This window comes from Falco peregrinus, chromosome Z (assembly GCF_023634155.1).
Source record: "Falco peregrinus isolate bFalPer1 chromosome Z, bFalPer1.pri, whole genome shotgun sequence".
In the NCBI taxonomy this organism is placed as follows: Eukaryota; Metazoa; Chordata; class Aves; order Falconiformes; family Falconidae; genus Falco; species Falco peregrinus.
In genome coordinates this window covers 20,316,349-20,460,527 of record NC_073739.1, presented here as the reverse complement: position 1 = coordinate 20,460,527, position 144,179 = coordinate 20,316,349, and the positions used below count along the sequence as shown (strand labels likewise).

The following is a 144,179-nucleotide window of genomic DNA, read 5'->3' as shown; positions in this document are numbered from 1 at the left end:
TCTGGAGATGCTCCTTCCAGGTCCTTAGGGCTCACCTTGGGAGCTGGCAGCCAGGGGCACGAGCTAGGTATAGGTGGTTCACATGCGTACCCAGGAACTTTCTGATGCATCGCTTCTGGGTACCTTTGTACACGTTTATCTCAATGAGAAAGAAGAAACAGAATACCGCTGAAGGGTTCCTCTTCCCATGAAATTAAAGAAGTATGAGCAAGGCACTTGACATGCAGCCCAGTCACTATTTTCAGTACAAAGAAGGACACACGGTGGTTTACGAGACCTCAGACACGTCACTTAGCTTTCTAGGCGTGAATTACAGAGGGTTGAACTGGGTGTTGAAAACAACCTGGCAAATGTAGCCTTTTTGTGAGATGTTTAAGAATAGATCATAACTTTACAGAATAATGAATAATCTAAATTTCATGATGACTAATTGATTTAGTTGATTTGAAAAAATGTGTCTGCCTTCTTACAGCTTTTGCTGTAAATGACATAGCACTTGACATGTTGTGTCACACTTCCACTGAATTGCTTCAGCATCATGCTTGTAATGAGCGTCTGAAAAGCCATATGGAGCTGGGAGATGATCATACAAGGGGAGGCAAGACACCAGACTTCAGCACTTCTGTAAGTTCCAGGCACCACAGAAATACATACACCCTTGGCTGCTTTAATGGGAAACAATTGTTGTCCCAGAAGTACCTAGCTATGTGGATAGCGATGTTTGTAGTCCTGGAAGTAACAATTCCAGATGGCAACAATGTCACTGGGAGCTCCAGCTTAGATTTATGCCACTTTGAAGGGGTCCCCTGAAGACCCAATGTAACACCAAACATACAGCTACAGCTGTTCTCAGCAGTCCCCTAATACCCCCAGCGAGGGTCATCAAATGATATGGAATGTGTGACCCATAATGGAGAGACAAGGATGAAGCAATAAATGTGAGGAAAGAAGGATGGCAGAGTAGTGGTCCTGGAAATCATCAAGGAAGGGTAGAGAAAACCCTTTCTCATTGATCTGAGATTCACAGGATGGGACTTGTCAACATCTCCAGTCTAACAATGCTGCCCTGCAGGAGCTGCCGTTATAAGAAGGGATATATTCAACCTCTGGAGTTATTAAAATGCAGACAGTTTTTTCTGAGAGTGACAGGAAAAGTCTAAATAACAATGGTCATACTTTTACTATTGGAATGTTTGACTCTTATAACCAGGATGTAATTATAATGCCATGTAAAACAGGCTACCGAAGACCTACCCTAGAATAAGGCTATCACTGGTGAGAGAAGGTGCACCACGAAATGCCCATATGAAAGAAAATCTGTGTTTCTGTTACTGATCCCTTGATCCCAAGCAGCCCACTGTTCCTGTTTTCAGTGAATTCTTGCTGGGGCTCTGCCAGGATTTACAACTTTAGCGCAGGATAATCAATTCAAATACTGAAGCACAGCTCTGAAACTACTCAAACAACAGGTAGTCACAAAGACATAAAGTGTCTGAAACCTGTAGACTGAAGTTACCAAACCTAGATAGAGTCATGGCATTACGTCACCAGACAGACTTAAAATGCATAGGCAGAAGACAAAGTATTAATGCACAGCAGAAGCAGATTAAAACTAAAAGATGACAGTCTAACCATCACTGTTTTACACACTGAAGGCTGGGCAGATGGCTAAAGATGTTGATCCTTTTATGCTACTTCACATGCGCATATGGTGAGCCTGGTGTCTAGGTGGGGAAAGAAAACACCCCTACATTGCTGAAACCATAATATAGCAATAAGTTTTCCTTGTTGCCCATGTTTGTTGGGTTTGGTTATATTGTCAGCACATATCACACTCAATCTATTGCATTTTACTGAAAACCTGCACAGGTTAACCTAAAGGCCCAATAAATTATACACAGTGTATTCCGAGGAGGTTTAATGAAGAAAAGTATGCTTTAAAGCTTAATTCACAGCAGTTTTTTAAAGCAAGACTTATGGTCCCAAATGCCTTTAAGTGGATCTTTCAAGCCCCAGAATGGAAAATGCAGTGTAATATAATTGCATAATCTGACTTCAGTGATAATATTAGAAGACCTGCTGGTATTAAATATGAAACATTTTGTGAATCTGAAATCTAATTTTTGGGGATTCATTATATTTGCACTGCTGTGAGGCATAGGCTGCATTTCTTAGTTTTCTGCTCCTAAAAGGTTTACCCCTCTGGAAGGTTAGCTCTCAGGATAATCTAATTTGTAATTATGAAGATCTTATAATCTCCTAAGTAACACATTTTAAAGGGAAAAGAGTGAAAACTGTCTTGTAACAGACTTGTTTCATAGATATGCAAAACAGAACAATTGAAATAAACTAATAGCTCCTGCAGCTTTGTACAACAATTTAACTGTAGAGGAAGATGCACATACTGAGAGAAGATTCACAACTGTTCTAGGAAGATGATTGGCAACATTTAATCAATCAGAACAAGATCTGTTTAAGTATGAAATTTTAAACACACAAAATTAACACCTAGAGATTGCTACAGGAATACATAAAACATAGAGTTTAAAAATAAATGCTATCTTATTCAGTGACAGAAGCCCTCAGTTGTTGCGGGCTGCGAAATGGTATAAGCAGTATAGACAAAGCATGATGGGGCAATAGATCACAGTAATAACATTTGCAATAAACAATAACAGAACAAAGCAGACATCCATAAAAATCCCATGAGGAATTTGCCTTATCCATAATTTTTCTTTACATTTGAGAAACTGTGTCAGGAAAAGCCATTACAGCCAATGGCACCAATTAATTTCTGCAACTTTTAATGACATCTTTCTGGGTAAAAACCTCAGATAATACCCCAGGCTCATGACTGATAGAAGCTTGTGTTTGATTTGTACCAGACTGTTGATTTTTTTAGTATTTTTAAAGAGTCCCAATGCAGCCAATCAAGCAATCAACATGAAATACTCAGATCTTCTCTTGTAAAGTACAAGAAAACAGAAAGACAACGGGACCTTCTTCATAGTGTTGACAGAGTATTGGTGATTTTATTTCAGTAGCTCTCCAGATGACGGATTACACAAATTTTTATTCCAGAAGAAAATGATAGCCAAAAAGAAAGCTTTGATTCTCATGCTATTCTGGATATTATTTTACCCTTAAAAGGACTGTTGAAATGTAAAGGGGATAAAAATAATTGATTCTGATGGGTGAAACATAAGAATAAACTGATTTCATGTTTGTTTTTCTGGTCTTCAGCTAACCAACAGGTTTCAGGCATATGATAAAATCCAGCCTGGGGTTCTCTCATAGATAAGTATTTGGAGAATTTAGAAAATGCAAACACAATTCCCTGCTTTTTCCAGAAGAGTTTAGCAATATCATTCTCTTATACTTCAAGATCAATTGTAGAATTAAACAGAGCTTGAAAACAGGTAGGCAGCTCTTCTTTGCTGTCTAGTGGGCTTCTTACACCCATCAGAATAAATCCAGATATTCCCACCTCTGTAGCAGTTAAAACATACCAAACCACTGTGATATTAAAACAAGTAAAATCTCTCAATGAAACTAGGGAAAATCACGTTTGTGGATTTGTTCTGCAGTGCAGCTGAACATGTGAGAACAGTGTTCATGCATGTGTCTCTGTGTATGAGTGCTGGGAGTCGATGCCTGGATATGACAGCTTTTAGCAAGAACAAACATACAGTGGGGAAAGTGGCAGGGGCTGGTTTGTTTAGCTACCTGCTTAGCATGCGAGCACCATAATCACTTTGCACTGTTCTCACGGATAGGCAGCCAGGCCTGCAAGCAGCAAAAAGATACAGCAGACAGTCCTGTGAACTCTAGTTTATTGCATGGGCATAACCATGTTGGCCTGGTAAAGGGACATGGGGAGAAGCAGTCACTCAGCTATGGACCTTGTATGCTTGTAAGAGCGTCTGTCGTAATTAGACTCCTGATGTCCAAGACTTCTGATGGTCTTGGATGGATGTCCTGCACAACTGCTCAGGCACTTCCCCCAGTCTCTGCGTTGACCCGTCTGTATCTGTTGGTGTCTGCCTCCACACGCCTTTTTAATTGCTGTAGATGGGATGTGTGTCCTCATGGCCACTACACCACAGGCTGGTTTCACTGAACTTAGCTCTCAGGACAGAATAACAATAACTTTTCTAGGTATGAATTCAGATTAATTTCTGAGATCTGTGGTTTTGACATTTGATGATTGTTAACTGTATGTAAATAAGTGAAGGGAGAATGGGTCTTATACACAAAACTACCCTGAAAGGTTGTGATTACATATATTTAATTGATTTATTTGGAATATTTTCTGAATGCTAGAAAGTTTTGGAATACTATAAACAAGAAGACATATATCATCTAAATTTGATCTTTGATCTTCTAATGAGCACCAAATAACAGAACACAGTAATGATCCTTGGTGCATTGTATTTCTTGAGATTAATACTGTTGACTTGTAAGGTAATAGTTGTTTTGTTCCCCCCTTACTGCTGATAAAGAATCTGAACGGCCAATGCAAATGGCAATAAGCTGTTTAGCTAAGTCCTCTCACCTGGACTAGCAGCAAGGATCATACTAGCTCACCGAAACTGGCTAATCCTAGCTGGTTTAGTACATTAGTGGGGAGTTCAGAACTGTAAATCCTATGACACTAATATATCTCATCTATATTTCCCCCAAGCTTTGTATACACAGTATTAGAATTACTCCTTTCTAAACGACCTCTCTGTTACATTAAGCTGCTTTTAATCAGTACTCCAAAGCTCTTGCAAATGAAAATACCTCTCCCCCAAAACTAGTTTTCTTTTACTGTGCTACCTCATGAAAAAAAAATCTCATCTATCAGTCCCTCCCTGCCTTAAAAAAAAATGTTACAGTCATCCCTCCACAAACAAACAAATATTTCTGTATTTTCCTTGGACAAAATAATTTTCCATGACATTTTTATAGTTAATACTTCTTTCATTACAGGAAATCCTTGTTATATTATCTGTTACAGAGGTCATATCTGCTATTATTGCTTACCATATAGCTATCAATATAACTATGATTGCACTAGAGGTTAAAATTTGACTCTCATAATACGTGTTCTGTGAGAATCTTCAAGGTCTTCTTATCCCAAGCCTTACTCCTCTCAATTCCTTAGTGCCATCTCTTTGAAGAATAATTATCTACCACAGAAAAATGGTATCTGCTTTTGTGTATATCTGATATGACAAATTCAAAGACTAGGAGTATTAACAAATACTTACATTTACTCTTATTGGCAGAACTACTTAGAAGAATAGCTCGGTAACTGCAGTGCAAATATTAATTACTGTGTAATTTCAGAAAAAATGTCACCGGATTTTGGATACAAGCATCCTATTTTTCTTTCCTGCTGCTTTTGTGAACTACTGGGAATACTCGAACTAAAAAGTGAAATATGTCACAGATGACTCAAGTAAGCACGTGTTTGTTTTGTGAAAAGACGGGTGTTTCATCCCAGGGCCTAATTCAGTAGATTTATCTGCTACAATTACAGTGCTTTGATCACTCCAGAATAGGTGGTGTAGTGCGGGTGTAGCTGTCCTTTTCCAATTCACTTTCCTTATCAGGATACATGTCTGTTGATTTGTGGGAAGCTGGCTGTTTTTCGTTCCTGACAAACTCCAGTGATTAAAATGTAGTGGCTTGCTCTTGTTCCCCTGATAAAGGTGACAGCTGCAGAGTTTCCAGTGTTAGTGGATATGGTCCATGCAGATTGCTTTTTAATGAAAGCAATATATTATCTTACCTAGAGACCCTGCAGCCTTACCTTGTTAATGTATTCTGGCTTGGCACCACATTCATCTATAAATTAGTTATATTAAACATGCTTCTTACTATTTATTCAGTCTGTAAGGAGTTAGTGGTTTATGTTGGGGTGGTTTTTTTAGTTTATTGTGTTTGTAACTTTGCTTCATACCTCCTCCAGCAGCACCATAATACAAACAATGAACAGTGGTGTGGAATTTTCAGAAAAATATCTAGCATTAAATAATATAGTCACAGACACCTCCATACTTGATGACTTGATAATCCTACTCATTTAGCCATTAAAATATGTACTACAGGATGTGGAATCAGCAGCATTTGGTTATACAAGTCATATCTGCAAAGGTTTTCCCCTTCAAAGTAATTTTAAAATCAAAATTATAGAAATAACTTACAAAATAATAATAAAACCCCATCAATATTAAGCTAAACAAAGTTGTGCTTCAATTTTCTAGCCATGTCTCTTTCAAATTGTCTGAAATAAGGCAGATTGAAAATTCCAGTTGCATTGCATCCTTTAACAAAATCTTGCAGGTCTCTGGAACACTCAAATGCCAAATTCATTATCACCACGAATGGTCTGTTCTTCAGATCTAAGTGCATTCACTGTCAATAATTTATATTATTTCCTCCAACCTTCATCTTGAGCTAAATTTCAGAAAAGGACCAGAATATCACTTAGGGACCAACTTCTGTTCTTCTACTAGAAGTATTTTTCTAGCAAAAGATACATTTTTAAACTCAATTTCTCTCATAAGATATACATTAAAAAATACAAGTTTAATTACACACCTGTTATTTATTCCTAAATTATTATGATAATTTAGTACGTTGGTATAATTCAAAGGTGATCACTGCATTATCCTTAAAAATCTTCTATATCTATCGTAACAAAATATAAAAATGTTTTAATAATCCAGAAATAACTACTGTGAAAATGCTTTTTAAATCTTAAAAATTAAATATGCATGATCAATACAAAGACTTCTTCAGTGGTGAGTATTCTGCATTTTGTACTCGAAATATTGCCATTTAACTCCTTTAGAGTGCCTGCATGTCTCTGCTCCCTTTGTATCTTTGTTAACAATGCATGTACAGTAGGAGAGATAAGTCAGGGATTAGTCAAGGATTAAAGGAAAGCCTTTGGTTTATATACGCTCTGAACACTGCCTCTGCAGTTAATTTTTTGAATTTTTACGTTTTGTCAGAAAGATAACAGAATACCGTACCTGTTTATTTCCTCTATCTGAATGAGCACCCTGCTTGTCTTCTCATTTCCTTAGAAAATGCTCTTTGTCTAATTATTTTATAAAAATAGGGATACTGTTGAATTTCTCTTAGCAGCAGCTTTGATTCTAAAGAATTTAATTAATTTCTTTTCTGTCTTACTTTTGTTCGTGTTGTAAATTTTAAAGCTACCTGGACCTGTGAAGCCTTCTTGTTTCAGGGAAATAAATTATCATCTTTTAGTTAAATACCTAGCATCCGTTGAGCTTGTGAATGCAGAGATAAAGACTGAGAAAGAAAGCATGTAAACCTGTTATTCTGAGTAGGGCCATCAAGCCTTCTGGTCACTTAACCTGGAAATACCAGTTTGCAGCTTGGGTGGGAACTGCACTTTCTCATGCTCCCTTTTCTCTGGCAAAGTTTGTTTCTAAAAACAGATTCACTTTTTCTCCCTGACAAATATCTGAGATGTATTAAAGGTATAAGCACACCTCTTGCAATATCGTCCCAAGTATTTTACATTCCCTCCAAAGCTCTTTGAAATCAACAAAAAGACTCCAGCTTCCTAAGTTATTTCAGACACAAGTATTTGCTCCTTGTTAATAGAGGTAATTTAATTTTTGTTTTCCTTCTTTTCCTTATAATCATCTGGAGTCCTGATTATACTATGCTGATGTCTGAATTATATATGTAGTAAATAACTGAGTCATAATCAGAGATTCAAGGCTTTAGCTAAATAAATTGATATCATGGGTGAATCTGAGTCCCTACAAAGCTGATTTGATTTTTTCCATTGCCAAAAACAGCACCATGAATTCATACACATACAAAACTGAACAGCACCAATTTAACACTGTGCTTATGACCTCTGTGATCTAAGAAGGCTGCTTGCATGTACTATACATCATTATTCAACTGCTTATGACTCAAATTGATTATCTGAGTGGGTGCCTGTCTTGGCAGAACTGGTTCTAATAAAATGGAAAATATTTTAGATTACATTTTCTTTTAAGCATTTGGTGCACTTATAAGATTGTTCTTTCTACTCTGTATAATGGTATTGGCATCACTGTCACTGCATTGCCGTATTCTGTGGACAGTTCATAGTAAACCATGTGTTTTGTGGGTATTTTATTTCATTTGAGTAAATTCTTGCTTTTTAGTGGTTTTCATAAATAAAAAACTCCGTGAGTGACCAGTGAAAGAGCTTGTAAAACTATGTTTTGTTTATGTTCTGAAATGCAAATGAAAATTTGATACTTGTGCAGAAAGAGATAAAATTAAGTACTTGCGTTCTCATCCCACGAGAAAATATTACTGACCGTAATTAACTTATTTTTCTACATCTTGCCTTTGGCGTATGTACATAGCCCCTTGAATACACAGCCTTGAATCCTTAGGATGTATTCCATCCCTTTTTCATTCATCAGCTGCAACTCAGGGGCACAAAGCTGCAAAATTAGACAAAAACCTCTGAGCCCCCCCGGCCTGCAGCAGCAGCCTGTGTCGCAGGGAAAGGCAACAGCCAGGCCCTGCCGGCGCTTCTCTGCTTGGTCCCAGATTAAGGCAAGAAAGGTAAGGAGGAAATGGGATGCAGCAAAGACAGAGGATAGGACTCCACCATCAGGAGAGAAAAGGGAAAAGTACAAAGTCTCAAAAGGAAAAAAAGAATTTTCATTTTATCATCATTAATCATTTAGACAACTGTACAGATCTGGAAAACATATGCAAGCAAACCCACAGAGTGCTGATTGCAGCATTTGTTCTCTGAGAATAACCAACCGTTGCTTTGCAAATTGGTTCCTCCAACATATTTCCCCATAAATAATCTGTTTAAAGAAAACATTAGGTGCAATCTATGGGTTGTTCTCCACTATCTTTTTTGTGTATCACTGTTGCACAAAGAGATTTTGATTGACAAAATAACATGCTGGTATAAACCAAGCAGAAATACCATCTCATATATCACAACAGAAAAAAAAGAGATTATCAAACAACTAAATAATGCAACCCACAGCAAAACATACCAGTAAATCATACAAAGCAGGGTAAATTAGATAACACTGTCCATATACAATTACACCGGTTGGCTCCCACGACAGCCTTTAAATGTGACATGTTATTTGACATGTATGCAATTAGGCCTTAAAATCAATTTTTTCCTATTCCATTTAAAATAAAAAATGTAGTTTCCAAATCAAATGCTACCTTTTTAGTCAAGATGGACAAGCAGTAGTATCAGGTTAGCAGCAGCATCTCAGCAGCATAATGCAAGCCAGTAAACGATGGTTTTCCTGGATACTGTGAAAGACCAGATCCCAGGTCATTACTGCACGCTATTTACACTCATGTATTACTCCAACATCTATTTTTTTTTTCCCCAGGACCTATTGTAAACCCAGGATCCATTGAAAAACAAAAACTCTAACGCACAATTATACTGATGACAAGGTGAGTATTGAAGAGGATTTAGCTCTTTTCAGGTAGTTATGCACTGTAACAGAACTGCAGCATCTCTAGCCTGTGATCCCATGAGAAAGTGACCGAAGGGACACTGGTACAGCTCTGAGCACGTTGCTGGGAGGAGGGACATTGCTGTTGAGATGTTTCAAGATTATGAGTCACATACCCACTCTGTCACTATTCTTTCGTCAGGAAACACAAAGCAGCAGTGCTTCGTTACCCAGCTCAGAGAAGCATTAGAAGTGTTGACTGGCTTCAGAGAAAGTTTGAGCACTAAGGTCACTAGAAATCTGTTCAGTATTACAGCATCACCGGGTGATAACTGCCAGCCCAAGTTCCAGCCTCCTTGTGTTTTTTTGGCTACCCACTGACACATGAATACATCAAATGGCTCCAAAGCTCTAGGCTGACAGATGGGGTGACATGAAGTGGCCAAAAGGTCACAGAGGCACACAGGTGCAAGCACACGATCTAGATTTCTGGTTTTTTCCTACTTGCACCTGCTCTCTCTCTTCGGTCCTTCTTTGCCCCAGGGGCATGCTGCATGACACTCCCAAATACACTCCTTTCCCACCCCATGAGCTGCTCCTCCTCCTCCTCCTCCTCCTCCTCCTCCTCCTTGTGACTCCATTTCTGCCACAGTTGTCCAGACATTCTCTGCCTAGGGAGAGGAAGGGAGACAAACACTTAGCAGAAGAGAGCTGACAGTACCTTGGGCAGATGAGAAACGTGCAAAATCCAGGGACTTGCAAAGTTTCCTGAGCTGCAAGGGGCTACAAAACCAGATTAACCTCTTAATCTCTGTGGAGTTTATGTTCCTTGTTGAAGGGGTGCATGAGGGCTATGCACAGGGTGTATCCATGTTGTGCTGTGAGGTGCAGCAGGCTGATGTTCCAGCTGGTCCTAAGCAAGATCAGCTTGATGTTATCTTGTGATGCCTTCCCAGAGATGGACTTGCTGCACAACCCTGGAGAAGATTGGTAGCTTTCATCTCAAATTCTTGATTTGTCTTCTGTTTCACACACTTTTTCCTCAGTTTTAATCCCTAGCAGTCATTAAAAATGAGTATCTTCCTGCCAGCTTCTCACTGCTTACCCAAAGCAGGTTGTCCTGACAGACGGACAGTGTTCACAGTTTGAGGACTCTACCTGAATCATTATTGCATGCTCAACATCTTTCTCCTCCATGTGTTTGGCAAAGAAACAAAACCTTTCTGATCCCCAAAAGATCAAGATGACAAAATTAATCACACCAATTTTCTTTAAAAAAATGTACAGGCATTTCCCTTATACTTAAAAAGTTGTACTTCATAAAGATCAGTTGTGCAGTAGAAGAAAAAATTGCTCAGAAATGGATGTTAACCATAGCTTTTAAATGATCAGATGACTACTTAAAAACTATGAAAAATAAGATTATGATCTCCTTTATGCATAAATCCCTAAACTTATATTAAAATAGAATTATGTAAGCTGGTGATTTTATCCTTTCTTTCTCCTCAGTCCATCTGTGACAATAAAAAAAAAAAATAACAAGGAAGTGCTTTACAATTACAAGAATAAATTATTTTCCAGGTCATCATGAAAATGTTGGCCCATTTGAAGAATCAAACATAATGTATTACATTGCACCTGGAGACAGAATGCCCCAAGAAGTGAGACAGCTGTATAAGGTAAAATCCCAGGGAAAAGATAAACATCACAAGTAAATAGAAATAGTTTTTGTTGCCATTCACTTTCCCTTCTGTTTCTGTCTTGTCTCTTGAGTTGTAGGTTGATGCAACAAAGATTAATTGCCTTTTATGCTAAGGTATATAGAGTTCTTGTGTAATAAACACAAATGGAGTAAGTCTGAATTAAACATGACAGCTCTTCACTCTTTTATTCCTACAGAGAACATGAAACCTCAGGAAATGGTAATTAGTAAAACAAACTCTTCTGCAGTGATAGCTGTAATAATGATTATACTTTATGACAGGATCTTACAACGTGGTTCCTCCTTGAATATTTCTGTGCACTATCCCATCGGCATTAACCCTGTGCTGTTGAATCAGGCCCAGAGATAAGATGAATTCTGATGACAATTGCTAAATCAGTTCTTCACTACCTATCCTTTAATTCTATGTGTGATCAAAAAAATGCTGCCTTGTCAGTGAAAACTTGTTCTGTGGTTTTTATCAGTTTCATCCAATACACTTGATATCCAAAGTGCAAATATTCTGGAACGTTGTCACTTTGTGTTCTTGACTTGTGATAGATGCAAACATGTGCCGTTGTAAATTACTGTCCTGGAAAACCAGACAGGATTGAGAGCATAACACCCTTTTGTGTCTGGTTTGCCTGAATACAGAGAAAGCAATTAAATCTCACTGGATTTCTCATCTTTTCTTGCTGAGATCTGCCCATTCCCAAAACATGCGAGACCAAGCTGTACCTTGGTAGAGGGAGCAAAAACATCACATGTGCCTGTACCAGCCACCGGTGCATGATGGGGAAGAGCATTTTCTCAGGCTGCCTGTTTCGAGGAAGGAGGACGCAGGGCACGGGAAAATCCCACAGTAACGCTTCCCCTGGGTTGCTGCCCGCCGTTTTGGTTTCGCACAGGGCAGCACCGGCAGGAGTCGGGCGGGCAGCATCCCCCGCGCCACGGAAACGCGTCAGGGCATCCCCTAACCCAGGGCAGCGCGGGGCACGTTTTGTTTCCGTCGCTCGGCTCCCTCCCCGCCCGCAGACAAGCCGGGGGGCGGGGAGGGGATGCCCCCTCCGTGCGGACCGATTACCGCCGGGCGCTGCCCGCAGCCGCAGAACCCCCGCGGCGGCCGGTACCCGGGGGGGCGGGGGCAGCGGAGCTGCCTCGCTGCGGGGCAAGGCCCCCCTCTACCGCCTTCCTCCAGGAAAGGCGTTTCCAGGGAAAATACTCTCTTTCGGTCGGCGCCGGCGCCCCAGGGCACGGCGGTGTTGTTCTACCACGGGTGTCAAAGCCTGGCATCTCCCCCGCCGTAGGGATGCCGGGGGGAAGGTTTGGCATCGCTTCTTCCCAGCAGGGATGCGTGGGGGGCGATAGGTGATTAAATCCCGTCGCAGGCGCTTTTCTCCACCTGTGCCCGTTGCTACCTGGCCATGCCGCAGTCTCATGTTCTGTCACACGAGACAGCTGCTCGTTTTCCCCCTGCGCTGTCGCTGCTGGCAGTGCCTGGATGGGAAAACTCAGCGGGGCGCACATCCCATGCAGGCAGCGAAAAAGCGGGCAGATTTTCCACCTTTATTTATGATGGTATCAGTAAGCCAATATACCATACAATCGATACACAATCAATTTTCATATCTGGAGGCAGACAGAAGGGCAAAACTCAGCAGTCATCTCTTCAGCCCTACAGTGACAAATGACTGTGTGGCAGTTCTGCTTATAAAACACTCTTGGTGGAAGAAGTAAAAGATCAGGTTATCTACTTCATGCATGAGAAAGAGCACTGATCTTACTACAGTAACGCAATTCAGGCCCAGTCTGCCTCCCTTGCTGTGACTGTGGCTGCATTTACTTACCAAGTAACGCAGCTTCTTACTGAACCTCCTTGATTTCCTACTGTCCTTTGACAAACTTAGCTATTTCCAGTCTCTGCCTGGGCATCTTGTTGCTCATTGCTACAGTCAAGAAGCCCAAAGAAAATAACGAAATAGCTCAGATAAGCTCTAACCAGGTACTGGAAATGCATCCACTTCTTATTTTTACTCTTTGATTTTACCAGCCCAAAGGGCAGCTGCAGATAGCCTCTGCTGTTGGAACAGTTGGGTTCAGAGACTGACAGGAAACAGAAGTCCATAATACCAAATAGCAAAAAAGCAGAAGCAGATAGAATCCTAACACAGATAAAGTAAAAATAATCACCTTACAGATTAGCTTAACCTTGCTGCCTCCTAGGGTCTACTCGAGCTGCTCTCCAGCTTTTCCCATGTGTTTCATTTAAGCTTGATGCATTTGCGAAACTACAGTAAATGTTACTGAAGGGATAACCCCATCTGAATAAAGGTAAGCCAAACAAACTTGTGAAGGCTTGCGGTCAGTGCGCAAGCAGCAGCATAGCTGCGAAGCTGTTGTGAAAGAAGTTGTTAGCATTCCTGTCTTTTTCAGGTAGCAATTAAGGCAAAAAGATGTTTCAGTTCTGATCAGGTGTAGTAAGTGCTTGGATTATCATGTGCTGGTGTAAAAACCAGCCTTAAGAATACCATGTTCCTCTAAGATGACTCCTCTATAACAAGTGGACGTGCACTGATTATTCTGTCTAGCAGAAGAAATCAAACCAGGACACCACCTTTTCCTCTGCCTGGCTAAAAAAGCTGCAGTGCTGCCTGAGAGAGGAATGGCCTTTTTCAAGGAACTGGTTTTCTCTGTTACAGACAATAAAACCAGTCTGCTCCTACTGAGATCCCTTGTGGCTGTCATTTTGTAACAGGTTTTGTTCTGTTTTAAAGTGCTCTGGTAAAAGTGATAAATTTGGGTGGCACTTGTCCCTGAAAAAGACTGAAAGCAGAAAAGTGCATCTCCAGAAGATGCCAGTGGATGTTTCAAAATAAAGCAACTTCTCAAAATATGTGCCAAAATCTGTTACAGAGACCTGTATAGACAGACATGTTTCTAGAAGCACTCTGAGCACTCACTTGCACCAGGCACAGGTATACTCATGTGGTACCACCCCTCTGTGCCTTGTCGTTCATCATTTCATGGTCTTCTCTACCGATTTGTTTATTTTCCTGCAGTTCTGCTTCACAATTTCTTTCTTACACTGAGTTTTGTATTTGTCAGTGCATAAATAGAACTGGGATTGTAAAAATATTCTGCTTGGCAGCCGGGCTTGGCAGTTCCAATCAATTAGGACCATTAGTCATGTTGGGATGGAGAAGGCAGCCCAGGCCCAGGGCATATAAATGTTCTCAGGGCCCAAAAATTCTCTTGGCAGCCCAAGCCTCAAGCAATTCCATCTGCTTAAATTGCTGTGTTCTAGTGTGCCTGTGCTAGTCTAGTGTGGTTTGCTTCATACTTCTGGGTTGAATGGAACCTCAGAAATTATTCCTGCGATGTTGGCAGGGCATCTACTTACCTTGAACCCAGAGGATGAGCAGCAGGGATAGAGGAGGTGATTGAGAGGTCTCTGTGAACAGTCCCTGTGAATGCGGACAGGCAGCCTGAGGTTTGTGATGGGATAGGAGCTGCAGAAGTGGTCAGCTACCTGCACACAGGCTGTGGTTACGGTCAGTCTTCACAAAAGTAATGAAGGTGGCACTTCCAGCTCAACTGTAATCCTGCTGAATTTCTGCAATGAAGTATGGTCCAGGCCAGCCAAGCCATAGAGAAAAGCCCTATAGGGCATACAATAAAATAAAGAAACTCTAATGGCTGTCCAGCCAACAGCTCACCCCTTCCCTCTGACTAATCACTGCACATTTCCTAGCACTGATTTTAGGGACATGTAGTGTGCCAGTGCAATGCTTGGTAAATTAATATTAGCTGTTCCTCAGACTTGTGCTGACATCTACCACACAACTGAATTACAGTCAAGATAACTTACCCACATGCCTTTTACAGTTTCATTTACAAGGAAAAAAGGTGTTTCCAACAGCTATGCCTGCCACAGCTGGAGCAGCATGTACATGCTTTGCAACACCATGTTATGTTAGTGCATCTCAGCTGTTGAGCAGGGTGCCGGGAGAGAGCCGGGCCAAAATTAGCTACATTGCTACCATAGCTACGGAATTTTTGGTTTCACTGGGCAGTAGCTGCACTTTATGAAACATAAGTTCAATTTCTCCCTTTTGGGCTGCCTGACTTGATACCAGCTCTAGCACCCAGCTTTCAGAAATAGTTCTGGGTACGGCAGACTGTGGTCGTGATTAAGGCAAGGACAGCAGAGCTCAAATTCATCAGCTGGCTCAACACAGAATATAGTTTTGAATTAACATCGACTATGCTCAATGATAAAAAGAAAGCATCCTTTGTCCCAGCTCTGCATAAACTGCAGTTGGTGGGTACCCGTGTGCAACACAGACTGCATACTGTACACACAGAGCTGTGAGTGTTATATATGTGTAGAAATAGCTGATCCTTTCCATCAGATCTTAAAATGTTACCTTTGGAAAACCATTCTGCTGGAAATGGTGCTCTGGTTTCAGCAGCATTCTTATTTTTCTGAGCTGATGGTTCAGATGCCGCACTTGTTAGTCTCAAGCTATGAGGACAGGCAGACATGCCTGTATCCTAATCTTTGCTCCAGTTCTCAATCTGGTCATTTCTGGCAGACCTTCTCCAGTTCTCAATACTGTTCCTAATTCCCATGTCCTAACAAGCCCAAGACCAAAATGATAGTCACAGGATCTGGATCCAGGCAGATTCAGATCATCTCTCAGATTAACCTAAAAGGGGACCCATCCTCTTGATTGCTAACTGACGGCTACCTTATAAGCATCTTCTGTTAAAATTCATAACAGACTTATTCACTGGAGTGAGGTATTTTCCCAGTTTTGCTTCTTGCCCAAAAAATATCATGCTTTAAATGAACATTTTTTTTCCTTTGGCACTGTAAGACCTATTTGACCTACTCTTACTTCTTTCCTACTGTCAAGGAATTCTACTTTGTGTCCCTGTATTATAAGTATTCACATTCTTTGTTAGGTCCCTGCTTAAGCTTTGCTTAACCCTGGATTGCTTACTTGCCCAACAAATACATGGGTCTCATTTACCTTTTACAGTAACCAAAACTGAAATTATTGATTACCTGTTTTCTTCAGGACACGTTGTTAAACTGCTTCACTTCCAAACCAGAGAAACTGCACACAGCAGAAAATCCCCCTGAAAATGTAAAAAGGTCAATGGTGCATTTGATGACATGAGTGCTTATGAAGCCACATAATTCATCATTTGTTACTACAGAATTTGTTCCTAGGGGGATTAACGTTTGCCAATAAATATACCATATGCTGGATTCTGTATGGAGGTTTTTTAAGCTACCTTACTAAGTCATTAAGGATCTCCCATGACAACTATGACTAAAATGGGCCAAACCCACCAGGGTTCCCTAGACCAGTGAAGCATGTGGGTTAAAGGATGAAGTCATGTCTCATTCGTGTACCAATTCTTCAGTGAGACGTTTACAATTAAATAGTTTGCTTGTGACTTGTCTTTTGGGAAGAACTACTACTCCTCTGTGAGGACATGGAGTTAACCCTTTCTTCCCTCCAGAAGGAAATGAAAGCAGAAAGAACACAGGCAAAGATAAAGGAGAATTTGAGTGGCAATTAGTGGCTGATGCAGTTTAGATTCCAACAAGAACCATGGAAACTGAAGAAGGGTTATTAGTAGTTTCCTGTTACTATCAAATTGTAACTTATTTTTTCAAACAAAAAGACCAAATGAAAGGAATAAAACTAATTTTTGGAAGTTGGCCTCTCACAGGAAGGGTTTGTGTGTTCCACTTTCATGCTGTCATAGCCTTTCCTTAGCAAAGTTGCCTGAAACTTTGCAGAGAGAGAGAAAATGGTCTTTCCAGCCACTGCAGCAGAAAGCTCTGTCAGGCAGACACAGGCGTGAGCTCACTCATGGTCCATAGCGGTCTATACCAACCAGCTGAGAAAATCTTTTTGCAGATGGTGAGACAGCATCAAATTGCTTCTTTGGATCTCAGCTATCTTCCTGACTCCCAGGCCAAAATAATTAATATCTCTGTTGCCTCCTGTCAGCCTCTCCTGTGTTATGCTCTGCCAGGAAATAAAACAATGGCTCTTTAAAACACACAACCTGTCTTTGTGCATGTACAGACTCAAGTGCTCACACAGAACTGTGTTTGCTTTTGATATAGAAACATTATAAATACACACCCAACACTGTGTGTGCTGAATTAAAACCTAAATCCCATCACTGGGGACAAATTTTTTTAAGAACGAAGGATGACTGGGGCAGGTCCACAGCATGTGAGAAACTCTAAGGATCTCTGGAGATGAAAGCTATTACTTAATTGTAAATACTGGGAAAAATTCCCAGTATAATGGAAAATTAATGACAAAATTCCCAAGGAACTCCATTAGAAGGAATATTTGGCTCATATGACACAGTACAGACGGCTAAATTTTGTCATGATGGATACAGTGTAAACGACTAAATAAAAATAGAAAAGAAATTATGAAATAAAACCAATAGCAGTGTATAGTTTCTAAAGTGATCTTAGAATGGATGCTCAAAATAGATATAATGGTAGGCTTTTGGCTCCTTGAAAAACTTTTTGTCCTGTTCAACTTTCTGTTTGCCCTAACAGTGAGATTTCCTGAAGCATACCATGCTACATTAGCACGGAAATTTCCAGTTCAGGTAATATTCCAATGAATGCGTGCACTACCTGTAAAAATAGTTATGGCTTCTTTTCTTTACCCACTATGTAGAATTCATATGAGAACTAGCAGAAACTTGGCAAATCTGAAAGGAAATTGAATAAGAGAAGAACAGTATGTGTCTGCTTACCTGTTTAAGCTTATTCTTAAATTTGAAAAACTTTCAACAAAGCCAAATCCAAGCAATTAACAACCAGGTAATCCTGTTGGCCTGACCAATAAGAAAATGGCATTATTTCAGTGCTACAAAAGAAAAGTTCATAGAACTGGCATATGGGACACTTTTTCCAAACCACATTTGAAACAATTGTGATAGCCAAAATGAAACAGGGACAAAGCCATACATGAAGGCACTATTCTGAACAGAACAAAATGAACTATTTGTTTAACAGACTTTTTTTTGCCTTTCCATGCTGTAGAAGCTGCTGAGCCTTTCTTTTTTGTCTCTTATACTTTAAATAACCCTTCACATCACTGTGTTTGAATAGACGAAAGTTTTAGTGTACCTGGTAATTTTGAATGAGTGCTGTGTAAGCACTCCATTCCTCCTGCAATCATGGGTGGTACACAGAAGAAATGATAGATTTTCTGCGTGTGTTCTGGAATACAGAGTACTTGAGAGTCCATATTATCTTGACCATTACAGGGTGCTGCTGCTCTGAGACGCGTCAGGAAAATGACACTGAATGGTCTTTCAGTGAAAAACTGTGTCTGACAGCCTGACTACTTGCATATAATTAAGTTGCCAATTTTTTCTTTCCTATCAATAAGGTAAGATAGAAAGCAGAACGAAGATGTTTACCCAGATAGGCAGTTAGCAAATCCAACTTCTTGAGAGCAGCGGATGTCGATTAGCTGTGATAGCTGTAAGAAGCCATCTCATCCGGGTAATTATGATCCCTCTGAGATCTGCAGGACTATTGCCTGGAGTGTTACGATGATTTTTGGTTGCCAGATTTCTTTTTCCAGCAGTCATTGTTGCAGCCACTATAGACTTATATATCATTATTTTGGCTAATGAAACTGAGGCGGCTTGAGTTCATCACCCACAGGCTGATCTCACTGCCCTGCAAGTGTTAGGCCCTGGCACCCAGGCAGAGACTCTCTGCTGGCTTTTCAGCCACATTGTAACACAGGTTAATTACAAGCAATATGGTTATAAAAGAGATGCGCTTTTCTCCCCACTATTCTGGCCACAGAAATTTACATTATTCTTAATAAATTTTGAAACAACTAAATATCAGTGTCGACATTCCCTTTTTAATAACACCAGATTTCTCCTAGTTTGAAAAGGAGCTCTCAAACAGCCCTTTTTGCTCTCTCTCAACAAAGCTGCACCCCAGCAAAGCACATACGCACGTGCTTTTGTGTTGATTTGGTCAAACCATTCATGCTTGCATAAGTATTGCATTTAACTTAGAGTAAACCAAAATGATTGCTAGTCAGGCTACCGTTATTCAGGAATATTTTGTGCTCAGCTGATAAAAAGTTACTCTCCTCTCTCGTCATTCATGTGCAAACCCTAAGGAAAACAGACCAAACCAGAGAAGTCTCATTATGTGTATCTACCACTGTTTTCAAAACTCATATAATCTTGTGCTACCTTTACCCTGAGCATCGCTTGCCATTTCCAGAGCTATTCTGAAATGTTACACGCTCTGTCTCCCTCTGGTGATCATCGAGGCCACAAGGCGGTGAGCGTCTCTGTGCTGCCAGGGTTTGTCACTGCAGCTTCTCTGTCACTCATGTTCTACGTGCAGCATACTGTTCACTTTCCACTTAAACCCCAAATGATTGTATGCAAACAATGTCTGTGTTCTTCTTTGCGAACCTTATTTTTTAACAGCTTGGTCCCTAAAATAATGGTTTTGTCAACAGTTTGCTGAAATATGTTCTGTAATACTTTAATGCCAGAAGCTGGAGACCACGTTAAAGAGCTATGATCTAAAACCTGGAGCATGCTGCACTTGAAGTGGCACAAAACACCCCATCTGGAACACAGAAACTAACACTGTAAGGATATTTGCTAACTGAATGGTCATACTACTGAATTATGATTTTGCAGTTACTGGGTTTTAAATATAGTTTCAATGTATACAGTTTTGAACTGAACTTCTGAAAAGTTTGTATGTAAAATCTTTCCAAACTTATGTTGAATCAAGTTCTAAACATATAATTAGGAAACTTTTGGCTCCTAAAATGGCTCTTATGTGAAATATTTCTTAAACAGCTCCTTGGAGCCTTGCACAGCATGCTTTCACTGCTTTGAAGTTACCATTATTCTGAATGAGCAGTATTTGACTGGCATATGTTCTGCTACATAAATGCATATAAGAAGCACAAAATGCCAGAGAAAACCTGTTAGTTTATCAGATAGCTGTCAAGTTATATCTTATACCTATGTGACATCTTAAATTCTGCTGAGAGATATATATATGTATATGTATTTATATACACATCTACATCTACATATAAAAGAATATCTAGCTATCCATTCATCCATTCATTTAGAGGACAGGTGTAGAAGTGAAAAACCATTCTTTGTTAGAAATGGGTTTCTTCTGTTTTTGGAATGTTGTGCTCTGCTTTCAGAATAAATTCATTCTGTTCTAGTATCTGACTTAACAGTCTGAAAGATCGTGACTTCCACACTTTCAAAAGGTACAGTCACCGAAGAAAAATGAAGTGGCCTCTTGACTGCCAGGCATCTCCCTAAGAGGCAGCAATGGAGATGTCCAAGTGGCTTAGCTTCTTTGGTTTTAATCAACACCAAACTCTCTTCCCCTTAGTCTCTGCTGGATATGGCCTGGTCCTTTTTTTAAAGGCTGTTCAGAACATACAACAGACCTGTTAAACACGCTTAGATCCTGGCCTAAAGATTTTATGTTGAAGTACAAATATCTCCTCTCTTTCTACTGGAAAAAGCTGGAAAGGGATGAATAACAGCTCTGTAAAAATGCCTACTATTTTTCATGTGGCAAATTTCTTTATCCAAGGAAACCAGAAATTCAAAAACAGTGAGTGGCACTACTTTTCCAGTAGTGGACTTTTATAAATGGAACCTCAAAATAAACTGGAACATACTTAAACTTTTTATCCCCAGGTGGATGTTTTGTCTATTTAACACTGCCTAATGAAATATTTGCATATTTTATGTTTGTTGTAAAAGTATAATAAAAAGCAAAGGGGGAGAATGCCTGTTTTTTTATTGCTATAGCATAAAAAGGATTTCCTCCCTCCTTCTTTTACTGTGGCCTCTGCTGCAGCATTTGCTTAGCTTGCTCACATGAACACACCATTCAGTATGGTTACCTACACTGAAATTTCTTTGTAATTTTTGTACACAGTGTCTTTTAATGCTTTGAAGTACACTTTAAAGCAGTTACCTTCAGCACTGTCAGATTTCTGAAGGCACAGCACAATTCCACTGAAAACTGGTAAAAGTTATCTCCAGTGCTGACACTGGATGTCACTGGATGGCAATTTTCCATCATGGAATTAGAAATGTTCATGAATATGGCTGACTGTTTTCAAACTGCTTCATGCTATAGAGGGAAAATTGTTTCAGGAAAGAAGCTTAGGAAAGGATGCCTGTGAACATATCAGGCAGACACGTTCAAGCCCATGAGACATGCAAGTGACTTAGGTAAGAATAGTTAGCAGTTTGCACACAGCACTGCTTGTACTTTGTTTAAAAGCAATGCATTTTAGATTTTTTGTTTCAAACGCATTCACAGGGGATTCAGAAATTATAGGCTATAGATTTTAAGGATACTTCTTTCTCCTGTTAAGGTTTTCTGAAGTCAAAGTACAGTTGTGATTTGTAACATCATCTGTAAGGGGTGTTCTAAAGGGTATTGTCATTATCAAGTGTCTCAGTAAGGAATTCATACAAATACAGCTACTTCACCCACCACTTTGGGATGTAAATCTTCATTCTAGTAAAGTTTATTGTCTCCTCTAGGACAGCTGTCAGGCATCAAGCTCCAGAAAACATAAGAACTTGGCTCATTTATTTACCTGGTCCTGCCCAGGTCAACAAAGGGCCTGGAGTGGCACAGATGTAACCAGCATCCCATTGCGTATTGCCAGATGAGACCTTCTTGAGCCACATCAGTGAACCAGCCCCTGAAAGCAGCAGTAAACAGTGAGTAGGGCAGCAGGTGAGCACTCTGCAGAACAAGGTACCCAAGAGAGCTAGCAGTACCTGTAATAGATTTATTTACTCAATGGCATCTTACAAACATTTCCCTTTGAAAACCAGGAAAAAGCTGAACAACAGCCTGTTTTATGCACGTGCTCTCTCAGTGCAGTTCTTAATTTCTGCTCTGCTAAAGCAGGCAGTTGTGTAGGGCACCAGCACTGGTGTCTCTTTGCCGGTGTCAGGGCAGTAGAAACAATAGTGGCTATTGCAAGTGAGAGGCAAGAGCACTTCGAGCAGCAGCTATTGCTGAAGACTCAACTTTCCTGTCCTGTTCCCCTCCCAGAACCTGGCAGCAGCAGCAGCAAGTCTGGATTTCAAGATCCCTTCGCCCGTGCATCCTTTTCATGCCAAGAACTCTACTCTTTATCACCGGAACACCGGAACTGCAAAAGTAACTTTTTCCTGTGCTTCTGGGAGAAGCCACATTTATTTTGTTATCTCTAGGATGCTTTTTTATGCATATCTCCAGCAAGGGAAAGACAGAATCTATGTTTGAGCAACAGGGAAGGGAACTGAGGGCTAAGTACAGGACCAGGATCACTCCTAGGATTGCCACTTGTTCATCTCACGCTTGCTCTACTGGTTTGCTTGGGCAGTGGCAGCTTCTCTTCACCAAAATGGGCACTTCTAGCTGCTGCTGGAGGCTCTTCCTTTTCACTAAACCAGGACTGATTACTTACCCTCAGTGAGTGATCTCTTTTCTCCTGTGACACTACTGCTGAGTATCCTGTAAAAGAAACTTCTTACAGCTCAGAAACCTGGTGCCTAGAGAAAACTGGCATTACACTGAGCAAAAGGATTTTATCTGGTTTCTTAATGGACAAGAAACATACTTCAGAAGCTGCCACAATTCTGGAGACATTTTCAAGGAAACCTAAAGCCATGTGACATATTTGATTCTTTAGCAAAGCTGTACATGGATATTATTTGATCAGGGTTCGCAGATAATAATCACAGACCTCTGGCAGAATTGTTGGTTGTCTTGACAGTGCTATAAAACTGTAAGTTATAAAGACCTCAATGGTTTTCTCTTTTAAGCCGCTCCTGCCTCAATTGAATTGCAGACCCATTACAAGAGAGCATCCTGAAAGGGAGCTCAGCAGGCCATCCTAGTTCAACTACCTGCCGTATGGCATTTCTGATGCTTGTTGCTGGCATGCCATTTCTGACAGTTGTTTCTCCCACCTGTTCTTAAAACCCTCCAATTGCGACATCTTCCTGCAGGCTATTGTTTCCAGTGTTGTTATTACTTGCGGAAAATTTTGCTAAGATGTAACATCCATTCCCTTTTCTACAGTTCTATATTCACTGCTTCTTGTTCTACCCATAGTAGGCAATGTGCACAGAAACAGGGATGGGGCATTTATTCCCATCCTCCTTTTCAGTTGTGTAGTAGAAGACAGTTGTCTTGACTTTGTCACTTAACTTTTTTTTTTTTTCTTTTTTTATTTTTCCCCCCTTTTTTTCCTTTTCTGGTAACTAACTCCTTTTCACTGTTTCCTTATGGCTTTGTACTTGTGCACTTTCGAGTTTCATTGTTTGATATGTTTCTAGGTGTTCTGTCCATTTTCACAGCTAAGAAAATGTAAAGATTATCTCCTTCTACTGCATGCCCATACAGAAATCTATCTGCATGCATATGCAGACACATACATAGATGGCCAGGCCACAGCTTTTGGCATTACAAAACCCCTCAGCTGGTCTCTATTCTGCAGTTTTTCAACGTTCTACATATATCTGCACACTATCTACATGTAAGTTTATGTTCATGTCTATACAGGAAGGTCAGTAAACTCCTTTCAGGCCTTTTCCCTTCCCTTCCCTTCCAGACCCACATGATTTTATTTTGTCTTTTCTTGGAGCAGTATCGCTAACTGACAAAAGAGATATGTAAAAGCTAGTTCCATATTCTAACAGCCTCAGGATTTCTTATCAGTTTCCCAAATATGCCAAGAATAATTATTTTCCTTCCTCCCGTACACTGCTTGCCAGTAAGCACACTAGCAAAACACCTAGCTGTTGGAGTGGGAAAGGAAGTGGCTGTGCAGACGTCAGAGTAGCGTTTTCTCCAGGAAACAGATGGCTTGAGCTAGTATTTATAGCTGTCCTTATATGTTAGACAAAGGCAGTCAATGTTACAAAATATGGAGTATCTGGAAACCTGGTGATGCATCATTAAATGTGTGCAAGGAGGACAGAGGGTGGATGCTGTGTGTATCACCCATTCTTTATTTGGAAGAGGTTATGCAGCACGTTAAGAACCTACCTGATTTCTCCTGGCTGCAGTCTCTGATACTTGGATCAAAGTTACTTACTGACGTGTCATATAATGAAGAAAAGGTGGGTACAAATAGTGGCCAGTGTGCAAGAAGGTGATACACCAGTGATATTGTGCAGAGGCAGAGGACGAACTGCAGGTTATCCAGTGCTTGGGCTTTTTCACTTGAGTAATTTATTCAACATAGTTTGGTGTCCAACAGCCATTTTGGTTACAGGGCATGGGCTACACTTTGTGCTCACGCACAATGGCACACTTCCTTGCAACCTCACAATGCACTTATAAAGAGAAACAAGGTTATGCAAAAGCTAATAATGTTAAAGGTTATACTTGGGTACAGCTGATGTACAGTCAGAAAGACATTTCTGAACCTACAATAGGAAATGCAATATAATTTGGGAAATTATTCCTATTATGTCACTGAGAAAACATTTCATGACAGATGATTAAGCCTTGCAGCCTGATGCTACAAATGCAGAGACTACATTTTTCACAGACCTTTCTGTCAAATTTTCATCAAGTAGGTTTTTAAATGGCTAAGAAATATTTCAAGGGTGCTAGGAGCTGAATCTTAGTCTACATACAGACAGAAGTTGTCTCATGATGAGATCTGTTCACTAATCTTTTAATTCATACCTAGCATATGATGTGCTGACATTTTTACTTTATTTTTGACTGTGTTGCATGGCCATATTCTGACATTCCTGTAATGGTAGGTGATGAAACATGCAACAGACCATCTCTCAGAGAACACGTTTTTGAGACAGTTACCATTTTATTATAAATAAATGGATGTTGGAGTACTTCCGCCCCCCGCCCCTGTTATGCTGTCAATTGTATTTTGTTATGCCATTGATCTTATGTCAGCTTGATGTTACGAAAAGGTTTCTGAATGACAGGTACAATGAAATGAGTATTAAATCTAAACTGTTTGTCTAACTTGTCTCCTTCATCTCCTTCATACACCATACTGACTACAGTTATTTTATTCATGAGTAATCTAGTAAACCAATGTTTTTGCCCTCTAATACAAAGACTAAAAGTCAAATAAATGAAATATTACTAGAATTCTGCTCCGCTACTGCAGAAAAAAGCTCACCATCCTGCTGAAGAAATAAAGTACTGTACTTGCAGTTTTGATACTGCATGCATCCACACACTGTCCATCTCAAATACCTGAAACAATCAAATGAGTCAGTCAACCATGAAAAACCAACACTCCTAGCAAATGATTTTCATTCTTCAAAAGAGGAGACCCAGAGATTACATGAAAATGGGAATGCACTACTGCTCTCCAGCACCTTATTTATCACCTTTGGTACAGAACTACAGGACAAACACAGAAAGGTCTTACTCTGACATCTTTGGGGGTGACTTAACATGAAAAGCCATTCTTTGTGTCTGTGGTGTCCACAGATGTAGTTTTACTACAACACACATTGATTCACCAGCAAATGACTTCACTACCTTCTTCTGATCAGAAATTCCCAGCTGGACAGGGGAGGATCTTTTCTGCCAAGGGTTGTAATCAAAAGGGGTTCGTGCTTCTGTTAGAAGCTTTGGCTAACTGATACTTTCTGAAGATGTTTGCTGGAAAATCCCTGATCAGCTCTTCTGCCTCTGGGAAATGCTTATGCTTTGCTGACAGAAGCCTGACTTACTCATGCCAGGAGGGATCTGCCTGGAGGATTATAAACCAAACAGAATGAGTTATGGCACCTGGATTCTATAGCTACTAAGGATACAAATATGCAGAGTGCACTCTTCAGCCAGATGAAGATCACAAATTCAGCATTTCTCTAATAGGCATGACATCAGAGTGTACCACATGTGGGTTTTGGGGCCCTAGGTAGGAAAACCCTTACCAATTAGGAACAATAAAATCAGCATTTATACACCAGGGGTTCAACTTTTCCAGAGATAAAACCCTCCAGACACTACTTTTCATGCTTACGTCAAGTGGTCCTCTCTTTTGCACTAGCTAGCCCTGAAACTGCCTTCTGCCCGTGTGCTCAGGAACCACGGACAGCCATATGCACAGTACGTGTAGCTCTCACTGTGGACAGCCAGCTGTGCCCACCTGTAGTCAGTTATGCCCTTACCTCGGATGGGAGTCTTCAGCACAGCATCATCTACCTGGCAGATATCTTTAACCAGGGCCACTGAACATCTTCTGGCACCCAAATCTTATCTCACTTAGTAACCTCTATTGCCCTACAATACTTGCATAATTTGATTCGCCATGTGCTGTAAGAGAATATACTCTTTAGAAATTGCAACCCTACAGAGAACAGGTGGGTTTTAAATCTTCAGTCTTTAGAACAGGCAATTTCTTTCTTCCAGGATTTGACAATACTTACACCTCAGCTGGTTTCAAATCCTTTCACAGAAATTCAGTTTTATACTGTGCTTCAGCTAGGTACTACAAATAACTATGGCAGACGTTACACATCTCCGTCCAGTCCAGATCAATCAGCAGGATTGCTGCTTCTGCCATTCACATGACTGTAGTCAACACTTCACACTCTCAAAAATGCAAATTGCCAATTTGTTGTAAACCCATCTACCAGACACAGGATCTCTCCTTCTTATGCTCTCTTTCAGCAATCTGGCAATTGTGGCACATGTGTCTCTTCTCACTTTGCATTCAGATTTTTCATATGTACACAGATGACAAGAGGCCAAGTCAGAAGTATTGCTGTTCCTGGATGACATATATATTCTTGGAGGTTTGATTGTTTCTTTAAACAACAGAGCTCGGGTCAGCTAGAGTGTTAGGTTTATTACTGTAGCTCAAAACTCAAAGTATTGCCAAGTGACAGATAAGAACCGTGGAAAGAAACCCAGAATTTCATTTCTGTAGGTGCACGCTTTTATTGTTTCTATTTGTGGGTCTTTCTGCTAATGTCTCAATTGGCTCCATTTCATTCAGTAGTACTCTGTCCTTATCCAAAGCCCATAAGCAGCATGCTTGGGGCATTCAGTCATCTTGGCCTATGGCAACTGTATGGCCAAATGTGACACCACTCTGAAGAGTGACCCAAAGAAAGACATTTATCTCACTTAATTAAAGGCATTCAAATACTTAGTAACTTTTCAAAGAGCTTTACTGCTTCAACTTCCCCCGTAGTAGGTAGAAAGGGACTGGTACTCCTGTAAATGAAATACCTACAATAGGTAGGATGAACCACACTCAAGTCCCATTCTCTTCCCACTGACCAGAAAGGAAGCCCAATGGTCAAGAAGAATACAGCAAAAGACAGGCGAGAGGAAATGCATGGAAAGCAACCCCATTGCACTTCATCAAAATCCTCCTGAGTATCCACATTATTTACTTGTTGGTTCTGCAATTGCAGGAATTTAATTTGCATAACCTCATAATTTTTTATGTCCCTGCCCACTGCAGGGAGGTTGAAACTAGATGATCTTTAAAGGTCCCAAACCACTTTATGATTCCATGATTATGTTTGTGACAAAAGAGTTCTTTGGCACACTTCCTATGACTTCCCTATGTTCTATTAGAACAGTCAGTAAAAGAAATCCTCACGTATTTGTATCTTTCTCATCAAACTGTGGCTGTCTTCAAATGGAAACAGATCAATATAATCGAAATAAAGCAAATATACACATACATATTTGATACAATTAGATGTGTCAAGTAAAGGTTGCATAGTAGTCTGGTTTTGTATGTTGTGCTGTATGAAACATTTGCAGAATGTGCTCACAGTTTACTAGAAATGAATTCAGTGAGGGGTTGCATTTTCTCTGAAAGGTTCAAAGAACATTCAATAAAAGGATCAGGACAGCTTTAAAAGAATACGGACTGGGTCTTAGCAGATTTCTTGGTAATTTGAACAGAGCTGAGCACATTGTCAGTGTTTGGCAAGTAACAATAAATGGTAATTTAAAATCACATTTATGTTTTCTTTTTATTTCTACACATTTTAAAGCTGAAAAAGGACCATTAAACATTAAAGCAGTTCCTGACTCAACTGACTGACTGAACTGAAATCCTGGACATTGTTTCATTACCAAACAAACACCAAAGAGACCAATAAAACACTTAGAGATCAAAAGATGAAAGAGTGAAGCACGAGAAGTATCTGCACTCAGTGTGTCCTATTAACACTGTCTTTATTTCCTTTTTACAAAAAATAGAAACAACAACAGATAAAAAATACTCAAAAAAAAAAAAAAATCACTGCTTTTGCCTTGGTCTCACTGAGGAGCTGAGCAGGCAGAGTCCTGGCTGAAACTTCAACAGTATAAGCCATTGACAAAAGGAAATCAAGATATATGACAATATATCCATGCAAGACACAAAGTACAAAATGTGGTCTGTGGCCCAACAAACACTTTGGAGGTTGCCTGTGTCCTAACAATTTTCAAATTGTTACTTTTGCTCACCCATGCCTTTACACAGCACAGCTTACAAACAAGTTACATATACACATATATCATAAAAAAGTTTTGTATATGGTCTAACTGCTACAAATTAAGGCATCCTAACAGCTGCTGTTTTGCTGGTGAGGGGTATGTCTCATACTAGTGTTTCAGAAGGATATGTTTCAGGTATTTCAGACAAAGTGAGACATCATGAGGTGTGGTTTAGAGGAAGAATTCCTGCAGCTCTGGTTCTTCAGTACTTTTTTGACTGTCAGATTTCCGGCTTTTCCTACTGATGTCATCATTCCTGGAGAGAAAAAGAAGAAAATTACGCATGATAACACTAATAATATAAAGGGATTTGCCTTGTGTTTGTTTACCCTGGTTCATTCCATTTGCAAGTATTGAACTCTGAATTAATCTTTCTCTCTGGGCTTACTTCCCCAGACATGTACTGCACAAAATACTTCTCAATACTGTGATTCTTATTGACTTTCTTGTAGCTCTTATTCTGAAATCAAAACTGAAAACCAATGGCATGATGAAGAGCTTTTTAAGTCACAGCATTAATTAGTATACTGTCATAATGCTCTAGTAATAATGGACAGAATGTAAAAAAATTCCTTGTCCTTTAGGGAAAAGTACCATAGTGGTACATCAAGCATTAGACATATCCTATTTGGTTTTGACTCTACCTGTAAGGGAATCATCTAGTCCCCATTAATGATCAACACAGACAAATAAAACAACTTTAGAAGGTAATTCATTTGACTTAATTTATGTGTCTGCTTAAGCAGAAGATGGTGGCAAAAAGGCCATAGGAAAAATGGCAAGCAGTAATTCTCTTCCTGACATGGGACCTATATCTCTTTTAACACTGTAATTTAGGTAAAATCTCAATTCAAACATTTAAGATTTTATTACAAACAGATACAAGTATAATTTCTTTGTAGTGTGTCTTCATTTCCACACTGTAACTTAAAAAAGAAAGAAAAAAACCCTCACTCCTATTGATTGTGTATGAGGCTCAAATGATAGCTTGCCAATTAAAGTAGAAAAATTAAATACTATTTGTAACCCTCAGTTTCTTCACTTCCTTTCATATGCCCTTGTTCTGAATCCCCAGTCTGTTCTCCTCTCTTCAACTAATGTTCCAGCTGAAGTATTCTTGATTAAGCATCCAACCAACAGCAAATTTCAAACAGGTTAAAAGGCTCATTTTTAGTTAGTACTGCTGTATAGTGAAACTCCGACAACACAATCCTTACTAGCTGGTGTGTTGCTGCAAAAGACAGATACTAGCAGGAGGTTAACCACAGCAAAGGGCAAGAGTATGTGTGTAAAAAGTCTGCCTGACACTCACATATTTGTGAGCCTGTTGCTTGTAAAACAGAATAGCTGTATTCCAGTCTACAATCACCATAAAGAACCAAATATCCCAAAGAGACTGATACTCAGGATGCTCACAAAACCTTGTGGTTACTTCAGAATTTAACAGAAGCTGATCTTCTTAGGGACCACGGCTGTGGGTCCTAATGAGAGAGCATAAGGGATAATTTTATTTTAAAATCCCCTTCACTCTTCTAAATTGCTGTTGCCACATACCCAAAACATGAACAAAAGACACAGAACTGAGCTAGGCAAGGCAGAATTTGTAGGACGGAGTCTGAGGAGGTAAAAGATGAGCAGTTAACTTCTTTGCCATAACTACTTTTTGGCACTTAATACACATTGCTGTTACTAACAGCATGTTTAGTGTTAGCCATGGAACTTTATTGAAGGATGCTTTCTAAGGCTAAGATTATTTCCATCAATTAACTACTGCATTAGCTTAGACTTGCAGCACTGAAAGACCCTGTGGGCAGGTCCTCCAAGTAGAGACTAGGCACTCCGAAGACCCCCTTTTGCAGCCTAACAGTTGCAGTGACACCTTGAAGAGGATCATTTTTAGCTAATGCAGATGCCTCTAAGTGACAATGTTGAACAGACATGCCTTTTATAATTGTGCCTGCTGATATGAAGGAAACTTATTACCAATATTACTAATTACTAGCCACATTTCTAATATCTTCTGGTGCCTGTGTCATCACAGAAATACTGAACGTCCCCTCATGCAACAGGCACTGATGCATACTCATAACAGTTCACAACAGAATGACTATAAATTCTCTGGGACAAAGCCTTAATTACTTTCATATTGATTTTATACTGTACTAGTTTGAATCATAACTATTTTATTAGAAATACATATAAGCATTCTTTTTTTAGAGTATATCTGAATTGTAATTTATTCAGCAGTAGATCTGTCAGTGGGATACCTGTTAGGTTAGATCCACCTACTGTTTTAGAAGCTTCTCCCGTCTGGTATCTGACAGAAACCTGATGGTAGGTTCTGCTGATTGCCCCTGACATATGAAGCAATTTTTGCTGTTGATAGCTGCAGCTAATGCATGGTTTTGTATTGATACGGTGAGTTAGTGCTTACTTTAATGTACTGCAGATCTCATATGATTTAAAGTGTGGGAAAGAACTGTTCATTGGCATACATGTAAGATGGAAAAAACTACAAGCATTTGCTTGGAGTCATAATATGCAAGAAATTAGCCAATCCTTCCAAAAGCGGAAAAAATATCCCAAGCCATCCTGAACATCCCAAATTTACTCTAGGGCCCTAACAAAAATAGGGTGTATAAAATTTTAATCAGACACTAGAAAATTTAATAAAATCCTCTACTATTAAGCTGTGACCAGTTTGAAAAAGTAAACTACAAAACCTTGATGTACTTGGGTATTTTGAATGAAAAAATGAAACAAACTAAATAAAGAGAAGCTAAAGAAAAGAAGCTGAAAACTGGCGGGCTGGAATGCCATCTGACTGAAGATAGATTTTGTATAATGACTTCAGATTTCAGAACATTCTAATAAAATTCCCTATATAAAGCTCTAAAGTTAAAATGGTTTTGGGATTGTATCCAGAAATATAACTCCCCAATATAACAGTCTACAAAGGTTTAAAACACCAAGACTAGACACTTTTCTAGAAAGGTGGGTTTTTTTTCAAAAGAACTCTGCAGTGGTAATTACACAGCCTCCCTAGACCATCCAGTGAAAATTCAGACAGTGTCCAGGGGCTTGTAGCGTACATGACGGTGATGTTGTATTATTTAAATTTCACAGGCTACAGGGCAGCATGCAGCAGTCTAACAACAGGCACACATTTTGCTGTTCAAAAATCACAGCCATACCAAAAGGCATCACAAACACTAGCTCAGAAGCTCGGAGAGCCTTCAGGTCTGTGTTCTGCTTTCATCAAGCACAATACATCTTCCCTTCTTATGTGATTTTTGGAAATCTCCTGCCACAGACTCTGGCACACAATTTGCCCACCTCTGTCCTAACCTGTGGGTACAGCAACAGCCTCCTGAAGCTGTACCCCTAGTGCACTCTGCTCCTTGTTCCCTACTCTCTGGTTTTCCACATGCCGACCACCATGGGGGCATCCTCAGGACATGGTACCCAGATCAGCAGTCCTGGAGGGACAGCCAGGAGTCCAGGACCAACCTTCACCCTCCCAGCAAGTGACTCTGCAGTGGCAGCCAGGCCTTCCCAGTCTCTCGCTGCTTCTGGGGAAATACCATGCTGCCAGGGATTTGTCACAGAAAAGCATTTGCACAAAGCAATACTGAATTGCAACAACTGGCTACATCTGGGAGATGGCTCTAACTTTAAGGATGAAATCAATGGGTTTGTATTACTCCAGAGTCTGGACAGACAGACGGGTGCTTTGACTGGAGGCTGCCCACTGATGCTCCCTCAAACTGCTGCTGTGCGGTCAGTTTCCGTACTAGAATTTCTCTCTTTGCTTTCAGAAGCGAATGAAACTGCCTGGAAACCTTACAGTTCTGCTCCTGGTTTCACATATACTGTGGCAATGACTTCAGAACAAAATTCCCATTTCCACCATGGAAATAGGAGTTTTTAAGTATGGCAAGTGCCTGGCATTAGAAAACAAGCAAAAAAAAAAAATTATTACACATTTAGAAAAGGGTAACTTGAAAGTAATTTAGGTTCCCGAACTGCAGAATGACTAATTTACAATTTCCCAGAAGTATCTTTGTATCTATAATTTTGGTGTGAATAGCAATCATTTCCAGGCCTAATTAAAGCATCTACATCTCAGCGTAACAGAAAAAATTATCATCACAAGAATTAGTGAGTGTTAAGAGTTGATAAAAATGACAGGTACTTTTAACAAAGCATTTTCTTAAAAAAATCCCACATATTATCAAATGATGTTTTTTCCAACATGTCTTTATGGACCTTGAGGGACTGGTCTCTATCTGACTGAATACTCTTGATGAACCACATCTAAATTAAAGAGTTTGAACACAGTCAAATTTACCAGAGTTTTAAAAGACAGATTTAACTTCAAAGTCTGAGAGAGAGTAAGAAAAATGTGTGAAAAGAGGACAGCACTAGACTTACAGTACAGCATTCTGCCTCATGTTGTCTGTACTCTCCATTTAGATACGAACTCTGGTTATTTTGCTCTCCTCAGGAGAGGAAATTTAATTTCCATTCTCATCTGGTACTTGACTTTCATTCAACAGAGGCTGAATACTCAGCCAAAGTGCACTATACTCCCTGGTGGATTTACGAGTATGAATACTTTCTATACTTGCTTGGATATGAAAGCCTGTAGCCAGTTCAATGGTGACATCAACAGAAATCCATCACAAATTTCTGCTTTTCTAGGAATTTAGATGTTCATTTGTTCATCTATTTCCTGTCTTGTGCATCAACGAATTCCAGTATTTCAGTTATGACTAACACTAGCAGACACAGGCAATTTGAGAAAAAAAAGCAACTGAGGTGCTAAACATCAACATGCATATGCACATACCAAGCATAGTTACACAGAAGTTCTTCATTCAGCATGCTAGAGGAAAGACTGGTGTAGCTGAAGTGAGGACCCTAAGGAAGTACAACATCATATCAGTTAAAAACATGCACTGAGGTTACCACATGCGTAATGGAGGTCTACCAAAACATGCGGTCAAATAGCCACAACATTTTAACAGATTTCTTTTTCAGTTAGTAAATGAGGCTGAATCTGTTACCCCTTTAAGATGTGCGCCATGGTCCTTTGTGTTGGTATGAAAATATATTCTTCCCACTGTTTCGATGTTGGCAACTATGACATGCAAACATGGCCTTTTCACAGACAACATGCATTTTACAGCGCAAGCATCAATACTGTTATAATTACCTCATCAAACTCTTTAGATTTCTTAGAGAACTATGAAAAATGCTTGTGACCTTGCAATCTATCAGAACATCTTTGAAGACAGACTGTCTTTTCCTCTGTCACTATAAAATCTGAATCACTCTTGAAAAAAAATTGCCGTCGTGTAATGAAAATACTTCTATGTTAAATTGGCTGTTCAACTAGACGGTGTATGTCTTTAAAAGCCCCAATCAGTAGTTCATACTGTGATTCTGAGTAGACTTTAACAAATGTAGTCCCACTTCAATTTATCCTATTAGGTCTCCTTTGAATTTTTTATTTCATTTCACATTCTGCTATAGCACTACTGCTCCAGCAGTACCCATTAACATGGCCTGCTCAGTGTTTTCCAGCTCTCTCTTTCCACTGTTTCTTTTCCATACTAATTTTGCCTCCTCTGTGCCTAAGATTTTCCTGCGTTTTTCTCCCATTACCTTGTCATACTTTTTACAGTATATAATTCACTGTTCCTCCTCCTCCTCTTGGCTGGCTTTATGTTCTTTTTTTTCATCTTGAAATTATTCTTTTGCCTCATGTCTTTCCATCCACCCCTTCCCTCCCATCCTGTCTTTCACAGTGGATTAAATCATCTACCATTCCTTCTCACTCAACTCTTTATTGTATCTCCAGATGCTCGCACGTCTCTCTGCTCCACAAACACACTGTGCTCACAGTATTTCCTAATTCTGCCTCTTTCATGCAATACCTCTTCCTTTCTCTTGGAAGATACATTTGGTCAAAGTATTTTCCCCTTTCTTTTGAACAAGACAGCCAGCCTCCTAACTGGAGACACCCTCTTTCTGTTGGGATCCCAGAAAGGGCACTGTGTTGACTGCAGTGAGGGGATTATCTAGGTCCAGTACATTTTGCTACAGACCCACCATATGATCTGGCATGAGAAGACTCTGTGCTATAAGGAGAGGGTGGGTAAAAAGAAGGCTGGGTAGTGACAGCTTCAACACCTAGGGGATGGCTGTAGCTCCCACAGAAGCAGGAAGGACCATTCCTGCTATTTTTTCTTTATATTCTATCACTTATTTTTATCCTGTTGGCCTCATCGGTCTTGGCTCTAGGACTGGACAGGGCCAGTCCTTCAGTTATTTACTCTTCAGAAATCCCATGGACTCAAGTGTGACATTCTCATTGTATGACTTGTCATGCAGAGCAACATCAAACATAATTTTCAGGTGAGTCATGTCTCTGTGGAAAGCTTTCAACACAGAACATGTGAACCACGGGCACTAAGAGTAAAGGCTCTGTACCCAAGCAATATCTGCTAGTCCTTGGAAAAGCCTTCCAAAATTAAAACACTGGATGGGCTTTCTACAGGTCAAACAGAGTGAAGTATTGGTGTGCATCCTTCTGCTATAGAAAGGCAGGAAAAAGCAGCTGTCAAACTTATTACTTAAAGAGAGAAGAGAAAAAAAAATGCCCTTCCTCCTTTCAGTGCACTCACTGGCTTGTTTCTTCCTTTTGTAAGAGCTGCTGGATTTCCCTTGCTGTCTGCTGTCTTCCTTCCTAATGAGGTAAAAGGCAGCGTTGATGAGGTTTTGATCAGGTTTGCAGTTTGACAGTTGTTGTTGTTATTTTGGTTGCCACTCAGCGTCTCCATTATGGACCGAAAGGTTCCAAAAGGCCTTTTCAGCTGGTCCCCCACTGGCTCCCCAGAGCTGGGGGGAGCCCGAATGAGTCCTTTGCTCTGGTCTTTATCCTTTTCCTCATTCAGTTCTGACTCTGCTAGCTCCACCTGCACCACAGGCTCCTCGAAAGTCACTCGGAGTTTCAGATTTTGGGAGGTTCTGCGCTTTGAAGACGGAGACTTGAGAGCACTCTTAGGGCTGGTGGCAACCTTTTGAGCAGTGGCACTGTCCATGCTGGATGGAGAGTTGTCTCCACAAAATTGGCTCTGAGGAACACTACCAGACTGATACGGGGCTTCATTATCTGGATCGCTGCTCTCTGAAGTAGGGGACGGACTGTGGCCATCCACGGACTTAGAGGCCCTGATACCAAAAGGGAAGCGGCGCCCTGCTGCAGAAGTGTGTTTCTTAATCATCAGGTGCAAACTCTCTGTGCTTTCAACACTCTCCACTATGGGCTGAGGTCTTGGTTTGTCAGTTCTTTTCACAGAGGTGTTCTTGTGGTCCTCAGAATTAGCTGAGTCTGTGTCAGACTCGCTGAGTGACCTCTGCATTAGCTGTCTCAGTCTAGCTAACTTCAGCTCCCTTTTCTCTGGCAAAATCTTCTTCACGTTCTTGGAGGATGCATGAGCATCCTGAAATTCCAAAGTCAGCTTTTCCTGCATACAGACATTTTCAGAGATTTCCTTCCCCAGCAACTGGCGCAAGATTTTATCTGAGTCCTCATCTTTTATCTTGGCTCGACTGCGACTAGAAGTTCCCAAGCTGCCAAGAATCTGAATCCCATCTTGGGTGTTCAATTTACTTTTTGGTGGAGACAGTTCATCTGCTTCAGATGGTTTCCACTGGGGTTTGCCAGAAGCAGGAGATGATGGCAAGCTTAAAAAAAAAAAAAAAAAAAAAAAAAAAAAGAGGAGGAAATACCATAGCCAAATTAATGCACATATAAAATGTGAAACTGCCATTTCCAGTGTATGTGTCTGTCTCAGCTTATTGTTACTTATCCTCTTCATCGCTACTCACATGGAATTCATTACCATGATGCCACAGTGAAGATTACACAGAGGAGGATGTAACCCTGCTTCCACTCCTAATTAGGATCTGAGTCTCTTCACTTTCTCTTACAAACAAAATTCCTTAAAATCAAAACTTGGAATGGTTATTTCAATGCCAAAGATGACTTTCTGAGGGAAACTTTAAAGAAACTACTGTTTCCTATTTGTAGGAGTTGACATGTCTTAAAAGGCAAAAAAAAAAAAACCCCTCAAGGCCAAATGCCTACTATCCAAGTCACATCATGATACAAAAGTAGCTTATTCTAAATACTGTGAAAGCACCATCTGTCTGCATAGCAATGATTTCATAAATCTAAACTTCATCTGGTATTAATAATAGTCTTATAAGACCTCATAAAAAGTCAGGGCCATTTGCACTCAAAGCCTTTTCAGATACGAAATACTGAAAAGCGTGAGAAAGGTGACATGAATTTATTTAAATACTATTACAATAATAAATCAAATTTAGAAATCCAAATGTTATATATCAAGGAAAACGCAATCTCAGGTAAGTCTGATTTGCAAAGAACATAAATTACAGAGGCCAGTTCTTTCCCCATGACATATGCCAGAGCTCATAATACTCCACATTCTTATTTTAAACCACCTTTCCTCTAAGCAAGGGTAAGGTGACAAAATTAAGGTTGGTGTGAAGCACTGAATTAATGTATTTTATTTCTTTCTTGACAAGCAACTTCTACTCTGATGAGTCTATAGTTCTCACAGTGTACAAAATTCACACACCTATACTGGCTACCTTATCTTCAACTAATTTTGCACTTTTTCTCCTGTGGCAAAGTGAAACAGACATTGAAGAATACGCACGTATCTACAATAGACATTCCTAGTAAATGGCATAGGTTCTTTTAGATCTGCTACTGGTTCCTTGGATCATGATAATATCCACAGTGAGTTTTAGCTGGAAGGAAAAGTAGTAACCAACTATGAAATAAAATAATCATCATTTTCAGACTTGCTTATTTGGCTAAAAAGATATTGAAACTTACCCTTTAACAGGAATAATGAATGATGAGAGATCTGCTCTCACCTGATCTTATCTAATAGAAAGAAAAACAGTCCTGGTGTTCAACAGGACTCAGATGCGAGACCACTTGGAAAGACCAGTCAGCAAAAATCACAGAAACCAAATGAGCTGGAAGACCGTGTTTGCTCCCATTGTCCCTGTTGAGCTGGTAGGCAGGGAAGACAAAGATCATGATTCTAAAAAAACCAACAAGACAACTCTTTCCAGTGTGGTTTTCTACTTCAGCAGGAGTCTGGAGTTTACAGTCCTTTCCTAGCTGACGTTCCTTTACACAAATGCATTTCCAGTCCCAATGCCTTTGTCATCTACTTTTGCAACTATTTGCACTTGTCTAAAACACAGACTCAGAAATTCAGAGATATGCAGCACTTGTCCAGAAAAGCACTTGAGATTCTTTGAGAATGGAAAAAAAGCAGTCACTGATCCTGAGTTCATGCTTGATGACCCAAAGCTCTGACTATCAATGACTGCAGAAGCTCTTACGCTGGCTTTATATTTTAACATATAAGTAGCTCCCTAACAACTCCGTAACAGGAAGAAGTGCTGTATATGTCTTCCAGAGAGGAACTCAGATAGAAGATATAGATATAGAAAAGAATGATAAATCAAGTCCTATTTGCATGTGAGTAACTTAATTCCCTTCAAAGTCTTCTTCAGATTGCTATCAGAGAGAAGTCGTGTGCTTGCTTCACTTCCATGCATCACGCTGGAAGTCCATGGCAGAAGTCAGAGAGATATGTTAGCAGACTCCAGATCCAGTCCTATGCCTTTACCTTCCTCCTCTTTAATGGTACTCAGTTTGTGTCTATTTCTAGGACTTCTGACAGGATATGTAAACAATACATAAAATTTCTGGAGTTTTGACATTTTATACAAGCTACTGCAGCCAAAAGATTTAATGAGTGTAAGGAGTCTCATTAATATGAAATCAGGTTTTGTTTTTGGTAACTGGCTTTTTGAATTATGGCTGGCAATACTGTACAGTGGAACACCACAAGCTCAAACTTTACAACTTTCCTAGGGGTGTCTAGGTTCCTCTGCTATTCATCTAATACAAAATATATTTTATTCCACTGTAAATCTGATTTTCACTCTGCTGGGAAACAGGGACTATTCACTTCATACTCAATATTTCTCATATGTATACAACATCACACACTGTCAAATTCTAGAAATCCAGCTCCAGGCCCATGAGGTAAAACCCCATATTTAGTTTACAGAACACATCTATTATTTACATAGGTCACAGATTCTCTTGATAACTGATATGCCACAAAACTGTGTAAATCCAGGCTGCTGCACAATTCCAGGCACCTTACCTTGGGGATGTGGGCAGTGACTTGCCCTCTGACCGCTGGGCTTCTAAAAGCTGCTGGAGTTGGTTCTGTAATGTCACACGTTCCACTGTCTGCCTGCAGGAAAATGTAAGACTGTTTACCTTGAACTGTAAAACTGTCAGCATTAGTAAGCTGTACGATAACTGACACTACCCGTTCAGCCTTGTATTCAGAAAGAAGTCCTCTTCACCTATACTTTACATAGTAAAGAAATAAAAAGAGAAATTATAAATAGTAACAGAGAGTTTGTACTTGCGGACATTGTGTGACCACTGTACAAGACCAATTGAGAGACACTTGTCTTGAGATTATACTTTACATAAGGACAAGTGTGGGACCATATGCAGCTGTTAATTGGAACCGAGTGATCCACAAGAAAATAATAGTCAGGAAACAAATATATGGCACAGCAAACTTAGGGACACTTGGTTCTTACCCATTTGTGTAAAGGAAGAGGAAAGGGCCAGGTTAAGAAGTCACTTACATTTAGTGGATGGCTTTTACTCAGCTAAATAGCTCAGACAAGTGCTCTCTCCATTTCTATCCGCAAATGAACTCAGAGAAGCCTTTGCCCACCAGGAAGGGCTGGTCCAATCTTCTTCAGCTGCAGGATGGAGCTAAGTACGACCTCTGTGTATTCAGGGGAGTAGAAAAAACTACACCTGCTTGCTGCCCAACCTTACCAAAAGTCCTACCTGTGCTCTGCACCCAACTTATACTCAGTAGTGCTGTACCTACTGCAGTCTATCACTTTGTGTGGTGCTGTGATCTACACTGCTTTGTAAATAACTTTAGAGACCAATGTTTAAAAAAATTGTAATAGTAGATATATATCATTAGTAATACGAAGTGACATCCATACCAGAAACTCCATTTACCACAGAACTGTAACCACAATCTCTGTTCTCCTGCCTCATACTTATTTCCATAGAAAGGACTCAGTTGAACCAGACAACCTGCAAACCTTCAAGCAGTTCCATGAAAACAAAGCAATGGATCAATTTGCCACAAAGAGTTCTTCTACCTCTCCCTGCTCCCATCCAATTTAGACTTTCCATTCTAACATCAAAACATCCCTTTAGCTTGTCGACCACCACAGATAGCATTCAATTTTGTTTAGTGCCCTGTAAGTTCCAGTGCCTCTAAACACTGCACAGACAGAATTGTCGGGAAACTACCAGAACACAAGAGATGTACAGCTATACTGTCTTTCACCTAGATTACAAATGGTACATTTAGTTTTATTCCCTGACAAAATGACCATGTGAAAATGGCTTTTTATCTGGTTCTCTCAGGATCTGTTTCTGTTCCTGCAGACGTAACATAGTTTTAGTACTTTTATTCTTGTTGGATCTGCAGATCTAATACAGTTCTCCACCAGTGAGCTGGACTCTTTCCTAGCTCGCATGCCATCAGAGAAGAGTTAGCTGAGTTCCAAATGCAGTCTTTATAACTGGCAATGTCAAAGCCAGAAAGAATCCAGATGACTTTTTAGACTAGGGGCTGTATTTGCAGGGCTGGCAGAAAACAAATGTTTTACTTTCAACGTATCAGAGTGGATCTAAAAAGTGCTACAGAAATAAAGGTGGGATCTCAACATATTGCCTTGCTATCACATTTTACAACACAACCATGCTTTATGTACATCCTTTCTTCCTTTAATTTTCCATCTTCTTTCCTCTTGCCTACACACTGCCTTAGACTATTTTAAAATTACTCCTACCATCTGTCAACATTGGCTTATATTGCAACTCCCCAGATACTCTCTTTTAAGAGCAAGGGAAATTTTCATTTGAGATTAGACTGTGATGCAATTTATCTGTTTTATTTGCCTTTTATGCTTCCTTCAACTTCTATTTCTAAATATCTAAATAATGTAGCTAACAGCTTCCTACGCTTTTAGGTTTAATGGAAATTTCTGACACCTCTTCTACTGAGTTAATGTTCTCATACCACTTAAACATTTTATTGTGCTAAAAGAATTAAAGTTTCCTCCATTTTCACTAGTTAGTAAATAGCTCACAGAAATCCATGCATCTTGCCAGCACTATCCCTGAAGACATATAACTAGATATATATCTATAAAAGATATATATATCTAAAATAAAATTGAAAACAAGGGATCACAACTTCGTGGAACAGCAATATTTTTAAAGTATTAAACCTAGACTGATTTAGGAAACTAGATCACTGTAGCTTCAGGGGTAAGAGGGTCCACTTATTTATGATATTTAATGCCCCAGTTCTGAGGGTCTTAGCTTAGACGACGTTCCCAGTAAGTAATATGTGTGTAAGTAATAAGAAATTCTGTGTCTACTTAGAAATTGTGGACCCCAGCTACCTCCTAATGAAATCAAGGAGCTCATTAACTGAACGGGCAACAGGCTAAGACACTGGACTCTGCTGAAGTATCTTTCATAGTATGTTGCCTTACTTTTCTGTTTTGTTTCAAATAAAACAAGAATGGCCACACTACAAAGCAGAAAATAAAACAGCTTAACTAAGTGAAAAAGAGATGAACATTGTAAAGTATATACTGGGTTTCTTACGGTATGTCTATATAACACTTACTACCACAAAAAAAACACCCAACAACCCAGCCTCAACCAACAAACAAACCAGCAACTCGTACACACCTTACCATACTACAACAATATTTTTTTATTCACCTACTCTTACAGCTATTCGTATGAAGTTTCAGGAAAATCATGGATTTTTGTAACAGAACACAGAAAAGTGGTGGATGTAACAGAGGATATTAAAGTACTTTCTCATCTTCGTCTTTTGACTCATGGTTTGCTTTGATCTTTGCCTTGCCTTGCTTTTGATAGTGTATCAAAAGGATCAATAAGTGTCTCCATTAATTGCTTTGCACATTCAGGTCCATAAACATAGGACAGTCAACCCTTTGGGAAAGCAGGTAGAAAAGTCTGTCATCAAGCAGCATTGTAAAAGTCATCTAGGGAAGCATTAATTTTATGTCATTAGTTCTGACTTGGTCTCTTCAGGCCAGGAAAGCCCAAACAATACAAGTAATTACTACTAGTGTCATCAGTGTTAGAAACCATGTATTTGTGCAGGTAGGCATTTTCTACACTAGCAACTAAGGTTTTTTTAGGAAGATGAAATCAGTGAGGGAATAACTAAGATTGTAAGACCTATGGAGACCTCTGGAAATAAAATGAAAGCCAATATTTTGTATAGACTTTTGTGACTGTCCTAAGCATTTAGTTTAGTTCAGAAAGTCCTAGTGGACTGACCAAACTTCTTTAATTAGCAAGAGATGCAAGCCAAAGCTTTAGTTTTGAAGCCAGTAACAGAAGTATTTGTGGGCCAGTTTTCTTTTTACCTATTGAAAGAATTGCTTGGTTCCTTCCCTGTTTTGGGGAAAAGTCTCTGTTAATCCACTTGTGAAGATTTGATGGAACATTTGTAGTTACTACTTATTTCTTTCTTTCCAATATAAAGGCTTTTCTCTCTGAGCCTACTCAGAAGGTTTTGCTATACTCCTCTGTGTTTGTCAGCTGCTTTGGATCAAAGAGCTGAAAGATGTGAAGACTGTGGCAAAATGTGATTTTATTGCTTCAGTATTGTGCCTTCTTTCAGGGATTGCTCCCAAGAGTGTGATGGACTGGGATAACTTCTCTCTAAAACTGTTCTCTGTTGCCTTGATGACTGGAAGAGCTAAGAAGAAGAGAATGAAAGACAGTACTTCCTTCTTTGGTTTAGGACCTTCGAAGACAGGTCGTGCTAGGTGCTAGTCTCAGACAGTTTCTGCACTGCTGCTCTTGCACAATATCAGCCATTCCACTCTTTCTGTGGCTGCGGACATACAGTGTTATCAGAGAGAGGCTTTCACCCCTGGCTAATAAGGCACCCTGAGTAAAAGAAGATTGCCTGATCAGCTCATATTTACAGCAGCTGTGGGAAGGCTGGGAAGCATATAAGGGCCTTCTGTGTTGATACTGACCATTCAAGTCATGATACAATCATAACCCCTTTGTCTCTAGAACAATGTCCATTAACAGCAGCAGAAGTATGTGGAGAGAATGCAGGAAAGCCATCTCAGCTGCCCAAGTTGGAGCTATTCCAATGCAACAGCAGTTTGAAGTGACTCGGCTGGTAGACTGGACTTCCATCTGTTGCTATGTGGTGCTTTCAGGATCTTCAGAGGTGCTGTGGCAAATGAATTCTCCTGCTACTTTGTACCACGCTTGGATTTTTATGCAGGATGGGGCTGCTTAACAGGGCAAGAGTCTTCTTCCATCATCCCCTGTAGCTTCTGAACATGGGCCTCAGAACATGGTCTACTGCTTCTACCGGAGCTACTCACAGCCTGAGGCTGGAAGCCCAAAGAGCCACGCAGAAGCTGCTCTTTCAAGCAGAAAATAGAATATTTCATTGCCTCAGTAGACAGCAACAGGGTTGCACAAGAGACTCACATCTCTTTGTGGAAGAGGAAGAAAAAGCTGCTGCTGTGCTTACTGGAGCTAAATCTGAAGCCTGAAAAAACAGGCTGCTGAAGGGAAGCAGATTTAACTCCAGCTGAGACAAGCAAAGGAACCCATCAGGGGCCAGATAAGAATCGTTTAAATGACTTCCTATGTAAGCAGTCTGTGAGATGACAAAGGGGAAACGGGGAAGTGTTAATGCTTTTGTCAGGAAAGTCAGAACTAGACTATTTCTGTGGGGGTAAACAGCCTGCAGACCGACACAAATCTTTCTTTTCTGTGAGAGGTAACACTTACATCAAGCACAGGGTATGCACTGAAGAGAACAGACATGGAGAATCTGGCTGCAATTTCTGCTTCCTGATGTGTGCAGTTTTCTTCTGCTAAGTTATGGGGAAAATTAATTTAATTATATACTGAGATGAGTCAGACACTAATGCATGCTACTCGGGAAGTACCCTGTATTCTGTTTTTTCCCTTTATATCAGCTTATTTGTGTATTTTAGGATTTCTTAGCAAATGAATCAACTATAAAATATCTGGTACTTTAAAATGTCCAGTGAACAGGATCAGACTGTAAAATTATGAAACCGGAAAAATATAATAATCCTTAGTTCACTGTTTGTTATTTATGAGAATCTAAATGTAAAAGAAGAGTGAAGACATCACAAAGAGAAAATGTCTTTATAATATAAAACTTAGAGGATCAAACAAAAATAAGCATACTTCAAATGCAGACAGGTGTTCTGTAATGACAGAAAGGACTGCTACTACACATCCTTTTGCTGTAAAAACACTACAGAATAGATACCTATAGTTAAAAGGGTGAATTAACAATGCAGATAATTTTTACCCTTATTTTCATGATATCCGGTTTGAAACTAAAAATTGCATCACTGTAATGGGTTGGTCCCAGCTGGCAGCCAAGCACCCACACAGCCAGACTCTCACTGCCCCTATGCCACAGTGGGATGAGGGCAAAAAATAGGAAGAACAGAGGCAAAAAAGCTTGTGGTCAAGACAAACCCAGGGAGATTACTTACCAACAACTGTCATGGGCAAAGAGCCTCAAATTGTGGAATTTAATGCAATTCATTGCCAATTAGCATAAATATTTAATTATTGATTCAGGTACACGGGAAAAATGAAGGGACAGACACCCACCCCCTATTTAAAATACCTATCCTCCCTTTCCAGGGCTCAGCTTCACTCCTAGGTTCATCTGCACCCCAGGCCCCTCTTCTCCCCCATTCTCAGGCTTCACTCCAGACACCTCTCTTCCCCTCTTGCCATTGCTGCAGGTTACACCCAGTCTTTACAGTGAGGCAATGCGCAGCACAGGTCAGGGTTCATGTGTAGCAGTTTCTCTCTGCTGTTCCTTCTTTCTCACTTTCCCCTGTGCTCTAGTGTGGGCCCTTTACAGGCTGCAGTCTATCTGGGGAAGCACCTGCTCTGGTGTTGGTTTATCCATGGGCTGTAGTCCTTTCAAGGGGCACACTGGTTCCAGCACGGGTGCTTACTCCATGGGCCACGGTCCCTTTGGGGAGTGCCTGCTCTGCCACAGTGTACTTCCTGGTCCTCTGACCTTGCTCTTCTCTCTGTTTGTCACTCTTCTGTTCCCTTCTCCTCTCTGGCATTTTCTGCCCCTTCTTAAATATGTTTTCACAGAGGTGCCACCAACTTGGTTGATGGGCTTAGCTGTGCGCTGCAGTGGGCCTGTTGCAGAGCCAGTGGAACTAGCTGTGGCCAGCAAAGGGCAGCCCCTCACCTGTTCTCACATAGGCCACCCTTGCAGCTCCCCTGCTAACAGTCTTGTAATTTATACCCAGTACAATTACACAGATGCTGCTTGCATAAACTGACATGGTCTCCTCTAAACATGCGATTGTCAGAAGCCGTTTTCATGGCTCATGATAGCTGACCAGCTCTTGATCATGTGTCTAAGCTGGAACAACAATAGGTTGGTGCTGATGCTTTCTAAGAGCCTTATTTTATGAGCCTATTGACACACTAAGTCACGGTAGCTGCATCTACAATAAAAGCAAACAATTGCATAAATTCATGTTTCAAAATAATGGGCTTTTTACAGAATTTTTATTATTAAAAGCTATACTAAAATATTAAAAACAGCTCCTATGAAGAAAAAACAGAACACAGGATATTTCCTGAGTAGCCACTGTGGGCTTTGGTGACCTTCCAAGTTCAAAACCCCCTCCAGCTACTATCTCCACTGTTCCTCCCAACACCAACACCCAGCACTGTAACTGGGAAGAACCAGACACTACATATAAAAGCATGCCATGTGAACAGAAATTGTGATTATGATGTGGTCCCAAGGTATGCAAAGGGAAAAAGGACTGGATTGTTTCATAAATGCCTTTTTCTACTCCCCCTGCCTTCACCTACCCTCACAGCAAAGTGCCACAAACTGCTAAAGGGGAAGGGGCAAATTGTTGAGAGCAGGAAAGAGTGGAGAAATAAGGTAGAAATATGATGAAAGTATCATATACAAGAAGCAGAAAACAGACATGGCTAATAAACAGAAGACAAAGTAGGGTATCATTTTAAGAATGAGCACTGATAACAATGAAACACTTACTCCTTCAGCTGCTTAGTTAGCTTGACAACCTGCGAGGCCAATGACATACATGTCTCCACAACTACTAAGTAGCGGGAACACATGGTGTGCCCATGTCGCTCAGCGCTTTGTGAGGGTTTCTCTCCCACATGGTTTTGCATGGTGACATTTGCTCCATACTCAACCAATGTCTGTAAAAACAAAAAAGGAAACATTGACACCCATAAGTATAAGTCTCTGCTGTGACTTCCGGTCATCCACAAGAACAGCTGGATTCAAAGCACTCCTGAATTAAATGCTTGGAACTGTTGATCTAAGCCAATAATTTTTAAAAATCAGTCACTGCGAAGTCCGTATGCAGCCTGAACCCAAACCACATACTGCTAAAATCTATCACTCAGGTGCAAGGATAACACAGAAGACTGAGCTGTGGTTCAGAAGAGCTATAAAAAGACTATATTCTTCCTTCCTCTCCCCTTGCTGGTCTACTCCATTAATTTGTTTTCTGTCCATTTGTTTGTACAGCAAGCATGACTTGTAGTATTCATACAGTGAGTGGGACCACCAAATGAAAAAAGAACTTACATTTAGGCACCTATTGATTCCCTCCTGAGCCACAGTAATAAAATCATTCATATGCACCTCTCTATGTATTATTGAACATGCACATGGTAGTCCTAAAAAAGAAGACACAGGCAAGTGCAATTCAAAGGACATCTGTGCTAGATGACATCAGGGTCCAGGGTAGCACGAACACATTGCCTACCAGGTTATAGAGGGTTGTGATGGGCTGCAATGGCTTACCAGGTCTGCTATCTGCTGCTCTTGGGATCTCTGCAAGGCATTGCAATATACCCTTAGAATCTCACTTTACAACTGCCTTTGCTACAGTGTTTGCTGTCTCCTTTTGTGGTTGACCACAGCAGAATCCCTCAGTTTAAAACGCTCAATGCAGCAGTCTCAATGCCCAGATTCCTTAGCCAAGCGATGTCTGGATATGAAAGGTATGGCAGATAATTTCCAACAGCTTTTTTAGGTCAGACACACACAAATCTGTTTTTGCAGAAGAAAATCTGTACAATGACTTTTTCAATCTGGTTGGTTTGTGGTGTTTGGTTTTTTTAATGCTGAAAGAAGTCTCATTGATTTGCCCTTGCTTGGTTACCCTCTATTTTAGTTTAAAGAGGTACTCAAATATGTGTCAGCTTTTAAACTTCTAAGAAAAACAATGGCTTATGCTCGGATGTATACCCCTGTGCTACTCACAGTACTAGCGGAGAATCCTAGCGTGTTGCTGGAGAACTGTCCAGGTTGTGAGTATGACATTTGAATTATGTCTGGGACTTGAATTCAGGGCGTTGTAAGGGCAAAATAAGTTTTGTCAGGCTGACTTCAGGACATCCAATAACTGAAGCAAGAATTGAGACCAAACCTTCACCCTTTCTGAGCTGTTTGTGAAAATCAGTGTTATGCACTATTTGCTTTACTGGAAAGCCTAGGATAGGACCTAAATATTCTCAGCAATGTTCAGACACACAAAGTTCATAGCACTTTGGAAAAAATTCTGAACAAAATCATAATGCATCCAAAACCTACAGCATCATTAACATTACACATACACATACACATTCAGAAGTGGAGTTGTGTGACTGAGCTCTTGGCTGACTTATCCAAGCAGAGCTGGTAAGCCACAGAGGACTGGAGTGGCCTTGCTGACTAAGAACTGCAGGCACAGAATCCTCTACATCAGCTGACAGCAAAGAGGAATGGTGGTCTTGTCTGGTCTGCTAAATATATATCTGGAAAGGAAACTTACTAACAGTCTTGCACTGCATCTCATATCAATAAATTTGGTTTAATTTGCCAATAAAAAAAAATAAAGGAGGAGAGTTATGACCCTGCAGAAAGCAATCTTATAGTCCGGAACATGATAGGGGTCTCACTTGCTCATAAACACAGTGGATAAGATGGCCAAGGAATCACTGACAGCCTTTGACGCTCCATCTTTTGTACTGTTGCTTATACTCTCCCTGCTTCCTTTATTGCTTCTTTCTTTTTACCACATTATTCACTGTGCATTGTTTTAAAGTAGACTACAAGCTCACTGGGTGGAGGGCTTATTTTGTTTCACAGCACAACAAAACATGAACTACACTTAAGACTGTGAGGTGTTAATGAAATGACATTACTGCCATTGTGTATTTTTGTTGTTATTAGATATTTTCATAATTTATTTCGCATGGCTTCACAAAACACTTGTTGATTTGTATATTTATCTACAACAGAATAATCCTGATAATTCTAAGCCATTTAATTAAGGTTCATTCTTCACAGGGAAAGCAGAGCTATTCTCTTTTTCGTTTAGTTTTATCCATTAAATCAGCCTGCAGATGTCACCACTCTGTTCAAAATCATCTACTCATTTATCCTTCAAATGCATTGTACACCTTAGTGAGGCTCTGCTGAGCTAGAAACCCTAAGCATGCCCCCTATCACAATGGTCTCCCCACTGGTAAATGATTAACATTTCTTCTTCTTCTTTCCAACTATCACAGCAATCTAGCATGGATGTGATGACTTGTTTATTTTATTCTCATAAGAGTTTGTACGGGGTCCATTCCTGACATTTTCAAAAGACTGACATGTCCTATCAATGAGAAAAGGCAGAGATGGTCATGTCCTCCAAATTTATTTGACGGTGTTCTTTTCAAGTCTATTCCTTCAGCTCAGTGTCACCTGTTTTACACTTTTTGTTGTGTGAGACTTTCAAACTGGCTTTGATGAGCTATGTCTTCTCTGTGTCCAGGTATATAAATAGACAACAATAACAACAACAACAACAACAACAACAATAATAATAATAATAATAATAAGCAGCAGCAGCAGCAGCAGCTATGCATCTGTAGATTCAATGTAACAGTGTGCACAGATATATTTAGGTCTCTGATGAGGTTAGCTAATGAGAATTGACTAGCTATATTTCTTTTAGGGTTGAATCAATAGAAATCTTCTGTATTTGCAGTGGCCTAAGAGATTCTGTGGATCAGTTCATGTGTGGTAACAGGATTAACATGTTTACTGACACATATCTGATCCTTAGACTCTGAGAATTACTGCTCCTTCTTAGACATGTTTTCCTCCTCTACTTGATCACATTGATTTCTATTTCTTACCTTTCTGCCATGTGGTTATTTATTCTTTTATCTGTTCTTCTCCAAGGACTAATCTGTCTGTCAAATTCCTTTCTGCAGTCTCCTGGAATAATTTTATTATTATATCTTCTCCAAACAGCTTTCACTCAAAGTGCTGACAACACCAAATATTGAAATGTACTCCTGTGACTAATGGTTCTCGTAATTTTGATGGACAAAGAGCACATCTGCAATTCAGTGCAAAGTTGTGACGGTTCACCTAGCTATCCAGTTCAACCCTACAGCTTTTTTGGTATGTCTGCATTGAACACTGGTACTGTAGACAGGTGTCCCAAGTGGTTTATTCAGATCTGGCTCCCAAAAGTACTGTAGTGTGGAAGCCTTCTCAGCAGGACAAATTACCCATTTCAGCAGCTCTATACAACAGATACGTATTGCTTTCAGTGGCCAAGCTGATTCATTGAGAATTAGTTAGAAATCACCATCATGTTTCATTATTTAGCACAGACACATCCAAAGTTTACTAGTCTGGAAAGGATGGTTTACTCAAGATGGAAATCCTTCAAGACAGAAGAAACTTATCTGTTAGACTTCCTCTCAGCTGGAGAGCTACAAATTTTCATTGGAAAAAGAAACAGAAGGAAAATATCAGAACAGTAAGAAGGATATGCATATCCACACTGGCTGCCCTTTTCTAAAATAAAAACATACACATTAGCAGCTGCTTATGTATAAACAATATAATAATGCTTTCTTCTTGCTCTACAACAGTTACTTCAGTCTAACAATAGCATAATTGAGAATAAAATTAAAAACCCAGAGCTTGTCAGTATTTCAGTCTAAGCCCTACTGGTTTACATTTCTTCCTTCTAGTATATTTTAATGTATCAATAATTATTCCCACCTGTAAGATCTCCTATATTTACTTTAAGGGTTGTTGTCATTCAAGTTTGATGTAAAGAGGTTTCTGATATAGCTATCATTCTACCTGTATGCATCCTAGATAGCCGTGTTGAGCAGCTATGTGAACAGCTGTATTTCCATCCTGGTCAACTTCATCCAGTGAAATCCCTTGTTCTTGCATAAACTGAAGAAGCCACAGAAGGATTTTCTCCTAGGGAAAGGGGAAAAGAGATGTCACAAAAGATAAGAAATAATGAAAAGCTAGGTGTACTAGAGGAATACTGGTACTTTCACCTGTTACTAAAACTGTCCAATAATTCCTTGTTTTCAGTCTCTTAATTTTGTAGTACTTAGTGTACCACGGGCCCGCCTCTGTTATGTTTTGTTTTGTTTTCCCCAAGGAAATAAGGTGAAATACTTTATTTGTTTTATAAAAAAAGTAACAGGAAAAAATATAAGTACTGTAACACATTCTGAGAAATTATACATTAAAAAGTATGTATGTATGTATGTTGGAAAGGAGAGCTGAAGCAGAAAAGCCTACATGTCAATCTGAAAATCAGCTTGTCAAATTTGGTGAAACCTCACAAGCCTCTCTGGAAAATTAAAACAGGTGTATGTGCAGATCACAGAGCTGAGCAGTTAGATTCTTCAAATCTATCATCACGCCCCAGCTCTGGCCTGTTGGGCAAGAGGAGAAGCAACACAATTAAAACCTGGAAATCTCTCTGTCCTGAGCTCTCAGTGTATTGACTAATGGACCAGTGCGTTTGGAAGGATGGGGAGACCTGGACAGCAAAACTTGCAAGTGAAAGTCTGGAAGCCAAAACTGAGGTGCCAACTTAACTGTTATTAAAATTGGTTTTTGTGTGTAGATGCAGGTGTAATACACATTTATATGGGCATTCTTTTCTAACAATGGAGAGTTTATATATGTATAGTAAGATTATTTTTTTTCTTATTTTCCCCAGCAGGTTTATTTGGAAAAATCTTCGGTCTAGGACCCTTCCATGCCTCTCCAGATTAATTTTCACTGTGCCCGGCTGAATGTGATACATGTTGAAAATCTAGAATAAATCTATAGATTACATTAAAAAGTGAGGTCCATTAAAGTACAGCTGTCTACAACTGTACTCTCGGTTTCTGCATCTGAATAGCTGAAAGGAATAAATTACTTTCTAGCTTAAAACCTTTTTATTTAAACATGATTTTTTTGTTATCTTCCTTTGATATCTAGCCTGTGTTGTATTGGCTAAGAGCTCTAGTTCAAAAGAGCTTTGCAGATTCTAGTGTTGGTGAGGCACAAACTTAACCTGCAGCACTTCAGTAGCTTCAGTGATACATAAATACATAATTGCCCACAGTTACATATGTGGGTCTGTATAAAGTGGGCCTAGATAAAACAGTACTGAAAGCCTGTCTAGGACTCTGAGTGAGCAGTAATCAGCAGGAAAAAGAAAGAATAAAAATGAGAAAAGGAAATTCTCCCTAGGAACCTTGGATATAAACTTCTTTTTAAAGGTACCCCTGAAATTTTAACGTCAAGGAAAAGGAGATGGGTCCTCAGACACTTTTAGGTCTCTTCCAAATGATTCTGCCCATTCAAGAACCTGGATCTCTGCCTGCTACTTCAGAAGGATAGTCTGTGTGGAACTTACCTTCTTCATACTTCCACTTTAACAGCAGTTTTGTTTTTATTACAGGGTGAAGTGATATGTATTTTTACTTCTCCTTGGCTGAATGCCTGATAAAGCTGGCAGCCAGCATGGAGATATGACTTCAGATCGCATATCCCTTTTAAAATACTTTTGAGCAATTTCTCGAGATGCCTGTGGAGTTAGACAGCAGTGAAGAAGGATTACACTACTCCTATGAATTGCCCTTATGCTTTAATAATTAAAAGAAAAATATTTTAGCAAAACTCCTCTGCAGAATTGGAAGATAATTATAGCTTTGAAATCATATATTTCTTTGGAACATAATAGGCACCAGAATGTTAAGCATGTTCTGTAATTTTAGGATCACAATCAGTGTGGAGCAAATTATGCTTTCTAGTCATTTGTCTCATCATCAGGGAAATCAAGTGCCTGGATGGCTATATGCAATCATCTGTACTTAGGACAGTCTGCGCATCAACAGATCACGGGCACAAAGTCAGAGGCCTACTCAAACAGTTTCTGTTTCTCTCAAGTGACTATGTTTTTTAGAAAATGTATCCTTGGGGGAAAAAAAAAGAAAAATAAAAAGAGGAAACCAACAAAAAAAAAAGAAACCAACTATTTTCTTCACTTGCATCTAGGGAAAATGAAAACATATTTCACAATATATCATATATTACTTTAGTAACACATTTTTATTTGGAAGAAAAGTATTCTTAGGAATAGGTGTATGGACATCAACTCAGTTTACTCAGACAAAACAAAGGATAATGATAAAATTCAGTAGGTCAAGATGATGAAAAATAATCACATATCTCTTACATTACAGGAACGGACAAATACTGACAAATAATTCAGGATATCAGATAATTTTAAGACCTAAAATGGTCCTACGTTGTAGCAGTGCTTAATATACCTCTGACATATTCCAGACCTACAATAATTCAAACCTCCCTATAAAAAGATTCTGGAAAATGCCACAATACGTAATTTCTGTTTTGGGACAGGCTGCAGACTTTGGCTCCATCAGCTGGCTTTTGGAGCAGAAAGAACAACTAACAAAGACGTTAGACGGGTTAGCATGGTGAAGAGTACTGACTCTACACCTAATCCTAGCCCCATCACTCAGCATTAATTAAAAAAAGCTGTCCTTCCCAGTATCCCTTCATAGTAGAGGAGTAGGAGTAAGAGAAAGCAGCACATTATCCTTGCAAAATAACATTAGACAGGGAGGCAAACAATCCTGAGGTGAAAAAAAAGGTATGCTGTTAAGCACTTGTGTATCTCGAAGTCACACACTCCTCCCCACTGTGCTCTCCAGCAGTACACCACTGCCAGGTGGTACACAGAACCCCTTCCAGGTCCTCCATCATGCTGTAGCTCTCGTTTCCTGAAGTCCCCCAAGACTCTGGAGCTCAGGGGCAGCAGATCCTTGGCATTCCCCACCCTCTGTCTCTACCTGTGCAATCCATGCTACCACAGCATCTGTGTTGGAAAGAAATGACAGCCCTGTGGAGCTCGTTGTCAGGACATACTATGTGCACCTAGGACTGCACTACTGTCTCCTTCCTGTCACATGGTGGCTGTGCCAGAGATGCCTGGTACACAATCTGCTATGCATCCATGACTTATTCCTGGCATGGAGAGGCCTGCCAGCAAACATGGTTGCTCCTTGCATGATCCCATGCTTAAAGAAGCTTTTGCTAAGGAAGTATGTTGACCAGGCTACAAGTTCACTTTAAACTCTTCTCCTCTTCCATTAGATGAATTTATGTGGTCCCTCTCTCACTGGAAAAATAGAATATTGTTGAGATGTCTTTGGGATCAGGCCATGATTGTGATTTGATGACCTTTAACATAGGAGTTTTGCTACAAGCTCTCTTTTGCTGCCCATTTGAAATTATGGAAGAAAAATATGGTGCACATGTCTAATGCCTGGGGAAACAATGGATGGACTGATTCTTTTAGAAAATGATTCAATAACAGGTCTTCCCTGTAAAAATATTACTCTTGCAATTCTGCCAAGACCAGTGTTTACATGGATTATCTCTCTCGTGTAAGTAATGGCAAAATAAATTAAAGCTTCGAGCATAGCGCCAACTACGCATTTGAATTTCTCAAAGTTTTTTTCTTTTTAACACAGTTGGGTAAGATAGTCTGGCACCTCTTCAGCCTCAACATTCCCTCATGTTTGCAAGATGTTTATGGATTATAAAAAAAAGATAATTGACATTACATGTGAGCTTTTTTTGGCATTCAGCTAAGAAAATTTGGCAGCAATTTATATATAATTTTTAAATTTCATGGGTGGCTGACTGTAGCTGGTGTTTCTTAACTGGTAGAGCTGCTGTCCTGCTCTGAAAAGAATCTAGATAAAGTGTGCCAGATCTTTTCCTGGCAGTAGACAGCATAGCTCGCTGAAAAAAACCCAAAGCTTCACTGGGTTTAGTTTGCGTAACTATCTTTAGAGACCAGGACAAAATAAGGCTAATCAATTGAAGATATGAATGCAAGTTCACATAAGACTTCCTCTTCCAACCTTTTTCTTCCCAGTAGCAAACACGCCTTTCTCAAATCCAGTTCTGGTTTGGCTCCCAACCTCCCTATATTCAGTGCTAGGTTTACAGACCAAACTTGCTACAGAAAGCAGGACACAACTAATCAGTACATCCAGCAGGGTCCTAACCTGCACCTGTAACATCTGCATAGTAGGTGAGTGGAAAAATAGCAAAGGAGGTCTTGCACAGCATGGAAACAAGGGTGTCTGTGTGCCCATGGGAGCAGCAGGAGAAAGGGTAGATTTCCAGCTCCACAGCCTTCCAAACCTCCCCCCTCCAGTAAAATCATGCTTCGACAGGATCAGTTAACAGCAGAAATATGCCACAATAACCGTACGGCATTGAACGTAGGACAGCCACACTTCTACAGGAAAGAAAAAGATAGTTTTCTTAGTGGTTACATTTTGCTTGTTCTCTCTTAACAAGTAGTAGAAAAAAAGCATTAGCACAAAAAGAGTGGGTATTCTTAACTTGTCCTTAATGTCTATTGAAGAAACTGTGTGATAAAGTGGCCCATCTGCCAAAGAGATTAGAGAAGAATAACCAATCGCTATTCCTTGCGTAGTAGGTCCTGGAGAAGGTCATTTTAAGAGGGGTTATTGCAAGGTCTACTTAGGAAAAAACAGACTTTGTGGGAAGAGAATGTGGTGCGATTAAGTGGTGTATGTTTCCCCAGACATTAGCAAAGCACTTAAATGCTGTACTTCTGTGGTTTCTCATCATTAGATTTATAGATAAGTTAGGTGTGGAACAGGATGGATTTACAACATATTTTTATATGTAATTCTCAATATTACTGGCTAGAACTAGACAGATGATATTCAAGTTTCACCACACTTCACTGCCAATATACTGAATTCCTGAATTGTCATAATTTGCCAATTTTTTTCTCTCCTGGAAAAAGAATGTGAACTATCTCAATTTTTTTTGATGATTATTTGATGTGTCCTAGCAGTCCTTTAGGGTTCATAACACCTGATCTCCCTTGATGTTCTTGGGATTGATAGGCTGGCCTAATATGCCAGCTAATCTCCCAGCCATTACTTAAAGCTTAAAAAAACCCAACAACTTAAGGAAAATACTGAAAAAATATACGGATTAAGTGGGAAAATATTTTGCTATCTTTGAACTACTAAGAACACCAGTAATTAAAAGCCACAAAATTATAAACATGGTTTAAGTTGAAATTCTTGTATAAGCATGTAAGTAATCTATTTGAAAAAGTAAATGACAGTCATACCTGGCCATAGCAACCTGCATAATGAATAAGGCTTGGGTGGTCTTTTGAGCAACTTAACTCTGCAATAGCTTCTGTTTCACTCACCATCCACCGAACACACTCCAGCTGACCGTTCTAAATAAAACAAAACAAAATTTACATTCCACCTGTTTCAGTTCTAAACACATCTACTAAATAGGGAAAAGCTTATCAAGATTACTAAGATGTTACAGAATTCGTTTGTTTGAAAATGCGTTCTTTTATCTGCTCTCTTGCTGTCCTAGATCAATTATAGTTTGGCTATTGACTGTAGCAAAAGTGGCAATATGGAAGTGGCAGGCAGTCCAATGGTATTACAACAACCTGGTCCCTACTCTCAGATTGTTCAGAGCAAAACCATAGTTCTGTTTCCATCACTTGTACAGCAAGGCTCGATGACTAAATGAGATCATTTGCTGAAGCAGGGTGAACAGTCTCCCTACTAACTCAAGTCTTTACCGATCACTTCCTAATGCAGGCTTCCTAAATTATTCTCACCTATGTAGTATCTAAACACCTAATCCCCATGGATTAGGACCTATCTGTAACAGATCCTGCACAAACACAAAAAAGGAGATGGTTCTTTTCTTCAACACCTTTTACAGCTTAGTCTCAAGACTGCCAGACCGCTATGCACACTCCCAGCAGTTTGTAATTTACTTTGAAGTGGGATGTAGATGCTGTGGAAATAGATGAACATTTTCTTCAGAGCACGCTGGTAGTCCAGAGTAAAAGCAAGAGTTTTTGGCAACCTCTCTTGCTGCAACCCTTTTTCAGCAATGGTACCTCGGTAAATGCAGTTTGGCATGACCTACATTCCAGCCCACTCTTCCTTTTTCAACTCTCATGATCATAAAGGCTATTACATTCTTTACAGCTGAAAAAAGTATTTCAATTGCTCAATCAAAACCTCACAGAGGTCAATTATATAAAATAAATAGCTGTATGCATAAAATGGAAAAATATATAATGAGAAGACATATCCATTTCAAGTTTCAGTTTTATTTTTATAAGAACGCAATAAATATGACCCCATTCAAAATTATATGGGAGAAAGAAAAATTGGAATAGAATTAATTTGATATTTGTCTTATTCCTTCTATATGTAATGTATGTATATAAACACGTAAATGCACATCATTTGACTTTACTTTCCTCTATTTCTCTCAATTTCAGTAAAACAATGAAACTATTTGTATTTTTCTTATTATGCTAGAAGAATCCTCCTCATCATATTCAGGTTCAAATATTAGTAAGCATGACTAAGTCACACTTCTTAATTTTGTTGTCATTTGTATTACAACTAAGTAAAATATTTTTGTATCTTTAAAATTGAGGTAAAGTATTAATAAAATTAAGTACTTGCTAAAGAAGACAATTTTGCTGATGTGGAAAGGGTTTCTCCACAGTTAATTAAAATAAACTATCAATATGAAAGTGTGACTGGCCATAACGTATCACTCGATTTTCACTTTTTAGCTCATAGCTCAAGGTCAGAAAGAGGCCTTAAATCAAAAGAATTATTTTTAATTAATACATTCCTTACTGGGAAATGTTACACAACATCAGTAAATTGTTAAAATTCCCTTCCATCAAAATTTATATTCCTGCTTACAAGCTCGCTTTCCTTCTGATAGTCATAATTCTTGTGGAACATAGGTGCATGCCCCACATGGTATACCATTATGGGAGTTACAATGGTATAAAGTAAGAGCAAGAATAATAGTCTGTTCTACCAGTGTGCAAAACCACTTTGGGAGTAATGATCAAGAGCTAAAAAGTTTAGTTATGCCAGATTACTTCAAGGCTCTCACAAAACTTTGCAATGAACCAGGACATGTCCAGCCATGCAGGTCATCATTAGAAACACTTGGGCCTGAGTCACCCTCACTTACATGAAGAGCTCCATCACATTTACATGCTTTTCTGTGAAAGCCAAAGCATGCTCAAGTATCTTAGAAACTAAAGGAACTATTAAAAAAGCCAAACTTTCTGCAGAAAAAGAAAAAAAGTTTGATTGCCTTATAAACACATTATATACCTAGGTAGAAAAAAACAAGAAAGAAAATAATTTCCAACTAAAATTCTAATACTTTAAAGTGGCAGACCATAACTATTCAGTTTGGACATGGGCCAAGGTTATAACAGCATTTCATTAGTACAACCAAATATCAGTCTAATTTTATATTCATACAGTTTGTTCCAGAAAAAGAAATAAAAAACGACTCTGAAACCTGCACAAGGGCCTGAGGTCACTGCAATGATGTCTCAAAGATGCAGACCTGCAGGTTGGAATCTATCAGGTCCTCTGTCAGTTTCTGAAGTTTCCCCCAGAAGCAAATAACAAGAAAACCCCAGGAGAAACAGAAACTATTGTATTATATTTCACCCTTTTCCTTGTTTCTTCTTAATCTGCTTAGTGGCTGAAAGGAATCTCACTTTCTAAAGAAGCAGAATCAGTATGGTTAAATTATCAGCCTTCTTGTGAACAACTATGTTTTATTTTAGTCCAGCAGCACTAACAATTTTCACATCTTCCTACACAACAGGTTGTTGTGTAACATGTACATTTTAACTTTGATGCAATTGCTCTAGACAGCCAAGAAGTTTCACTGCCAGATGTGGTTCAGAGGTTTTTTATGCTTTGTAAACATGTACCCACACTCGTCTTACAAGATTATACCTGTATTTGTAAAAAGCCAAAAAACTATTATTCTCTCTAAAGAAACAACTGAGTCTGAGTTAAATGAAAGTTCCTTAGAATAACAAATTTTTGAGTCAGTTAACTGATTTAAAAATGTATTGACAACTGTGTATAAAATGTCAGTGTTATAGAGCTGACATTGTATCCTGCATAGTAATCCATTTTTATTTGCTCATGTGGTACCAGCCGACAGTTCTTTTTTTGCTCTCACTTAACAAAATGCTTGAAAAATAGCATCCTGCTGAATGTATTACTTACTGCCATCACAGAAAGAAACTGAATAACCTTTACATCACAGGACAGTAGAGACAGAGAGTACGTTACCTTTATGGCTAATCCAGCTGGAGTTAGCTGCTCAGCGTTTCGTTCATTCAAACAGTCTTCACCCATCAAAGAAGTGAGATGCTGCAGGCATTCTGCATGTCCCTTTGATGCTGCTACATGTAACAGATTGTTGTCACACTCATCATGGATTTTATCCAGATTATCTGCTGCTAAATGTGGCTGTTAAAAAAAACATTAGGTTAGTTACAACTAAGGATAAAAAGATATACAGAACATTAAACCTCACAGTCCAAGACACAAGGCAAATACAAAGATGTTTCCCCATAGGCATGTTCTTTTATAACTCAAAACCAGCAGCCTGCCACTTCACTATACAGAACCTGGCTGCTGCTACCAAAAGGATAGATGAAGGATGCTCACTGGTTTGATTCACTGTGTAGTTTCTCTCCTCATGCAATTGTCATACAACAGTGCAAGATCTTGAGGAACTTTAAATCTTTGTACTACTTTGATCAATCTTCTCTTTTTTTTTTTTTTTTTTTTGTTTTTGTGTCATTATATTGATGAGTAATTGTACAGAAAACATCCATGACTCCTAAAAAAAGTTTCTGATTAATTTTGCTCATCACAAAAGTGGCAGCTCATGTTTAGCATGATCTAAAATAAGACTTTTATTTGATAGCTTGTTTCCATGAAAAAAAAATGTTGGGATATTTACCTAAAGTCATACACAACCATGACCTAATACATTATTTCTGCCTGAATCTTATTTTGAGACAAAACAATTGGATTGAGAAGCTCCAGAAGGAAAACAGAAGGAAGACAGTTAAGGAGTAGGAGTAGCAATGGTAAGTTCCTTGCGTTATGCAGACTTGCCAGAGTACTTTCGATGAGTCTACTTCATTCAGAGGTTTCAACCTGTTTGGAAAAAATATGCATAGTCTTTCCATCTACCTACCTACGGTAACCTCCTTCCCCCCCAACTCCCCACCCCCACACACACCCCCACAGACCCCTTTCCTATTTCAGGGTGAATTTACTTTGCTTTTATTTCTTACTGGGCAACTTAATATTCTCTTCTGCCTCTGTCTAGTCTTTGTATATCTATCTGCCTTTGTTCTTCCTGCTCTGGTAATATGTGTCTTTATGCTTGAGCTAGACTGGTAAACAGAGAAGTTAAACAAAAATCTAACAAAACCAGTTCTTATACATACACTGTGCCTCCACCAGCTGTTCTGAGTGGAGAACATTTGCTCTGCATCATTATGTTAACTTGCATCTAGTTACTTTGGAAACCATCCTTGACAGTGTCTGATCACAGTGCTAGAATTTACCAAAGAAAACTTCATATGGGTCAGAGGCCAATGAGGCTTTAGAGAAAGCTCCTGCCTGAGAATGCTGCTGTAACAAGACAGCATAAACACTCCTGAATAATAATCAGAATACAACAGAAGCCTCTCTGTTCCCATCATCAGCCTCTAAATAACAACTGAGGTAAAAGAGCAATAATTGAACAAAGCAACCCACAAATGTGAAAGGCAAAACTCAGTTAAGATTTAAATTTTATATTTAAGTGATCTCAACAGTTAAAACACCTGCCTTCTGAACAATTTCAGTGTACTACTTAAACTAGTAATCTTGGCCAAATTTACATAAAACTAGTATCTTGATTTTGCTATGTATTTGACTTAAAGATTAAGTAAAACATTCCATTTGGAAGCCCATATGCTCAATTTCTAAGGAGCGTACAGGATAAAAAGGGCACCAGTTCAAAACAAGCACTTCATCAGCTTTGCTGGCTTAGTAAACCACATTACAGATCGCCTTTATTCTATGTGTTTCATGAAGAAGATTATACTTACTAGTAAAGATATTTGGCCTTCCTTTACAATGTTTAAGATGCTCTTGATTTTTTTCACCTCTTCACTCCTCTCTTCGTGCCCCCCTGCACTGCCCCAGTTCATACTCAGCTCCTCTAGCTGCTTGCTTTCTGCCACCGCCGACTGCAGGTGGAAAGTCCTCAGGTGGCAGCTGGGCATAGTCTTCTCTGTTTTGTGAGCATGAGGATCAACGAATGTCCTGCTGAGGAAGCCCTTGCCTTGGGCTTCAGATTCATGGACCGAGCTACACTTAACTAAAGGCTGGGAAAGCTCTAATTCTTCTGTTAAGTGTTTGTGCTGATCAAGGACAATGGGCTGTGTTTTTCTGAGCTGAGAGCCTTTCACAGGAGACAGCACACAGAACTGTGTCCCGCCAGCAGGCGAGCTCTCTGTGTTCCCTGCTGAGCAGGTCTTGCCACTAAGACCATTCACTGCTGAACAAACACCCAAAATTTTTTTCTCAGGAGCTACCTTTGTAAACGGAACAAGCTGCTGGCTTGATTTAATATAAGGCACATCCAAAATTTCATCCATATCCAGGTCATAGTGCTCCAGCTCCCCAAGCAGAACAGCAGGCTCGATGTTTTTGCTTTTAAGGCTCTCTCCTTCTCCTGGACTCTGGTCATCATTTGGAGGTGCAGACTGAGAATCACTGCCTTTCTGGTATTCTCCCTTCTGGTTCTTCCGGTCATCACTTTCGTTGTTCTCAGAGCTTTCTGGCTGGTGCTTTAATGGGGAAACCCTCTTCACTGGTCTGAATTTATTGCACACATCTGCAATTCCTGTTGGTTTCTGTGCATTTCCGATAAGAGTTGAGACTCCACAGTTCCAGCTGCTGCTGGAAACTACAGAAACAGAGGAATGTGATTTAGAAGTGATTACTACCAGACTTGTGACATGATACAGAATGCTTTACTATAGCTAGATATAGATATACCTGGCCAAACACCAGAAACAAGAATTACATGGCCACATGCCACATTCACATCTAAGCACCTTTAATGGCACCCCTACCAAAACCGCTGAAGAATTTGACACTCCAGAAAAGAAACTTTCTTCAAACAGGACACACATTGTAATCAACTACAAATAAAGTAGTTTTAATCAAGTAATGGACATCAATAAGAGCCTAGTGGCATTTACAGTTGTTCTGTCCAACTATGCTAGTTTGCACTCTACTTTTTTTTAATTGTGTGAAGATGCTTCATATGAGTAGGATGATTTTCTGAAGGCTAACAAAAGGGTTAGTCAAAACTTTTTAGTGGGTTTGTTTTAACAACAGTAACAACAATTTAATTTTTAAGGCCTGTTACCTCTGGGAGATGTATTTTTCACACAAGAACTGGAAATCAATATGAACAGTGACTGAGAGGTGGGACTGTTCAACCTGGAGAAGAGAAGGGTCAGGGGGAATCTCGTCCTTGCCTAAAATTATATGATGGGAAGCAACGGAGATGAGGAAGTGAAGCTCTTCTCCATGATGTCCACTGACAGGACAAGAGGCAATGCGCACAAAGTGAAACACATTGAATTCCATCTGAACACAAGAAAATACTTTTTTTTCTGTGAGGCTGATCAAACACTGACTGGCATGGGTTGCCTAGAGACATTGTGGAGTCTCCATCTGTGGAGATACTAGAAATCTGACTGGCACAGTCCTGGTTTTAACCTGCTCTCGTCGACCCTGCTTAAGCAGGGCCATTGGACTAGATGATCTCAAGTGGTCCCTGCAAACCTAAACAATTTTGTGATTCTCTGATCTGAAAATGAAGCCTGCTTATTCAGGTGTGGTGTTTCCTTTTCCACTTCTGCTCCCTAAGTTGGGCTTCTCTGTCAAACCTTCCTTCCCTTATATACATAACCTATGTATGTATGTACATACACAGACACACACATATAGCTCTGCACCTTACAGACTATTATTTCAGTGCCCTGCAGGATATGGAGTTTGACCACTGAAGCTGACTTGCAGAGAAGAAAAGGAGCTCAAGGCACCTGAATGCTTAATCCTACCGTACCTGCACTCTTTCACAGTCCCAGCTGGTGAACTCTGGCAAAGTTTTCCTTATTTTGTTATTTTCAGTTGAGGGGCCGCTAAACTGAAACCATGAGAGCGTTTATGCAGTTTCTATGCCACTTTCAGTGTTCACTAAGAGTTAATGTATTCTGAAAGTCAATAATACTGTTTAAACAAAGCAGATTTATTACACGTGCTAAATGCATATCAGTGGGATCTAATTTGTGGTCAAAACACACAATTTGCCATGAACACCTTCCTAAGGAAACATATATACACTTTCAGTGCAACATTAATGTCTGGAATGAAAGATTAGTAAGGCTGAGTTGTTATGCATGTCTAAAAATTACCTTAACGCTTTTGGAAGCGCTTAAGAATACATTTCCGAAGAAGAAATAAAAATAATAATAATCAAAAGGCATGTAACTTAGTAGGCCGATACAAAGAATGCACTGTGCTGACTTATTTATGTATTGTATAAGATCCTAGGTTCAAAGGGCTACACTTTTATGTTGGTTTTATTTACATGTGAAATTTTTTCCAAGTGATACAGGGAAATGGATACCATATGTTTCCCAGCTGTTTTGTTCTGACAGGAACTATTAAGCACTCAGTATGGAAATGAATTCTGTCTGAGTTTTATGAAAACACTGCTTTCAACACAGGGGTCTAGACAGAGGAAAAGGCATCAACATTTTGTGTGTCGTCACTTTATTTAAGCTTACATTTATTTCGTTGCTTGGCTTTCTCCACTTTCTAACCTTAATAACATGCATTTACATAAACCACCGATCACAAAATTGTAAAATCGGACTCTGTGAAGAAGCAATGACCTTTGTTACAAATCTATCTTGCATCATTGTGAAGTAATGTATTTCTCTTTTCTCTCATTACAGCTACAGCAGAGTAAGGTATGTCCATTTTTTCACTGTTTTTCTTCCCAACGTCTCTTTAGAAACACTTTTCTTCCAGAAACAACGGAACACTGAGAACAGCCAGCAATATTTTTATTGACTTTCAAACATATTCTTCACTTAACTGGGATGATGAATTTATGCTGCATTTAATAAAGGAGTAGACTATAGCATTTAACCACATAGCAGTAGGGAAGAAAGCAAGTCGGGCTGGTAGACACAATCCTTCCTTGTGCTGTTTCCTGCTCAGGTGCTGTACAGCTGCACCTGTGCATAGGCAGTTACACATAGCTAGTTTCTGCCTACACAACACTGAACCCACAGGCCAGAGCGGACCAGGGCACGGCTTGAATCTCTTCCACTCTGTTTTCAGAGGCTTGTTCCCTGAAGAAGGAAAAGCAAGTGCTGACTGTGTCCTCCAAAGCACCAGCACAGCAGGAGTTATGTGAGTAGTCTTCAACAGCTGCTCCAGGGGAAAAGCCTCTCGCTCATCTCTCCGTACTATGAACTCAGGCAGGGGCCATTAAAAGTCTGGGTCAAATAAATACTGTTTGATTCTTTTATAAACAACAGTAAAGGATGGTCTGAGTTTAAGGCAGGGGACTAGAATGTGGAGCAGCTAGCTTGATTCCAGAATCTGACAAAGAATTCTAGTATAATCTTGGACAAGCCCTATCTTTTCTGTGCACCAATATCTCATGTGTAAAAAGACAATGACAAAACTTTTTTTCCCAACTACATTGTCAAGATTATTTTGCTAATATGAGTGATTTGGATGATCCTGTTGTTGTGCTGCTGAAGTGAAAAGAGAGGAACACAAAAACTGGGAAGACTTCATCCACATCAGTAAAGAAGTGTTGTGCTGCCTGACAGACCTGAGGTGTCAAAGCATTTCCTTGGCACTAAAGGAAACACTTTCTGATGAAAACCTGCAAGGGTCAAATGTGCAAATGTAGTTCTTCAACATATATTGTGCTCTATGCTCTTCTTGAGGAAAATGCAAAATGTGAATAAAGAGGCAGGCCTGTAGGCTTATTTATAGTTTCACTTTATTTGTTATTTACTTATTTATTTATAGGTGTCTTGCAACTACGGGGGGCCAATAATCAGAAAAGGGAACAATTAGGAAACAACTTCTCTTGCATTTTAATAGCTTAACCAGAATCTATTTCAGGAACCAAAATTTACCTTGAACTTTCTAAAAAAGATCCTTATAACAAGTTTCCAATTGGAAGCATCTGTTGACATCAGAGCACGTATCTAGGGCATGGGGAGATGTGAGGGGGAGTTTTGTCTGGTATATGAGCATCTGTGGAATTATAGGGTAACTATATGAGTTTTTTTCAATCATCAGGACTACCTCATGCACAGATGAAACTTCACCCTTGTGACAGACAGTTTCTGGGATACTTAAAATCCAATGCCAAACATCAGAATACCTTTAAATTGCCCTGAGTATAATGAAAATAGAACTCTGCTTTCACTTCAGCTCTATGAAGGGGCTCGTGTGTGTGCAAGAGCTTGTCTCCCTGGCATATGGGTACAGTAACATTCTTTAAATGATGATGGCTTCATGAAGTTTACAGCACTGGTGACACAAATAGGTTGCAAAAGGCTGTATATCACACATCAGTACCATTACAAAACAAACTGAACATCCTGCAGAGCGGTATTTATAGACATTACTCTGCTAGATCTTCATGAACCCAGAATGACTCGCATTCAAAGAACACTGACTGATTGAGGAAAAGGTCAAACTCCTGTGTTTCTGTCACCATCATCACAGACTCATTTAGGTTTATGCTTTGACCAATGTTCTGTAGTCACGAATGCTGCTGTTGAACAGCTGGGACATACAACAGGCAGTGGTGCAGGCAAACAGGAAACTGGATGTAAAGATTGAATCATTTGCAGATCAGTTGGCAACTGAGTCCATGTTGCTCCACTAGGTCACTTGACACCTATGCACTGGTTTAACAGGAATGAAAAAGAGTTTCAATTCATTCCTGTTCTTCAATTCACTGTCGGCAACCAGTGATCCCCATTACTAGGCTACATCCCTAAATGAAATTCTGGAGCTTTTTTAGCTTGCTGTCTCTGTTCCTTCTCAGGATGGAAAGCAGTATCTTACAGTCAACTGCACTGAACCACTGTCCAGGAGAAAAAAAAAAAAAAAAAAAGGGATGACTTTCCCTTATCCAAAGAGTTATCAGTCATCAATGCAGTTAGTGCTTCTGCCTAATGACCTGATCTGCATCCAGACTGTGCTAACTCTAAATTCTCTGTATTTCAACCTTTTTTTCCCCTGTGAACTCCGTACCTGTGCAGTCAGAAACCACCATAAAGCTGTGAATAACAGGGGAAAATACACTGCTTTGGCCCTGGAGCTGACAGTCCTGGACTATGGTAAAACCACCTGCTGATTTTATCATGCCTAATAGATCTTTCAATGGCCTATGAACCTCTGAGGTTGAATCATGGTTATTTCTTGCTGACAAAGTGGGAGCATTATGGTTGCTTCCCTAATAACTTCCCAAAGTAGCTTGGTTGCAATGTTCTTTATTGCAACATTCATTTGGAGAATTTGAGCAATATAGTGTAAGTGGAACTGCTCTGAGCACAAGGAGGTGGACAAGATGGCCTTCAGAGGTACCTTTGGACTTAAGTTATGATACGATGAAGAGGTAAGAACCCTGAAAGAATGCTGCCTGCCTGCATGTGGTAGCAAGACTGGAAACAAAGTGCAAAAAAACCCGAGAAAAAAGACAAGAGAAGACATTGTGGGCTTTTACCTTACAACCTTGTCCTCATATACTTGGAAAGTCCCAGCATACAATACTGGGAGGTACTCCCTACCCTTGCTGACAACACAAGAAGCTTCTTTACTATTTAGACTTCAATTTTTTAACCTTTAAAAAGGGTAAAGAGGATGACTTTGGGAACTACTGACCTGTCAGCCTCACCTCTGTGCATGGGATCTTCCTGGAAGATATGTGAAGGCATATGGGTGACACAGAGGTGAGCAGAGACAGCCAACAAGGCTTTACCAAAAGGTCATGCCTGACTAATCTTAGTGGCCTCCTGCGATGGATTGACTGCATCAGCGGACAAAGAAAGTGCCTGTGAAGTCATTTATCTTATCTTCTGTAAGGCCTTTGACACAGCCCCCCACAACATTCTTGCCCCTTATTTGGAGAGATAGGTTTGATGGATGGACTACTTGATGCAAAAGGAATTGGCTAGACAGCCAAAGAGCTGCAGCCAACAGCTCAATGTCCAATGGAGATTAGTAATGAGTGGTGTTCCTCAGAGATTGGTTCTGGGACTGGTACTGTTCAATATCTTTATTAACAACATAGGCAGTGGGATTGAGTGCACACTCAGCAAATCTGCAGATGACACCAAGTTGAGTAGTACAGTTGGTTCGCTTGAGGGAAAGGATGCTATCCAGAGGGACCTTGACCAGGCTTGAAGACTGGGCCCATGTGAGCCTCATGAAGCTCAAGTTCAAGACCAAGTGCAAGGTCTTGCACCCTTACAATGAGGGTGGTGAGACACTGGAACAGGCTGCCCAGAGAAGCTGTGGATTCCCTATCCCTAGAAGTGTTTAAATGTCAAGCTGGATAGGGCTTTGAGCAACCTGATCTAGCAAAAGATGTCCCTGGCCCTGAAAGGGGGGTTGGACTAGATGATCTTTGAGGGTCCCTTCTAATCCAAACCATTTTAGGTTTCTGTGATCCTGTAGATGTGAACAAACTCTGTTAGGTTGACTCTGTTGCTACCAAAGGATGAACACATTCAAATTACTTTCCTTTACCTGAAACTCTTCCTTCTTGCTTTAAGAATTCACTTACTGTGGAATTTACTTCACTTTCCATCATCGTCATGACGAAATCCTGGGATTAGTATTGACAACCGGCCATACCTATTAAATATATTTTTAAATGCACTATTTCACCATATTGCTCACATACTATACAATAATTTGGGGACCTGCATATAGTATATGCATATATATATATATATATACCTGCATAAGTATATACAGACTTGCACATTTGGAGTTTTACTGTCCTCTGAAAGAAATGCCTAAGTTTCTTCCTTTTGATAGGTCTTCAGCAGAGACTTTTGAATCAATTAAGACTTGTATTAATTCCAGGTCCATTTAGTACACTGTGTAACTGACGTTATATACAGACACTGAGGTGTTGCCTATACTAAGGAAACTTTTAGAAAATTCCTCATGGCTGTAAACATCAATTTATTTCCAACACCGGCAGGTGTTAAGAGATGGAGGAAGGGATGCCTCTTACCTATCAATGGATAATCAAACCCAGTTCTGAATATCTGTTTACTGTTTTATAAATATCACTGAAATAATATTTAACAATGTTAACTGAAGGTGGCAGTGTTTTATAGTTTTAATATATTAATAACTTCCAGGAGTATATTTTAGGGTTCTTTAACTTAAGCTCTACAGCACGAGAACCTGAATTGAAGAACAACCTTGCACACATAAGAACAGAGAGGGTTTGCTCCCATTTAAGTGGAATTTGAAAAAGAATGGGTAAACAGGGTGAATAATAATTCATCCTTTTAAATAACAATGCATTTTTTCCAGGTAATTCAAACATTAGTAAAAGCCTCAGTAAATGAATAATTTTTCCTCTCTTGGCTTGAGGAAGAACTGCAAAAGCTGTCATTTCTGAAATACAGAATATAGAAGAGGTAAAGAAAATTTTGCAATTAATAAAGTGGGTTTACCCTTCTAACGACTGATCTAAGGATGTAAAAGAGAGGCAATGAATGAAGTTCTACTGAAAAATTGGAAAAGGCCATTCTGGCACAAAATGTCTAAAACAAGAAGAAGGATGTGAAAAAGAGGTAGGAAAAGAGCTTATGTATAGCTATCACAAGTGTCACTGCATACTGATTATTGTTTTTTCTAGGAAAAATCTTCTTTTCAGTATCCTACCAAAGAATTATCCAATCAATACTGTATTGTTTCAGACATATTTACCTGGGACATATTCAGAGCACTACAGACTGTGAAATTAATGCCATATAACACTGCCTCCAAATAAAATTTTACTTTAACTTCTCTTACAGCTAAAAAAACCACCAAGAGCCTAAGACAGAAATTGTGTGCAATTTTGAATTCGCTGTTTTATTTATTTTTCTCAAAAAGGGAACTAAGCTGATCACTTTTGTGAATGACAGTTACTTTGGGAATGAATTGGATAAGGATAACTGCTGGAGATTAAAGATGAACTTGCTTTTATCAACCTCTGAATAAAGATAGAGAGTAGGATATTGACCTCATTTGAGACACACATTTAATGACAACCAAAAGTTGTAATAGCTGACAGAATATACTTCAAAACAATATGGCTCAGTGAAGTTTGTTGAACACAGATGTCTTGAACCATTTGCTCAAGTGGCCTTAGAAAATCTGCCCAGAAAGAAAGCAAGCAATTTCATGCTTAATAACAAAAGCATAAAGGACTGATCTCTGTTTCAAACCATTGTTCTACATTAGACAATGCTGGAAATCAATGGGCAGGCTGGCTAACACTTCATTTCAGAAAAATGAGTTAGCTAGATCCATTTTTAAACTACACTCTTTAATTTTCTATCTTTGAGGAAGAACAATGCCTATCTTAGTGGTTATTATGCTAGCTAGATATTCTATGCTAGAACAAAGATCATTCATTTGAAGCATGATGGTAAACAGTTGCCCTTAATCATGCTTAATTGTGGATAAACCAGGATTTGCCCTACGCCTTTTCTCCAATCTCGTGTCTTTTGCCTCGTAATCTGGGGGTACCAACACACATATTTTGGCTCCAAGGATCCCCTGGAATTTTCCTGAGTCAGAATTCCATAAATCCAGGGAAAGACACAGACGAGTCAGGACTGAGAGTGTATGTGACTGACTTTTGTGCACATCCTGCAAAAGGGTGAGGAAGAAAACACCAGACCTTCCCACCAGCACAGGTGCAGCACTGTCCAGTGCTGCCCAATAAAGGGAGGCAACTGGGAATTCAAGGAGGAAAACCCACACATAGGGAAATCCCTTTTCAGGCTTTCTAATCTCACTTTGGCCAAAAGAACAAGTACTTTGAACAAAAGTTACAGGCAGACAGAAACAGTTAAAAAAAACAACCCAATTCTTTTGAAAGGTCTATGTGAAATGCTTGAGAAAGCACACTGACCAGTAAACACTGGTGTGTTTGCCTAGGACTGTAAGTGCTTAGAGTAATTTGAAAATGATGTAACCAAACACTTTCATATGTTACTGACATATTAGTCAATGTTTACATGAAATGAGGAAAGAAAATGCAATTTACAGGGCTATTTACTAAACTCATCTGTGAACAATGAATAGTAGGACTTCCACAACATCAGCCATATAATTAAAAAATGTAATTCCACGAAGAGGAACTGTCTGATTTAAGTCCATGTTAACAATCTGGTTGGTGAAAATGGTTGTCTGCATATTTATATATTTTTTTAAGTATAAAGTCAAATCTTATTTTCTCTATAATTTTAGCTGTCTTATTGAACTAAATATTTTCCTAAGACAAAGCTGAGAATTATTTTTTAGATTGTTAGTGTCCTGACATATCTAGTCTTATGGCTAAGTTATGCTTAACTTTTAGTTCTTTAAAAAAAATAATTCTTGGGTAGTTCCACTTCTACATTCTTCTTTGTTGTAAAGAGGAAATGCAACCTCTGACTAAGCCGGAGTCATTATGAGGTAAGAAAGCTGAATCAGCTTTTTGTAAAACCTCTGGGGTTTTCTATGTATAACTACTTAAATTACCAGTGGAGTACCGATATAAAATAGCATTTATGATATAATCTATCTTCATAAAAAATAGCACATAGCAATAATAATTTGGGGAACATTTTTTTTTTATTGCTCTACAACATGAGGAAGGCAAGAGACTGCACCAAAAGCAACTATGAAAAATCAACAGATGGGGCCTTACACAATGTTGACTGATGCAGCTCTTTTGATATTTCAAGATATTGGTGTCTGTACAGAGATATAACACTGGCACTATATGTTCACCCAGTGATTAAACACAGTAAAAATAAAATAGATTTTAGGACTATTTCCAATTCACCAAAACTAATAAGTGGTAAGTAGAGAGAAAAAATAGATTTCAGTACTGTTTCCAGTTTGCCAAAATTATTATCAATGCTAAAGTCCTCTTTTTTTGACTCAAGACTTGCAAACAAAGCTGTGAATTAACTTCCACTGGCAGAATCCCCAGTGCTACTACTGCCTTCCAGCAACGCCTGTACTTGCTTCTGTCAACCGCTTTTCAAGGCACTAGATGAATGCACATGTAATTAAAATCATCATTGAAAAATGTCCGACTGAAGAAGTGACCAGGAAACAACAGAGCTACACAATAACTTGTCAGTTTCTCATGGTCTTAAGGAAGAGCTCATAAGCAGTGCTCCATCCTTGCTACTGGTCTGCATTTTACTTTCAGACTACTATCTGAATTTTAAAAAGAATACACTCTTCCTGAAAACAGATGCTGATGCTGCCACTCTGGGTGAGTAGTCCTTATGAACAGACCACCCAGTATAATGCGTTTTTAGTGGCTATTCTTGCTCTCCTCTGCTTCACCTTGCTCTTGGGGCAGGCTGGTGAACGAATGGCTTTAACTCTTCTTTTGAGAAGATGAGTTAATGCTCTGCCACATGATCAGCTGCTAATACTGACAGGCAGAGTGTGGTGGTGGATATGACAATAGGGAGAAAATAGGGGGGAGGGGGAACATGGAAGAGATGAGTGGGGTGCTGGGTGGGGAATCAAGAGGGTGACAATGAGGGGCAGTAAGCGGTGGGGCGGAGAATAGTGGGAAGAATGAAAGAGGGGTCTAGAATAATGGGAAAGGGTTGTGGGGGAAGACTGGGAGGAAGGCTGTGGGGAAAACAGGGGCAAGACATGGGGAAGAATGCTGGGAAAGACTTGGAAGGGAAGAATGTCTGGGAAGAGAAGGTAAGCTCTGGGGAAATGGGGGGAAAGAATGGTGGGGTGAAGATTGGGGAGAATGGGGATGAAGAATGCGGGGGGGAATGGTAGGAAAAACGGGTGGGAAAACAGTGGGGACAATGGCAGAGAGGACAGTGAGGAGAAATAGGGATAAAAGAATGGGAGGAAGAACAGGGGGGAAAATGGTGGGAGGAGTATGGGAAAGAATGACAGGACGAATGATAAGGAGAATGGCAGGGAAGAATAAGGAGTAAAAGGGGGGAAGAAGTGTGGGGGGAAAAGAGGAGGAGGAGGGAAGGAAGGAGGAGGAATGAGGGAAGAATGGTGGGTTGGGAGATCGGGTGAGAATGGGGAGTGGGGAGAATGGGGGTAAGAACCGGGAAGGAGGGAAGGAGAGGGAAGAAGGGGGAAGGAGAGGGGGGAAAAGGAGAAGTAGGGAGGAAGAAAGGGATGAGAAGGGGGGAAGAAGGAGCAAGAGAAGAAAAGGGATGGGGGTCGGGCAAGGCAAGGACAGAAATGCCTTGATGTAAAATGGGGCAGGATGGGGGGGGGGGGGCAGGTATGGATGGGAGGATGGCAGAGTATAGTGGAGGAGAGGGCAAAGATTGGGATAGAATGTGATAGGCCAAATTGAGAGGGGTCATTAAGGCGTCCTCTCTCTTTCCACTTCTTCCCTGCCTCAGTGTGCAGCAGGTAACCAGAATCACTGCTGTACCCTGTGCAGGCAGTAATACGGCAAGCTAGTATGATAAGGACAGCTCTGCTTCCCGTTATTGCCAAGAGTGGTGGCACACAGCTGTGATGCCCTGGCTTTTAATGACTCTGGTAGAACTAGCTTGAATAGTTTTGACTTAATTAAACACCTCAGAAATTTACAAAAAAACTCTCTAAAAGGAAATACAGAAATATAAGTTGCCAAAATATAGCACAGTTCTTAAAGCCTTCTATTTTCCCACAAATTGCAGGTCTCCCATTTCTGTTATAAAAGTGTTTGATGAAACAACATTAATGAAAGTTCAATTAAAACATCAGAAAGCACAGTAAACTTCTCATAGCTCAACAGAAATAATCCTCTCACCAATTCATTTCTCCTCCATCAGGAAGAAAAAAACAAAAGCGGATTAATCTGATTTACAGAATGAAAAACAACACTGAATGCACTTTTTGTCAGGGGGGCAGGGGGAAGGTCTCCAGCTGGTTCTCATCTATGTGCCATGATTCTTCATTTAGTTTACACTATTAAACTAAAAAACTCAGCTTTAATCTTAACTATTACAGTATGCCTTAGAGTAGATTCTATCATGTAGCATCCTTGATAGTTTCAGACTCTGGCAAAACATCATTGCTCAAACTGGTCGTGGCCATATGGGTAGTAAATGTATCCAACATTTTTTCATTGGCGCCTACATTATTACGTCTTGTCACCAATGGTTTCTCGGGTTTTCAAGTAAATTGTTGCATATACTGTGGTTTGGAGCTGCTGAGATGAAGCCCTACATTTATCTATATACAGCCAAATCCTTTTTTGGAACTTTTTTCCTTCTAATGAACTAACATCTGTTGAAGAAAAAAAAAAAAAAAAGAAAGAAAAAAGAAGTTGTATTTCCAGAAAGCTGTACAAAAATGAGGGAAAACAAAACAACAGAACACTGCCAAGAAGCTATTGTTGCCAAGCTGTACATGATAAAAAGCAGCCTAGAAAATGATGGGTGGACAGAAGTGGGCATCATACCTGATCTGTCTTCATTTTGTGAATCACACCTTCTACATAATTCTGGGATGGTCTTGAGAGAAGTTACAGAATACTGTAAAAAAGTAAAAAAAAAAAAAAAAGTATATGAAGTAATTAATTTAAAAAGATAAAAGGTAAGACTTTCAAGAGGTCCTGATGTGATGGGCACAGCCTAAACCTACCAATCCAAGAGTACTTCTGGCAGTCTGATGGTCATCTCAGGTTGCATGAGAAAAGCAAGATACATCAAAGGAGAGAATAGATCTAGGCTTCACAGCAAATGTCAAAGGTCTCGCTTTGCCCACCTGGGCATCTATTACAGTCACTATACTGCAAGATACTTCATGCTTAAAAATTAGAAGTCAAGCTTTCACAAACCAGTATGTAAAAGTAATGCAGAATATTTGCACAGCAGAGACCTGATTTTAGAGAGGGATGCATGTACTTACATGTATCGGGTGACAGGTTCATTTCTCTAATCTAGGCTTTATTAAAGCAAACTTGCATTATTACTTCGATGTGACAGGATGTGCCTGATATTAATCAGTATGCTATTCCCTGAGCTGAGCATTAAAAAGGAAAAAACCAGAGATGACATATGTATCTTACTAAACAGAAATCTTTTTCTTATAAACTTGTGGAATACCCTTGGTAAGACACACGATCCAGTGTTACAAAACTACACATTCTGACATATAGAAATTAAGTTACTTAACAGCAAGCCTTCCTTAATCAAATGCTTCAATGTTACAGGAATCTTCACTCAAACAAATGAAAGTCATTATGTCTGTGGAAGATCAATGGCTTTGCTCATATATTAAAAAAACCCAACATTAAAAACAGTATTTTGGAAACTAAAACAGAAAGAAGCATTTAGGATTAGCACAACTGAAAATTTTTAAGGAATATATAAACACCATATGTTTTCAAAGAATCAGATATTTTTAGCTAGTGTGCTATTGACCAATGAAGGAAAGCAACTACATGTAAAACCACATGAACTTTCTAGACAAAAAACAAATGGTCATACATTGTCCTGTTTTTTGCAGACAGTTCGTCATTCAAAGTTTGATGTGCTTCTAATGCACAGCTGGCAATCTACTTCAAAATAATCTAAAGTTGACCTCATATGACAGATTGAGTAAGTAATTTACTTCTCTGGTGCAAGTTTAAGACTGCTGCTCAACTGATCGTAGTTATTTCATTAAACCTCAAAAACCTCCCATGCCTTACTCTTTTTTCCCTTGCTGACCTGATTCAGTGATGTATTGAGAAACCTCAGTACGACAAGAATCTCTCGTAAGTATTCCCAAGATCAACACTGAACTCATTAATTAAAAAGTGTAGCAGCACTCCACATAACTACCCATGACTCCAATCCCTGTTAAACTAGGGGTTGCTCCGTGTGACTGCTCCAGGATGTGACAGCCTAAGGCAACAAAGAGCAGAAAAACAGAGACCAGGAGAAAGATGCTATTAAACACAAATTAATACAAGTTAAACACACACATGCACAAACACCATGTGCTATGCTTCACTCTGGTTGTTGTTTAATGAAGATTGAGCTGTTAAGCTATACATCTTGCTATTTCAGCACAAAGACTCAGAAGGCAATGTTGAACTGGTCTAGTAAGATTCTTAAGAGAATCCAAGGAACATGTCTCCAAGGAATATGGTAGCTTCATAAGACCAGCTGGTGCAGTTTAAACTATTACACAGTTTGTAATTCAATTAGAATGAGGCCTTTTGTATTCCACTGCTATGTGCTTTGTCAGGCAACCTCAAAGACAGAAAGCCATTTTTCTTTCTCGTCTTTTGTCTTGTTCTTTCCTGGAAGAACAGATTTTCTTTCTGTTTCAACATTGCACTAAAATGTATTCAGTTACCACCTCCCACCACCAAAAATCTATTAAATGCTATAAATTTGATTTGCATTTTAATCACATTGGTTTGATTTCATTAACAGATTTCCTCCCACTTGCCTCTGCCCTCAAAAAGACTTCTGTGCATTTACGTTTATGCCATTTCTATTTTGTGGTCAAGATGTGGAGAACTGGGTTTTGGTCCAGGAAGTGACTAAAATTATGCTTTAAAGTGGACCTTTCCCAACCATAAGCACAATCCATTAACAGCTCTTCCCTCTAGAACTACTTTCTCTCATACTCTAGCTCCAGCTTTGATCATCACTAACGTTTGTTAGTTTTCCTTCAACCAACAATTTCAGGGTTACTGGGGTATCACAGAGGGACAGCAAAAGAGGTTGGAACTGCAACCATTCCCTGGAACAGAATTTTAGACTTCATACTTACTCAAAGGCTTTTAAAATTAATTATTTCACATTTTTCATTCAATAATTTTAAACTGGTTTACATACAAAATTAAACACCATTTCTCACATTTGATCATTAGAGTAACCAAGCCAACCAGAGCTGAGGGCCATGCCCAAGGGCACGTGACAGTGTGAGAGCTAAGCACATCGGATCACTTTTGGTATTCAATGCTTACTGCAATCTCTGGTATTTAATCAAAGTGTATTGTGGCTGATGGTGAAATTCTGCAACAGAATCAAGGACTTCTTCCCAGGATAATGCATGTAATAGCATTTTTTATTCCTGTTTGAGTTCTTTTTCTGCATTTAAGGCATGCCTATGTCCAACCTGAAATAGCGAATTTCAGTAAACCCCTTAAGAACTTTGTAAGGTGGAAGAACAGTATCAACAGCAAACAAGAGACAAGAAGCAGTAACACGTATTCCATGCAATTGCAAGATATTCCCAATTTTCTTCAACTGACACTGCTAATTCAGGGGAAAACAGAATGTCCCTTATCATACAAAACATTTGTTCATTATGTAAAACTGCACTATAGAATTTGAATTAATGCAAATGTTAACCTTTTCAATTTCACAAGGTTCTCAAATTTTAAAGCAATGAATTTTAAACCCAACACATAACACATGGGGAAAAAATGCTTCAGTCTCAAGTAAGGCTGTTCTGTGCCGTGCCACTTGTCAGCCACTTGCAGACTTGTGTCTGAGAAGTATAAGAAAGAATAAATACTGCATCATGAATAGCAGTGTAGAAATGAATATACAAAATAGTAAAACTCCATAAATTAAAAAAAAAGTTATTTTTTAGCATTCTGTTGTGGAGAATACCTTTAATGTCTCCTGAAATGGAGACAAATGGCAAAGTGGGACACATAATATGACTCTCAGACCACATCATCAGAACCATGACACCCCCAAAACACTAAGCACCATGTTCTGTTCCAACTGGAGTCAACTCATCAAAACTCAACAAATTCACCTCCAGTGGATCAAGACACCAGTGACCGTGTCCTGCTCTTACATGCACAGCTCTCTGTTTTCATTTAGATAGAGAAAACAGACACCTTCATTACAGTTAATTTGTTTCCGGGTGTTATTGTTACTGTAAGCCATTTAACAGTCTCATTTCAGTTTATTTGCTAGAGCGGAAAATAAACTGTTTCATTAATATTCAAATACCATTAAATTGACACCTTTATATTATATTTGCTTAATAACTTCTAAATTGTGCAACATCACCCTTTTTCCTAGACATTCGGGAATAGCAAGGTACATTAAGAACAAGTAAAGCAACAATACTTGGTATGAGGTTGCAGGAAGATATTCTCAAAAGTAGTGTCAATTTAAGCCGCTCCAGAGCAAAAACCGTAGAGCAAAGAGATTTGGCTTGCACAGTGCATGTGAGAAATAACACCTCCCCATTAACGGCTGCGACCAGCACCTTTGGAGCACTGGTTAGGTTATTTGTCCTATGTATTGATTACAGCATCTTATAAAAACACTTCACATATTATTCTTTGCTTTAACTTTAAAGGAGACCTATATAGACACTGACACTGTTACAGGTACAAAACGTCTCTCTGAATCTAACACCTTCTATGAACATTTTAGCGCCCACCTGCGTTTTGTTTCATTCTGAAAAGGGAGAAAGGGGCAGGGGCGAATATCAATGAGTTCATTAGACGGATGGGAAATCAATCAAGCTGCCACAGTCAGTGACTGTGCCTGCACAGCTATATAGATCCTACATGCTGAGCCCTGAAGTCCTGGTCACTGGGTAGGCAAAGTCTGGCTTTCTGTTGCCTGTACACCTTCCCGAGCCTGAAGGGTGACCCAGCTCCTTCCATGACCAAAGAAGGGTGGCAGCAGGCGCAGGAGGTGCCAGATGCCACATAAATGGGAGGCCAGGAGATCAGTCATACTCCTGACCATACACAGTTTACATCTGCCCTGCAAGGGGAGGTTTGACATAAAGAAGTTTTTCAAGCTGTTTAGAAATACCGGACAACTCAACAGCTGCTTAAAGATATTTAAATTCACGTACTGCACTTCACATCTCACAGACCTTTGTATCAGGTCCAGTCCTGCATTGGCACTGCTGAGGCAGGCTTTCATTCACACAGAGCTATCTGAATCATTGGAGCAATAACCTATACCCTCAACCCCAAATAATTCACAAATACCTAGCACTGGGAGGTCTGGTTATGACTAAGTCATTTGGTATTATTTTTGTAAATCAAGAACTAAATTAAGTTTCAATTTGCACAATTTGCCAATGCAATAGAAATACTGCATTTTAATTAAAGGATTAGGACACCTTCAGGTAACAATAACAATAACAAACAACTTACAAGCAGGAATAAATTCATGGAAAAAATCAAGAATATTAATGGGAAAAAGGGAAAAGTTTAAAACATACTTTTAATAGTGTATCTATCATTTAATGCAACTTAAAGGTAATACTTTTTTCTTCTTCCTTTCTGTGAGTAGTTACAAAGAAATAAATGAAAATATTCAGCTTGGTTGCTTAATGCCATTACAGACAGAATATTATTTTTGTTTAATGTAAACATGAGTTCCAGAAACCTATTCTGCTGTCTAAACTGCACTCAAATATACTATACCAGATAGATCTGGAATAGTACTGCCTTAGTTTGCAAGATAAGCATTGCATTTGCATTCCAGGCTCTGAGGGAATGCGTAGATGTAGTCGCTAAGCCTCTCTCAATCATATTTGAAAAATCATGGCAGTCAAGTCAAGTCTCCAGTGACTGGTGAAAAGTGAGTATCACATTCATTTTCAACAAGGCTAAAGGAGGACCCTGGGAACTACCAATGAGTCAGCCTCACCTCATTACCCAGTAAAACCACAGAACCTATCCCGCTGGAAGTTATGTTGAAACATATGGATGACAGGGAGGTGATCAGAGATAGCCAACATGGCTTCATATAGGGCAAACTGTGCCTCATTCATCTAGCGGCCTTCTATAATGGAGTGACAAGAGCTATAGATGTCATCTACCTCAGCTTCTGTACGGCTTTTGGCACAGTCCTACACACCATCCTTGTCTCTCATTTGGAGAGATACGGGTTTGATAGATGGATGTTTATATGGATAAAGAACCGGCCATGTCCAATGAATTACAGTCAACGGTTCAATCTCCCAAGTGGAAACCAGTAATGAGTGGTGTCCTCCAAGGGTGCATACTGGAGCCAATACTATTTAATATCTTCATCAATGACATAGGCAGCGGGATTGACCTCAGAAAGTTTTCACATGAACCAACCTGACTGGCACAGTTGATTCACTTCAGGGAAGGGATGCCACTCAGAGGGACCTTGACAGGCTGGAGGAGCAGGCCCATGCAGACCTCATGAAGTTCAACAAAGCCAAGGTCTTGCACCTTGGTCAGGGCAATCACCAGTATTACAGGCTGGGGAATTGAGAGCAGTTCTGCAGAGAAGGACTTGAAGATACTGGTGGATGAAAAATTGGACATAAGTTGGCAATGTGCACTTGCAGACCAGAAAGCCAGTTGTATCCTGGGCTGCACAAAAAGAAGTATTGTCAGCAGGGTGAGGGAGGTGATTCTCCTCCTCCACTCCACTTTCAGGAGACCCCACCTGGAGTACTGCATCCAGCTCTGGGGCCTCCAGTACATGAAAGACCTGTTGAGTGGGTTCAGAGGAGGGCCATGAAAATGGTCAGAGGGCTGGAACACCTCTCCAGTGAAGAAAGGCTGAGGGAGTTGGGGTTGTTCATCCTGGAGAAGAGAAAGCTGCAAGGAGGCCTTCTTATGGCCTTTCAATATATAAAGGGGCTTACAAGAAAAACAGAGAAAGACTTTCCCTGGGCCTGTAGTGACAGGACAAGGGGCAACTGAAATAGGGTCAGTTCAGACTGAATACAAGGAAGAAATTTTTTACAATGAGAGTGGTGAGACACTGGAACAGGTTGTTCAGAGATGTGGTAGGTGCCCATCACTGATGATTGTATCAGGTTTATAAGGCAAACTAGCAGGGGGGCTTGCAGAGCTGGCTTCTGTGAGAAGACACCAGGGGCTACCCCCATGTCAGACAGAGCCAGTTCCAGCTGGCTCCAAGATGGACCCACCACGGGTCAAATCTGAGCCCATCAGTGCTGTTGGTAGGGCCTCTGAGACAACATACTTAAGAAAGGATAAAAAACACTGCACTACAACAGCTGAGAGACATCAGTGAGAATATGTGAAAGAAAGAACCCTGCAGACACCAAGGTCAGTGAAGAAGGAGAGAGAGGAGATCCTCCAGGCATTAGAGATTCTTCTACAGCCCATGGAGAAGACCGTGGTAGACCAGATACCCACTCTGCAGCCCATGGAGGACCTCATGCTGGAGCAGGTAGATGTGTGCTGAGGAAACCTGCAGCATGTGGGCAGCCTGTGCTGGAGCAAGCTCCTGGCAGGAACTGTGGAGAGGAGTCCATGCAGGAGCAGGTTTGCTGGCAGGAACTGTGACCCCGTGGGGGACCCACACTGGAGCAGTCTGTTCCTGAAGGACTGCACCCTGTGGAAAGGTTCGACACTGGAGTAGTTCATAAAGAACTGCAGCCCATGGGAAGGACACATCGGAGAAGTTCGTGGAGGACAGTCTGTCACGGGTGGGACTTCATGCTGGAGCAGGAGAAAAGTGTGAGGAAGGAGTGGCAGAGACAACATATGAAGAACTGAATGCAACCCCCATTCCCCTCATCCGTTGGCACTTATTGTGGTGGGGAGGTAGGGAACTCAGGAGTGAAATTAAGCCTGTGAAGGGAGGGGTGAGGGGAAGGTGTTTTGGGGTTTGTTCTTGTTTCTTATTGTCCTACACTGTTGGATTGGCAATAAATCCAACCAATAACCGCAAGCTGAGGGGTTTTTTGCCCATGACAGTAATTGGTGAGTGATCTCCCTGTCCTTGACCCATGAACTTTTTGTCATATTTTAATCCCCACCTTGTTGAAGGAGGGAGAGTGATAGAGTGGCTTGGTCCACACCTGGTGGCCAGCCAAGGTCAATCCACCACAATGGGCTTTGAGCAACCTGATCTAGTGAAGGATGTCCCTGCCCATGGCAGGGGAATTGGAACTAGATGACCTTTGATGGTCCCTTCCGACTAAAACCATTGTATGAGTCTATGATATTGGAGAAATGTACAGTTTCTTTTGCTTATGTACAAATGAAACATGAACAAAGAAACAAAAGAAACCAAGCCCACCCATATGTCTATTTGTCTTTTAGAACAAAGTCCTTTTTATTTTTTAGGTCTATTACATTGTGGTCATTTTGTCTGAAATGGTCTACAAGGGTCTGGACTATACGTAGTGACTTTCTAACACAAGTACATTTGTAAGTGCATCATTTTAACAGGCTTCTTGCTGCCATTATTTTTAGTCAGTACTTTTCTGCACTGGATTAGAATCAGAGGGCTAACAGGAACAATATAAATTGCTAACACTGATGCTGTGCAGCTGCTCTTTCCACAGCAGGCTAATGATAAAATGTGAAGGTCAGGTATCTCTAAATTGTATATGGTGAGATAGGAGTAGAGCACTAGAATAACCATGAATTCTCTTTTTAATCTGGATCCCGGCAACAAATCCTTTGTTCTCTTACCTGCTAAAGCAGGGAGTAAAACTGCTGCCTCCGTAATTTGTGCTGTTTTTTTATTCAAGGCTCAGCATCCAGTGAAAGAACAGCCTATTAAAATAGGCAGCCTGAGCTGTTCAGCAGAAAAGTGAGTAACCTAACCCACCAGTATGCAGCAACAGCCACAATGGGAGAGACATGGAGAGGTTACATCTATTATGTTTTACAGTTTTACAAAACTGAGTATAGAAACAGATACCAGGACATGATCTAGCGTATAACAGTAATAAAAAGAAAGTTGCCCAGAATAAGATACTCGCTCAAGATTGGCTCATTGTCTTGTAATATTTTGGGGATGTGCCATATTCCACTTCAATAACAATTGAACATTACAATAGGTAAAAAAAAATAATAAATAAATCCTCTCCAAAAGGAATCTGTCTGCAAATAAAGCATCTGGAATGTTTTAAAATGAATCAAGAGTCCAAAATGCTAAAGAGAAAAGCAGGCCCTTTGTGGGGGAAAAAAAAAAAAGAAGAAATAAAACTCTAAAATTACGAAAAATGTGGAAGGAGATGGTGGTACACTTTCATTGAACTAATACATTTTCTTATAGTGGATTTAATTTATGTATTCAAGTCCATTGTTAATCAGACATTCAACATATTAGCAACTCTATTACACAAAAAGCAGAAACACTGGCAGTAGGAGTATTATTCTGAGTGATAGAATATACGGTATCAGTGCTTCCATAAGAACCACTAACAATGTAGATGAACAGTATTTTTACTTGCAATTACAGCTGCAGTCATTTTAGTGTGACACTAAGGATCAGTGCTGTCTGTGAATCCCTGGAAGTCTTGCTGCCTCTTTCTATACTTTACCACGACGCAGGTAGCTACACCACAACTACTGATAAAACCTTGCTGTATTTGGAGATGGCTACTGGTGGAAAGAGCAGAGTAAAAACTTAAATGGAGAAGGAGCAATTCAGAGGTGAGAGAGGCAGGTGTGGTTTTTTACAACTGCAATATATTAAAAAAAAAAAAGATAAACATCATTTTAGTGTCTAAGGCTAGCATTGGAGTGCACATAACTCGTTCAAGACAACAGAGTAGATAAGCAACCCAGAAATTAATTTATTGATTTGCAAGTAATTTTTACTACCTGAAGAGGAATCACGTTTTCCTTCCAAGCTTATTAGTGATTTCCATTACAAAACACCTTATTTTATTCTAGATTCAACCTACTTAAATGTGCCTATATATGAAGTAAAAAGGAATGTGGCTGCTAACAATAGTGTTGTTTGTTATATCAGGGTTGAGATATCTAAGATTGACTCAACTCGAACAAATAAAATAAGACTTGTACTTACCGATATATCATCACTGAAATCTATTTCATCCAAATCAAGGTATTCAGGGGCTTCCATTATTCTTCTATGGACATTTTGGTTGAGTCAGCACAGCAGTAAAGACCTAATTAAGAAAAGAGAAATGGATTGTCTACTAGAGAGTCAAAATCACACAGAAATGGTTTAATATAGTTGCTGTATTACCGAAAACAGTTAACTTGTACAGTAAAGTCTTTCATAACATAATCCTAAAAGCTAAATATGATTTTCCATCTTTACTTTGCACATTAAGAAGAAGCCACTTCAATTTTCAGGGAGAATAGCTAAGTGATACTTGACCTGGAAGCCAAAAATACTCTATTCAGCATCACTCAGTCCTTCCAGAAGTTCAATATAGGTGTAAAGACCTAATCTTTAGACCTTATAGGTGTAAAGACCCACACCATAAGGTTGAGCACCCTTATGACCCTGCAACCACAGCTGCATTAATGATGCATCTTCTCTTAAGAATGCTACTACTTTACTGGCTTGAAGACAGCAGCTTCTGTTACTATAGTTCTCTGCTCAAGAAGGCAGAAAAGAACTGAGCATCATGCTGTGCGCAGAAAACCAAATCCTACCACACCTTATCTCCACTTAGAAGCAGACTAACACACAATGCAGTCAGTGCTTTATAGTGGACGATTTATCTCTCCTCAGCCTGCAAACGAACTTCCCCCAAAACACTAAGGCAAAAGCAGAATTATATCAATGTGCACTGAGTATCAGAGGCCTTAACCATTTTCTCACAGCAGGGGAAAAAGAAAACTCTCTTGCAAAGCAAGGAATTTAGCTGGAAAAGTCAATATATAATTCTGAATAAATTGCAGCTTAAACAGCCAGAAGATCAAAGACAATAAAACCCTTGTTACCTTCTTAACACTAACTAGAATGAACATGCATTATCACTACAGACAAGTATAACAATAGTAAAAGTGGAAAAGGAAACTATTTTAAAAGAAACTGAAAAAGAAAAGCATGATGTATTTTTAAATAATGTGAGGTACTACATAAGTGTTAAGTATTGTTCCGGAAGCAAATTAAATCCTTCCAGTACATTTTACATAACAAAATTAATTCCCTGAAGGAAAAAAAAAAATTATACAAGCCCAGTTTATTCATATGACATCTGCCAAGAAATATGTTTATGAATAATGAAGTCAGCTGTGCAGACCTAAATAAAACCATTGTGTGAAACATTCATATGCAGTTAAGAATGTCCTTGGATAAGGGATTTGAAGAAAACACTTTTCTGCAGGTGTTATGTTTACTGGCAAACAAAACCTACATCATTAATCTTCTTTGTAACACCTCACCAAAGCAGAAAGCTGATCGTAAGACACCTGTTCTTGAAAAGTTATGAAGAGAACCAAGAGGCGAATCTAGAGTTTAAAGCTGAAAGAGCTGGAAAAGCAAATTCTTATTTCTCACCAAGTTATTACTGAAGGTAAAGGACTATTCAACACAATTTTCTCTATAAATGAATGTGCTGGTTTTGGCTGAGTTAATTTTCCTCACAGTAGCTGGTATGGGGCTGTGTTTTGGATTTGTGCTGGAAAAAAGTGCTGATAATACAGAGATGTTTCGGTTACTGCTGAGCCGTGCTTACAAAGAACCAAGGGCTTTTGTGTTCCTCAACCCCACCCCACCAGCGAGTGGACTGGGGGGCACAATAAGCTGGGAAGGGACGCAGTTGGGACAGCTGACCCCAACTGACCAAAGGGGTATTCCATACCATATGGCATCATGCCTTCTTTCAGTGGGAAGAAGGAGGAAGCCAGGGACCTCTGGAGTGATGGCACTTGTGTACCCAAGTAACCATTACCTGTGATGGAGCCCGGCTTCCCTGGGGATGGCTGAGCACCTGCCTGCCCATGGGAAGTGGTGAATGAATTCCCTGTTTTGCTTCGCTTGAATGTGCAGCTTTTGCTTTACTTATATCTCATCCCACAAGTTTTCTTGCTCTTACTCATCTGGTTCTCTACCCCATCCCACCAGGGGGGAGTGAATGAAAGGCTGTGTGGGGCTTAGTTGCCAGCTGGGGTTAAACCATGACAATCAAAAAGAAAAAGTGAAAAAAACCAAACAACCAAAAAACCCCAGGAGTTTTCTTTAATGTATTAGGGTATTTCTGCTCCTTGCAATATGAGAAGGAACGAACTCTTAGGGAGGAGGAACTGGGGGGGAAGAAAGCATGTAAAACAACTTCAGCTACCTATTACTGGCTCTCACTGCAGAGAGAGTTGAGTTCATTAGACCTGAGTGAAGGAAAGGAGATGGCTACAAAAAGGTAAAACCAGTATAAAGCCCTCAGTCCAACTTGATATGAGGAAACAGAAGCAGCTACAATGTGAAACTAATTGGAAGCTTTTAATTTTGCACCGTTCCCAAATGCTAAACTCATTCTTAGAGGGAAACATTAAATCAGACAAAATCCTTGCAATGCAAGCAATTAGCTGTTGTGAAAAGGCGTGAGCCATTCAAGTCTACAGGTTCTTTTCCACATTAGAGGTTTTCCATTCTTAACAGAAACATAGAATTTCAGTGTATTTTTTTAAGGTTTATTGCACAGCAAGGTTTTGGTAGCAGGGGGTTTACAGAGGTGGCTTCTGTGAGAAGATTGCAGAAGCCATCCCCATGTCGAATAGAGCCAGCACCAGTCAGCTCCAAGATGGACGTACCGCTGGCCAAAGCCGAGCCCATCAGTGATGCTGGTGGTGGCTCTGTGATAACATATTTAAGAAGGGGAAAAAACTACTGTGCAACAGCAGCTGGGGGAGATGAGTGAGGAAATGTGAGAACAGCCCTGCAGCCCCCCAGGCCAGCGCCGCAGGAGGGGCAGGGGGGGCTCCAGGGGCCGCAGCAGAGGTTCCCCCCAGCCCGTGGTGAAGACTATGGTGAAGGCCATGGTAAGGCAGGCTGTGCCTCTCAGCCCATGGAGGTTAATGGTGGAGCAGATATCCACCTGCAGCCCATGGAGGACTCCATGCTGGAGCAGGTGAATACACTCAAGGAAGGCTGTGACCCTGTGGAGAGCCTGTGCTGGAGAAGCCTCCTGGCAGGCCCTGTGACCCCATGGAAACAAGCTCACACCGGAGCAGGTTTCTGGCAGTACTTGTGACCCTGTGGAAAGGACCCACACTGGAGCAGGGGAAGAGTGTGAGGAGGAAGGAGCAGTGGTATAACATGTGATGAACTTAATGCAACCGCCATTCCCCACCTCCCCGTGCCACTCAGGGAGGAGGATGCAGAGGAGTCAGGAACAGAGGAGTGAAGTTGAATTTGGGAAGGGAGGGGTAGGGGGAAGGTGTTTTAAATTTTGTGTTTGATTCTTACTATTATACTCTATTTTTAATTGGCAATAAATTAAACTAATTTTCCCCAAGCTGAGTCTGTTTTGCCTGCAATGGTAATTGGTGAGCAACCTCCACATCTTGATCCCAACCCATGCACTTTTTAATCTTATTTTTTCCCCTTGCCCTGTTCAGAAGGGGGAATAAGAAAGAGTGGCTGGGTGGGAGGCATCTGACGGCCAGCCAAGATCAATCCATCACAGTGTCCCTCACAGAGGTAAAGACAAATTGTCAGTTTATCACTGTGACTATTGATAGCAGCTCAAACCAATTATATCAGTTTTAGAAGCAAGTTAAATGCCAACTGTATATGCACTGTGCTACACAAAATTACAGGACTGTAAAATCTAACCAGTATCATTCCACAAGGTGATATATGTATGAAGATAATTAAAATACAGCAGTTTAAAGGTTAAAGACATGGACCATATCACATACAAATAGCCTAAAACCAAACTAAAGCTTCACTGAGTTTCAGTTTTTCACTGGAATTAAATGGATTAAAAAAAACCCTACCCAGTATGTTTAAAAAACAATGGAAGAAGTAAACAAAGCTACTCTAAACATGCCACATAAATAAGCCAGAATCAAGAAGTGACCTAAAATTTTTGTTTTGCAATTAAAACTGATTTATTCGGCTAAAAAACTCCATAGCTTTAATAAAAAACTACTATTCCTGGTTTCCACATATCTCAAGATTTTAGAACAAAAAGATCTCAACCTTTCAAACTTTTCTTTTAGTTCTACATTGCAAAAAGCCATCGAGGCAAAAAAATGATGCACCCATCCCTGACTGACAAAACGACTGTGCTTCACCTAGAGATATACAACACTCATCCTGCCAGTCTTTCAACATTTACTTCCCTAAAATGTTACCTTGTGCCTTCTCAAAACATAAAGACTATGAAACACACAAAGTTGAAGAGGAAGCTGGTAACCACAACAAACACATCTTCTCTATGGAAAACTTAACTTTCTGATGATACTGCTCAATTATATGTAAAGAAAGGGCAAGAGACTCATGCATTCAATTTGCTATAAGTTTTTCATTTTTTTCTTGAGGTAAAACTGGACAGCAACTCAGGATAAATACTATGACCAAATCAGATATCCCAAGACTATACTTGGAGTCTTATTCAAGAGGTGCACTTTTTTTGATACAATTTAACACAGTAGAACTACACCATATATAATGAAAATCATATGGTAAGGATAGTACTCAGACTATTTTGGGACCTTTGTAATGGCTGAAACCAGCATATCACCAGAAGTATAAACATCTGAATAGCATTCACAAGCAGATCATAAGCACAACTGGTCAAATTCAAGGCAACAATAATTGCAAGCAAAATTGCAACTGCCAGCAATGGATGATATGAGATGAATAATGTATTTCCAGCATCAACACCAAAGCAATACAGATGACTCTGTAGCCTACCAACAGAAATGTCTGACATTTAACTGGTCTATTTTCCTAAATGTATTTTGGAAGCTAGTCATCAAATATTTCACAAAATTTTAACCCCCAAAAGGGTATTTCTCTGGTAATCTGGCCTGCAGAAAGACACATAAACATTTTATATAGGTAAAAGAAATCCTGTTTGCTCTCAGGATTCACAGTTAAAAGAAGAAAACCACATAAACATCACCTATATGTACTCAAGAAAAAATGATATTTATAGTTCCATGAAACAGTTCTACCAGGAGAAATCATCCAGCTAAGAACTACCACACAAAAATGTGGTGATAATAGTACCAGTACAATAACATATTGCATATGTTGCATTGCCACAGATACTAAACAGTGATCAGGTTGTAAAATAAAGACAAAAATGCCCCAACCTTCCTGTTTTCATACAACAGCAATAATCCTTATTGTTTTTCCACAAAAAAAAATTCTCTGCTGTTGTCCTTCTCAGATAAAACTATCCTGTTACTGACAAATATTCCATACAATTAGGCGAATGAGGAAAAAAGGGGGCAAAGAAAGCAATTCCCAGTGAAGTAATAGTAAAAAGAAAAGCAATGAATTACTAGACACAGGGAACAAATCCATCAATTTCTGCAAACACTAGAACTCCACTCCAGACTGACGGCATACATTACTTACAGGTGAAATGCTTACACTATTCACAGATTTCTTTTTTAAAGGTAGATCAAGCCTTGGATTTGTCCCAGCACACCGTCTCAAAAAAACAGTCACACCAGCAACAATCCCTAGGGGCTGGTGTGCCTCTTGAGGATGAAGGCTTAGTGTGGGAATGGCCGGAATGCTTTAAAAGCCAGTCCTTTCTCTGACTGTGTTGTGAAGTCAATGGCCATCACCTTACCCATACTAATGCACAGCAGGCAAGAACAAGGCCATACAGGTGAGTATTTGCTGTCAATTAACTGAGTGAACAAAGAGACTGGTATGACAGGCAATACATAAGCAAGCATCAGGTTCAGTTTCTTGTTCTCCTTGCTCAGTGAAAAATCATGGACTAAAATAGCACAACTGATTTGTAGCGACTGCTTTGTAACAAGGTTGTAGCGAATTCGGTAACTTCGAAAGGAATCTGATCCATTACCCCTGCCAAAAACAGTCTCAAGTGCCACACGTGAAAGACTAGATCCAAGAAGAAGCACAGGGGAGATGTCCTTTATTGAGCCAAAACAAAACAACCAATTGAGAATGTATAATTTGAATTATTTATGGATACATAAATAACAAGAACAAATAACAATAAGAAGATCTGCTGTCAATTAAATGCCTACTGCATTTGTCACTTCAAGAAATCCTGCTAAATGCCACATGGGACTTTATTTTTCTCATCTCAGAACTACTATACCAAAATATTTGGGGATTTACTTAAACTTTCAATCAAATATAAAGTAAATCAGATGTCAATACTTCTATAGTGGTTGGCAGAAGGCTGTTAAGCACAGTTAATATTATAGATTTAGGCTTTAAATTCCAAAATGCCATAACGGGAATAAGGTTACATTTTACAATTATAGGTCTGAGATAAGAAAACAAACATGTTGCCCTTTTGTAAGTATCAGAGGCTATAATAGCTCAAGATGAACAAGATTCATGGGCAGAAAGACTTTACATCTTTAATTTAAGCACACAGTATGCTTAAATTTTTTAAATGTTTGAAATCTGGTAAATGTCTGATTTTTATTCCCTAACATTAAAAATACCAAGATCATACAACCAAGTTTCTTCACTTTCAAACAAACACAACAGTGTAATGTTACATTATGTTACATCTACTTAGCATGCAGCGAAAGCCCCAGCACCTGACTAACATCTACAGTTCAGGAAGGCACATCATCTGTCAGCAGCAGGGAACAGCTAGACCTTTGAATTCTGTTCCTCCATCCTTATATTCCACTGTAACAGTGAAGCCCTACCAAAAAATAATTTGGCCTTGTGACCCTATTTACTACATAGTATAAGGAAAGCACTATAGTATGTTCAGAGGCACTGCTGTAATTAGGGGATATGAAAGCTGGACTGTTGAAATGAAGGCAAGAAAGCCTCGCCAGTGAGTCCTAGCAAAGCTAGCTGGGGCTAACACCACCACTTTCCCAGCTATCACACCTCTTACTGGTTCTTATGCTCCCCAGTGCCTAGCTGTGTGCTGTCTCTTATTAAAGACTACATGTTCTTTGAGACAGGTATTGTGTTGTCACTCTACATTTGTCCAGCTTTTCACATAGCCTGTGTCCTTGTCTGTTAGCAGACCTCCATGGTAAAAGAGTATTCCAATTAAATAATAAGATGTGAATACACTGCAATGGACTCTGGAAGAGGTCACATTTGAAGCTTTGTAGAACCACAGAACAACTGAAAATCTTGATTTGCCAAATACAGATGGCTCCTCCACAAGCCATAAATGTGGGGCATTCAACACAGGGAGGAAGCCTGAAAGACACAGAAAGCTTGCAGTTCATCTTTTTGGAATAGAACAGAACAGAATATGATAGAATGGGATGGAATATTTGAGTTAGAAGGTACCTACAATGATACCTAGTCATAAGCAATGCTTTAAATTTAAAATTATACATACATGCACTCTTAGAAGAGTTCAGCTTCTCATTCATATTTACATTCTCTTTTTTATCTCTATGGGGCAAATTACTTGGCTATAATCAATAAACATTCGAGCACATGACTTTGAGAATGTGAAGGGCGATCCTGCAGATCAAATAGAGGTTCCTTTGTGTTATAAACATACCATCTTAGCTTCATGCATTCAAACAAAATGACAACTTGACATATGGTTAGACTATGTTGGCTCTTTTAAGTCATATAAGGGTTTGTGATATTAAAATGCAGTCTGAAGTGCATTGTGCAACCCATTTTTCTTACTTTCTGGGGCTCCCAAAGTGTTTTTTTCTAATTGTGTTAAATAACATTTTTTCTATTTTCTATTACTTGTCCTGCTGTATTGTCCATTACTGACTGAGCACCTCTCTTGTACTAGTTTATTTTATTTACCTTTCTTTCTTCTACATAAGCCAATAAAAATGTATCATGTACAGGAAATTACCTGTCCAGTCAAATATAATATATAAAAATATAAAGGGAAAGCTCAGTAGGAGCAGAGAAAAATTTTAAAGAATAAAGATGGATTTTAAATAACAATTCATTGTAAAAAAAAAAAAAAAAGTTAACAGTGAGGCTGAAAAATGATGTGATTTATTTCAGTGAAGGAATGAATCCTGAGACCAGGATTACCTTATCCCTTATCACATTTATTCAGAAGTTTTCCTGAGTTTAAAAGTTCACAGCAGTAATTCATAACAGCATGATACTTCTAAAACATTTAAAAATAAAAGCACTGCTTTTAATCACAACACAAGTACCATCAGTGCAAAAGCTACACTGATAGGATGGGAAGAAGGAATGCAGCAAAGCACGACACTTTCCCAAGACCAACAGATGCTACCTTTACAATTCAGAAAAACTCTGCATTCCAGGCATGCAGAAACAATCCACCCATAGCCCCGAAGAGGCACAAATACCAAGCCCAGTGCTGTTCCTTATGAAGTCAATACACATTCAGCACTGGTTTTAGATAAGAATAAATGTATTTGTTTCTAGCCAAACATAATCAAACTTCTTCTAGTCACCTACCTAGACCTCAAGACCAAATATTCATCCATACTGCTTGGACATAAAGCAGTTCTATGGAGTCTTAAGGGAGGTGAGTCAGCAAAGTGTGCTCGCAGCCCAGAAAGCCAACTGTATCCTGGGCTGCATCAATAGAAGCATGACCAGCAGGTCAAGGGAGGTGATTCTCCTCCTCTGCTTCTGTCTTGTGAGACCCCACCTGGAGTACTGCATCCACCTCTGGAGTCCTCAGCACAGGAAAGACATAGACCTGTAGGAATGGGTCCAGAGGCAGCCCACAAAAACGATCAGAGGGCTGGAACACCACCTCTCCTAAGAGGAAAGGTTGAGGGAGCTGGGGTTGTTCAGCCTGGGAAAGAGAAGCCTCTGGGGAGACCTTATTGCAACTCTTCCATACTTAAAGTGGGCTTATAAGAAAGATGGGGACACTTTTTAGTGGGGCATGTATTGATATAACAAGGGGTAATGGTTTTAAACTAAAAGAGGGTAGATTTAGACTAGCTATAAGGAAGAATTTTTTTACAATGAGGGTGGTGAAACACTGGAACAGGTTGCCCAGAAAGGTAGTAGATATCCCATCCCTAGAAATGTTCATGGCCAGAGTCTAGTTGATCTAGTTGAAGATGTCCCTGCTCACTGCAGGGAGGTTGGACTAGATAACTCTTGTCCCTCCCAACCCAAACTATTCTACAATTCTATAATTTCAAAGAAATCATGTGGAGGTATGTAATAGTGTATCGTTCACCTACTCTATCTTCTACCGCCATGAATTGCATGGAAAATCCATCAAAACTTGAGGCATTTTAACATCAATTAACAATAATTACAGTGAATGATACTATGTAGTCTGTAAGTAATATACATGTCAGGATGTACACAGTAAAGTATGCTTAGTAAGACATAGCTCATGTTTGTTGGGGTTTTTTTAGCACACTGGATAGTACTCCACATAAGCTACCACAGAAGGAAAGTGTTAGTCCAAGGGTGACATCTGAACTCCAGTAAAGTACATGAAAACTTTGCCATTAATATCTGTCTGATTAAGACATCACACACTTTAAGGCAAGACATGACTACCTGGCTCTTAGGAAGTACTTCCTTCCTGCTTTTCTAAATGCTACTCCATTTAGCACTCTCATGAATAACCGTTACATTTAATACTAAAAAAGAGTGTTTCTACTTCATTCCAAAAGAAACCCTAACAAAAAGGAATCCAATATTCAGGCTACTGAGTGATCTGTCTAACTGAAGAGTCGTTTTTACTGAAACACAACTTGAAAGACACCTGTTCACTGCAAATCACCCCAGATTCCTCATAATAAAACCCTCCTTTCCACCCCACAGTTTCATATTTCCTTCAAGACTGAAGCACAAAGAAAACTGGACTCCAAATATTCAGCCAGAATATATGCACTTGAGCATTCTGGAATGAGGCTTACAAAAACAAACTTGTTTGTTTCAATTAGCCTTGAAGGAGAAACCTTTGGAGTTGGAAATTAATAGCTGTTATTTTAAAACTGAAACAGCATACATGATTCAAGCACTGTACAAAAGCTCATGCACTGTCTGCTTCACTTTAACGACAGGATCAAAACAAACAAAAGGTCAACTGATTCTCTGAAAAAGAGATATTGCATTGGCTGTATTGGATTAATTTATGTTTTTATTCCCTTTGAACTACTACAAGGCTATTTGCTTTTAATATGAAATACCTTCCAGTCATGCAAAATTCATATGCTTACTTTATGGTACTCTTGCTTATATGGCAACTGTTTCAGTGATTTCACACCAGCTACCTCTTTCTATGGGCTTTAATACTCATCAACATGCAGATCAAAACCAGATGAAACAACTCCTCTCTGTAAATGACATACGTACATATATGTACAAATGGAGGGGAAGACTCGACAAAAACTCCACAAGAACGAACACAACAACAAGAATATATGCTGTTCCATTACCATAAGTTATTTCTATAATGCCATAATTTGTAGTGATCTAGTGACCACAGAGGCCAGAGTAGGATAGTAGCGGTACTTGGATACTCTGTGTGCAAGTGGAGTGGGACACACAGCTGGTGTCTTGGATGCAATTTGCAACCAAACTTCTAGCAATGCAGGTGGTGTGATTTACTCCAACTTCTAATTTTTGAATTAGAAGTGGAACTTTTGCATTAGAAGTGGAACCTGGTCTGGCTCTGCCACTTATCCACTTGCCAACTTGTGCTAGTAAGAAAAGCAGTGCTTTAACAAAGGTACCATGCACAGAGGTACAGTTTCTACTGAGTGCACTTCAGCAGCATCCTTTTCTCTCCACTATGACATGTGGTTACACTTCTCGCACACAAGGACCACAAAGTAACTTTGACCATTAATTTCTATAAGCTCATTCCTTATTTAGTAATTTTCCATATAAAAAAGAGATCTTACCTCAGAGGGAAGATAAAATGAAACAATAAACTGTTCATTCTTCTCAACCATTTTTTGTTAAAGGGCATTGAATTCACCAAGTGTGGAAAATAACCTGTAGTTCTACTTATTTCAACTGCTGCTTTCATCCCACTTACCTAAGCTGTGGAGTACTACTTCTTGCCAGCCACTGACCCTATTTGGGCATGATGGCTGCTCTCTTCACTTGTTTAGAAAGGGTCTTTAAATGGTAATGAGCTTCTGCTTCTTCCTTTAAACTGTTCCATGAATATGCATTTAACCTCATGTTATCTGTGGTTGCATCTCATTCTCAACACATGAGTTTGTTCAATCTTCCTGCTAAACATTTTGTGACAGCATGACTCTAAAATGACAAAGTGTTTCTGCTTAATGTAGAGAGTAAGTTCTCCAATCTCTGTTACAGGAGAAATACCGATGTCTATTTAAAATTATCTACTTGTAAATTTGAAAACCAGTCATCTAGAGGCATATGAAATACTTACAAAAAATAAAAAAAGCAAGCTACTTGAAGTGTGACGTTCTTACTGTTCAGGAATGAAAGAACCGCTTTTTCCACTCACAAAAAAGATCAGCACCTTTCCCATGAAATATAATTGATCTTCTCATATGAAATGTTCTAATGATTTCAAAAAAAATGGACATTTCAGGCAAACAGTGCTCTTACAAGCAGAAATTTTAACAGCAAAGACTGAATTTAAAAAATATTTTTCCAGCAACAAAAACTGGTTTTCAGAAAAGGAAAATTCATTTTCCTAAAGTAAAAAGTGAAAAAAATGAGAAAAATATTTTTAACAGCTTCATAAAGCTTCAGAAATAACTCATAAGTAGATCAGTCTTACTCCCAAAAAAGCACAGAGTTGTTGATGTTAAAGCACAGAACATCTTAGGCTGGAAGGGCTTGCCTGAGACCATGTAGTCCACCCCCTCTACTCATTCAGGGTTAGCTACAGCAGGTTAAACCCAGGACTGTGCCCAACTGGATTACGAGTGTCTCCAAGGATGGAGTGGAGACTCTACAATGTCTCTGGGCAACCTGTGCCAGTGTTTGATCAGCTTCACAGTAAAAAACTGCTTTCTTGTGTTCAGATAGATTCAATGTGTCTCACTTTGTGACCATTGCCTCTTGTCCTGTCAGTGGGCACCATAAAGAAGAGCTTCACTCCCTCTTCTCATTCTATCCCATCAGATATTTATATACACGGGTAAGAAGCTCCTGACCCTTCCCTTCTCCAGGCTCAACAGTCTCAGCTCTCTCAGCCTCTGTTCATATGAAAGACTCCTGTCCCTTAAATATTTTCATGTCTCTGCATTAGACTTGCTCTAGTAAAGTCCATACCTGTCTTGTACTGGGAAGCCCAGAACTGGACCCAGTACTCCAAGTGTATTCATTGGGGCTGAACAGAGGAGAAGAAGAAGGACACTGGCAACACTCTGCCTAAAGCAGCCTGGAAGGCTGTTGGCTGCCTTTGTCACAAGGGCATGTTTCTGGCTCATGGTCTTCTGGGTGTCCACAAGTTCCCCCAGCTCCTTCTCTGCAGAGCTCATTTCCAGCCTGTTGGCTCCCAGCATGTACTGGTGCGTGGGGTTATTCCTTTCCAGATGCAGGACTTTGTATTTCCCTTTGTTGAACTTTGTGTGATTCCTTTCTGCCCAGTCCATCAAGCCTGTTCAGGTTCCTCTAAATGGCAGCACAACTCCCAGTTTTGTATCACCTGCAAACTTAATGAGACTGTGCTCTGTCCCATTTTTCAGGTCTGTTTAACTGCCACCGTGAAGACTTTAAGCAGTACTGGCATCAGTACTCACTGCTGAGGTAGACCCTGGTGACCCACCTACTAGACTTTGTGTTGCTGATCTCAACCCTCTGGGCCCAGCAGCTCAGGGAGTTTTGAATCCATCTCCCCCTCCTCTTCTTTCACCCAAACTTTGTCAGCTGGTCTATAAAGTTGTTATGGGAAACAATGTCAAAAGCCTTAGCAAACAACATCTGCTTGCTCTCCCATCATCCAGCAAGCCAGTCAACTAGTTGTAGAATACTGTCAGGTTGGTTAGCCATTGTTTCCCCTTCATAAATCAACACTGACTACTCTAGATTATTTTCTTGCACTTCATGTGTTTGGAAGTGCTCTGCAGGAAGATTCTCTCCATCACTTTACTAGAGATTGAAGCGAGGCTGATCACTGTTTTTCTGCAGGTTTTCCCTCTTGCTTTTCTTGAAGACAGGAATGACATTTGGTCTCCACCAGTCTTCAATGACTATGACTTTCCAAAGATAATCGAGAGTAGTCACACAATGACATCAGCCATCCCAGCACTCATGGGTGCAGCCTGTCAGGCTCTGCGGACTTGTATGTGCCCTGTTTACGTGCTCCCTAACCTTGCCCTTTACCTTGTCTTCTTTCTCCTCCCTCCTTGCTCCAGACCTTCCCTCTGATCTTGGGTGCCTGGGATTCCTGCAGCCTGTCATATCAGTACAGACTGATACAAGGCATCAAGTACCTTGGCCTTTTCTGTGTCCTTTATCACCACTCCCCCTGCCACATTCAGAAGCGGTTTCATGCTTTTCCTGGTCTTTCTTTTGCTGCTCATGTACTTACAGAAGCTGTTTCTGTTACCCTTCATACCCTTTTTCAGACTCAACTCCAGGTCAGCCTTGGCTTTCCTAACCCTGTCCATGCAAGATCACACAAGAACTCTATACTGTTCCCAGGTCACCTGCCCCTGTTTCCAGCTCTTGTACATTTCATGTCTAAGTTCAGTCCCTCCTGGCTCATCCATGCACCAAGCAGGACTGGCTCCTGCTCCCTTTCCTTGAATTCCTGCTTGTTGGGCTGGGCTTTTCTTGAGCTTTGAGGTGATCCTTGTATATCAACAAGTGCTTTCAGACTCCTCTTCTTTCCAGGACTGTAATGCATGGGATTCTTCCAAGCAGATCTCTGAAGAGATGTATGGACTAGTATTGGTGGCTGTTATGTTAACAATGACTTCTTTCTTTAGGCATTTATTTTCTATTACTTTGCTAGCTTACAAATTTGTGTGAAACTAAATAAAATGTAGTTTACATTTCAAACACTGGATATCATGATGCTAGTAATGTAGGATATCCAACATTGAGAACTAAACCCAAGGCAGAAATGAAGACTAATTTTGCATTTTATATACATTTTTAGAGGCTGGCATGGTTTCAATGCTTTTTCATTTTAGTTTCCTTCTTATATATTGAAGTATTTAAGAGAGAAAAGAATAAAAAGAGACAATACTGTTTAAAGACTTCTGAGGGTGTGTAGAAACAGAAATACCTATCAAAATAATTGTGTAATCATTACATAAACAAGCTGCAATTATTATGGTTTCATTGTGCTGCTCATTATGACCAAGATATCCTGTTTGTTCTGACTGTTCAAACAGAAAAAACCCCAAACCTATTCATGAAAGCAATTCTTTACAGTGTTTCAAGAGGAAGCTGGAGCTGGTAAACACATGTTCTTATGGGAAATTGCCATAATCCTGACTATATCCCAGAAGGCTCTGAAAATATTTCTCACAAAGTATCTTCTATAAAATCTAGAACATATGTACAACAGACTATGTTTCACATCCTTTTAAGGATCTTGCTAGACTAACGAAGAGGACATTGCTCTTGCATTTCCTTTCAAATGTCTGCTTTTTGCTGTAGGTATTCTGCAATACTTGTTTCCTTTCCTGTTTTCATGATTTCTGCACTTCCATCAATCTGTGAAAGAGTCCATGAAAGTTTACATCCAGAACCCCATTGACAGCATCTTGCTGTAGGCTTCTAATGCAGTATATCCAGTGCAGTCTATTGATAAATGCATTTCATTACGTTTGTACCATTAAGCTCCTACCATTCTTCCAAGACAATTATCAGAGAAATCAATACAGTTGTTATTTTTTATGTGGTGGCTAAGAGGTTTTGAAATTGATCTTACAGGTTTTTTATTACTATTGACTGATACGTCAAAAAGAACGCAAACAGATCAACACAGCTCCCTTACTAATTGTCATTCAGCTAAATATCTATAAGCCATTAGGGACATCTAAAAGTCACAAATTTCTGGATAGAGAAGACTAACATTGATGAAAATTTTAAAAAACTTCACCAGTAGAAAAATGTAGATCACTCTTTACAGTCTAAAATGGACAGCATGACTTCCTCAGTTATTTTTTTTCTTCACTACTTCTTTTCTGAGTTTTCACTCTCTTCCATCAAACAGGGCAATTCAGTTAAAGGAAATGAGATCACACAGACATGGAAACATTCTAAATGCAACCAGAGAAAAATGCAAGAAATATCTTCAACTTTCTACTCTAAATACAGTTCTTTCATATACCAAATCACACACCTAGCAATTAGTCTTCCTACAGAGCTCTGTGATCCAGTATCACCTACTATAATTATCTATTTTTACCAAAACCAGAATCAGCAGCAATCAGAACTCTGCCAGGGCTACTGTGTATGTTCTATCTGAAAACATGCATCACCCCCTCTCTCAAATGCTATTTTTTCCAGAATTGCTTACCAGACAGATGGACAGGCAGCCTCATTGTCTTATACTCAGTGGAGCAATACTGACTTTTATGATTTGTGCAAGTTTAAATTATGTGCTTAAAAAATAGCACAGATAAGGAAAGGGGATTGGTGCACTTCTGCCCTGTGTAATTTACTACATTTGTAAAAAGTGGATTTAGAACTCCTCCATTCTGATTTACCAGTATTTTACTCTCTCCATTTTATTCTCTACTTACTCTGTATTATAGAAATAGCTGCAGAAAATGAAGGAGAAAGAGAAAAGTATCAGACTTCTAATGAACATACAGAAATCTATAACTGATGTCCTCCATGTTTCAGTATCATAGATGGTAAGATTAGTTTTTAAACCAGTGTGCTTTCCTTACCACATGTGAAAATACTGCAATAGTATTTTTAACTTTTTGGATGTCAGTTGGCCACAATGACTTGCTACTACAGTTGGAAAACAGACCACAAATGTCCTACTGCTAAAGTTTAAATTTATCTCTTGGGTTTGACTCCACACTATAAATTACTAAAACAAACAGAAAAAACCTTTTCATTTGCACTTCTGTTACTTTCCATCCAGGACTCTACTCTCCAGACAACCATTCAGGCTCCCCTGCTCCATTACATGTGACTCTCTTAAAGCCCCAGATTTTAAGTGCTCTGCCTAAAGGAGTCTAGCTACTTCTGTGGGTGTCACTGTTAATTAAGGACACATGGAAAGGAAACGAAGGAGCCAAAAAGCAGCCTTGTTGTCTGGAAAAACACCAAAATACGTGGACATGGGTGACAACAGTAGGAAAAATCAGAGCTGGATAACAGAAAACATTAGCAGCTGAGAGAAACAGCCTAGTGCCTCTTGTTCAAGCGTATGAAGAAGCTGAATGACTCAAAAATCAGCCTCCAATGAATGAAAACTTAGGGCACTGACCTCAAAGTCTCAAAGGTAGCGAAAAAATGAAAACATTGACAAGGATGAGCCTATTGAAACTGTTAAAAACACCTTTTATTTTCTTTTTATATATTCTATTTATACATTCTATTTAAACTTCACTGAACAAGAAGTCATTCATAAAGTATCAAACTGCGTAATGAGCTAGACAGTGAGATCTAGGAAGCTGAACAGCTAAAGATGATCAGACAGGGTCTGGTGATAAATGAGAATGGGACAACAGAGGTACATAACTGTACTTATATACTTATGTATTGACTGATTTCTGACTAGGTTTTTTACTCAGCGGTAGCTTCATTTTTGCTCCACACCAACGTTTCCATACCAGTATACATGTTCAAGGCAACAGGAAAGCATGCCAAAAATGGGTCTGATCTCTGGTAACTATTAACTCCAATTAAATCCAATTCTAATTCCTCTAATTCCTAGCTGCTAGCCTTCACAAGTGATATTATGCAACCATATCACTTAGGATGACTCTGAAAGGGACTGTAATGTAAGATACAGAAGCTGTATGACCGAGCTGCTTATCGTACAAAGAGAAGCACTGAGCTATCATCTTCATTTCCAGTCCTCCCAGCTCCTCCACCTCCACCAAGATAGCCCGCACTGCACTCTTGAACTCTTCTCTAGCAGTGACTCTTGGGCCCACCAGGAACAGCTGTTACATTTAGTACAATCTGTTGACAGGGATTATTGGAAGAATGTATGGCCAAATACCACAATCTCTGTTTTTTCACTTAAAATCATAACAACCAACATTTCTACTCCTAGTTCTAGAAGGGTGTAAAAGAATAAAATTAGAAACTGGAATACATCTATTTACTGAGGCAAAAAACAAACTTGAGAACATTTGGCAGACAACAGCTTAGCTTCACAAGCAAATATTTAGTTATCTGCAAGTGACAAGTAAGCAGAAACACTGATTGGCCAGATTTGGTTTAAAATCTGCACAAGTAATTTAGCATCAATGTTATAATGTTTAGTTTTTAAGTAAACAATACTGTCATAGGGAAGCTTGTGCTTGTGGATAGTAGCACTGTAATTTGTAGTTTTATTAACGTAATTTTCTGCATCTATAAAGCACATCATCAGTCTTGGCACGTGACCAAGGTACAAGTGCAGTCACTCTACTGGGAACAAATGCAGTTGGCTAAGCAGTGTTATTCCATTTTTCCAGCAAAGCAGTACTTATTTTATGGCCTCTTTTTCCCATGCACACATACACTGAAACAAGCACCAACACTCCAGGTAGGATCTGTCCCAGTTTGACGAAGAAAATACACCTTCAATAGTGTTCAGAACAAATAAGCACCAGTTACAACTGTTTAAGAGATTATTCCTTTTAAACCAGCTCCAATCTTTTCCACTCACTAGTTGCAAGGTAAAGGGGCATTACAGCTGGTGAGCAAGAAGGAACAAGGATTTCCTGGTTCATATATCCTACTACACAGAAGAAAACTTCGCCAGTCCCAGAATGTGAATTGTGGAATACTGTCAAAGCTGAGAACCTTATGTGGTCCAGGATGTTCATATGGTGTTTCAATTATACAGATGATTCACTGATTTTTATCATAGCCATATAGTCTGAAAAGGAACTCTGGATTCCAGTGTCAGTTCAGCACTCAGCTGCTACTGATGAATATGATCTTAGGTTGCTTGTTATCTAGCAAATCTATCTTCCACCTGAGTGGAAGACCTGAGTATTCTTGCTACTCAAAAGTCAGCTGTAACTCACAGGAATGCTATCAGGAGATGAGAGGTGATGTCTTACAATTGAAAAGAACCCTGGCTGGGCAAAGAAAAGACTGCATTGTCTGCAGCAGTCAAGTTCTCTGTGAACTAGTGATTCAGGCTCATGTAAAATATGAATGTCCCTTATGTCAGCAGCAGCAGTTCTTTTTTTTGTGAATAGCTGTCATATCATAGTAAAGCCTTATGTGAACTACAGTACAGATACTGTGCTGAACAGGTAGTTATTCAGACATATAAATTTTGCAACTTTACTGCCTTAAAACCAATATTAGGTTTGGAGAAGGCAGAATAACAGGGGCAAGTGAATTCTGAATCTGCCTTAAGTCCTGGATCCGACAGTCTCCAACCCTCATAGCCAAGTTCTTCAACTTTTCTTCTCGGACCATTTAGGAAGAATTTCACCCACTTCGGCTGCCCAAACACTCAAAGGTTGAACACAGTTACAAGTGCAGATAAGCAACTGAGTTTTGTGGCAGTACTGTTCTTTGTGGATTTGCAGAAACACATGCAAAGCTGCAAGAAGTGCTGGACAGTCAAACAAAGAAACTACTAAGAGGCTTATGGGAGAGTTTCATTGAGAGATTAGGCACATCTATAGAACTGTAAGTGGTAAAGACAATAACCTCTCCTCTAACTGATAGATTCAAAGAGGCCAGCACCGAAATACTTACGAAGCCACATTCTTCCCTGCAAGATGACTCAACTTTCCATTTGCCTGCAAGTTAGTTAAGGCTTGTACAAATTCTCTAAAATTGTAGCAGGACCTTTTAAGCAGTTATTTTCCATACTAGTGAAAGTAGATCTAAGTCAGACTGTTGAGAATCAGCTGGCAGTCTCACTAGGACAGAAAATACTGTTGTGTATATATGGAAACTGAGTGTGTATAACAAGCAATTCTGCAGAATATCATGCTTTATCTAGTATACCACAGAACATAAAATTCAGATTTACACTGAACAACCAGACAGGATTTGCTGCTAATGTAACTGATTCATCTACCCACCTGAGAACCAGAGCTTCCAAATCAGCCAGTCTCCAAAACTGAACTCAGGGGTAGGTGCTTTAAGGCACCAAAAGTCGTGACATAAGTGAACTTTCCAGTTCAGAAATCTGAAAAGCTCCCTTTGAGTCTAGAAAAAAAGCAAGCCCTGATTATCCTCCTCCTTTCACCAATTAAAGATCTAACAGTTCTGGCATCAGCTACACTGACTCCAAATCACCGCCTCTCAGCCAGAACAGGGTGCCCTAGAGTACTCCACAGGGTGTGAGTGAGGGATGCAGAAAAAAGTATACTAAATTTAGTTTTCAAAGCGAGAAAGAGAATGACCTCCTTCACTCTGCAGAACTGTGCAGGTGATGTAAACACAACATTGGTGATTTTTTCACTTCCTCAATTTTATGGGAGCGATTTCCCTCAGAGCAGGTTATTTATTATGTTGCCATCCTGGAGGCCTATGTCTAGAAAAATTGTAATCTGCAAGTATTTTTAAAAGATTTTGTAAGTGCTGTAATTTTTCAAGCATTTTGTTTGGTTTAAACCACTACATTGACAGGAAAAGAATTTTTGTGTCTCTTGATCCTGGTGAAACTTGCATTTTTCACGTTGTATTTGGAGATCTAAAATACACTTAGGTAACATTATATTACACTATACCTGTAGCTAAAACATCGTTTTCACTTTCTTCCCCTTCACAGCAATCAATCTTAACATGTTATTAAAATTTTAAAAAGAAGAAAAAAATGCTTTTCTTAATTTTTATTCCAAACTGTTTCAAGAGCCAAAATTTACAGCAATGGTTTGATACTGCAATATTTTCTTATGGAGGTTCTAGTAAGATTGAATTTATGATTATTCACACTGTACTAGCCCCATAATCAAAACAACCTCTGAAACGGCAAGATCTCAGTAATACGTAAAAAGTAGCTCTGTTAAGAAGGTCTATGAAACGGCTTTTTTCCTTTGCTTATTGAAATGGTGAAAAAACATGAAGGATGCAGTATCAATGAAAGGACTAAAGCAAAGCAAAAACAACTGAATCAAAGGAAAAAAAAATTATATATCCTATCAAGCTATGAATATGATTAAATTAGACCAGAAGCACAGTCTGGAACAATCAGTAATAAAATAGAACAGGTATAACAGTGGGAAATCTGCTATTGATATATTTTGGAGCACTGAATGTACAAAGGCTCAAGTTTAAATTGTGCAGCTAGTAACTAGTTCATTGTAGCTCCTCTGTGCTTTAAAAATATTTTCTTAAGCTGAGCTACCCAAAGAAGTCTTCCAATACATTTGTTTTGAATATTGGTAATTTAACCCTAACACTAAACCTAGGTTAAAATAATATATTCACATACAGACCAGGACATTGTGTATGACATAACTTTCCATGGAAAATTATGACTGAGCAGAAACAACAGGAATTAACGATTCTGTTCTTAGGTCATTTTAGAAAGGTGAAATCTGACCAGAAAAGCTTGCTTAACAAAGTAAGCTTAAAAGATACTTACCTTCCTTCTCTACTTTCTGCAAAATTTTAGGGGAAAAAAGCTGCTTGTACTCCAAAGTGTGACTCCTTGGAGAAAATGCACATACAATATTTGCAATTACAAGGAAAAGCCCGCTGCAAATTGAATTTATGACTTCACAAGTGAAAATAGAGCAGCTGAACTAACAAAATCAGGTTGAGTGTTGATTTTTTTTTATATAACTACCTCTTATATCAGTAAATTCTATGGCAGAAATAAATTTTATTTCATGTTACCTATCTGTTCTACTTTAAATACGAATGGCAATGCAGCAAGTCCATAAATGTGAATCCTCAGGAGGCCTACACGCATCACTGAGAACAGTAAAATGAATGGTTACACATCTGCAGTCTGAACTTTGAGATGAATATAAGTAAATTGTGAATGCACATTTTTCAAATGATTGCACCCATTATTTTCCACTGACTCATGATTGTTGGCAGAAATGAATAATACATTTTAATATAGTATAAGATTCAACAGTCACAAATACAGAGAGTATGTATGGGTATATAGCCATCTTCTATGCATACATAATACTAAAGCTATAGGTTGTCATCTGTTTTTAATACTAAAACACCAAATAATTTACAATGCAGAACTGTAAAATATATATAGAACACTGCATCAATCATGTACAAGTACTTGCGCTGTTCAACATTTCTGTAAATCCTCCATTAAACTTAGATTTGAGACTGAACCAAAGACTTATATGGATCAAGTAATGGTTGCTTGGAACACTGAAAGAGAGACATAAAATGCAGTGCTATTTCATGTCAAGATTATTTGCAGTTCACTTCATTATTTCAAAGAATACTAGCAACTGAAATACAGTGCACTCCACATTAAAGCCAGTGCTAATTCCTTTTCTTTAATTCAGGAGGCAACTACTAAATGAGAATTGGGAGATCAGCTGACAGGTCTCCTAAATTATTTGACACAATCTGTACACTGCTAAGTAAGCAAAGAAAGAGCACAGCCTTGTGCAGCTATTTGGTAACGCTGTCAAATAAGGAGGAATCAACTATTTGAATACTAACAATGTCTTACTCTGCATGTCCACATTTCCTATCAATCCTCGTAATGTACCATAAGCCATTAGCATTAAGACAGCAACCACGACTTGTTCTGTACAGAAAACACACAGAAAAATGAAAATTCAACTATTATATCCCAAATGGTGGCTGAAAGTATAAAGCCCATGTGTTGCCTAAAACCACACAATAGTAATGTAAAACTCTACCAGAGTAAAGAAACACCACATGAAAAAGCATGTGTGAGTATACACACTGTCCTTGTATTTACTTGAGCAAAACTTCAGACACATGCATTTTTTTGAGAATTAAACATAATATTCAGAAAATTAATGGTTACATACAATTCCCAACCAACTTGAGAAGAAAGGGATGCATCCAAATACGCATGATATTTTGCTTTAACAACAGTTTACTCCAAGTACAGTTTGACAAGCACTGTGCCGTAAATTGTTCACAACTTCTAAAGTTTTTTGGCAAGGATAATGAATATTCAACATCTGCAGGGCTGTTGCTAGTTCATGAATTACACAAAATAAAAAAGATGCCTTCTTTTGGTAGCCTAGTGCATGTGTAAAAATCCAAAAATAATACACCCTAGTAACTGCATCCACAAGGAACCAGATACTTGGCCCCAAAGTATGACAGAACAGCAAAGGGCTTATGGCAACTACCACTGCTAATGTAGGCTCCAGCACTTATGTGAGGATGAAATCAAGCATAGCAGAGCTCAGCCTTTCCAAACCATGTGTTGGTTTGGGGGGAGGTGGGGAATTCTGTGTCAACGTCTTTAATAAAGCAGATGTGACTCATTGCATTCCCATTTAAAACCAGAAACTGAGGTCTCTCCTTTTTCCACTGAATCAACGGCAGCAGCACTGGGGGCAGTAGCACTGGGTCAGCGATCCTTCATAAGTTTCTGCTTTTAGTACAACCAGTTCAATTAAATCAAAGTATCTGACGCTGCAGTTTTTTGACACATTGCTCAAATCCTGGCTTTGGTTTGTCTCCTTAATGCTATGCAACACTCTTACTCACCTTATCTTCTGCAGTGGCACCAATCACAGAAAAATGTGGAATTAATTTAATCGGTATATCATCTCCATAAATCTTCCTAAGCTGCTTTTTTCACTGAAGAACACATTTCATTTATAACTGTTGTTTCAATAAACCAAGTAATCCGATATATCTTTGCTCAATGTATTTCAAATGCTGAAGCATCTGTTAGGTCATGTTGGTGTTTGGGTTTTTTTTAATCATTATCATTATTATTATTAGAATGAGAAAAAGGCACTTTTCAAACACTTCCCTGCATCCTTCATTTTCTCATTTAAATTCCTTAACACAAATTCAATAATCATCCATTAGAATTTCAACACCTTGTAGTCCCATAGTGGTCTGTTCTATTACTTTTAGAAATATCCTGGGAAAGAACTAACGCCAAACAGTGCTCTCTTTAAGTCTGTAACATTCAAATGCTGTATTTGAAGTCAGAAATTTAGAACTTGACTCATTTACATTTGCCTGCCAAAATATATATCCTGCATTTAGTCCCATGACGATTTTTTGCTTCGTGTGAGCTTTAATGATAAATTCAAGGGAAAACTCCTATGTAAGTAACATTCCCTACAAGAGTCACAATATGTCAAGTATATCCACCATTTGTGTGAACTCTCTGCACCACCCTGTTGACGTGTGGAAGGCTTGTTTTCTCTGCAACAAAGGCCAAACCACTTTCCTATTCTGTCCTCCACCTGCACCCTTTTTTTCCCTCCTTTTTTAACTTATGGACAATTGACTCTTACTGTCCCATCCTCTGCAAACAGAAATTCACTACGGTATTCAATGGCTAAACTCTAACAAAGTCTAATACTCCAAATTCCGAAGGGAAACTTTCTGCAGATGCAAAGTGGGTTTTACTCACAGTCAGGGTCTGGGGCACCAGTAGATAACCAGCAGTACACTTTCATGTGGTACGTGAGTCAGTGTTAGGCACGGCATATCACAGAGCACGTACCTGCACATATCTTGGACATGGGCCAAAACCCCAAACCTGGAACTCAAAAACTCACAAGAGGCCACTCTCCTTATCACTCGGACAAACCCACTTCCATTTGTGACTACTTGATGAAATACAAAAATTTGACTATATGCATATATTACATGTATTTACTTTCAAAGCAAAGAAATATAATTAAAAAGCATCTAGCAATTTTACTACAAGTTACTTTTCTCATAATTAGCAATGGCACTTGACCGTTAACAGCTATGCAAATATCCTTATTTTGATAAAATCAAAATGAAGAAAGGACAAAATCTTTACAATTTTTCATACCTTATTCCCTAGATATAGCCTAAGCTGTTGTTTGCAAAAGTTCTTAGAAGTTAAACAGTGTAAATCACTGGAAATTCAAGCATTGCCAAACAAGAATTTTTTATTTCAGTTCGGTGGAAACTGGAAAATTCAATGAAGAACAGCTAAAGTTCTCTGAGAGACATCTAAACCCCTAGATCAGAACGCTGTCTTTCAAAACTGTCTTTTTTTAATTTGAGAAATCAGAAGTAGACTGCAACTGCACTTGTGCAGCTATAAAGTGCTACCATACCTACAGTGCTGCTATCCAACACTATTTATTTTAAATAATAAAGGCAGCAAATATGACCCAACATTAGCACTCAGTTGTACAGGTACTAGTGCTCTAACAGAAGTATAGGATGAGATGACAGCAGAAATGCCGGCTACAGAAGTAGCAATACTATTTTAAGCTGTAATTTTGTAGCATCTTCTTTCAGAGATTCTTAAAACCCTTTACAAAAATGTAACTACACCTTTGAAACGAGCTAAAGAAATAAACCTCACTATGTCAATAACTACCATGTTACAAAATTTACGCAAGGGGACATTCATCTCCTTGTACTGACTTTGATACAGTCTAACTGAAGGATCACACTGTAGTGTTTTACAAAAGGAACTCAACCTCATGCAGGGCACAACCAAGACTACCCAGAAACAGCAGGTGGTTATTTCCACTTCTTATTTCCCCCCATCCAGCATTTAGCTACTCTAAATCTTATTTAATTTATATCTGCTTTTTTCAAGGTCACTCATCAGTACTGTCCAAGTGTTTCACAAACATTCATTAATTCATTCACCATCTCCATTACAAGATGAGAAAGCATTATTATCCCCATCCAGAAATTGGAAACAGAGACAAAGGGACTTCAGAGAAGCTACTGAGTAACACAAGAGAAGGGCCAGGATCAGGAACGGTGCATGGGAGTACCTGTGTATCTGTTCGTATCTCCGGACTGTATTCATCACTGCCAGAAGTGGGAGATGACTCTCACTGCATTTCACATCTCTTATGTACCAGACACCAAAAGGCTCAATGTAGACAACTTAAACGCGAAAGCATATAGCTTTCATGGCTGCCTGCTATATAATGAGTTGGGTATCATGCTTAGCACCGTACAAGGCCAGCATGACAGAGGCAGAGACACAGGTTAGCCAGCGTTGCCCTGTCTGTATTAATTATAATGACTCTTTTTGCAGTGTTTCACAGAATCACAGAAGAGTTGAGGTTGGAAAGGACCTCTGGAAGACACCTGGTCCAACCCCCATGCTCAAGCAGTTTCAGCTACAGCCCATTGCCCAGGACTGTGTCCAGGCAGCTTTTGGGTATCTCCAAGGGTGGAGACTCCACCACTTCCCTGGGCAACCTGTGCCAGTGCTCAGTCACCCTCACAGTGAAAAAGTGTTTCCTGATGTTCAGAGAGAATCTCCTGTGTTCTAATCTTTGCCCGTTGCCCCTTTTCCTGCCCCCTGGCACCACTGGAAAGAGCCTGGCTCCACACTCCTTGCACCTTCCCTGCAAGTATTTTTATATGTTGATAAAAGCTCTCCCTAAGCCTTCCTTCTCCAGGCTGAACAGTCCCAGATGCTTAGTCTTATGTGAAATGCTCCAATCTCTTACTGATTTTTGTGGCCCTTTGTCAAAGTCTCTCCAGCATGTCTATCACTCTCTCATACTGGGCAGCCCAGCACTGGACAGTACTCCAAACATGGCCTCACCGGTGTTGAGCAGAGGGGAAGGATCACCTCCCTTGACCTGCTGGATGTCCTCTGTCCAGTTCAGCCCAGGATACCATTCACCACCTTTGCCAAAAGGGCACACTTGCTGGCTCATGTTCAACCTGGTGTCCACTAGGACCCCCAGGTCCTTTTCTGCAAGCTACTTTCCAGCTGGGTGGCCCCCAGCATATACTGGTGTGTGGGGTTGCCCCTCCACCGGTGCAGGGCTTTGCACTTCTGTGCAGTAACTTAAGGTTACTATCAGCCCACTTGTCCCACCTGTTGAGCTCTCTTCTGGTTGGCAATGTTGACCCTCTGGCATATCAGCTATTCCTTCCAGTTTTGTCACCTGCAAACCTGCTGAAGATGCACTCTGCCCCATCATCCAGATCATTAATGACGATGTTAAACAGGACTGGACCCAGATTTGACCCCTGGGGTACACTGCCAGTAACTGGTCTCCAACGAGACTTTGTTCCACTGGTCACAACCCTCTGGGCTGGGCCATACGGCTAGTTTTCAATCTACTTCAGTGCTTGTTCATTCAGCCCACACATAAACAGCTTCTTTGTGAGAACCTTATGAGAGATAGTGTCAAATGCCTCACTGAAACCTAGGTAGACACCATCCATCGCTCTCCCCCTCACCTACCAGGCTACACATTTCATCACAGAAATGTATTGAGTTGGTAAAGCATGACTATCCCCTCCTCCCCAGTGATGACTAGAGATTATTTTCTTGTCCTTCATGTGCCTGGAAATGGTTTCCAGGATTAGCTGCAGGGGCATCTTCCCAGGGGTGGAAGTGAGGCTGGCCCAACCGTCGTTTCCTGGGTCCTCCTTGCCCTTCTTGAAGATGGGGGTGACATTTGCTTTCCTTCAGCCTTCAGGTACTTCTCCAAGTCACCATGACTGATCAAAGACTGCTGAGTGGCCTCACAATTACATCTGCCAGCTCCCTCAGCACTCATGGGTGCATCCCATTAGGGCCCTTGGATTTACATATGTCCAGTTTGCTGAAGTATTCCCTGTCCTGACACTCTTCCACCAAGGATATACCTTCCTTGCTCCAGCCTTCCTCCATTGAAAGCCAATCTTGCTAGCAAAGACTGAGGCAAAGGCAGCATTCAGTACGTTCACCTCTTCTACGTGCTGTGTAACCAGGTCGCCCACGCTGTTTCTTTACCCTGTTATCTATGTGCCTTCCAGCTCCATTAGCAAATGAGCCAATGATACCTGCTAAACATCCTTGACCACCATGCAACCTGCCAAAAATGGGAAGAGCAAAGACAGCACAAAGTGGCTCTTGATTTTTTAATTTAAAAGCATCTGACTTTGTAATCATCAGAAATCTTTTAAGTGTTTATGTAATTTCCAGTGATGGCTGTTTTTCCAAGGAGCTTCAACCAAAAGAAGACGTTGAGTTCTACACTTTTAGCACACGATGAGCTACCTGTGTAGAGCACTGTCCTGTGGGAGGGCTCCCTTGGCGTTTTGCAGGATCACTGAGGGGACTGAGGAAGACTAAGTACACTACAGGAGATACACTCAGCCTCTGGCTGAGCTGTTCCAAGAGAAGGATGAATCTTTTTCACAATGAAAAATATTAGTTACTTTCAGATCTCCACATTACAAAAAGATGTTGCTATTGACAATTCTGCTATTGCAGTTCCCTAATGTATTTTCTTCTCATTTTACAGATGGATAAGTGAAAAGAGTTAAGATAATTTATTCAGGGCCACGTGGTGCTAGAACCAGGCTTAGGTAGTATGTGCTTGCATTCTTGCCCTCCATCTGGCGAACCAAGACTGTTATTTTTCCTCAAAAAGGTGTCAAGGACAACCGTAAGAAATACTTTTTTTAAAGAACTGTTTAAGGAAAGATGAGGGAATATTTTATTTATTTCAGTTCAACCATTTATCTAGAAACAAAATATTTTCTTGGCAGATAAGTAAGCTGCAACATTCCGCCAGACCAAAAAGCTCAGCTTCACCTCACTTCTCTACAGCATGTCTCATGTCACAGAAACATATGCCTTGTTAGAGTCTATTTTGTATTCCTCTGTGTTTGACAGTGCTTGCTTTTATGTGAAATATTTTTGTGGCATGAAAAAAATCTGCATTAATTCATCTTTTTATGCCCTAAATCTAATTTTCAAGCCCTGTTTTCTCCCTTTGTTAAATAGCATTAAAATTGCATAGTAAAAGAATTAGATACTTGACAGATCTTTTCACAGTATATCCTTAGATACAGATCAGTTTTGCTGTTTTCTGCTAGTTTGTTTGTTTGCCTGGTTGGATTATAATGAGTTCTGAATAAAAAAACACTAAAATCTGACATGGAAACATATTTGTTGGTCAAACCTTACTCTTACAACGTGGTACCCTAATTAGAAGCACACTTCATTGACAGAACTGTGGAGTAAAATAAGGATTAATCTGACTGACAAAGCAAAAATAACCCCTATTACCTCCATTAAACCAAACCAAACCAAAACAAAACCCAAACAAAACCAACAAGAAACTCAGCAGTGTGGGGCTCCTCCTTGAAACATTCAAAAACCGTACACATTACTTCTCTTAAAAATATATTCAAATCCTTTTAATAAAGTGTGACTGTGTTTTATGTATGGTAACCACCTTACTGTCATTGCTGTTATTTTTCATATAATACCACACATTTTTTTTACATAATTGTACTCTAGGTTCAACGCTTTCATAAAGAACATTTCAAAATGCTAAATTTCTAACATTGCTCCACCAACCTGGTTTCTCATCTGGATTTTAACACTTGCAAAAATGTGTGGGCCTGGGTCTGGAGGTTATTTAAAGCTGAGCTTAACAATCAGACTTGGAATGGAGACTATAAAATGAATTTTTGGAGTGGAAAATTGCCAGAAGTCTCTCCTACACTCCAGTGCCCTTTCTATAATTCCTTAAAGAGAAGAATTAAAGAGTGAAATAACCAACTAAACCCAGCTGAAAATAAAACTAGTCTGTCTCAGTACAAAGAATAAGGGACACACACCCAGGTGCAGAGCATCCACCAACAGCGTTGTAAGGAAGCAGTGACCATGCAGTCGTGAATTTATGTCAGCATGCGTAGGAGTATCCACAGTAGTGCTAATCTAGATAGCCCTGTTAAAAATAGCAGTGAAGACAGATGAAAACAGACTTCAGCACGACTTAACAATCTGTCCAGAAGGCTTCGACAGTCCTCCCTTAAGTCTAGGCTGGCATATCTTCACATCACATATAGATCAAAGGTAGTACAGATCTGTCTGCATGTCCTGCAATCACACTACTCGACTGCAGTGTAGACACATCCAGAAATAGTGCTACTGTAGATAAGTTAATCTAAAAATTGCAATTGCAAAAAGCAAAGCCTGGGAACACACTGTAAAGCAAATAGGACTTGATGAGGAACACATGCTGGGAAGAGTGTCCATTTTGGTAATTGTATTAGCTGGGCTAATTCCTCCCCCTACACAACTTGCTTCCCTTGTCCTCCTGGAGGACACTGCAACACATGCTGGTCAGCCCTTCCTCTGGGAATTCACTGAGTCAGGCCAGATTATCCTGATCCTTCAGGTACAGCAACTCACCCAGCTTTACTGTCTAATGAAGAGACTGTTACACTCTACAGGCAGCTGGAGGCATCTGTGTTACCTGTAAACGGCACTCATTCCTCTTCATAAAGCGTTAACGCCGGATGCCGAAGCCCTCACCTAAGCAGGCACATCAGTTAACTGCTGCTTCAAGGCCAGTTATTTCAGAACATCAAGACACCACAGCACCTTCATCCATTACTGCTGCTACCAGGGGCAGAACTTCCTGTGATGCAGAAACCCAGGAGCTGATGAATTCCATCAAACTGAGGACCTCCTCCATTCAGACAATGGTTTGCTGTACAGCTGCAACACAACTCTGCTAGCTGCAAACTACGAGACACTACAGCCTCTCAAGGATCACTTACTGCCATTTGCCCAGCAAGTGACCAAAGGGATTTACACATGTTCCTAAACTGCATCATGAATGATTCACTCCAGAGTGATTTTGAGTGTGTTTTGCTAAATCACAACCAGAAGACAAGTTAAGAAGGAATGCAGCTCTTCAGCATGCTTAGCTGCCTCACCAGAAGAGTATAAAGACACACAAGCTAGTGTTGATTCAGACAATTAAAGTTCTGGTAGGAATCGTATCACAGCAGCAGGGATTATATATGGGCTCATTTACCATGGGAAGAAGTGATCTACTGAACTACAGAAAATTCTGGGCACATGGATAAAAATCCCATGCTGCTGCCTGTCCCTCTGTGGAAACCTTGAGAACATGCACGGTCATGCTCCACTTAGCTGTCCAGACCTGGTCATTTCAGCACTCAATCACAGCTAAACCTCTAGTTATCGGGCAGTACTGTTCCAGCCATTTCATCTCAGATCGTATTTGTGAAGTGCTTTACTAGGAAGTGCAGAGAGACAATGGTTAACTCTTCTACACAGGGAGCATCACAGTAAAGAACAGAAATACAATTTCCATTGCACTGTTTGCTAATGTGCTTCATCTATGACCCTCAAGAACAACTGTAAGGATGTGGGTGAGAGTTTAATTGCTGTCTGTTCAGCCTTAGAGAATGAACAGCTAAAGTTGCCAAGCCATGTTGTGAAAAACCTACCCATTATACTGACATCATCAATGCTTTTGAAAGCACTACCAAGCAGCTGAGATAATTGTTAAATTTGTGTCATACATATCAGTAGCAGATTCATAATGTTGAGCAACAGGTAATGATTTTATGTTAATCTCTCAGATTAACATCAGATTAATCTCTCTCAGCTCCCAAAACTCTGTTCCAAGAAATGTTGTATTGGCTATTTGTAAACAGAGGCTTCCTGAATCTAGAACTAAGAGTCAACTTATCACCAAAAGTAGTGTCATTACCATTTATCAGATACAACATGGTACTCTAACACAAACATTAAAAGAAACATATTGAACTAAATGCAAAACCTTCAACTATTAATTTTGGGAACCGCACCATGTGCTCTGTAACGGTATATCACAAATTTGGTTCTCTTTTCACTTGCAATTAATTCCTTTCACAGCGTGTTTTTCCAAGATCTGGCCTGTTCAATCATAACGGCAACTAATGCTATCATAATTAGACATTAAAAGATAGTTCTCCTTTTCCTATGGTGAACTTAAAATGCCATACACTAATAACTAATAGAAAGATGTATATAGAGGAATGCAAACAAACTCAGACTCCTGAAAATTATGCTATCAAACTGCTTCAAGCAAATATCGCATCAAGATGTTGTAGAATGCATCATATTCTAGAGGACATGGAAAAGCTGAATCCTCCTTTTTCTAACTTGCTGCTTGTTCCATGGGTACACCACCTCACTCCATTCACACCTACCACAAGGATGCCCATTAATTTAAACAGGAACAATGCTAGAGTTCTGCAGGTATGAAGTGAAAAGCGTTGGTGGAGTTCAAGTTTACAGTATTTACTCAAAGTTGCTAACATTTAGCCACCATAAATCTCTTTACCTCTAATTTAAAATCTGTTTCAAGTTAATGAAAAGCAAATAATTAATGATGTAAGTATAACTTATGGTGATTCCATTCTGTAATTCAAGATAAGTTTTTACCCATGTCCTAGCAACAAGCATAAATATTGTGCTTTATCCAGAGCTCAACATATGAGTTTGCAAAATTGTAATATCCCAGTATTTAACGTAATTAGGTCACATACCTTCAGACTCTCTGCATGTACAAGAGGAGAAATTAGTGTACTTAGACTGAGCACAATAGGAGTGTGGGTCAGGGAGTGTGATGTGCAGCTTATTTACCTTGCTAGCACTCTGCTTCTGTGCACACTGTATTTCCCAGTTTTATTTTGTTTGTTTGTTTGGTTGGTTGGTTTTTAAAAACACCTTGGATGCAGATTTACAAATATTAAAATAAATCTCTCACCATGCTGACAACTTCAATACTTAAAATATTGAGCCAATTCAAAAGCAATTCTTGGGCTCTTCATAAATTTACTACTGTGATTAAACTGGAACTGACAGCATAGCATACAAAGGACAGAGTATTTACAGTTGTATTTTAGTAAAAGAGAACACAAGATAGGTACACTCATGTATAAGCATGCCAGCAGTTATATGTTGTTAGTCTGGACAGTTAAATATATTTCCTATTTCTTAAGAAAAATGCCATTCAGTGTGGCCAGATCCTGCATGGATAACCAGCAGAGCAGTATAGCTTCAAATCATAATCATGTGCATACCCCTGTCATGCACATGTGAGAAAGCTATGCAGCACAGCCTGATTTTTACTAACAGATGTAAACAAGTTTGCTAAAAGGATGGGGGGCTGGGGGGGGGGGGGGGGGGGCGGGGAGCGAGGCTTGAAGGGAAGTGTTAGGTTCCGGATTAGAATTTAATTGTAAATGTTAAGTTCCAGATTGATACAGTAACAATAAAACAGACGGTGTGGGGGGGTGGGTGGATTTATACTCAAGAAGAGGTCATGCAATACACTGTATTGAGTTTAAAAGGTAAGCGAGACAATGCCTTTTTCTCCAGTATAAACAAAGAAAATAATGGCAGCAGTTTGACTGCAAACAAGAACTTGGGAGGAAACGGAACTGAAAAGGAAATACTTACAGCAAACCTTACGAACCTAATGCTACGTTTTAACCAGAAAAACAATTTTCAAGCATTACTCTGTAATTCTTAATAAAGTGCAAATCAACCACATTCATACTCAAAATAAGCTTTTATAAATGGTCCTTAACATACAAGAAAACATACCTAATGAAGGACTGCCCCAACTGCCAAACTATGGCAGCTGATACCTCTAAGATCTTCAGACCTCTGAATCACTTGGAGCTTTATCTTGAAAGATGAAATTACAGTTCCACCTTAGACAGGTAAGCAGCAGGTGACATTTCCACCACAGTAATTAATTAAATACCTTTTCCCCCCTCAGTTAAAAACTCTTGGGACCTTGAATCAATAAGGTATTTGATGCACACGTTCTATTTTCTTGTTTCCAATGGTTCCACTGTGCATATAAATCTATCGCACAACCACATTTGCATTTAAAGAGAAATTCCCTTGTGTTTACTATGCACCTGCTCCATGTAAGCCTATCTTCTCTGTCTCCTTTGAGAAATGGCAAAATTTGCCAGAAAAAGAGAGAGCACAGACACAACACTTCTCCAAGTTCTCTTGCCAATTATCTAAGCATTATTTCCTTTAGTTTAGTTATGGTCCTATCCTGACAGCAGTTGAAAAGTACAACTACTTGCCCTTCCAAAATCCAATACTTCTCAACTTTAAGATATTTTTCATCTTGACAATGAACATATACATTCAACTGTGCAAAATCACTGTATTTTCTAAGCAATATATGGTAGAGCATTGACAAACTGGTTCCTTACAACGAATTTCACCTGAAAAATACGAACTTTATTTTACTTAGCACTAATTACATGGTTCCATAAGGAACGATGAGAATATTCTCCTTCTGGCAATTTACCTTCAACTCTAACCTGAAATAGATGTAGGTTTATTGTAATAACACTGAAATAAAAATGGAAATTGTTCCCTTCTCTTCCTCTCCTTGCTCCTGTAACCATGCTCATGATTCATGGGTTGCTTCTGGAGCTTCATGCAGGTAGGTAATAGAGTCAGACAAGGGTGGAAATAAAGCTCTGCTGCACATCCCATCTTGTCAGCTGAGATGTTTAAAAACCGTGTGAAGGGAGATAACTTGCTACATCCCACAAAGGCTGCTTGGAACTTCTGGTCTTCGTGCTTGTGAGGTGCAGCATCACCACTTCATGTATACATGACATCAAACAATGCCCCAGCATCCCTGCACTTTACTTTTGTACTGCTCTCCATGATGGTAGAATCCCACCCGCTGGGCTGCCTCTGGCCATGTGCTCCCCTTTCTTGCTGGCATCTCATCACAGCGTGGAGGCAGTGCTACCCGCATGTGTCCATCTCAGACAACAGAAACTACAGCAGCTGCAGCAGGGCTTTCCCCATCCTGGTTCTAATCAGGCAAGTGTCAAAGCAGGACAGAGCTGCTGTGGGTGTAGAGACAACAGGGGCTGGGACATCCTTGGAAAAGGACTGTGCAAAAAGACGTGTACCAGTGTGGGTGGTATCCCACCTCAGGTATGTGTGGGAAAGACTTCTTGCACTGATGAAGTTTGCATGGGGACAGGTTTTGGCTCCCAGCAAGACCAGACAATTTGGGAAGCAGAGGGGCAGAAAGAGGCACTTCCTAGTTTCTTGAAGCTCTGCTGATGCCTTGTCAAAAAACGGTTGCAAAATATGTAGATACTTGGAATTATGGATTTCCAATCACGAAAAAAATAAATGCAAAGTGACCTATCACTTATTCACAGTACTCAGCAGAGGGACTGCATCTCCGAAAGTACCACTTAGTCACACGTCCAACCATGCAGCTCTTTGTAAACTCAGATGCTGGCCCTAAAGAAATCATGTCATACTTACTTACCACATCACAGTCATTAGAGAAAAAACGTTGAGATGACAAGCAGTTTCTGTCTAACATAATTTACTGTCTTCTACAGGACCTACTTACCTGAAAGACTGCTCATCTCCTTATGTCAAAATGCCACTTAAGAGTATTTTGAGTAGCCCACACTGGACTATTCGCTCAAACATGGAGGTTTTTTTAACAGACTGGCCTTTTACAGGCTCCTCTGATTTGGAGATAACTCCTCACTGGCCCCTTCCTCCAATATAATTCTGTTCTACCCACTTTCTCAACAAGCTACAAGCCACATCTGCTTTCTGCCGCACATTGAGTCAACAACACAGACCAGAAATCACAAAGATCTGAAAAATGACCGAACTGCTGGTTTGAGACACCCTAGTGACTGGGTGAAGTGGGAGCAGTCACTTAGCATAAGTCAAGTCTTTGACACACAAAAACATAGAGAAAGGAAACACACCACACCTTACAAAGGGAGCCTTTTCTCACCAGGCACAGGCACGATGCCTCTGTTAACTGAAGGAATACCTAAAGGTAATGCTGCTATACAATTCTGCAATGACAGTGGTAAAGCAAGTTTCTTCTTGACAACTGGACACGTCAAATTCTAATTGTTTTGTTCACATGAAGAGCTCTTCTCACTGTGTTTGAACTCTCTCTTGAGTGACCCCTCAAGCCTGCTCTCTAGACCAGCTTTAGGTGCAAAATCTTCAAACTATGGCTCCAGTATGGTGCCAGGTACACTCACAGACTTAGCAGTATGAAGAGGGGAGTGACTTACCATGTCCACTGGGCAGCCCATGAGCTAGCTGCGGAGGATTTTAGGATGAAGAAGCTCATGTTTACGGGTGGCAGTAAGGAAATGCGTCATATTATGCATGGCTTGTGGGAGGTATGTGCAGTACATACACCTACTAAATTCAGCAAAGGCAGGACCCTATGAAAGTCGCGACATGTACAAGGCTTGAATACGTGCACATCATTCAACGTAATTCCTGGCCGCAGGATCAGATCTATTTGCCTAAGATATAATGTAGTTTTGATTTTTCCTATGCTACAGTTGTATTCTTTTCTTCAGCCATTTAAATATCACAAAAGGATCCAACAATCAAGTGATTTGCTCCAGAATAATTTTTTTTAAACTTGTTACCTTTCACTGTTGGATGGCCAAGGTGTACAATGAGGCCATGCTTCCAAGATTTCCTATGGAAACCATAGGCAGCAGCAGTTTTTTGGTGGATTTTGGGATGGGGAGGCTTTCTGAAAAGCAGTTGTGACTGATGTGGTATCTCTCCAAGAGCTGTGGCTTTAAGCCAGCCATTGAAAGTGCCACGGGGTGATAACACTGACAATGAAGACTGAGACTCTTTGGGAGCCGGTTTGTTGCCAGTACTCCCAGAACCCAGTCCTCGAGCTCCTCACGCAAATTGCATTTGCTCACATAAAAACGTTCATTGATGTGGGTATGGAAAAGGTTTGATCCCTGGTGGTGCAAAAACACGATCTCGGACTGACCCAAGCATATGAGCCAAGGCGCAGTTTTTCTACCAGGCAACCTGGCGTTTGCTTCCCCGCAGTTACAGGCAACTCCGCTCCTGCTCGGTTTTCCTCCAGATTCCAGCGTGCCCGGTGGGACAGGAGGGCGCTGAAGCCTGCGTGCCCCTCCAGGGACGCCCGGCCCCGCGCAGAGCAGCGGCAGATTTGCGACCGCTTCGGGTGTCAGTGGCTTCCACTGCGCTGCGAGGGGCTCTGCGGCGGCACCCCGCGGGGCTGGCATCACGGATGTGCTCGGCCCCGGTCAATCCCCCCGCGTTCAGCCGTGATTTCATGCGGAAAGCACTTCCCCGGGGCGGGCTGGGGGGGCCGAGCCTCTCCCCGCCCCCGGCCGCCTCTCCCGCCGCCCGGGCACCCCCGCTCCCGCGGCCCCCCGGGACGCCCCCAGCCGCGCCGGGCGCCCCCAGCGCTAACCGCATCCCCCCGCCGGGGACCCCGGGCCCGGCTCCGCGGCCCCGCCCGCCTCCCCCCGCCGCCCCGCGGGACAGCGCTGTCGGCGGCAACAAAGCCTCCCGCCCGCTCCGCTCCGCTCCCCTCGCCTCACCTCACCCCTCCGCTCCGCTCGGCCGCGGTCGTTCCACGGCAGCCGCGGGGGTGATGGAGACGGGGAAGGACCCAGGTGCCGCCTCTCGGCTGCCGCCCCCCGCCACTCCCCGCCGGTGCAGGCAGGGCTCCGGCAGCGGCCCGGCTCCCGCCGCCCCGCCCTTCCACCGGCCAGCGGCCGGGGCCGGGAGGAGGCAGGGGGCGGCCCCGCCGCACGCCCCGCTCCCCGGCCGCCCGGCGGCGCGCTCCCGCAGGCGGCACTCACCCGCCCCGCCGCGCCGCGCCGCGCCTCCCCCCGCCGCGGCGGAGGCCTGCTGCGTCACAATGCCGCCGCGCTCCGCGGTCTCGGGGCGCGGGGGGCGACGCCACGTGACCGGCGGCGCAGGGAGGGGGGACGGGGACCGGCGGCGCCCCCCACCACCACCACCCCCCGCCGGGGGGAGGCGCCCCGCGAAGGCGTGGGGGGCGGCGGGGGCGGGACGGCCGGGGCGCGGAGGCGGCGCTGCCCCGCCGGGGGTCCCGGGCGCTGGGTGCCCGCCGCCCCCCCGCCCCCCCGACGCGCGTTCTGCGCACGTGTGCGGCCGTGCCCGCGCCCGCGGGGAGCGCGGCGCCCTCGTGCCAGGCGATACAGCGCGTGGCGCGGCGCTGCGCTAAAAATACCTGAAAACAGCGAGTCCGGGCCGCTCACATCTGTTTGGAATAAAAACTTGGTGCGTTTGGGGTGGCGGCTGTTCTGCGGGGTTTGTTTTTTTTTTTTGGTCCGCTGTAAAACCTGGAGAGCGCCGCCGCGGCCCGCCCGCTGGCGCGGATGGGGCCGGGGCACCCCCCCCTCCCCATCCCCCCCCCCCCCCCCCCCAGCACCTCCCCGCGGGCGGGTCTCGGCCCGCAGCCTCCTTCCCCGCGGGGTGCGGCGGCGAGCGGAGCAGCGGCGGCGCCCCCGCACCAAGCCGCCCGGTGCGCCCGCCAGCAGCCCAGGCGCGGCGGGGGCTGCCGGGGGGGCCACCCCGACAGGTCGCCCCGCGGGTGGCGGGTGGTGGGGGGCGGTGGGGGGCGCGCAGGACAGGGAGCCTGCTGTCTGCTTTTCCTCGTTGTGACTTGGCCTGTTCTGTGCCGTGCTTTCGCAGCATTATCGGGGACCTTTATTTTTTTCTGCTTTTTTTTTTTTCCCCCACCCAGCACTGTTCACAGGCAGTTTCCATGCTGTCTCTTAAATGTATCACCCTGCCACCTCCCCTGGCTTTAGTGAGCTTTTCACATCTCAAACACAGAGCTTCTCAGATTTTACTTTCTCTGATGAGCAAACACCGCAAAATCCCGAAAGATGCCGTCTAGGACATTTTAATGAATTTATGCTAGTTGGGCATTTTGGAAAACTATTGCCCGCGGAACACGTGAGGCACACGCAGCAGCACCGCAAGTATGCCCGCATCAGTCAGCACGGAGCAGCGCTCCAGATGAGGATCTCTGGAAACAGGGAAAACAGTTCAGCTTCCCCACTCAGTGAGTCTTTGTCCTTCCTATAGGGATTTCTAGTGAAAGTGCTAGTGGGAGTGTGGCTACTGGGCATAAAGAAAACTCGTTTAAAATAACTCGCTTAATCCTGAGACACAGTCATCAGACAGCAACAGCCTCAAGAAGCTTTTCAGCTGAACCCAGTGATCAGGAGGTGGAAGGAAGTGCAGTCCTCCGTGATGTGTCCCTTGAGCTATCTGGGTGCCACAGCATCATGCATTTTCAAATATTTTGCAGCTCATTTGACATACTTGCCCAGAAGTGGAAAACTGTTATATTTCTTTCTTCTTAAATTGTATTTTTAAGATGTGTAGAAAACAAACTTGAATACGAATTACAGTGAATTCTAATATTCATGTGCAAGGCCAGCTACAAGGAGCAATACCATCTTAACCACCTTAAAAAAGTCTCTGCTGATTGAGGGGGGGAGAAGGTTTACTTTGGAAACACCTTTTGCTTTTATGCCATTTGCTTTTATGAAAGGGCATATTTGGACACTGCACATTTCACACTTGTACATATACGGAAATTAAGTAACCATTTGGGGTATTTGTAATGCATTTGATTAGGTGGTTTTCTACAGGAATGTTGGTCAGCTGTGTGTGATTAAATGGTTTGAAAGGAATGCAGGTCAGCTCCAGAACACAATGTCATATTCCTATATGGCCTTCTTGACGAACAGTGTTGATGAAAAACCAAAACCAAAAAAAATCTTACTTTAATTTAGAGGCTATAAATACCATCCATATGCAAATACAGCTTGTAAGATAAAAGCTTGCCAAGTGTCTTTGTATGTGTTATATATGATAGTATCTCAATTAGAGCTGATAACCCTGTTTATATATCTACTTCTGAACTCATTGCTGGGAATATTTTTTGAATAAGAAGTGCTGATCAAGCTATATGGCTGTACAAAATCTGAATTATGATATACAACTTTCAGTTCCTGTAAGAATTTTACCATGAATTTTTACTGCCAGCTACATGGCACCATCATTATTTTTTGGCTAAAATAGAATCATTTAATGATATCTCTCTTCTTATCCTGTGAGCAGATAGAAATAGAAACAAATTCCCATGTTGCATATTGTTTTCCTAGCACGTTTCTCTAGGATCATTTCAGGGTTTCTTGAACCTCAGTTTTCCTACCTGATGAAGATGGGTCTGGTATTTGCATCAGAATTGCATGGCTGATGGTTGGATGGACATGGGAAAAGATAGGTCTTCTGTGAGCTAGCAGCACTTCCAAACAGAATTCTGTGGCCTCCTCCAAGGACCCATGGCAGTCATTAGCAATCACAGCAACCATCAATGATCACATCTGTGGATGTTAATGAATATGAGAGAAAACCCTCCATGACTTTTGAAACTCCTCTAAGAGCTGACCTTGAGAGAGATTTGAAAGTGTTGTGCTTGATAATACTGCTCATGAAGACATGACCACATTGACCACATTTTAGTTAAGGCACTAAGCCCATGGAGATATGTCCTGCAGCAGCTTTTCTATTCCTGTACAGGACCAGCTCTTGTGCCTCCCTGTTTGTTCCTGGAAATGCGGAGCAGTCCTGCAACAGAAAAGGTGGATAGGAACAGAAAGGAAGCAGCAGGACCCAGAAAGGGATGAGTTCAGTAAGATACAGTATGTTGCCTTTTTTTTTTTTTTTTTTCAGAGCAGCAAGGCTGGGAGTCAGTGTTCTGCTGTACAGGTAACTTAAACAGTTGGTAACACTGCAGAGTTTTTGAAGTGCTTCATACATAACAGCAGCCTGTGGACTTCCAGATGGTGACCTAGGACTGCTGCTGTGTGATATCTCCACCAAGGAACACCACCAACGGTATCATATTAAGCAAAACCTAGCAATTAGAGAGTAATTATATCTCCTGAAGTAACAAAGAGCAAGCTGTAACTTGGTCATGTGATGATCCATGATGACTCACAGTCATTTGAAGCAGTTATCAGGGCACTTCGATGCTCTCCTTAAAAAATAAATACATAAATCCCATTCACCTTTGAGGACCAGTAAGAATAACTACCATTTTTAGAGCATGACAGAATGTATGCACTCATTTCAAAAGAGTGAGCCCAAACAAAGTTCGTTGTTCCTATCTTCATCTTTAGATTCTGAATGGAGATAAATGGGACATAGGCCAAGTCAACCTTGCATCTGACTCTCAAAACTCATCATTCTTAGTTTTTTCTACCGTCAGTTTGCCCTACAATATATCAAATATCTTACTTAATTTGGAAAAACGTTTCCATTCTGAGAAGCAGATATAGCAAATATAGGCATAATTCTGTTTGACCAAGAGAACAATGATAACGCTGCACAGACTGATAAGAGGCACTGACTGACTGCTTTGCTTTTGCTTTGGTTACAACGAACAGTACCAGACATGGGCTGACAAATAAGTCTACCATCTTAGATTCATGAAGCTGTTATATCTGAAGGAACTGTAGGACTGTGTACCTGGGACTGCAATAAAAAAGAATTGTTTTTCTGCAGTGTTTTTGTACTGGTTTCAATGTTTATGAAGTCTGAACCTGATCCGTTAGCCCACAATGGGCCTATCTGCTGCCAAAAAAAATTTCAGAAAGCAAGAGGTTGCCTTGAAAAGGATGCAGATTGAATCCTCATCCGCAAGAAGACATGGAATTATGAAAACATGAATAATTAGTTAAAAAACATCTCTCAGCACATACAGCTTTGTTTCTGGGATTGTGCAGAAAGATATTTTCTGCGATCTTAAGAGGCCATCTACTTGGCAACTAGCATGAGGGGAGAGGAGTCTCACGTCTGGGCTTTGTTAAATGCTTATTGATTTGATCTGTTATATTGGGTGAATCACACACAGTATTTCACAATGTGGCATCCAAGGTCCTGCTCACATTCAGGAAAACTGTGCAGAAGAAGTGCACGTAGTATGTATGGTTGGAAAGCTAGTACATGGTATTACTGGATCAAAAGGTCAGGAACAATTACCATAATCAGCTACTCTAGCTTCTGGCATAAAGCCCCATAATTCCTGGTTGAACTAAAGAATGTTTTTTCAGAAAGTGATCTAATCCTGATCACTACACTCCCAACAACACTGTTGTAACAGGTAATTAGCTTCACTGTTAAATTATGTATGCTTCAGCTTCTCATGCAGCTATTTGAGTTTTGAAATTCTGACACTGGCTTTAGTTTTGCCTTTGCCTACTGTAAATAAGCAGCTATCCATTCTCATAGATTTTCTTACCATCCATTTATTTCCAGTATACTTTTAAGCCTCCTTTCAAAAGTTTATTTGGGTAGATGCTAAAGGATTTATTGGAATTCCCTGAGATTTTGACAATAATACAAGCCCACAACTTCGAATTTGTGAATATTTGACATCATGGATATTAATTCTGAAAATTAATCTTGGCAAATTGGAAACCTTTCAAGTGTAGTCCTTAAAACAAATTACAGATGGTAACACATCTTTTTTTTTTCTATCTGTTATTCCTCTGCTATATGTACAAAGACCACCTTTGTGTATGGCCACATAAGTTGCCGCAAGATAAGAAGAACTTTGAAGTAGCAGATTACATCCTCTGCTCCATAACTGCTCTGGTGTAGCCCCTTCTCCCTCCTGTGCTGAAGTCAGATCACTTGCTGGGGGAAGGAGCTCTTGTTAAGGGGCAAGTGAACTTGCACTCATCAGGAGGCGAGAGCGTGCACAGAAGCAGATCCCACAAAGTAGCTGAACCCCGCTGGTTCCTGCATTAGCTTACGGCATTATAGCTTGCTTGTGGGATTACTCAGTTACTGTTTTATACTGGGAATACACTTGCAGTTGGCTGTCCAGAATTACACTCCACTTTTGTCCCATCCTGTATGTGTGACCTGCATTCTTTGATGTGACCTCATTAGACAGGAAAAACAAAGCAAAGAGGAAGAGTTGCGGTTTTTATATGATTACAGTATAAATATGTTGTATGATGCCAATTCAGAGATAAGATAAACAGTCAAGAGTCTTGGAGTTTTGAGTCCAATGTCGATTTACACATATCCTTTTCAATTCAGTAGGTGTATGAATGAGTCATTAGAGGAAATCCTGACTGGGCAACACATTACATTGGATTAAGACCAAACATTATGTTTCACTTGAGCCTTAAGCAAAATCTGTACCACCATAAACTTATTGTAAGAGCTAGAAGTGAATTCTAATCACAGCAACCCTATGAATTAATGAAAAACTTTACAATTATAACTGATACTTCACTACTAATTCAACTGTTTTGAAGATACCCCCATTAATAATGTTAGAAATCTTAAATCTATGCTTACTGTCAATCTCTTGGCAGAAGGCTCCATCTCCTGAACTAGTTCAAAGCAAGACATTTCAAACAATCTTTAAGTAATTGCTAAAATGATGATATGAAAAAAACAGACTGGAGGAATCTCTGGAAAACAGCTGACTGTGTAGCGAAGGCCTAAAAGGAAGGCAAAGACTTCCAGACCACTTTGTAATAAATCTTTACATGACAAAGGAGGACTATTTCTTATTAAAAAATTAGGGTGCAAAAGCTTCAACTTTGGCAGTTGACCAAATGCCTGTGTTGGGGCCTGGTACTTCTCTGCTGAAATGAGGAGTCCAACAATAATTCTCGGCAGAGGCAACTCGGGGGCCACAGAGACAAAATGAGGAGTTCCTGAGCAGTTAAGAGAGGTGGCTGGTTTCTGTTTTCTTGTCCTGTTGGATCTCAGACAACACATGCAGACACACAGATGCACACAGACACAGACATCTGTCTGCTTATCTATCTATATGAAATGAACTTGTCACAGTGATAGCCAAAACTAGCCCTGATAATCAGTCCTTGGAAGAAAACACCAGTTCTTTAACCTTCTTAATTCTCTGTGAATCACTTAGAAGACAGGATTAATCTGTTGGGTTAGCTCAACAGATGAGAGTGCAAAGTGGTCTGTTTTGCTTCTTAGGAAAGTGCAGGTGCTAACAGTGGCCACACTGCACAGTTACAGACCACTCTCGTTGTGATGCCTTCTCAAATAACCTCTTAAAATACTCCAATCCAGACCAAAGGCACTACTTTGCGTAAAATTAATAACAGAGCTTCAATATATTGAGACAGATGACATCAAATGAATCTGGCAGTTGCACAGAAGTTAGGCACAGGCATTTTATTGATGGGTGTCAACAGGAGGCTACGGCCACGCTCGCGATCGGTGCTGCTTTGTTCTCAAAGCAGCTACTTCACCTGTAGCATCAGAGAAAAGGGAGACTCATTTTTGTGAGCAGGTGTTGAGAGATTTCACCTTCTCAGTGGCTGGCAAGACATTTCTGAATACTGAAGTTCACATAAGAAAATAAATTCCTGTTCACATGACCCATTACTTGGCAAATCTGTCTTCACCAGAGCTTACTAAAACTACCTCCTTAAACTTCTAAGAACTGAAACAGTAATTAAGAATGAAGAAAAGCACAGTAGGATCGTGCCTTCATTTACCATAATTAACATCTTGAAAAAGATTTTCATGTGGTATTATACATTCCTAGTGGATAAAGCAAATTGTTTTGTGAACCTTCAAACAGACTTAACCTGGCTGCTAGATGACTGTATAGGGAAAGCCTGTTTTTCTTACCCATGTACAGAGGCAGTTACAAACAAGCTTATTTCAGGCAGCATTTTCCTTTGACTCTGCTATGTTGTATTTCACTGTTGTTTTCTTCCACTACTGTAATTATTTATCTGTTTGCCATCTCTGATGTCTAGCGCATGGCTATTTAAAGTACTGTGAACAAAAGACAAAACAATTTATGTTCTTTTTTCTACAACTCTGCTGTTGCTACTGAGTAGTATATACGCCTATTTGTCTGCAACAAATCATTTGTAAAAGAGTCACAATTATAAAGGCGTGCTGGATTGTGGTACTCTTTGTAAATATCCTTGACAAGCAGATAAGGACTGTGGGCAAAACAGACCAAAACCTAATTAAGAAACAACATGTTGTTGTTCCCCATAAGGAAGAAAGCACATTTTCAAAGCAAAAGCTGAACTGAAGTCTCCCTCTGAACTCAGAATACCAGTTCTCCTGACATGGTCAATGATACAGGATTTAATTCCTCCCTCTCCCAGCATCCAAACATACAATTACGAACCAGCAATAACACAATTCGGTAATTATCATTTGAAGTCATCATTTAGTTGTTCTGATACCAAATAGGGTTTCTGCCAAAGAAAACTTTGTTAGTTATTCAAATAGCATTGCATTAAGCATTCAAAAGGCTTTGAAAACTCAAAACAGCAGACAAATCCCATGGGATTCACAGCTCATATTGTCAAGCCATCCTCTGTCCTGTGATCATCACTGTGATTTACAAAAATAAAACCAGAAAAAAACCCTAAAAACCAGCACGGGCCAAAAAACCAGCTGTTCTAAATTGTCGTAGCTTTTTGCAGTCAAGGAAGAGTGATGCCGATTTACACCCATAGAGATTCCAGCTCTGCTCTTTCATTTTCTTCCTTCCAATATGTCAGTATAGATCATAATAGTAGCCACTGATAGCACATCTTACTTAGTATTCATATTTTCTTTGTATTTGTCCTCTCAGTATTGTGTACTACACTGGAGTTACTCTTTTTTCTCCAGACGTTTCCTTTTCTCCTCCTCTTTCTTTTGTGTCTTTTCCCTTGAGATATTATTGTTATTCGAATGGCAAAGAAACAGGTTCCAATTTTTTTCTCCAGAAGAAAACAGATTTGAATCTCTCTTGGCAGCATGTTCTCCACCCATGGGCCACAACGGAAGTACCAGCCTCTGCTCTTAGTGACAACTCCATTGTTCTAGAAATTTGTTGTTATTGTGGTGTGCCTGCATAATAAGGATAACTCCAGAGTCCTTAGCCTGTTGGGAACTTGGAAAATTAAGATGTGAAATTATATCTTCTCACGTTCTTCTGGTCTCTTTGCCATATGACAGGATTACAAAGTGGCTTGAAACTTGTCAGCTGCCGGAACAGAATTTCCTGATTTCCAAGGAAGCTTTATGTCAACATCTAGCTGGTTTTTTACATAGTCCTCCCCATGTAAGAACTGGAAGCTGCATAATGAAGGCATGACTGCATGGGGATGCACTAACCTGGCAGATGGTTCCTGTGGAGCTGCTAGCAGCTGGTGTAGTTTAGAAACGCCTTTTTGGTCACTTTAACTGTTTGGGACCTGGCACTGGACCAGCATGAGGATCAAGCTATTCAGCCCTTCTCCTCCCAGACCCCTTTATGTGATTGCCAAGACCCAACTGAATGCCTCAAGAGAATCTGCATTAAGAATTCGGAGTTTAACCCAGAAACCTACTGGATCAGATGCTGTATCTGTACTATCAGAATGTGTACAGCTATGGACTGTCACATCCTTCACCCTGTAGGAAATTATTCTGGACCAGTTATGTTACATTGCAATAATGAAGCCTGAAGGCTCCAAGCTCATTGATCTTCCCAGCCAAACTTCCATCTGCCAAAACAGGCTGTCTCCCAGCCAGCGACAAAACCCAAGGTACTTTTGCCAGCTATTGCATTTTGGGTATCTAGCAATGGTGAAGCATGAAAAGGCCAAATTCAGAACCAGACCTAAATGTGTGAGGTCAGTTATTTCACTTAAGGATGATACCAGCAAAATTAAAATGTAAGTCAACGTTCAAGCACTGGAGATCATGGAGGTAGTTATGAATTAGCTAAGAAGAATCTGTGAATTTTAAGGGTAAAATAGAAAAAACAAGAGTAATTGTGATCTGCGACTGATAGGTGCATCTTCCTTTGAAGCCACCCCATTCAAGGAAAGCAGGGGAATTTGCAGTCTTAGCACCTGTCGAGATTAAACACCCTGACTTCACAAAATTTTTCCAAACATAGGGTTGAAAATGAAGATGGAGAGAATCCTGAAAGCAGCAGAGGAAGGCACAATGAATAGGGAAAAATAGGAAATGTTCAGGAGAGAGATTATGCTGGGTCTAGTGTTAGTGGGCCAGAACTTGATTACACTGCACAAGAAGGCTGGAAGTACAGTCAGCAGATCCAGCGAGAAAATAGGTCAGGGTAGTGTTAACTGCAAGAGAAATACTTTCATGGAATTTCAGGACATATGGAGTAATTAGAAGATGTACTGTTCTTTTGTTGGCAAGATCAGGCAATAGTGCCCATGTAGGTGTCCAACTGATGTTTATAAGGTAGAGGAATTCTTCCATGTATTCTTTTTGTGTGTCTTTTTACATGAAAATCTGATGTTGTAACCATCTATTCTGATATTGCATAGAAATAGCACATGTCCCTGGACTGCTGGATGGCTTTTCAATGCCTTATTGACAAAGAAAAAAGTAAAACAGTTCATGCAGTTGAATATGAAGTAATCCTGACCTAGCACTGAGATGCCTGTTCTCTGGCATTGTTCTTCCCCTTGCCAAACGTTTTCTCAGCCAGCTGCTATTTTAGATTTAATATGCTTGACTTGGCATATCCTTTCTGTTTGCTCTATATGCTTCTTTTTTTTCAGTCCGTGTTATTCTTCCATATGTAACACTAACCAGGGATAAACAACAAGAAAAGAACCTCAACAAGAGTATCGTCAGGAAAAAGCAAACAAAATAACCTCATCTGATCCTAAATGCTGTATGTAACTACGCAGGTAGTTGTTGTCCAAATGAAATGAAAATTTACTTGCCACATCTAATTTCCCTGTGGCAGATGTGATCTCTTCATCGCTCATCTTCTCTCTCCTACTGTTTTAGCAACTTGCTTTTGAATTATCAATTGCGGTAACCTGCATTTCCATACTTCCACTTCATATCTATCCTTAAATTTCCCTCATGGTCAGCATCATGACACCATGACAAGTAATGACTATGTACCCATTCTGACTGCAGAATGGCTTAAGCTAAATGTGCTAGGGATGCATAGAGTGTTTGGTGAACATGCTGCAGTGGAATTAATTTAACTTCTAACCTGCTTCAACTATTCCACCAGCTATCCCACCAACAACAGACAAGGTAAATTCATCATATTTCTAAATACTTACGTCCATTGGAAAGCATTGTGTATTACCACCATTTCTCTCCGAGTTAAGGGCAAACTAGATTTCCAGTGTAAGTAGTCAGGAATACAGAAAGTATTACTTATATTGTAAACGTCACGATACACTGAAAAAATACCCCATTACTTAAGTGAATGAAGGTTTAAGGTCAGAGTTATGTTGGTTAAGAAACTTCACTGTTTTTAAGATTTCAAGGAAAAAGTAAGTAGACAAAAATAATATAAAGTTTCTTTGAGTTCCCTTCATCTGCAATTGGTAAATTTTAGTTCACCATTTCTGGGTATTTTCATGCTCGAAGGTAATGGAAGGGGGTTTTGTGTTTTGGTTTGTTTGGGTTTTTGTGGTTTTGTGGTTTTGTTTGTATTTTTTTTTTTTGTGTGTGTGTGTAGCACAGCTTCATCTTCAATGAAGTAGGGACCAATTCAGCCTCTCCAGGACCACCTGGTAATAATTTTATGTTGTTAATTGTTGTTTGCTTTGTAATTTTAACACATCTCTCAGAGTAAATTGCACACTATCACTAAATCAATGAAAACAAGTAGGTAAACTAAGTTAAGGCAATTCTTTTCAGTGTGCTTTTTTTTTAAAAAAAAAGATGTATAGGGTTCAAACTGGGTTGTCAAAGTGCTGCAAGCTCCCATGCAGAACATAATTCTGGCTCTACTGAAAAAAAAAAAAAAAACCCCGACAAAATTTCCATTGGCTTCACTAGGCTTGAACTATGCTGTGTTTCCATATTGCAAAAGCCGACTCATTTGCCCCTTAACCTATGTTTGATTTTTGCATATCCTGTGACATATACACATCAAGTTCAGATCTTTTTGAGGGACTCAGAGAGTGCAACAACTGCTAAAATAGGAAATCTTTTATTTGAGGTAATTCTATACTTCTGAAATTAAGCTGTTGTCACTGTTTAAAATAACAAGATACGTTCCGGTTTTTAGGAATGGTATTGGCTGCAGATTAGTCCTGAAGTATCAGATCCCTCACTTCTTGAGACAAACAGTTTTAAAAACAATGTTTTATTTTAGGGTGGAATACGCCTAGGCTCTCATTTGTTTTTTAAGATATAGGGAGGACATTATGTGGTAGGACAGAAATGCAGCTAATTGATGGAAATAAACACTTATTTATTCCACTTAGCTGTCGCTCTTAAAACCAAGGAATAAGTTCATCACCATTGTATTTTTTTGTTCACAGGATTTTGATGCTGTTCCGCATTTCAATGTATGTAACACAGCCTACAATCTCACACAACTACAGTTACAAATATCTATGTGCCTTCTTTAGCCAAAGAAAATTGTTTAAAACATATATATTTATGAAGTTTAAAAGAGATAAAATAATAGGTGAATGTTAGCTCAAAGAGATGAGTGTTTGAGAAATGCTGACAGATTTTGAGCCACAGAAGTATTAGGGAGCACTGCCATGGTAATAGTATAAGCTGTGCTAACAGAGTCTGTAATAGGATCAAGCTGGATAAACCTTTCCCCTTATGCATGAAAGAACACCTTTATAAGTCAGTGTTTTTCTCAGTTATAATCCTGGAAGTCCAATTCGTGAAAAGTTTATCATATAAGATTTTCACTCAAGGAGACTAGCAGAGTCTGAAAACTAGGGCAGGAGTTAGATCTATCACTTCATGTTTGAACATGCAAGTAAATTAATTTGGATTAGAGAGAAATTTTTGTGGTAGATAAAGGACAGAATGTCAGACCAAGCTTTTCTTCTGCTGCAATGAATTTTCCTTGTACATAAGAAGAGCAAACTCAAGTACATTTTCTCTGTGATAAGCTGAAATATTTGAAGACTCTAATGGTTGGATGTGTAGCACATATTACTATTGGGTGTGATGAGAAATGGCAAAGGAACACAACTACCTCCTCCCCAAGCTTCCCCCTGAAATGCTGATATCCCTGTGTGTATTAAGGTGTTGCAAGTGCGGCAGAACTTACGTACTTCCTGATCAACGGTAACAACAACAGCAAACTGGTATGGCTTTGGAAAAAAAAAAGTACAATGATGGAAAGTTCACTTGTCCTTCGTCATCAGTTCATATCCAGTAACTCTACCCAAAAGTCAGTCCTCTCTTTTACTATATTTTCAATTAAATTTGATTCAAAGTGAGATCCATGAAGTACACAATCCCACCTAGGTTATTATAGACTAGAGAAGTAAGGTGCTCTGTTCATAGGATGGTAGAGAGGACTGAAAGGATAACCAGCCAAAATAAGCAGGCCATGAGCAAAATGGGTAGTAAAATGAAGAGAAAGATACCAAATAAGAAATGCATTATAGAAGAACTGACACCAAGGTTGAACAGTATGGAGACAAAACTATCCACACTACTGTTTGGCATGTGGTGTATGTCTAGATTGAGGCATGGAGGTTTATTCTCTGCTCTGTTACCCAGCTTTTCTTCATGCCTGTAACTGGAACGAGTAAGGCTCTTCCATATTTTAGAACCTAAAGCTCTTTGCTTCCAGAAGTCTTTGACAACATGTTTTCTTTGTAACTTAAGCCTCTTCTGCTACTTCCCCATTTACAACTGCAGATTTAATGTGATCTTATTTGGTTGGGGTTTTTTTCCCCTGTAAAGACTTTATACCCATAAAGATGATGAAGTTTGTCTTTGCTGCTGCTGGACGGTCTCCATTATTTATTTATAACAAATAACCATCAAATTAACTCTTTTTGCTAGTGTGAATTTCCCATTAAAAACCCTATGTGAAGGTGCCCATTGTTCAGGCAGTAACTAACATGACATGGTTTGTAAGAAGATACTACAGCCAACAGTTTAGCTGTGAATTGTGTGCTGTAAAGACTGCTGTAAACATTTGACAGTCACAGTCACAGTTACACGATCAGTCCCTTCTTCTGTATTCACAGAGAGGGCTGAGCATTTAAGTGAGATAAAACAGAGGTAAGAAGTACCAGAAAGAATACAACATGCTTTTCCTCTGCCTTTTCTGCAGGTGTGCTATATGTTGTCTGATGATGTGGTTACCAGAATCAAAGGCATCTTTCTGCCTCTTCACTGAGACAGAAAGACAAGAATCACCAAAAACTAGATTAACAAAAAAAATATAGAGAAAAAAAGTAAATTAACTTTTCTCTTGTCACATTCATGAAAATGGGTACCTTTTACTGAAAGTGTTTGGCCATTTTTGAGTGAAGTACTCACCAATTTATGTGTCTCTTGATTTGCCTTCTCAGTACTGTGCCTCTGGCCAGAGGCTGGCGTAAACTGCCCTCCTACTCCTATGCAGGTTAGCATACAGCTCCTTCACTGAAACTTTCTGCTCCTTCTACTGCTTATTTTCCTTAAAATACTGTGTCTATGTATGTATGAATGTCCAAATTATTTAAAGCAGTGATTGCTTAAGATTTGGCAAACCTAAAAAACTCTTAATGTCCTCCTCTCAAACTCACTTCCAACCTAAATTATTCTCTGTAAACCCTTTCCAATATTCAAATGGCTTCTATCCTTTCTTACTCCTGAGAAAAACTGTGGTGGAACAGTTGCAATTTCTTAACATTAGAAGTACCAAATGAATGGCAAAATTAGGTCTAAATTTCTGAGTTGGGCTCTAAAAGCATGCCTGTATGAGAGGCTGCAAGGAGACCAATGCTTGCTCTGGTTGTCTGGATAGCTGAAGCTATACGGTGCTTTAGCATGGCAGTGAGCCTGAGATAATACGTTTGCCTTTCAGGAGAACTCTCAGCAGGCCCTATTGAATTAGCTACAGCATTTGACTACCACTGCTAAAATCACTTGCACACTGGAACAGACCCATCACCCTCTAGCTTGGCGCACAAGCAGTGGGGTTTGCAACTGTGTAAGAAGACACAGTTCTAGCTTCCTTTCTAATAAGTGTTATGAGCATCTTCCATTTTGTAGTGGTTTAACCCCAGCTGGCAAACCAAGCACAACGCAGTTACTTGCTCACTCCCCCTCACCCAGAGGGGTGGGGAAGACAATCAGAAAGGAACGTAAAACTCGAGGGTTGAGATAAGTAAAGCAAAAGCTGCACACGCAAGCAAAGCAAAACAAGGAATTCATTCACTACATTCACTACTTCCCATGGGCAGGCAGGTCCTTCTTTCTTTTTCCCCCTGTTTATATACTCAGCATGACGTCCCATGGTATGGAGTATCCCTTTGGCTAGTTCAGGTCAGCTGTCCTGGCTGTGTCCCTTCCCCATGTCCCGTGCCCCTCCAGCCCTCTCATTGGCAGGGCCCAAGAAACTGAAAAGTCCTTGACTGAGTATAAACATCACCCAGCAACAATGCGAACCATCAGTGTCCTACCAACATTGTTCTCACATTAGAGCCAAAACACAGCACCACACTAGCTACTAAGAAGAAAACTAACTCTACTCCAGCTGAACCCAGGACACATTTCCAGCTGCTACTTTTAGCACACTGCGTCATGGCATTTTAACCTTATAGTAAACACTAATTAAAACTGATTATGCAATTTTGTTACCATTTTTCTTGTCATAATATTTGGTAAGGACAAATTCTCACACCAAAACACAAAATACTTTGAAGGAGTCAGAGTTTTGACTAATGTAATTTCACAAATTATGAGGACCACGATGAAGAAAGTGGTGAAAAAGCATAATAGCAACTGATCCAGCTAGTACCTACCTCTTTCTGAAATGGCAATCCTGACATCTTCTTTCATTATTTAGGACTGACATTAAGAATTCAGATGTAACACTTGAACCTGAACTTCTCAGATTATGCATTCTTGACACTGGGTTGCCTTGTCAGCTCAATTTTCTGTCATTGCCACCATAATCAGTCCCAGGAATTCCAGTTCTGAATATGTCATTGCTGAAGTAAGTGGGTCAACAGATGCAATGAAAATAACATTTCCTAAATTCTTTAAAGAAAGCACGTTTGGCCAATCCCTGTCACTCCTTTTCTTTATATAGCTTGATTAAATACAAGAATTGATACCATTGTACAACAACACCAGTCTGATGAAAAATTACAAGTTCCTTTTGTTGCCACAAATTTTCGTGGGTTTTGCATGAATCTTGATTTAAAAGAAGCCCAAACGGGTTTCACTTCTTAATGTTCAATATACTACTGAAGAATTGATTACTTAAAAAAACCCTGATTTGAGCTGACTTGTAAATCATAACAATAGCAACAAAATCAGTCACGAGTTTATTCATATAAGGCAGAATTCCCAGTTTTACTCTTTAAGGTCTGTTTTGAGTGCTAGTCCTCTGGGCATAGGTGATGGGTACATTTCAGTGTTGCGTGAGTGGCTGAGCAAATACATCAAATGAACTGTAAACACAAAGGCCCCGTTCTCGGCTGGCTAGTCTCTGCTAAAGACTTCTCACATGGCACAGGTAAGGTAATCAGTGTCTGGGCTTTTCTGATGCTTGCAAAGGTGGCAAGGCATTCATTCTACCGAGAGAGGACTTGTACAGCAAGGCAGTGTCTATAAGCTATTCCTGATCTTTTAAAAGTTACTTTGTTGAGCTCTTGCTTGATCTGCAGACACCAGTGTTGTAAAGTGGACAACCCCTGCCAGTAGGTGTATTGTATAAAAAAACCTGACCAGCATCAGCTTGGGTTAGATAGAGTCAGGGATGCTTCAGTGCTGTGGATTCTGAAGGAAAGGAAACATTCGGAATCAAGCTGCATCCAGAAAAAACACACTCTGTTTGAATTCCCAGGGCAAGGGGACATGGGGGGAAACCATGACCTTCTGCTTTGCCTGCTTTTGTACAACCTAAATTCAATCTATAAGAAGGAATGAAACAGTCAGCATTTCAGAAGCTTACCAAATAAATTACTAGTGCCATGTCTATTTGTAATTATAGGTCAGTTCTTAATACTGTTGCAAACCACACATTCCAAGGCTTCACAAGCACTTAAAAGCATATTTTAATCTCTTTGGATAAAAGAAGCTGCCATTGGCAACGATAAAAGAAATGCAGACTAAATCCCTTAGTTCTTACTACAAAATGATGCTTTTCACTGTTTTTAAAAAACCTCCCCCACCACACAAGCTGTATGCCCTCACATACCACCCATACTAAGCTATTTCTTGTGACAGTTTCAGCTACTTTATGGAAAAATTTGGTGACATGTTGTATCACAGCACCACACTGACAGCACTCTCATGACATCGTGTCTGGAGAGTCTGATAATAATATCAGAGCCAATGCCTCACAAAAGGCACTCACTGCTAATGGGTCCACAGATGTATCCAATCCAAAGAGGCTACAGGCAGGACACGGTATCAGTAGCAGGGGCTTTGTTTCTTATAAATATAACTGATCCTTCCGGATTTTGGAAGCTGTACAAGGACAATAAGTGTTGTTTTTGTTTTACTGTACATGCTATGCTCAAAACTAAGGAAAAGCTACATAAATTAAAGTTGTCTCTTTTAAACCTAAAAAGGCAAAACCATATCCTTAATTCACCCTGGCCTGGCTGGGTATTTCAGTATTTACACTATATAAAATTACACCCTAACTGAGATACTTTTAATGCCAATCATTCTGGTACTTGCATGTGGAATATCTACAGTGCCTGGTTATATCAGGGCAAGTTAAAGTAGCTTTTACTTCCCTGTTGTGTTACTATATTATTGTATCATTATTATTTGCTATATTTGAGTGTCTCTGACCTAGCACAGACCAGAAATCCCACTGTGCAGCCAACATAGGGACAAATCCATAGGTCAGGGTGGAGAGGATGAGCGCAGGGGAAGAGGTGGGTAGTATGGGAAGCACGCAGTAACAGCAATAACTTTCTGCTCCTACACTGAGGTTTTCCTTTGCCCAGAGCTCCCTTATTTCCTAAACCCAGGCCACAAGGAGGGCTGGTTCTGGGCTTCTCTGGCTTTGTCAGGTGCTGCTGTCACTGGTGGGCAGGGAAGGGTGGAAGGCGCTCGCTGCGCCCACCAGCCTGATGGGGGCTCTGGATCCTCGGCACAGCTCTTCCTGCCATGCTGGCTGCTCCCTCGCCCGGGGTCAGTGTTCTCTGTCTGTCACCCAGGGCTGTGGCTGCCTGTTCCTCCCGGTGGGGATCACCCCTGCTGTGGGCACAGGCGTGGGCTCTGCTGGCTGGCAGGCAGGGCTTCATCAAGACCCTAATTAGCTTGCTTTGTGTTGAGAGAAAGGAGCACTAAACTGATATTCTGGCTCTTACTTCCTGAAGCCCTGAACATAGGAAACAAAGGAAAAGATGGACCTTGAGATTTTAAACACCCACTGTATGTATGTGCTGCATATTTAATGATACAATAATAAAAAAAGAAAATCATAGGTTTCCAGCTACATTTGAGGCCATGCAAAATCAAAAGGGAAATCAAAAAGCAAAATACTTTTCTTTCTATTGTTAGCTCCCCATTTCCAAGGTTCATTGTGTTGTTCCAGCGTCCTCCAAGCACAGGCAGCCTGACTGCTGATGATAGTGGCTAGTAGACAAAATTCTGGAAATCTGGCCAGTGTTTGCAGTGTCACAATTTAAACTGTATGGCACTATATGAGTAGTATCATCCTTTTCCCTCAAATGTGTTATATCTCACCCTGAAATGATTGATGAGTTCAGCTTGACACTCTTCAGGCAGCAAGTAGATTGGATTTGGGTCACCTCAGAAAGGGTTCAACGCTTCCTTCACAAAGGAGGCCATGAAGGAGGCCATAGATGCTGTTTGCATTGATGGATGCCTTTGGCATTCTCTTGGGGGAAGAACTTTTGTTTTCCAACAACTATTTTGTACTTTATACTAAGTGGAAGACTTTAAAAGGTTCACAAACCCTTTTCCAGCATTCCCAGGTATTGTGTTGCCTGGTGGCTGGGATACACCAAAGGGAGCTGTTTGTTTTCATGCCCAGAGGCAGACAATGTGGCTGAATCTGGAGCTGCCGTGTCTGGGTGGATTTTCTGATAATTCTGCTGCCATGAAAAAAGGATGCTGTCAGCCAGCTCAGCTTGTCATAACTTTTCCTGTTTGTTTTTTAAAAATGCTCCAAAATGGAAATCCATTGTTTCCGACAAGTGTGGGGTTTGTTTTTTAAAACCACAAAACATAATCTGATATATTAAACAAGAAGTATGAAGGTGGGTTTTTTTCCAAGAAAACTAAAAATATATGTCTTTTTTGGGTTCACCTATTTTAGGTCCAGTCACACTATGATGAATATCAAGTCTTGACTACTGTTCTAAACTGCTGGAGGCTAGGCTTCTGTCATAAGCTACCACAGCTTTAGAGCTACTTTGTATCAGTACTTTGACACAAAGGACCTGCAGGACAGGTTCTACTGTCCTGTCTTAGGGTCTTACACAGTAGGTCTGATTTTGCTCACATAAAATGCCAGTGCCACTCAAGCAGAAGACACTAGCCGGAGTAAAGAAACTTTTCCAAATGCAGAAAAAAAAGTAATTTCTTTTTACGATTTTTTTTTAATATAATTATAATTGAAAGTTTGCAAAATTCAGATATTAGTCTCAGTTACAAACTTTCTATTTCTATACTGTAAATGGAGTATTTCAAATACAACAGACTAATGTAAGTGCACAGTTCTGCATATAGAGGAAAAGGATGCTATGACTGCTGTGCTAGCATTTGCTTGTGGGTTGGCATCTGAACAGACAGCACTGCAGAACTGAGGTCTTAGAGGGCATAAATTCAGATCAGAAGAAATTAACATTTAGTCAGGATGACTTAACAGTGAAATCAGATACTTTCCACAGAACGTTGTTTGTTGGGTTCATTTTGGTTTGGCTTTGTTTTGTTTTGTTTTGTTTGTTTGTTTGTTTGGGGTTTTTTTATGCTGCTTCCTTGAAAAATTATGCTGTTGTTTTGCCCACTTCCCTGAAAGAAGGACCAAGTGCCATTACCCTTTGGAAACAAGTATGCTTTGTATAAACATTCCAAGACAGCATAAACACTGTATAAGCATAAAAGCAAAACAAATCTTCTTCTTTTCCAAGGCTTTAATGAATACAATTCCTATATGCACTGGCAAATTAAGAATATAAAGAAGCTTAATGAAAAGGATGAAATCACAACTGTTTTTTACAGGCTGGCATGAGTCATACTGGGCCCTGGTGCATTGGGAGAATGTGAGATAATCTTTCACCACCCCTTTTCTTGTTTTGCCTTTTAAAAATGTTCATTTTGAAGCTTCTTATTGTGCCACAAAACCATTTTAATACAGACCAATATTTTACATTTACTTCACATAGCAGTAACTCTTTTGTTTGCATTTTATTACAAAGCACTTCAGGGATTATAGCTGTGTAGCATCACTGTTGTTTTATTCCTCTGCCATGAAGGAGACAAAACTAATGCACATGAAATATGTTCGGTAATGAAGAGAAGAAAGGAAGATTGATCAAAGGTACAGAAAAATCTCTTGCATAAAATGCCAGAGAATAATTAACATAACTCACCATCTTCTACCAAAGAATAGGGCATGAAATTTTGATTTGATTTGAAAAGCACGGGTGAAATGATGCTGCTAGGATTTTAATTTGTGGCTTAAAGGAACAAAGTATTCACTTAGGCAAAAATTTTTACGTCAAGCCATCCATCAGGCTAAATAAATTGTCTTTTAAAGGTAAGATTATTATATATACCTATATCTATATATAGCAATTTTTAAAAGACTGATTGAAATGGTATGGCAAGAAATCTGGACTTAGAGGAAAAAGGAGAATTTGAGCCTTCAAGATTATGCAGATGATGGGTATTGTTCTGCAGGTCTAAAAGAGTTGCTTCACTTAAGCATTTATTGCTAACACATCATAACTTCTTTTGTGTAATGAGCCAAGACTGTTTTGCAACTCCATACCACAGAAGAAAATGACAGCTAGAAACACAGAATATTATTTTAACATTCACAGAATAATCAACTAATACAGTACAACTCAATTAAAGAACTATGTCAGGTAAATGCCCCAGAATCTTTTGTCTCCAACAAAATCAGTGGCAGTTTTTTTATTGGCTTCTAGGGTCAGTTTTTTAGGTTTATGGGGCTTTTTTGCTACAAAAACCGATTTAGACAAAGGCGCAACAGATACCAAGATAAAATTCAAGGCCCTAAAGAATGGAAGAGGTCATTTCAGTGGCACTAGAAAGCAGTTGGACTTCAGTTTATTATGCTTCATGACTAACAACAGCAGCACTGTAAAGTGAACTTTTGCAATCCCCTCTTTAGCATATACGCCTGAGACAGTGAAATAACATCACTGGGAAGGCTAAGTAGTAGTAGCTTGCTTGGAAAATGGAGCACTACATTTCTGTAGTTACGTGGCACAGTAGTGATAGAGTGAGATCAGACCCTCCTGAAGTGCTCCAAACAACAAAACCTCAGTCTCAGCAAACCGTATGCTTGCCATGGAGCTTTTGTCCTTGTTTTCAGACTACAGTATCCCTTCTCAGCAATAGCATATAGCTCATGTTCCAACAGAGCAAAAATAAAATGGAGCTGGTATTGTAAAAATTAATCCACTAGGGAATGATAATCTTTTGGCTACTGATATTTTGCAACTTGCCAGGTTAGCCCAGTCCTTGTTTCTGATAAAATCCATTCTTATGGCATTTCCTGGTACCATACATCAACTTTTAAAGAATGACACATTTGTGTTGCACCCATAATTGTCAGCACATTTCATACTTTGTGAAAATGTAGTAACTGAACTATACAATAAACAACCTTGGAGATGCTGAAACAAAAGCCTACCTTATGTATTTCATCTCCTTAGTTAATTTCTGAAGCAATCTTAGGTTCTCCCCCTCTTTGCCTAATAGACACACCTACAGAAACACACAGAGCCTCACCACTGCTGTGGATTAGCTTGTTTACAGGGGTATAGCTATTAAATCGGGTGATTTTCTCTTTAGATATTTACAGGCTTTTAGTGATGATTAATAAAAATATGCAAATTATGGACAAATTTATATGGCTGTAAAGAAAAAATATTTCTTAGGCATGAGATAGAGAACAGAAAATAATACATTTGTGCATTGGAAAGTACTTCACGGAAAGTTTTCCATAGAATTTGCAGGTATTAAGTGCATTAGTGCTGTACAGTACCTACACTTTGCTAAGTAATATTATCCCTAGAACATTTCATAGAATCAGAGACTGAAATTCAGAGCCTATGATATGAACAAAGATAAAAGGCAAGTGTTTGGCAAAAGCTAACTGGTAATTCAGTATTCTTAATGTCTGGTATCCTTCTTAGTTGATCCTTTGCAAAATATTTAACTGATCATCCCTTGCAATACCCTGACATTACCCATTATATTTGTGGACATGTTCTTTCTTCAGGAACTCTTACAATGGGGTTAGAAGTATTCATCTCCACATTAAAGGATAGGTTTTCTTCTCAAATTTATTTTTTACTGGTTAGGTCACGTATAGTCAACATTCTTGTGGAGGAAGAGGATGCATTTTTATTTTAAAACATTTATTAGTTCTTTTTTGGAATCACTTTCAAATTTCATAGCCCTTTCTTTTGTCTCCAAGTTAGAAACCTGACCTGAAGGCTCTGTTCTAGTGCTGGGTCATCACACGAACACATGGAGATCATCTGATTGTTAGAGACAGAACCTGACTGATGTGTGTGGTGAGAAAAAAGCCCAGGTGAAACCAACACACTGGCTTTAGCATCAGGGCAAGGTTGACACAGCAGATCAAGGAGGATATTAGTTCTTTGGACACCTCGTGAGTAAGAAAAATGTTACCTCTCTAGAAGAGACTGGCATGGGGACAGAGGCCGGCCATTCTCCCCATTGAAAACTAGTGACAGCTCTCAGAAGTGAAGTTGGTTAATGCACACCTGACTCCAACAGCTGCAGCTGCTCTTCCTGGCATCCTGAGACACTGGAGTGGAAGGCAATACAGGAAGACTATTGGGAGTCACCACTAATGCAGTATCTAGCAGTTACTTCTTCTAGCCAGATACTAATTCAGTATCTAGCATGTTCTTCTCCAAAATCAGGTTCAGGGGTTCTCACTGTATGTGCTCAGTTTTTTAGAAGTTTGCAACTGTATTCTTGCAAGCAGAGTCTATGGGGACCTGCACTGGCCCTGCCTGTCTTCTAACACATCACAGGAACCACATCCTCCATTCCTGTCTTCAGTAAGGAGATGGGGTAGAGATTGGGAAGGCTGCCTTTTAACTTTAAAATACCTCACCATCCTTTAAAATAACTCTCAGCTTATGGTTTGCTGCAAGTATTTGAAGGTGAATTGCATTGCCAGGCTAAAAATGAACCATTTCTATGCTTCAGTACAATGCAAACATTTTCTTCTCTTTGGCACTACTGCACAAGATGTGCTGTGTTTTTACTAGTAACTGAGAACTTGTAGAAGCAAATATCAGGTGCACACAGGAAATGGTGGAAATATGGTCACTTTTGATTCTATCCAGTGGCTAAAAGAGAAGGTATTTCTTTAAATGAACCATGTGCAGTTTTGTACTGGCTTGCATCAAACTGCAGTATGTCACATCTGATATTTACAGTAGTTTATGTACTGAAAAAGGATGAGGTGAATTCAGGGTCAGGAGGATACTGTAAATGCTTTTCCTGCTGTTCTCTGTAATGCTGCATGCATGTGTGGGGAATAGTCCAATTTCTTTTTGCACTTGTGAATACTCACACTGGGCCCTACCTAAATCAGTGCTGAGCACCTGCAGACATTCACAGGTGCCAAACTTCTTCCCCCAATCCATTTTTGCTCCATATTAGTTAGATGACATGAAACCTTATAACCAAACCTTCCTTCCAGCCCCAGCTCTTACAGCAGTCCAGTCTGGACTTGAACTTTGCGGCTTATCACTGATTTTGATCATTAATTTCTTCCTTATTACAGAACAGCTCACAGAGGCTGGGAAGTTTGCAGATCTAGTAAGTCAGATACTTGGGGAGAATAAACACATGATATGACATTGCACCACCTGCACAGGAAAGGCAGCCTGATGGTTATAATTGACCATTATCCCAAAGGTGACTGTGGTCTGCTGCCTTTGACAGAAGACATGGCTACAGCCAAAGTCTGATCTCAGTTACACACTCAGAAATCAAAAATAATTTCACTGTATTCTCTGATGTAAACAAGACCAAGTTTCAGGCTTCAGATTTTTTTTTTTTTGTTTCATTTTGCAAATATGATATTCCACCAAGTTTCTGATCCACAGAAATTCCAAATCTGTGGTAGAGTGTACACAATGAACCTCTCCCCATCAAGATCTGGCAATGTTTAAAGTATGTCTGCTGAAACTTACAGCAAGCTAACATAGACATGGTCAGATAGATAGATAATAAATTAAAATAGGAGGGAGGAAAGAAGAGATGTAACAGAAAGGGCTTGAAGAATAGGGTGAGAAGATAAAATCAATACATGCTAGAATCCAAAAGGCTCACCTCCTTGCCTGCATTACTACTATACCTTTTTTTTCAACAGGCACCCAGGTTTTTAAACAGATGTAGGTCAGGCACAGAGAAATTTGAGCCTTGTGACACTACTGCAATGAGCATGACTTGGATTTCCCCACCTTAGGAAGAGTAACCAATGGACTTTGTGATCCTGTGATATATTTCAAAACTTGGGAAGCCAAATCTCTCTTAGAGATGTTCATCTGATCCCTTGCGGCTGCTTGCTGTGCACTGCCCTGTGTGTGGAATCGGTGCCAGGTCTGCGACAGGCTGTGGAGACCTGTAAGGGCTGCCAGGGAGACCTGCATACAATGGAAATTGTCATTGTCACTGTGTGCATCACTTGGGACTGGGGGGAGCCAAGTGGCAACTCAGTGGTGGCAGTTCTGGCCATGGGAAGCTGCCACTAAGCCAGCAAGCTCCTCTGTGCAGCCTGTGGGTGGTACACAGCAGGGAGGAGTGATGTGGGAAAGCGCTGGAAGCTGCTGACAGTTCCCACGCTCCACCCAGCACCCCCCAAGCATGCTTCTTCTCCCACCAACCTTCCATGTCCTCTTTCCCCAGGTTGGAACACATGTTAGTCAAGCTGCATCCGCACCGATGTGGGGCTCCCGCCTGGCAGTTGAGGGACCATATAACGTTGGATAGCCGGGGAAAGGGAGATGCCCAACTCTTCTTGGGTGGCCTTGCCCCTGAGTTGTTTTCAACAAACACAGATGGTGGTGGTGGGCCAGAGTCATGGTGGTTTTCTTCCGCATGGGGCCGCATCTGAAGGCCGGGACCCAAGGCCAGGGAGTCACAGACCACAAGTAGCACCATGACACAATGCTGGCAGGAGACTTCAGCTTGTCAAAATGTGGTCTCTTCCCATGAGGGGCTGTCAGACAGTCTGGCTTAGAAAAAAGATGTTCTTCATCTCTCTTACTGACAGGGCCTCAGCTCTTGTCACAGTCAGCAGAAGCAACCTGCTCAGGTTCCTGATGCTGCCTCTGGGAAGACCTCTTAATTCTAAACCCATGAGCCTTCTTTTGGCATAGCCTGGCTGGAAGGCAGGCAGTGACCTCCTCTGGACCCTGTGTGTGACTAGGACTGGGCCTGGACCTGAGACAGCATGTTTTTCTTGTTTTCTTTTTTCCTTTTTTTTTTTTTTTAAAAAAAAAGTAAAGAGCAAAATAAGAAGAAGAATATTTCCCA

The 144,179-nt window shown here is 40.2% G+C and overlaps 1 protein-coding gene across 4 annotated transcripts; it reads right to left on the bottom strand.

Annotated features, from left to right (window-relative positions):
• Positions 1-28,457: 28,457 nt before the first annotated feature.
• Positions 28,458-119,759, bottom strand: SNCAIP (synuclein alpha interacting protein). Of its 4 annotated transcripts, none has more exons than XM_005234955.3 (12): positions 119,635-119,759; positions 82,508-82,610; positions 73,198-73,270; positions 60,500-61,362; positions 58,677-58,856; positions 55,631-55,744; positions 50,260-50,385; positions 46,141-46,310; positions 39,073-39,165; positions 35,470-36,532; positions 33,630-33,700; positions 28,458-29,033 (listed from the first exon to the last, which is right to left on the bottom strand). In XM_005234955.3, the coding sequence occupies exons 2-12, from the start codon at positions 82,562-82,564 to the stop codon at positions 28,949-28,951; spliced, it is 2,895 nt and encodes a 964-aa protein (XP_005235012.1). In that variant the 5' UTR covers positions 82,565-82,610; positions 119,635-119,759; the 3' UTR covers positions 28,458-28,948. The 4 variants fall into 4 exon arrangements, with proteins under 4 accessions (XP_005235012.1, XP_055647387.1, XP_055647388.1 ...); XM_055791412.1 differs by lacking the exon at positions 119,635-119,759 and adding an exon at positions 118,976-119,185; XM_055791413.1 differs by lacking the exons at positions 33,630-33,700; positions 119,635-119,759 and adding an exon at positions 118,976-119,184.
• Between the last annotated feature and the right edge of the window lie 24,420 nt (positions 119,760-144,179).

Excerpts from the sequence above, each read along its gene's own strand:
- SNCAIP (XM_005234955.3), bottom strand. The coding sequence starts at position 82,564 with ATGGAAGCCCCTGAATACCTTGATTTGGATGAAATAGATTTCAGTGAT. Across the intron at positions 55,745-58,676 it reads CAGCTGGATTAGCCATAAAG|AACGGTCAGCTGGAGTGTGT; the intron begins GTAACGTACTCT and ends TGTTTTATTTAG. Across the intron at positions 39,166-46,140 it reads CTAACTAAGCAGCTGAAGGA|GCAGACAGTGGAACGTGTGA; the intron begins GTAAGTGTTTCA and ends ATTTTCCTGCAG.